The 144,179-nt window shown below is 44.2% G+C and overlaps 2 protein-coding genes across 4 annotated transcripts; both read right to left on the bottom strand.

Moving 5' to 3' along the window:
- Positions 1 to 8,078: 8,078 nt before the first annotated feature.
- On the bottom strand, positions 8,079 to 16,164 carry si:ch211-170d8.2 (uncharacterized protein LOC571755 homolog). Its single transcript, XM_063034365.1, has 3 exons — positions 15,495 to 16,164; positions 13,084 to 13,240; positions 8,079 to 9,365 (listed from the first exon to the last, which is right to left on the bottom strand). Exons 1-3 carry the CDS (start codon positions 15,931 to 15,933, stop codon positions 9,152 to 9,154), a joined length of 810 nt encoding a protein of 269 aa, XP_062890435.1. The 5' UTR covers positions 15,934 to 16,164; the 3' UTR covers positions 8,079 to 9,151.
- A 51,219-nt stretch (positions 16,165 to 67,383) lies between these two features.
- Positions 67,384 to 139,593, bottom strand: asphd2 (aspartate beta-hydroxylase domain containing 2). 3 transcript variants are annotated; one of them, XM_063034257.1, is made up of 5 exons: positions 139,507 to 139,586; positions 127,287 to 127,460; positions 106,724 to 107,845; positions 72,585 to 72,698; positions 67,384 to 69,505 (listed from the first exon to the last, which is right to left on the bottom strand). In XM_063034257.1, exons 3-5 carry the CDS (start codon positions 107,607 to 107,609, stop codon positions 69,396 to 69,398), a joined length of 1,110 nt encoding a protein of 369 aa, XP_062890327.1. In that variant the 5' UTR covers positions 107,610 to 107,845; positions 127,287 to 127,460; positions 139,507 to 139,586; the 3' UTR covers positions 67,384 to 69,395. The 3 variants fall into 3 exon arrangements, with proteins under 3 accessions (XP_062890327.1, XP_062890326.1, XP_062890328.1); XM_063034256.1 differs by lacking the exon at positions 127,287 to 127,460 and having other exon boundaries at positions 139,507 to 139,593; XM_063034258.1 differs by lacking the exons at positions 127,287 to 127,460; positions 139,507 to 139,586 and adding an exon at positions 113,663 to 113,860.
- Between the last annotated feature and the right edge of the window lie 4,586 nt (positions 139,594 to 144,179).

The following is a 144,179-nucleotide window of genomic DNA, read 5'->3' as shown; positions in this document are numbered from 1 at the left end:
TCTATCACTGGCACACTCAAACAGTGGCCGCTCCACTTGAGTCCACCCTCCTTTTACTTGCAGCTGAAGTTAGGCCTCTGATGCTGACACATTCTGCGCCTGCACAGCCCAAAAAGACCAGTCTTGCCCAAATCTGCTCCTTTTATCCTATCTCTCCCTACTTCCATAGGGCTCTGACATCGACACACACTCCTCTTGCCTGAGCCGCCAGAAAACGACTGGCTTTCGCCGAGTCTGCTCTTTTTTATACTCACACTCCTAGCTTCGGTCGGCCTCTGACGCTAACACTTTCTACGCCTGTGCAGCCTGCGGCACTCGAGTGAGAACAATTCCAACCTGTCTAATCTCCCCTTGGAAATGAAGACCTCCACTCCAGGTGCTCTCCTTTCAGTACAACCACACATTCTCTGCAGAGCAATGTCCAAAAATACACAGTATACTCCAAGGATGGTCTAACATGTATTGTCGACGGATGAGAGCAGGTTTGAAAACTCATCTAGGGTCCAACGGATAGAGGTCATGAACAGTCTGATTCAAGCTAAGGAGGGGGACAAAACCGGGGAGGTTGTATCTCACCTGAGATGAGGTGTGGAACATAGAATTTGACAATGGAGAGGGGTCAAGCAAGGAAGGGGGAGTGGATGGAGAAACGGGCTTTAGTACATGAGAAATAGGAGGAGATGGCATCTGGCCCGTTACGCCTGCTCCACCATTCAATATGATCAAGGCTGATCATGGACTCATGGACTCAGCTCCACCTTCTCCATAACCCTTGCTTCCCCTACTCTCCAAAAATCTATCTCACTGTGTCTTAGATATATTTAATTAGGTCATTTCTATTGCTTTGCTAAGCAAAAAAAAAATCCAGATTCATTATCGTATGGGAAAAGCAGTTTCTCCTCATCTTCGACCTAAGATGGGTTGGAGCAGGTTTTGACCGTCAAAAAGTTGCTGGGACGGAAGGCTTGAGTTATAAGAAGCGACCCAATAGCCTAGACAGAGGAGGCTGAAGGGAGATCTCAAACATTTATAAATTCATGTGGGTCAAAGATAAAGTCATGTATGTACAGATGCATACATGCACAAATACATGTATGTTCAAATACATTCATGCACAAATATATGCATGCACAGGTGAAATGGAAGAAACTTTGCAGATATATCATCAGTCTTTCTTCTGGGTTGAGAAGTCAAAAACTAGAGACCATAATTTTAAAGTCAGATGGGAAGGATTTAGAAGGGAGCTGAGGGGTAAGTATTTTCCCACCCAAATTCATGTCATTTTGTTGACCTGCTATGGTTCATCAAAGCCTTCCAGAAGTGGAATTGAGGAAAAGGCCTAATTCGATACATAAGGGAAAACTAAACATTGGAGAGTGATTAGGTATGGGGGATTGAACTTCGGGTGACTTATCTACCTTGGAAGATAAATTCAAAATATTTTTCCTCAAAATGGTCAAAGATCAATCCAAGGAAACATTTTTGATCTGAAACATTAATCACATTTCTCGTTCCTATGGTTAGAAGAAAGACGTGCTTTAATTTTATTTGTGTCACATGTACATCAAAACATAGAGTGAAATGTGTTATTTGTGTCAAATCAAATCGGTGAGGGTTGTGCTGGGCAGCCGACAGGTGTCACCACGCTTCCAATGGCAATATACGCTTCCCAACTCTCGTGTCTTTGGAATATGGAGGAAACTGGAGTACCTGGAGAAACTCACGCGGTCTTGGATAGAACATACAAACTTCTTACAGACAGACAGCAGCGGGAATCCTATAACTGCCCCCTGTAAGGTACCTGGCCTGCCGAGTGCTTTTTTTACTCTTTTGAAGCTGCCTGGGTCGTTTACACCTGTGAGTGGAGACACCAGCGAGAAAATAAACATTCTCTTAATAAAAAATTACTCTGCTCTCCCAGAGATTAACAATTCTGCTTCATTAGCACCTACTTAAAGATTGAACAGAAGTTTCTTCACCTCCCGCACCCTCTCACTGTGAACTGACTCACAATTTGTATCAGCAACCAAACCACTGGAGGAAGTCAGTGGTTTGAGGAGCAAGACGCACAAAATGCTCGAGGGACTCAGCAGGCCAGGCTGCATGTAGGGAGAAGAGTGCAGTCAATGTTTAGGGCTGGAGCCCTCATCAGGACTGGAGAAAAAAAGATGAGGAGTCAAAGTAAGAGGGTGGGTGGGGGGAACACAAGGTGAACTGGGAGGGGAGGAGGGGTGAAGTAAAGAGATGGGAAGTTGATTGGTGAAAGAGATAAAGGACTGGAGAAAAGGAAATCTGATTGGGGAGGACTGAAGGCCAGGAGAAGAGCACCAGAGGGCAGGTTAAAGAGGGAAATGGGAATGGGGAATGGTGAAGGCAAGGTGGGGGGGGGGGGCATTACCAGAAAAAAATGATGTTCATGCCATCAGGTCGGATCTACACAGATGGAATATAAAGTGTCGCTCCTCCAACCTGAGTATGGCCTCATCGCAGCAGTAGAGGAGGCCATGGACTGACATGTTGGAATGGGAATGTAAAGTAGAATTAAAATGCGTGTCACTGGGAGATCCCACTTTTTCTGACGAATGCAGGTGCTCAGTGAAGTAGTCTCACAATCTACGTCGAATTTCACCAATGTACAGGAGGTCACACCAGCGGTACCGAACACAGTATATGACCCCAACAGACTCACAGGCAAAGTGTCACCTCACCTGGAAGGACTCTTTAGGGCCCCGAATGGTAGTGAGGGAGGAGGTGTAGGGGCAGGTGTAGCACTTGTTTCACTTGCAAAGATCTGGAGGAAGATCAGTGGGGAGGGACGAATGGACAAGGGAGTTACATAGGGAGTTATCCCTGCGGAAAGCAGAAAGTGGGGGGAAAGGAAAAATGTGCTTGGTGGTGGGATCCTTTTGGAGGTGGAGGAAGTTTCGGAGAATTATGTGCAGGACACAGAGGGTGGTAGGGTGGCAGGTGAGGATAAGAGGAACCCTATCCCTGGTGGTGTGGCAGGAGGATGGGGTGAGGGCAGAGGTGTGTGAAATGGAAGAGATGCAGCGTTGATATGGGAGGAAGGTAAGACCTTTTCTTTGAAGGAGGACAACTCTTTAGTTCTGGAATGGAAATCCTCATCCTGAGAGCGGATGCAGTAGAGACAAAGGAATTGAGAGAAAGGGGTGACACCTTTACAAATAATGGAGTGGGGAGAACTATAGTCCAGGTAGCGGTGGGTTTGTAAAAGATATCAGTAGATAAACTGACTCCAAAGATAGAGATAGAGATAGAGAGAGTCAAGTTGAGGTATGCAGATATGAGTTCAGTGGGGCAGGAACAAGCAGAATCAATAGGTCTACCTGGACAGACTGGTTTGTGGATCTTGGGTAGGAGGTAGAAATGGGAGGTGCGGGGTGCAGCAACTATCAGATTGGTGGCAGTGGATGGAAAATCCGAAGGGTTGATAAGGTTTGTGATGGTGTGGGAGACAATGGCCTGGTGTACCTTAGTGGGGTGGGAAATAAGAGGAGGTATCAGTGAGTTGTTGCTGTGCCTCGCAAGGTAGAACATAGAACATAAAATAGTACAGCACAGTACAGGCCCTTCAGCCCACATTGTTGTGCCGACCCTCAAACCCTGCCTCCCATATAACCCCCCACCTTAAATTCCTCAAAAACTTAACTACCTAAAAAAAGGTAGAGGTCGGTACGCCAGACTACAACACCGCCTCCCCCCCACCCTTATCAGCGGGTTTTATAGTAAGGGGATTGTTTGAGGGGTAAGTAAGAGAGTTACTTACTTACTTACTTACTTGTCTGAGAGTTACCACTGGGCCTTAGCAAGGTAAGGGGTTTTATAGTAAGGTATTCAAACTTCTCTGAAACGTTGAAATTGAGTTTGCATGCACCACGTGCGTGCAGCTCGTTCCACACTCTCACGACCCTCGGAGTGAAGAAGTTTCCCCTCATGTTCCCCTTTTCACCTTTCACCCTTAACCCATGGCCTCTGGTTGTAGTCCCACCCAAACTTTGTGGAAAAGTCTGCTTACATCCCCTCATAATTTTGTATCCCTCTAGCAAATCTCCTTTCAATCTTTTACGGTTCCAAAGAATACTGGAATTGCCACCGAACCTCTTCTTTAACTCCTTTAATGCAGCAATGGCCGTTCTATTTTCTTACACCTCTCAGTGTTATGACTGACATGAATACTGTGCACAAAAATACGTGCTCATCAATTTGTCCTGTGCTGTGAAATTGGCCTCAAGTAGTGGATTAGTTTAGGAACGTGAAATTTTGGTGACCACATTCTAAACAAGTTCACCACCTCCTCTTCATCATCTATCACCTGGAACCACTGGCATTGTAACTGCTTTTGGGATAATACCAGTACAAAGTAAATGATATGTCTAGAACGTTGACCTAAGGGCCTCAGTTTCATAAAACTGGAGACCTGTGGAATCTTACTGTAGTTGGATAGCTGGTGACTTCTTAAAAGCTGCCTGGTCAGACATCAATTCTTCATTTCGGTCTCAGGAGAGCTGGAGAAAGTTATTCTTGCTCATTGTGATTCTGCACTAAATTGTGAGTCTACTCTTCAGTGGCTTTTAGACATAGCTTCACAATCTGCTGGTTAGGCCACACAAGCTTGCAAGTTATGCCAAATTTGCCAACTTTCACCTGCAGTTGACACTTAGGCCCTTGAATAAAATACTCAAAGGTTTCAACTTTTCTATTTTGAGTGAAGTACTTAATAATTACTTGTTCAGTGACAATTGGGAACACATAATCAAACTCAGAAATTGAACTTCCCTACTTGTCCAGAAAATTGGCAAGGCTTGAAGGAAAGGAATGGAGGGTTATGGGCTGAGTGTAGGTCGGTGGGAATAGAATAGGGTAAGAGTTCGACACGGACTAGAAGGGCCGAGATGGCTTGTTTCCGTGCTGTAATTGTTATATGGTTATATAATAGTCCTAACCTATTCAATCTTTCTTCATAACTCAGATCCTCTAGTCCTGGAAATGTCCTTGTAATTGTTCTCTGTACTCTTTCAACCTTACTTACATCTTTCCTGTAGATAGGTAACCAGAACTGCACAAGATACTCCAAATTAGGCCTCATCAACGCCTTATACAACTTCAACATAACATTTTTTCTCCTGTATTCAATATTTGATTTATGGGGGCCAATATGCCAAGAGCTTTCTTGACAACCCTATCTACCTGTGATGGCACTTGAAATGAATTATGTACCAGTATTCCCAGATCCCTTTATTCTACCACGCTCCTCAGTGCTCTACCATTCACTGTGTAAGACCCACCCCCCTGGTTGGTCTTAACCAAGTACAAAACCTCACACTTGTTTGTATTAAAGTCTATCTGCCATTTTTCCAGCTGATGCAGATCCCTCTGCAAGCCATGATAGCCTTCCTCACTGTCCACTACACCCCAACCTTGGTGTCATCCACAAATTTGCTGATCCAGTTAACCACATTACCATCCAGATATAGAACAACAATGGACCCAGCACCTATCCTTGCAGCACTCCTCTAGACACAGGCTTCCAGTCAGGGAGGCAACCCTCTACTACCACTCTCTGGCTTCTCCCACAAAGCCAATGCCTAATCCAATTTACTATCTCATCCTGAATGCCGAGCAACTGAACCTTGACCAGCTTCCCTTGCAGGACCTTGTCAAATGCCTTACTAAAGTCCATGAAGTCAACTTTTACTGCCCTCCCTCCATCTACTTTCCCGGTAACTTACTCAAAAAACTATAAGATGGTTAGAGATGACCTACCACGCACTAAATCATACTGGCTATCCTAAATCAGTCCATGTCTATCCAAGTACATATATATCTGGTCCCTTAGATCTATTAGGAATGTTCTGAGAGCTGGCATGGATTCAGTGGGTCAAGTGGCCTCCCTGGATGTTTTGATGAAATTATGAGAACTGTCAGAAACTCTCAGAAAGTTTATCAATATGCCTCTTGGCATAGTCACGTTCTGGCAATTGGGATTCATTCAAAGGATCCTTAACTTGTGTAAAAATCAAGAGCAAAAGACAAATGCCAGCAAGAACATCAGTCTGTTGAAAGTCAACTTTTCAGCAATTTATAAGGAATGAAACCCTTTAAAGTTAATGTAAGCAATGTCATGAGTGACAGGGTAAGTACTTTCATAAGCTCCTTTCCAATTAAAAAGACACTTTAAATGCAATTTTGTGCCAGTTTCCTTCTTAGTTGAAGATATATGCAAACAGGGGTTTTGGCTGAAGCGGTCTGCCTGTGCTCAGAATGAAGTGAGTGCAATTCTCTTTTTCTATTGCAGGTTTATGGCTGGAATGAGGAGCCTCCTCTTTCACAGCCACTTGGCTGAGATTAGCTGATTCAATCACAGACCAGGTCTCATTTCTGACATCTCTGCATCGAAGTCACTGCAGTAACCAACATCTGGTAAGTCAACTCATTCAAAGTGGAATCAAAGTTCAAAGTACCTATACATTATCAATACTACATGCATATTCATTTTCTAGCAGACACCTACAAGAAAAATTCAAATACAATTGAATATATGAAAACCCACACATAAGCAAAGACTGACCAACAGCCACTGTGCAAATAAAAAATAATACTGATAGGAGGACAATGGTGCCTAACGGCCACTCCTTTGCTTGCATCTTCCGAAACAGCTCTATTTCTATCTTATTTCTCCCTTCCAGGGTTCTTTCGAAGACCCTGACCTGGAAATGGGACCCGCTCTCAGGGTCTCACGACTGGCCGCTTTTTGACATTCCAAGGATGTGGCCTAGAAGACTGGCACGGCTTCAGGGTGCTGGGTTTTTGTGGCTCTGGAGGCAAGCGGGTTCAAGGTTGGTGCTGCTGCCTGATGCGTCGTGGGAGATGGAAGGTCGTAAGCAGCCAGCTCTTTGGGCACAGAGCTCAGAAAAAGCAACACGACAGACTTTTAACACCATGAATCGGTGAGTTGTTTTGTTATGTCTCCCCTCTCGCTGTGAAACGGGGACACATTTTTTTCCTTATTAGGGAGAGAGAGCGCCTGTGTGAATTACTGGGTGAACGAGTAGTACTGTACATCTGTGTCTTTATTGATGCTTTGCTGCATGCTTAAGTGCTCAGTGGGGGGGGGGCATTGCTTTGCTGCTGCTTATGCATGGGAGGGGGAAGCTGGGGGGTGCTAATATTTAACTGTCATTCATCCTTTGGGGCACGCTTCTGTTTTCGTGGATGTTTGCGAAGAAAAAGAATTTCAGAATGTATATTGTATACATTTCTCTGACATTAAATGTACCTTTTGAAACCTATTGAAATATGGGTTGTTAAAAGAGTCCTTGAAAGTGAGTCTGTGGGTTGAGAAATCAGTTCAGTGTTGACGTGAGTGAAGCTATCCATGGTGGTCCAGGAGCCTGATGGTTGAGGGGTAAAAACTGTTCCTGAATTTGGTGGTGTGAGACCTCAGGCTTCTGTACCTCCTGCCTGATGGTAGTAGCAAGAAGAGTGCCTGGACTGGATGGTGGGTGATGGATGCTGTGTTCTAGTGGCAGCACTTTCTGTAAATGTGCTCTGTAGTAGGGAGGGCTTTAGTGTTTCCATACCAGGCCATGATGCAACCAATCCACCTCTCACTTTTCGAGGTTTGTCAAAGTGTTTTGGTGACGTGTCGAATCTAATTAAACTTCTAAGAAAGTGCAGGTGCCGTGGTTCTTCATTAGCATATAGCTTTAGGCATTGACTTCTCGATTATTGAACCCCCCACCCTTCCTACCCACCCAACTCACTCGACCTTCTGTCCCCCATTCCAATGTGGGGCCACAGATCACCCCAACACTGTGTCAGGACAGTACCAAAGTCATAGTTCTCAACTAAAAATGTTACCTTACTTGTTCTGTTGTGCCTTACTAAGACAAAGCGTCAAGTCACTAGTTTACAAATGCATTTAAAATAGTGGTTATATAATATGACACAATAAAAAAAATTTAAACATTTCTCAGATTTATTAACAAAAGAACACCAGTTTAAGGTATAAATAAATTCAATCTATATTTACAAGTTATGCAAGTCCACAAGTTCTGTACAATATTGGCATTGTAAAGTGCACAAGACCATAGGTAATGAGTCCACCATTACCTTAGTTTCAACCCCAGAGATCACACTCTGCTATATTAATATTTTAAATGGACACTAAATTATAAACAAGACCTCAGCAAATCTAATTTAATATTTGAAGGTAACACAGTCCAATGCCTGGGCCAATACCGATATAAAATGGACGACACTTGGCAGTGTGTGACATGAACTAAATAACTAACTATTCAAATTATTCATTAAGATGGTTCTATTTGGCTCCAATAAGGTAACAGTGTCACTCAGGTAAGCTGCCACGATGCCAATGTTTGGTGAGGTTTAACCATAATTTTAGATCTACCATTTGCACTAATGACCTTTGAGCTAACGCTCAGCAAGGAAGCCACTCGCTCTCTGGTAGAAGAAAATCCCCATTTCCAATAATGCTGATTAGGTACCTGTTACCCAGCCTCCCTCACAGTTTGCCCGTGTACATCCAGTGATCCCAGGTATCACTGTCAACTTTGAGTTATCCATTTCTTTCTGAGCCACTGAAGCTAGATGCTTCGATTGAAGAGCTATACCATACTCGATTTTAAAACAAACATCTCTCCACTTTCAATAGTGAATGAATCTGACCTTCAGGATTCCAATTCACATTTCATGCACTGTATTCCCAGTTAAAGACTACATCTCAAAGTTGAGACTCTGAGTTAGTCTCACGAACTGGGATCTTTGTCAACAAGAAGCCTCTCTGTCAAGACAATAGTTACTGACTGAGCCTGTGGATCAGGATACTCAGTCAGAGTGTCTCCTTATTTAAAAAGCACAATCTACCAGTAGGACCCTCATGAAACAGTGAACCCACACAAGAGCGATCCTCACCATATGACCCTTTGCTAAAAGAAGCTCACCTTCAGGAAGAGGTCTATTTGTTCCTTATATACTATGTCTCCCTGTCAGCTCTAGCAAGATGCTCTGTGAGCTTGGTCAATCACATTTCCAGTAGTGCTCACAAACTTAATTGCAACACAGTGCAGGAATCAGTACAGTGGGGTTTGGCAGCGACCCTGGTGGTGCTTTAAACGTAACCGATGGCTATAAACGGGGCGCGCAACACACTGACACCGTGGTCGTGACAGTTCAGCTGGTGATTGTTGTGAAAACACCTCAGTATCAGCAGGAACTGGACTGTCCCGCTTCCTTCCTCAAGAAGTTCCTCCTTCATCATCTTGAAGAGGAAGAGTGTGTCGAAGGCCAGCTCGGACTCGGCCATGGATTGTGAAATGGTGTTCCTGCAACAGAATGGAATAAGGGCAGTGTAAGGATCCAGCAAAACAACCAGCAGGATTTTCCCAGGACCAATCCCCATAGTCCCTAACTAGACACTTCACCCAGGCGGAGTGAACACAATGGCACCCCCAGTCACTGCATTATGCGAAGGATGTGGAAGCTATTGAGAGGATGCAGAAGAGATTTACCAGGACGCTGAGCTTTTCATTTTATACTCGATGGGGGTAAGGGGTTGTTTCTGCGCTGGGTCTCTGTATGACACTTCCAGTCATCTGTCACCCTTGCAGAGTGACACAGCACTCTTTCGAGTAGTGCAGAGGAATTTGAACTTGCACTCCATCTCATATCCAACCAGCCTTTATTTACTGTTTACCACCGAACAATCTTCCAGCCTCTGCAGGCAGCCGAGAATCGCTGACTCACTGTGCTAGGAGACGCAGGTTTAACCCTGACTATGTGGAGTTCGCATGTTCTGCCCGTAAATGTTAGTTTCCCAGACACTCCAATTTCCTCAAAGTTGGTAGGTTAATTGGGTGGTGTAAATAACTGGGAGTCTAATGTGTATGGTCAGATCTGGGGCAGCTGCGGAGAAAGTGGGGAGAATAAAATATCCTGCCGAAGGGTCTCGGCCCGAAACATCGACTGTAATCTTTTCCATAGATGCTGCCTGGCCTGTTGAGTTCCTCCAGCGTTTTGGTTGTTGCTAGAGTAAAATATGGGTTTACTGTGAAAGGGGGTTTGATGTTGACTAGAGATTAGTGCCTGAGGGACCTGTTTCCATGTTCACCTCTCCATGACTCCTTCCTTTACACCACAGAAATCTGACATTCCTCCCTTTTCTCACCACTGACAATCTCCAAATTCCCTCCCAGTCTGTCTTACACCCAATTCCAACATCTACCATCAGGGAGACACAAAAGATCTGCAAACGCTGCAAAGTGTTGTAAAGTGTTGGCAAACAGCATCTACTGGGGGGAGGGGGTGAAGAGCATAGTGAGGTAGATGGGGGAAGGTGCGGGTGACGATGGAGACAGTCACAGGAGGGCAACAGTCACGAGCATGAAGGCCATTTGTGCTGGAATCTGGAAACCATCAGGACTCTGACTGCCCTGTCACCATCAGGCAATGATGATCATAACCCTCCTGAGATCCTGTTAAGTCAGCTGATGCAGGAAAGTTTCAGAACGGAAAGAAAATCTGTAAATCACAAATTCATGTCTCTACACGGCCACATAAATTGCACTCAGTACAAAAAATGACTTTGTACTCAGTGAACTCAGGGACGGTGACTGTGAAGCTCTGGACATCATTATTGAAATGAAGATGCAAAAGATACTCAGAGATAATCAGATCCCAGGGTCTGGCGAAACATCTCTGATGTTATGGTAGGCAAGGGAGGGGATTCCTGCGGCACGAACAGAAAATTTCAAATCATCTGCAGATATCTGAAAGACAGATAATACAGAATACTTATTCAAGAAGGGCAGCGGGGGAAGCAGGCATGTAGATCTATCGAGTGGCTGGAAAAAATTCTGAGCAATGGGATTAATCTACAGTTGGAGAGATTTGAAATCAGATAGGCTATGTCAAAAGGAAATCCTATCTGAGTAGTTTGAATGAATTTTGAGAGTGTGGCTCAGTACGTTGATGTAGATTACACAAACTTCAGTAAGGCTTCAGACAAGGTCCCACTGATCTGAAAGTTAAGAACCATGGACTGCAAAGACTTTGGGAAATTAGATCCAAAACCAGCTTGGCGATAAGACTGCACTGGAGAAGGTGCAGGAGATTTACCATCAAGTAGGGAGACCTGTGATCTCCCTCCTGGCACTTATCCTTGAGAGTGGAACAAGTGCTACACCTGCCCCTACACCTCCTCCCTCGCTACCATTCAGGGCACCAAACAGTCCTTCCAGGTGAGGAGACACTTCACCTGTTAGTCTATTGGGGTCAGATATTGTGTCCAGTGCTCCCGGTGTGGCCTCCTGTATATTGGTGAGACCCAATGTAGTTTTGGAGACCACTTTGCTGAGCACCACCAAAAACTGCGGGATCTCCCAGAGGCCACCCATTTTAATTTTACTTCCCATTCCCATTCCAAAGTGTCAGTCCACGGCCTCTAGTGCTGTGATGAAGCCACACTCAGATTGTAGGAGAAACACATTGGGTAGCCTCCAACCTGACGGCATGAACATCAATTTCTCAAATTTCTGGTAATGGCCCCCACTTCACCATTCCCCATTTCCCTCTTTCACCTTATTTCCTTATGGTGCTCCTCCCCTTCTCCTTTCTGTCTTCTCCTATCAGATTCCCCTTTCTCCAGCCCTTTATCTCACCAATTGACATCCCAGCTCTTTACTTCAACTGCAACCCCCCCACCCATCACCTACGACCTTGCATTTCTTCCTCCCCTCCCGCCACTTCTTACTCTGACCTCACCTCTTTTCTCCAGTTCTGATGGCCCAGAGCTCCTTTCACCATAGATGCTGCCTGGCCAGACATCCTCCAGCATTTTGTGTGTGTTACCATCTATAGTGTAGTGACCAGAACACACACACATCTGGTCGATGCCTGTAGAGCACAACACAATACCCCAGGTGTATTCTGGTCGATGCCTGTAGAGCACAACACAATACCCCAGGTGCTGTCAGAATAAGGCAAGCATGCCATACACCTTCACCACCTTGTCTGCCTGTGCTTCCAGTCTTAGGGAAGTTGTATCCTTCAGACACTGTACATAAACACAGGAGGTTCTGCAGATGCTGGAAATCCAAAGCAATACATAAAAATGGTGGAGGACAGGCAGCATCTATGAACAGGATTAAACGGTCAACGTTTCAGGCCGAGACCCTTCATCAGGACTGGAAAGGAGGAAGAAACAAGAATAAAAAGGTGAGGTTGGGGTGGGGGAAGTGGGGAGGGTGGAAGGAGATGGGTGAAGCTGGGGGGGGGAGGAAGATGAAGTAAGAAGCTGGGAGGTGATGGAAAATACCATTATGCATGAAAAAGGTAAAGGCTGGAAGGGTAGTCTGACAGGAGTCTGTTCTGTGTAATCTATGTACTCTAGGTATACTAATCATTATTGGCTAGCAAGGACATGGTAATAGCAAGTCTCTTTCTAAGCTGTGTGGGTCTAAATTGCTGCAGATCAGAGATGGCATTATAATAGTCAGTATTTGGAACTTTATCTTTTCCTTCCATGACTACAGCCCCACTGGGAGTGACTGACCCTGTCGCACCAGGCGTCTATTGACGAGGAAAGCCGTCAGATTATTAGAAGCATCACAGTATTAGAGTTCCAAGAGTGACTATAAGACAGGAGCAGAATCAGGTAATCTTGCCCATCAAGTCCCTCTGCCATTCCATCGTGGCTGATTTATTATCCCTTTCAACCCCATTCTCCTGCCTTCCCCACAACCTTTGATGCCCTTACGAATCAGGAACCACTTTAAATATACTTAGTAACTTGGCCTCCACAGCTGTCTGTGGCAATTAACCCCACAGTTTCACCACTCTCTGGCTAGAGAAACTCCAGTCCATTGTGTCCTCTGGATTGCCTCCACCTCTGGGGAAATTAGATTAACCCTTTCCTCACTGGGCTACTCTGGACTGTGTCTGGCTGTGGCTGATCAACATTTGGTTTCTCTAGTCCCAATGTGCAGACACCTACCGGTGCTGCGTTTGGACAGAGGTTCACTCACAGCACTGACAGCTCCTTACCGTGTCTTCGCGACGACAGTCATCCCCCGCGTCTTGACTCTGATCTCCGCCTCAAATACCACTCTGTCGGGATTGGCAATGTTCACGTGCAGCTGTGCCCTGAGCACGTTCACAAACAGGTACTCAGGTCTCAGGAAAAACTCCATCTCATTTCCGGCTGAGGAACAAGAATGCTTTTATGAAATACCTCTCCACCATTTGGTTAGCAGCAGTATGTATAACTGCATAAAAATTCTATAAATTTAACACAAGTTAATTTAATTAATGTCAGGACCTAGAATAAAGCAGACCCATTTCATTGTAACTCAATCTAAAAATGTGCTGCAAAGTAACTGTGAAGCAATGGGTGAGATTTCCCAGGACTAACCTGCAATCTTGTTCAGGGCTGAGGGTGTGCACGTCACTTAACCAAAATAAGTGGAATGGCAGCATCAACCACATCAGGTCAACTATATGTAGATCTATCAATGTACTGTGCGGGGCTGAGATGGAAAAGCTCAATACTTTTCATGTTCAGTGAGGAACAATTGCAGGAACCACTTCAACTAATTCCATCTTCACAGTTTGCTGAATCTCCCATGTGTTAAAATAAATTGTGTGCCAGAATCACTTTTATCTTCAAATGCACATCATTGATCTTCCACTCCCATTCTGATGTTATGTCATCTTGGTCTACCATTCCCATTCTGAAGTTATGTCACCTTGGTCTACCATTCCCATTCTGATGATATGTCACCTTGGTCTACCACTCCCATTCTGATGATATGTCATCTTGATCTACCACTCCCATTCTGATGATATGTCACCTTGGTCTACCATTCTCATTCTGATGATATGTCACCTTGGTCTACCATTCCCATTCTGATGATATGTCATCTTGGTCTACCATTCCCATTCTGAAGTTATGTCACCTTGGTCTACCATTCCCATTCTGATGATATGTCATCTTGGTCTACCACTCCCATTCTGATGATATGTCATCTTGATCTACCACTCCCATTCTGATGATATGTCACCTTGGTCTACCATTCCCATTCTGATGATATGTCACCTTGGTCTACCATTCCCATTCTGATGATATGTCACCTTGGTCTACCATTCCCATTCTGATGTTAGGAAAGTTTGAGCCACTTGGCGGGTCAGGCCAAGTTCCTCCAGCATTATGGAGGAGAATAAACAGTTGGCTGTTTGGGCAGAGACCTTTCTTCAGGACTTCAAAGAAAGGGGGAAGAAGCCAGAACAAGGTGTGAGGCAGGATTCTTAACCCTGAGATTCTGAGGCACTAGTTTCCTAATGCAGAGAATCCCTTCCTGCACTGTGAGCAGTGAATCTTTGCCCCATGCCCCCACGTTTCACAGCTCCGAGGGGAGATAGCAGATACAGTCAGGAGTTCTTCAGACTCCTGGAACAGTCCAGCATTGCTCCATGTCCTAAATCCCCCCAAACCCTGAAACATCCATTTGGATTCTGTTCATGATATCCCACATGGATACCTTGTGGATCACAGAGAGCACAACTTCAGTATTAGAACAGAGATGGGGAAGAATTTCTTTAGCCAGAGGGCAGTGAGTGTGAAATTCATTGCCACAGACAGTTGGAGGCCATCATTGGGTATATTTAATACGGAGATTGATAGGTTCTTGATTAGTAAGGGAGTCAAAGTTTACGGGGGGGGGGGGAGACTGGAGAATGGGGTTGAGAGGGAAAATAAATCAGCCAGCATGGAATGGCGGAGCAGACTCGACTCGATGGGCCGAGTTGCCTGATCTTGCTCATATATCTTCCTTAGATGCTGTCTGACTTGCTGACTTCCTCCAGCAATTTGTGTGTTTCTCCTGATTTCTAGCATCTGCAGAATATTTTGTGCAGACCTTGTCTTACGGTCATATGATATCATTTGAGACAAAAGTTCCCACCTCTCTTTAAAAAACGGTAGCAGTTAAATCAAATATAACACACCGTGAGAGCGAGAAATTTTATCAACTCTCCCGTGAATCCTAAATGCATATTAGTAACGCGGGTCGCGTGGCTGAGAACTCACTGCGTGCCCCACGTTCACAGTCTCTGCTCTCTGATCCCAGCTCAAACCCACCCGCCACTCCTCTGAATCTTATCCTCTCCTCAATAAAACATCCCGTCCTTCCGCCCAGGTGATGAAACTGGAGCCACTATCACTTCACACAACAATAAATACAACGTTTTAAAACTCTGCAGATGCTGGAAATCCAGCCTACCACACACAAAATGCTGAAGGAACTCAGTAGGTCAGGCAGCATCTATGGAGAGGATTTAAACAATCGACCTTTCGGGCGGAGACCCTCAGAATTTCCCCCCACTTCCCACCTCCCTCCTCTGCCCCAAACAAAACAAAATGGTTTCGCAACTCGTTAGGCATTGAGAGAACTACTCACGTCCGAGCAAGCGTCCTTGGTAACCTTTGATTTTCTTGCAGGGATACCCAAGCTTGCAGCAGCTGTAGAAGCGTTTCATGAACATCATCAGGTGCCAGAGTGGGAAAACTTTCCAAGGGGGCTCGGTGGGGGCGGTGGTAACAGTGACCCGGTACTGGACGCTTCCGGAGAACGGCGCATAGGTGCTGTGCGCCGCCGACCAGGTCTCGCTTGCCTTGGAGCAGTGAAGGTGCCTCGGACCGACGACGGTCTCCCGCCTGCCCATCCGCTTGCCTTCTTCCTCCACGTCCATCTCCAGGCTGCCCCTGAGGAAATTGTAGAACATGTCCTCGTCTTCTAACGGGGAGGATCTGGAATGCCTTCTGGAGTTGCGGGGGAGCGCGCAGAGGACATGTAGGAGGGTGAACAGGAGACAGAAGGTGACGGTAGATCGGTGCATGGTTGTAAATCAGTCCGGAGCCGCTCCTGGAACTGAAGCCTTTGTGTGGTCCTCGAGTCTTAAGGGGCAGGCTGCCGTCTGCGGTCTGCAGGCAGCACATTAACTCTGGTGCCAGCTGGGGCTCCGAGGGTAATGCCTCGCTTTGTGCTTTATCCACCCTTGTGAAAAGAGATTTGCCTATGAATGGGAAGAGAAAACTCTAATGAGATTAAAGCGCCACAATGACACGGACATGAGGCAGGTCCAGCATGCGCCATCGGGCCACCTTAAAACAGGTCTGTATAAATAAAATGGGCAGTTAAAGAATAACTTCCCTGACTTTTAGGATTTGAGGAAGACTGAGGGAGCTGATTCGGTTCCGACTGAGGTTAGTTTATTGCCGCCACATACACCGGCTGCAATGAAATTCCCTTTTCGTGTGAATTCATGGCAATAATAAATACCCCCTGCAACAAACCAAAAACAACCAAACGGCATGAAGTATATAAATGTAGTCTGAGGGTTTGCAAACAGAAATGTTAAGGAGGCAATAATGGATGAGGTAGACCTAAAGAAATGAATCTGAATTTAAGGGTCCGAAGTGTGGCAGCGCCATCGGGAAGGGGGATAGGAGCAGAATTAGGCCATTTGTGTCAGGCCTATTTAAACCCAGATCTCAGCCACGGTCCTTGTTCCCCCATTGAACAGATCGCTCCCAGCCTTCAGTTACCTTGTTGCCTTGCCTTGTTCAGTTAAGTATCTGTTCTCTCCTGTTTTGTGGCTCCTCCTGGCACTTTATTAATAAAGTTATTGCTCACCGATAAATTGTCGCCACTGTTCTGCACTTGGGCAAGGCCTCCTCTACGTTACCTGGCCATTCAGCCCATCGAGTCTGCTCCAGTAATAACGTGAAAGAGGTGGTTGGTTCAAGAATCTGATTAGCAGTGAGGATGAAGCTGTCCTTGATTCTGGTCATGGAGGCTTCATGAGAGAACATGAAGAAGGGTCAGGGTGTTGGCATTCTTGCTGATACCATTATTCACGGGGTACCACTGTACACCACAGGAGATCCTTTCTCCCTGTGGCCATAAGACTCTACAACTCCTCCCCCTCCACTACAGAAGTATCTGGTTTTATTGCACAAATGTATTTTGCACTATTTCTTTTTAATGCACATTTTGTAATTTTTCATACCTCAATGCATACATTTTGTATTTTAAAGTATATATTTCTGACTGAGCAACCTTGCAACAATAATTACAAACACAAAATACTCTGCAGATGCTGGGGTCAAAGCAACACTCACAACACACTGGAGGAACTCAGCAGGTCGGGCAGCATCCATGGAAATGAACAGTCAAACACAATAATTTCCTCCTGTATAAATAGAAGTTTTATTTTATCTTGTCCCTCCTGGTGCAGATTGACTGGATGGAAGAAACTGGTTAACATTTGACAGACTGGGCAGTGTTTACCACTCACTTGCATGTTTTGCTTTCCAGTTGCCACACCAGGCTGGATTAGAGCCCTACAGGACACTTTCTATAGTGCACCCGTTGATGTTTAAGAGATAAACAGCCTGAGAAAGTGTCACGTCAGTGCGGAGGGAGCAGGAGAGGCTGCTGGTGATACGGGAACTTGAAGCTGTTGACCATGTCTACGGCAGTGCTGTTAATGAGGACAGAGTTGTGTTCACCTCCCTCCCTCCCACCCCACCCGCCATCCCAACATTGAATGTCAGACTCTCCCATAGAAAGGGCAGGAGGTGACTGGTGGGATGGATGTGCGAGGTGGAATGTTCCTGTTGCTATTATGCTGGGATGTTTAGTGCTTCAGAAACACACATCAGTCCTCGTCAAGCAGTTAGTGATGGAAAGGATGAGTAACATGGTAGAGTAGCATAACATTCTTTTGATGCCAGCAACCTGGGTTCAATTCTCACAACTGCCTGTATGTTCTCTCCATCATTGTCTACTCTGGTTTCCTCCCACATTCTAAAGACGTATGGGTCTATCTATCAATTGCAAAAAGACAGAATGTATGGTGATATCCAAAAAGAAGGAGAATCCTATCTGCAGGCTGAGAGTAAATGGGGAAGACATAAAACAAGTACAGAACTTTTGGTACTTAGGAAGCTGGGTGACATCAGATGGCAGGTGCGACATGGACATCTAAAGAAGAATAGGGATGACAAAAAACACCTTTACGAGAATGAAGGGTATACTGACCAACACTAAACTAGGCATGACAACTCACCTCAGAGTACTGAAATGTTACGTTTATCCAGCTATGTTATATGGCTCAGAATGTTGGACAATATCTAGTAACATGAAGAAACAAATTGAAGCAGCAGAGATGTGGTTTTTGAGGAGGATGCAAAGAATATCATGGATGAAACAAATATCTAACGGGGATGTCATGAATAGAGCAAACACAAAAAGAGAAATAATGTATGAGATCATGAAAAGGCAATGTAACTTCATTGGACATGTGATTAGGAAAGAGGAGTTAGAACGCACGGTAATTATGGGAAAGATTGAAGGGAAGAAAACAAGAGGAAGAGAAAGACAAATGATGATGGAGACAGCAGCCAGAGAACTGGAAATGAATACCAATGAATTGATCCACTTGACCCGAACAGGAGTGTGTGGGCCATGGCAGTCAAAGCTCAAACTGGGCATGGTACCTGATGTTGGGTTAGCAGGTCATTAAGTCACATGGATGTAACTGGGTGGAAGAGCCTGTTATGGACTATATCACTAACTTCAAATTCCTGGGTGTCAGCATTTCTGAAGATCCATCCTGAGCCCAACATATTGAAGTGGTCATGAAGAGGCCACGCCAGCAGCTGTATTTCATTTGGAGCTTGAGGAGATTTGGTATGTCACCGAAGACTAGCACATTTCTGCAGATGTACCATGGAGAACACTCTTGGAGTTGCATCACTGTCTGGTACGGAGCTGGCAATGCACAGGATCAGCAAAAGCTACAGAAAGTTGTAAAAATCAGTCAGCTCCATCATGGGTATGAGCGTCCCCATCATTGAAGGCATCTTCAAAGGGCGATGCCTCATGAAGGCGGGCATCCATTCTTAAGGACCCTCACCATCCAGGACATGCCCTCTTCTCATTACTACCATCAGGGCGAAGGTGCAGGAGCCTGAAGACACATTCAACATTTTAGGAACAGCTTTTCCCCTTTGCTATCAGATTTCTGAATCGACTAGAAACCCACAAATGCTATCTCATTATGCTGCTCTCTTTTTCACGACCCATTTATTTTTTATATGTCTTATTGTAACTTATAGTCATGGTTTTATGTATTGCACTGTACTTCTGCAAAACACAGGGTTAGATGTGACCGTGGAGTGACACAGGGTTAGATGTGACCGTGGAGTGACACAGGGTTAGATGTGACCGTGGAGTGAAGGACTCTCTCTCTCTGGTAGTCAATATCGTTCTGTGCTCCTGCTGCTGCAAAAAGACACGGATGGTCTCACTCAACTAACACTGAACTGGTTCTATAACCTATCAACTCCCATTCAAGGACTTCACAACTCATGTTCTCAGTATTATTTATGTTATTACTGATGTTGGGGTGGAGATATGTCTCTACCCAAGGAGTTATAAAGTGTTCCTCCCCTCCACTAACCTGCAGGTCACGCTTGTGCAAGGTGGAGCAATTGCTTATCAGGGTCACGTGACTCCATGGGAGCTGGTGGCGGATGGTCGTGTGAGCAGTTGGTGCACATCACTAGTCCTAGTTATGTGACCACTGACACCAGGCAGACAATCTCTGAAGTGTATTGATAATGGCTGGGGTCACCTGTCTTGTAAAGACACTGCCCAGAAGAAGGCAATGGCAAACCACTTCTGTAGAAAAATTTGCCAAGAATGATCATGGTCACGAGACCATGATTGCCCATGTCATACGACACGGCACGTAATGATGATGAATTAGATTATTATTTGCTTTTTTTGTCTGCACAGTTTGTTGTCCTTTGCACATTGGTTGCTTGTCAGTCTTTTGATGTGTGCAGTTTTTCATTGATTCTATTGTATTTCTTTGTTCTACTGTGAATGCCTGCAAGAAAATGAATCTCAGGGTAGTAAATACTGACATATGCAAACTTTTAATATAAATTTTCTTAGATCTTTTTGAACTTCTGAAAACTCATTTTCATAGTATTTCTGATACACAAGAAAATCTGCAGCTGCTGGTAAATGAGGAATGCAGACAAAATGATGCAGGAACTCATCAGGTCAGGCAGCATCTATGGAAAGGAGTAAGCAGTCGACCTTTTGGTTTGGGGTCGAGACCCTTCATCAAGACTGGGAAAAAAAATGTCTTCTTTTATTTCCAGTCCGGATGAAGGGTCTCAGCAGAAAACATTGACTGTTTACTCTTTTCCATAGATGCTCCTTGGCCTGCTGAGTTCGTCCAGCATTTGTGTGTGTTGCCGAGATCGCTGATCACTGGGGCAGTAAAGCACTTGCACTAAGCATTTTTACACGAGAGTATTAAGTGCACGGGATGCACTGCTGGGGGTGGTGGTAAAAGTGAATGCATTAGGGACAATTAAAAGAGAGGGGTACATGGATGAAAGAAAAATGGGGCCTTATCTGGGAGAGAAGTGTTAGATTGATCCCTGGAGTAGAGTAAAAGGACCTGTATTCTGCTGTATCCCTGGTGAAGCCCAGAACGAACATCAGGTTTAGGTATGAGCTGACCATCCTGCCAGTGACACCTTCTGTCACTTTACTTGCTGTTTAAAAAGAGACTACTGTGATGCTAATTGAGTGGATTGTATGGTCCCACCTTTTCAAATGAAATAAGAATGAAGTATGATGACCAATAATCCTACAGCACTTAATCTTATGTAATTGAGAGCTGTTAAACTAATTGCCTCTTCAGTCACGGTAATACACCTCTGTTACTTCTAAGAACAGGTTTGTATCACCTGTGAAGATCTCAATCATGTTTTGGAGCCCCTCATTCACAATACGTCCCAGCTGAAGATATCCTGAACCCCATTCTAATTATTTTGTCAAGCACACTTCAGAATAAGAGTTCATCTGTGCAGTGACTGAGCGAAATCTGAGCCTTGCTGTTGAAACGTAGACAAACATCTGCATCACTGAAGGGGGGATGAGGCCATTAACTCAATCAGTCCACGCTGGCCACTTTATTAGGTACACCTGTATGTTAATGCAAATATCTAATCAATCAATCATGTGGTAGCAACTCAATGCATAAAAGCATGCAGACATGGTCAAAACATTCAGGCCAAACATCAGAATGGGGAAGAAATGTGAACTCAGTTGGTGCCAGAAACTGCTGGTCGCCTGGGTTTTTCCACACAACAGTGTTTAGAGTTTACTGACAATGGTGCAAGAAACAAAAAAATCCAGTTAGTGGCAGTTCTGCAGGCAAAAACGCCTTGTTCATGACAGAGGTCAGAGGAGAATGGCCAGACTGGTTCAATCTGACAGGAAGGTGACAGTACCTCCAATAACTACATGTTACAACAGTGGTGTGCAGAAGAGCATCTCTGAACACACAACACGTGGAACCTTGAAATGGATGGGTGGCAGCAGCAGAAGACCAGAAAAATACACTCAGTGGCCACTTTATTGGGTGTGGGAGTTACAGAAGGTATGGGGGTATAGAAAATAGAGGGTATGGGGAGGTACAGGGAGAATGGGAGGTGTGGGGGGTACAGGAGGTATGGGGGGTGTGGGGGGTATGGGAGGTACAGCGGGGATGTCAGGGGTAAATTTTTTTTTTTACACAGAGTGGTGAGTGTGTGAAATGAGCTGCTGGTGACAGTGATGGAGGCAGATATGATAGGGTCTTTTAAGAGACTCCTGGACAGGTACATGGAGCTCAGAAAAATAGAGGGCTGTGGGTAACCCTGGGTAATTTCTAAAGTAAGTACATGTTCAGCACAGCATTGTTGGCCGAAGGGCCTGTATTGTGCGGCAGGTTTTCTATGTTCGATGGTTCTAACTAGTTGCGAGGAGGCAAAACTCATTGACATGAAATATTAGTCAGCCTCTCCCTCTCCCTTTCTCTCTCTCTTGCAGTAACCTCCGGACCTGCTGAGAACATTTTAAAAATTAAATTCAGTGTTCTAGCAGCTTTTTGGCTCTCATTTAGCACAGTGCATCAGAAACTGTGCTTCTAAATCATGTCTATGACGATGAAGCACTCTGAAAAATCCAGAGGTCAGCCGGTTGCTAATTAATGTAAGTCATTCTCTCTAGGAGATAATTAGCTGAGAATTTTGTAGGCAAGTACTGGAAACCTGCAGAGAAACAAAAAACAAGAAAACAAGAGATTTAACAAAATTGAGGGGTATAGATAGGGTAAACAGAAGCAGGCTTTTTCCACTGAGGTTAAGTGAGATGACAACTAGAGGTCATGGGTTAGGGGTGAAAAGTAAATAATTGAATGGAATCTGAGGGGTTGTGAGAGCGTGAAACAGGCAACATTTAAGAGAGGTTTGGATGAGTACATAGATGGGAGGGATGTGGTCCAGGTATGGGTTGATAGAATTAGGCAGGATAACAGTTCAGCATGAACTAGATGGGCCAAAGGGCCTGCTTATGTGCTTTATAACCTGCACACTTTCAGCATCCAAGAATTTTGTGCTATAGGGTTAGTCATACAGCAAATAGCATAGAAACTGGCCCTTCAGCCCATCACTTCTATGCTGATAACGCATAGGGTTAGAGTCGTACAGCTACAGCACCTATAAAAAGTATTTGCCCACCTTGGAGGTTACTTGTTTTATTGTTTCCCAACATTGAATCACAGTGGATTTAATTTGGCCTTTTTGACACTGAGCAACGGAAAAAGACTCTTTCGTGACAAAGTGAAAGCAGATCTCTACAAAGTGATCTAAATTAATTACAAATATAAAACACAATACAGTTGATCATGTAAGTATTCACCTCCATCCCCCCACCCCCTTTAATATGACACACCAAATCATCACTGGTGCAGCCATCCTGGACTTACTTTAGGATAGCCAACAGGTGGTCAGGATGGGCTCCCTCACCTCTGCCCCTGACCCTCAGCACAGGTGCCCCCCCCCCAGGGTTGTGTCCTGTGTCTCTTACTCTACTCCCTTTACACCCACAACTGTCCTACCACACACAGCTCCAATCTGTTGATCAGATTTGCAGAATTTGCATGATTTTGATCGGCCCTATTTACAGCGGTGATGAGACAGCCTACACAGGAGAGGCTGACACCCTGACACTGTGGTGCCAAGATAACAACCTATCCCTCAACGTCCAAAGAACAAAAGAGCTGATTGTGGATTACAGGAGGAATGGAGACAGGCTTACCTCGATCAATATCAAGGGGTCTGTAGTTGAGAGGGTGAGTACTTTCAAGTTCCTCGGTATACACATCATCGATGATCTCACCTGGACTGCACACACTGGCTCTGTGGCAAAAAAAAGCACAACAGCATCTCTTCCACCTCAGGCAACTGAAGAAGTTCAGCATGGGCCCCCAAATCCTGCAGACCTTCAACAGGGCCAACATTGAGAGCATCCTGACTGGCTGTATCACTACCTAGTATGGGAACCTTGATTGCTGGGCACTGCAGAGAGTGATACGGACAGCCCAGCGCGTCTGTGGATGTGAACTTCCCTCCACTGAGCACATTTACAGCAGCAGGTGCAGAAAGAAGGCCTGGAAGGTCGTTATGGACACCAGTCACCCCAACCATGAACTGCTTCAGCTGCTTCCAACTGGCAAACAGTACCACAGCATTAAAGTCAGGACCAACAGGCTACGAGACAGCTTCTTTCTACAAGCCATTAGACATAAATTCACATGACGGAGTCATTATGGAAGGATTTTTACTCCTTCACGTTGTGGGATGGAGGTAAGATTTAAATAAATAAATTAAATTTAAATTCAAATTCAATTTGTATTAAAAGTCACTTAATTAGTGAAATGGAGATCACCTGTGTGCAGTCAAAGTGTTTTAATTGATTGCAGTAAAAATACACCTGTATCTGGAAGGTCCAACTGCTGGGCCGCATTTGATGACGAGGTTAAATGAGGAACTTGGACAGGGCAGGCTTGGGGTGGGATCAGTGGTGGTTTCTCTTAATTTTGGTTGGCCTGTTTGTTTAATTTTATGTATTTTATTGATTTATTTTCTTCCCCTTTATTCAGCCCAGTAGTTTGGAAAGGGTTAGTTTATAGCCTATGGCTGCAAAGCGGGGGGGGGGGGGGTGTTGAGAGAGGAGGAGGAGCGTTTTATTTATATATATATATATATATATATAAAAAAATACAACTTACCCCTGACATCTCCTCTGTACCAACTTCCAAGCACTTTAAAACTGTGCCCTCTTGTGCTAGCTATTTCAGCCCTGGGGAAAAAGCTTCTGACTATCCACACAATCAACGCCTCTCATCATCTTGTACACCTCTATCCGGTCACCTCTCATCCTCCGTCGCTCCAAGGATAAAAGGCCGAGTTCACTCAACCTATTCTCATAAGGCATGCTCCCCAATCCAGGCAAATCTCCTCTGCACCCTTTCTATGGTTTCCACATCCTTCCTGTAGTGAGGTGACCAGAAATGAGCACAGTACTCCAAGTGGGGTCTGACCATGGTCCTATATAGCTGCAACATTACCTCTCGTATCCAGAACATCTTCAAAGATCAATGCCTCGAAAAGGCGACATCCATAATTAAGGACCCCCATCATCCAGGTCATGCCTTGTTTACATCGTCCCATCAGGAAGGAGATTCAGAAGCCAGAAGGTACACACTCAACTATTCAGGAACAACTTCTATCCCTGTACCATCCAATTTCTATATGGACATTGAACCCATGAACACTACCTCACTACTTTTTAAACTTCTATTTTTGCACCATTTACTGTATTTAATTTAAGTATTTAATATACACTGTAAAGTAATTCACTTTTTTTCCTATTATTATGTATCACATTGTACTCCTGACACAAAGACAACAAATTTCACAACATCTGCAGGTGATATTAAACCTGATTCTGAAACAGTTGATGTTTCGGGCTGAGAAACTACTTCAGGACTAATTCCCGGTGAATCTCTTCTGCATCTACTCTATAGCTTAATCACATTGTTCTATAGCATAGCAATCAGAGCTACCCATTTCTAAATTATTTCAGTAGGGAGTCTCCAATCCCACGATGTCAAGGGTGAATGTTTGTCCATCCCATCACGTTGAAGATTGGTTTTCTGTGCGTTACTTCTCAGAATCGAGTCACTCACTTGGGTGACAGGAAAATCAAGCTTCTGGAATTTATTTGATTATATGTTAATTTATTTGTGGGAATATTACTTTGTGTTGTGTGTGAGTTATATGTATGGTGTTGTGCATCTTGCTCCGGAGGAAAATTGTTTCGTTTGGCAATATACGTGTATGTGGTTGATGATGATGAACTTGATGGAAATTTTGTTCTGCAGCAGCAGTACAGTGCAAAAACACAAAATTACCATAAATTACAAAAAATAAACAATAAATCGTGCAAAAGAAAAAGAATCCAAATCAGATTTAATATCAGGCAGCAGTACTTGCAATGTATAATAATAAAAAAATTGTAAATTACAGTAAATATATATATTAAATAAGTAGTGCAAAAAAAGAACAAAAAGTAGTGTTCATGGGTTCAATGACAGAGGGGAAGAAGCTGTTCCTGAACTATTGAGTGTGTGTCTTCAGGCTTCTGTACCTCCTCCCTGATGGTAGCAATGAGAAGAGGGCAGGGCCTGGGCTGTGATGGGGGTCCTTAATGATAGATGCCACCTTAATCTGAGGCGTCGTGCTTTGAAGATGTCCTGGATGCTGGGATTAATGGTAGTGTGCTCAGATGCTCATGAATCTGAGGGTGGAGGGAACGACGCTGTTTCTGAGGCACTGACTGTGGATCTTCAAGCTGCTGTACCTCCACCCTAGGTAAGTCCATAAGATATAGGAGCAGAATTAGGCCATTTGTCCCATCAAGTCTGCTCCATGGCTGATCCATTTCCCTCTCAGCCCCAGTCTCTCCCTTCTCCCTGTATCCCTTCAAGCCCTGACTAGTCAAGAATCTATCAACCTCTGTCTTAAATATACCCAATGACTTGACCTCCACAGCCACCTGTGGCAACAAATTCCACTCTCTGGTTAAATAAATTCAATAGTTTCATTTAATATCATAGAAATGTATACAATATACATCCTGAAATTCTTATTCTTTGCAGACATTCTCCTTATATCCATTCTAAAAGGATGTTCCTCTATTCTGTGGCTGTGTCCTCTGATCTTGGTCTCCCCACCACAGGAAACATCCTCTTCACATCCACTCTATCAAGGCTTTTCACCATTTGATAGGTTTCAATGAGGTCACCCCCCCCCCATTCTTATGAATTCTAGTAAATACAGTCCCAGAGCCATCAAACACTCTTTCTCTACAAGCCTTTTAATATGGAATCAATTTTGTGAACCTTCTTTGTACTCTCTCCAATGTCAGCACATCTCTTCTCAGATAAGGGGCCCCAAACTGCTCACAATACTTCAAGTGAAGCTTCAACATGACATCTTTGCTTTTTTATTCTAGTGCTCTGAAATAAATGCTAACAGCCTTCCTCACCACTGACCCAACCTGCAAATAACCTTAGGGAATCCTGCATTAGGATTTGCACCTCAGATTTTTGAATTTTCTCTCCATTTAGAAAAGTGCATGACTACGTACTTCTTGACACTGTATTCCATCTGCCTCTTTGCCCATTCTCCTAATCAGTCTGTCTTTTTGCAGCCTCTCTACTTCCTCAAAACTACCTGCCCTCCACCTATCTTCATATTGTCTGCAATCTTGGCAACAAAGCCATCAATTCCATCATCCAAATCATTGACATACAATGTAAAAAGAATCTATCCCAACACAGACCCATCTGGAACACCACTAGTCACCAGCAACCAAACAGTAAAAGCTCCCTTTATTCCCACTTTTTACCTCTTGCCAATCAGCCACTGCTTTATCCATGCTAGAATCTTTCCTGTACTGTAAAACCATGGGTTAAGTAGCCTCATGTGTGTCACTTTGTCAAAGGCCTTCTGAAAATCCAAGTACACAACATCAGCCTTTGTCTATCCTGCTTGTTACTTCTTCAAAGAATTCCAATGAAGATTTTACCTTGAGGAAACCATGCTGACTACTGCCTATTTTATCATGTGTCTCCCAGTACCCTAAAACTACATCCTTAACAATCGACTCCAACATCTTCCCAACCAATGAGGTCAGACTCTAATTGGCCTATAATTTCCTTTCTTCTGCCTCTCTCCCTTCTTGAAGAGTGGAGTGACATTTGTAATTTTCCAGTCTTCCGGAACCATTCCAGAATCACATGTTTTTGAAAAATCATTGCTAATGCCTCCAAAATCTCTTCAGCCACTTCAATCAAAACCCTGGGATGTACACTGTCTGGTCCAGCTGAAAGATTCAGATCTTTCAGTTTCCCAAGTAGCTTCTCTCTAGTAATGGTAACTTCACACACTCCATGACCCCTGACACCTGGAACTTCCATCATACTGTTAGTGTCTTCCACATCTCCTTACTAGGAGTTTCACTACATATTGCCTCTGTTTGTAACCCAACTATGACATTTTCAGCACTATCACTCTGGTTCCCATTCCCCTGCTGAATTAGTTTAAACCTACCTGATCAATTCTAGCCAACCTGCCCGCAAGGAGATTGGACCCCCTCAGGTCTATCATAGTACATATGTCATATATACCACCCTGAGATTGATTTTCTTCCAGACATTCACAGTAGAGACAAGGAAGTTCAAAGTTCAAACTAAATTTAATATCAAAGTACATATATGTCACCATGTACAACCCCGAGACACTTTTTCTTGTGGGCATTCAGAATAAGTACAAGAAACACAATAGAATCAATGAAAGGCCACACAACGGGACAGACAAACAACCAATGTAGAAAAATCAACAAACTGTGCAAATAAAACAGGAAGAAAAGTACAAAATAATAGTAAATGAAATAAGCAATAAATATTGAGAACATGAGATAAAAATTCCTTGATAGCGAGTCCATAAGGTGTGAGGACAGTTCAGTGATGGGGACTGGTTGAGTGAAATTACCCCCTGTGAACAAGAGCCTGATGGTTGAGGGGTAACTCTTCCTGAACCTAGTGGTCTGAGTTCGGAGGCTCCTGCAACTTCTTCCTGATGGCACCACAACACAATAGAATCAATGAAAAACTACACACAAAGATGGACAAATGAAAATGTCCAAAAAAAGGCAAAAAGAAGATAATTTGCTTATTTTTATTGTTTAAGTGATTCATTTTTTTCCCAGCACATTGGCTGTTTGACAGTCTTTTTTTAGCAGAACCTATTGGGTTTCTTTGTTTTGTGCTGCCTGTAAGGTTGTATAAAGTATGCATACTTTGATAATAAATTTACTTTAAACTTAATAAAAAGAGATGAAGAGTCCTTGAAAGTGAGTCCATTGGTTGTGCGAACATTTCAAAGTGAAGTTCAGTGAAGTTATTCCCTTTGGTTCAAGAGCTTAAGGTTCTTGTACCTTTTTCCTGGTGGCAACAGCTAGAAGAGAGCATGTCCTGGGTGGTGGGGTTCCTGCTGATGGATGCTTTCCTGCGACATAGTTTCATGCAGATGTGCTCAGTAGTTGGGAGGGCTTTAGCCATGATGGACTATATCCACTACTTTTTGCAGGATTTTCCATTCAAGGCATTGCTGCTTCCATAGCAGGATATGATGCAGGCAGCCAATTTACCCTCCACTGCTCTATAGAAGTTTGTCAAAGTTTTAGATGTCATGCCGAATCTGCACAAACTCCTAAGGTGCTCCGTGCTTTCTTTGTCATTGCTGGGACAGGTCAGGTCCTCCGAATTAATAACACCTAGGAATTTAAAGTTGCAGACCCTTTCCACCTCTGATCCTCTGATGGTGGTTCTCTGGTTTCCTTCTTCTGAAGTCTACAATCAGTTTGTTGCTCTTGCTGACACTGAGACTACAGCCTACTTTATCATGTGCCTCCAAGTACCTGCGACCTCATCCTTCATTATCGACTCCAGCATCTTCCCAACCACTGAGGTCAGACTAGCTGGCCTATAGTTTCCTTTCTTCTGCCTCTCTCCCTTTTTGAAGAGTGAAGGGACATTTGCAATTTTCCAGTCTTCCAGAACCATTCCAGAATCTAGTGATTCTTGAAAGACCACTACTAATGTCTCCACAATCTCTTCAGCCAGCTCTTTGGAACCCTGGGGTGTAATCTATCTGGCCCAGCTGACTTATCTACCTTCAGACCTTATTAGTTTCTCAAGCAACTTCTCCTTCGTAATGGCAACATCATACACTTCTGACCCCTGACACTCTTCAATCTCTGGCATACAGTTAGTGTCTTCCACAGTGAAGACTGGTGCAAAGTACTTATTCACCACCGTTTCCTTTACTGTCCCCACAGCATCGTTTTCCAGCTGTCCAATGTCTCCTCTTATTTCTTACACTCTATGTATCCTCTTTAATATTATTGGCTAGCTTACCTCTGCATTTCCTCTTTTCCTTCTTAATGACTTTATTAGTTGCCTTCAGTTGGTTTTTAAAAGTTTCTTAAAACTCCAACTTCCCACTAATTTTTGCTCTGTTGTATGTCCTCTCTTTGGCTTTTCTGTAGGCTTTGATTTCTCTAGTCAGCCACAGTTGTGTCATCCTTCCTTTAGAATACTTCTTCCTCATTGGGATATATATATCCTGTGCCTTCTGAATTACTCCCAGAAACTCCAGCCATTACTGCTCTGCCGTCATTCCTGCCAGTGTTCTTTTCCAATCAATTTTTACCAGCTCCACTCTCATTCCTCTGTAATTACTATGGGGAAACCTGGTAATTTCTAAAGTAAGTACATGTTCAGCACAGTATTGTATTATGCTGTAGGTTTTCTGTGTTTCTCTGTTTCTATTATCTTGACTCCACATTAATACTGATACATCTGACTTTAACTTCTCAAATTTCAGGGTGAAGTCAATCATATTATGTTTACTCACTCCCATACATGGGGTGTCAGGGAGGGGTAGCGCCTCTGGTGAGGGAACATGTCGCATCCTTTTCAAGGCAGTTAGACACCTTTGGTCCCCACCTGGCACTCAGCTCTCACCTGTGACTCCCCGTAGCTGTTTGCATGCAACAGCGGCCATACCCCAGGCAATGGCTTCGACAAGCCGGCTAAACCAGGTGAGGGTAGCCGACGGGTCTCAAACCCTCGGTGAGATAGGGAGTTGTCTATCCCAGCATGTGAAGACAGACTCCGGCGGATTGAGTGGACGAGACCAATGGAAGGTCCAATGGTCAAGAAGGCGGTCTCTGCAAGCGTCGTGGAACATGTAGAGCAGAACAAGTCACAGAAGACGTCCTGGTCATCCACTGCGCCTAGTCCCATCTCCAGCCATCTCGACTCTTGTCTTGCCACTGGACCCAGATGGGAATTGGGAAGAGAGAGTGAGACTGACACTGCGCAACTCTCCCTCACTTAAATCCAAATCATGCACTAGTCTCGACACCATCATAATGGTGTCTAGGTCCTCATCGACGTCGATGATGGATGAACAACAACAACTCACTCCTAGATGTTCTTTTTTACCTTAAGCTCACTCATCAAATCTGGTTCATTGCACAACACCCGATCCAGAATAGCTGATCCCCTAGTGGGCTCAACCATGAGCTGCTCTAAAAAGCCATTTCCCAAGCATTCTAGAAATTCCCCCTCTTGGGATCCAGCGCCAACCTGATTTTCTCACTCTACCCACACGCTGACATCTCCTATGACTATCATAACATTGCGCTTTTGGCATGCATGTTCTATCTTTTGTTATAATTTGTAGACCACTGTTTGGGAGTTTGTATAGAACTCATCTGACTCTTTTTACCTTTAGCTCTACCTACAACAATTCAACATCTTCCAACCCTATGTCACCTCTTTCTAAGGATTTGATTTCAATTTTACCAACAGAGTTACCCCCCTCTGCCTGTCCTTTCGATACAATGTACATTAAGCTCCCAACTATAATCTTCTTTTAGCCACAATTCAGTGATGCCCACAATATCATACTGTAACTGTGCTACATCTACCTTATTCCATATACTGTACACATTCAAATATCATACTTTCAGTCCCGTATGCACTCCTTTTTGATTTTAGACAATAGGTGCAGAAGTAGACCATTCAGCCCTGTGAGCCTGCACCGCCATTCTGAGATCATGGCTGATCATCTACTATCAATACCCGGTTCCTGCCTTGTCCCCATAACCCTTGATTCCCCTATCCATAAGATACCTATCTAGCTCCTCCTTGAAAGCATCCAGAGAACTGGCCTCCGCTGCCTTCTGAGGCAGTGTGTTCCATACCTCCACAACTCTCTGGGAGAAGAAGTTCCTCCTCAACTCTGTCCTAAGTGACCTACCCCTTATTCTTAAACCATGCCCTCTGGTACTGGACTCTCCCAGCATCTGGAACATATTTCCTGCCTCTATCTTGTCCAATCCCTTAATAATCTTATATGTCTCAATTAGATCCCCCCCTCAATCTCCTTAATTTTAGCGTGTACAAGCCCAGTCTCTAACCTCTCTGCATAAGACAGTCTGGACATCCCAGGAATTAACCTAGTGAACCTACGCTGCACCTCCTCCACAGCCAGGATGTCCTTCCTTAACCCTGGAGACCAAAACTGCACACAATACTCCAGGTGTGGTCTCACCAGGGCCCTGTACAAATGCAAAAGGATTTCCTTGCTCTTGTACTCAATTCCCTTTGTAATAAAGGCCAACATTCCATTAGCCTTCTTCACTGCCTGCTGCACTTGCTCATTAACCTTCAGAGACTGATGAACAAGTACTCCTAGATCTCTTTGTATTTCTCCCTTACCTAATTCCACATCGTTCAGATAATAATCTGCCTTCCTGTTCTTGCTCCCAAAGTGAGTAACCTCACACTTATTCACATTAAACGCCATCTGCCAAGTTTCTGCCCACTCACCCAGCCTATCCAAGTCACCTTGAATTCTCCGAACATCCTCATCACATGTCACACTGCCACCCAGCTTAGTATCATCAGCAAACTTGCTGATGTTATTCACAATGCCTTCCTCTAAATCATTGACGTAAATCATAAACAGCTGTGGTCCCAATACCGAGCCTTGTGGCACCCCACTGGTCACCATCTGCCATTCCGAGAAACACCCATTCACTGCTACCCTTTGCTTTCTATCTGTCAACCAGTTTTCTATCCATGTCAATATCCTCCCCCCAATGCCATGAGCTCTGATTTTACACACCAATCTCCTATGTGGTACCCTATCAAATGCCTTCTGAAAGTCAAGGTACCCGCATCCACTGGATCTCCTGCATCTATCTTCCTGGTTACATCCTCGAAAAACTCCAATAGATTAGTCAAGCATGATTTGCCCTTGGTAAATCCATGCTGGCTCGGCCCAATCCTATCGCTGCTATCAAGATATGCCGCTATTTCATCTTTAATAATGGACTCTAGCATCTTCCCCACTACTGATGTTAGGCTAACAGGGCGATAGTTCTCTGTTTTCTCCCTCCCTCCTTTCTTAAAAAGTGGGATAACATTAGCCATTTGCCAATCCTCGGGAACTGATCCTGAATCTAAGGAACATTGGAAAATGATCACCAATGCATCCGCAATTTCCAGAGCCACCCCTTTAGTACCCTAGGATGCAGACCATCTGGACCTGGGGATTTGTTAGCCTTCAGTCCCATCAGTCTACTCATCACCATTTCCTTCCTAATGTCAATCTGTTTCAGTTCCTCTGTTATCCTGTGTCCTTGGCCCATCCATACATCTGGGAGATTGCTTGCGTCTTCCCTAGTGAAGACAGATCCAAAGTACTTATTAAATTCGTCTGCCATTTCTCTGTTTCCCATAACAATTTCTCCCAATTTATTCTTCAAGGGCCCAACATTGTTCTTAACCATCTTCCTTCTCTTCACTACCTAAAAAAAACTGTCCTCAGTATAGAGCCGGCTGTGTCTACAACTCTCTGTAAAGTCCTTGGCACTTCACTGAAAATGACCACAGAATGCCAGAAGGAGAAGGAGGTTGTTGGAAAAAGTTTCCACATTTTTTTGTCAAGAACATAAGCACACTCATTAGAAGGCTCCTGGTGTGTGCTATTGTTGTCTAAGTAGTCATTCACACTCTGTTTGATGCCTAATGGGCCATTCACACCAGTGTCTGTTTGAATAACCTGGTATTGTGCTGCAATTTCAACAGCAAAGGCAATGGTATGTACTTCCAGAATGCTTCTTGCAAAGCCACACCAAAATCACATTAAATCCCTCAACCCACAGGGCAAAGGCAGCTCTGCAGAAGTCAACAGGTCCAACAAGAAAACAATAGTTTATCTGGTGCATTTGTAGTCATGCTGCAGATTATTTTTGCCTTGTTCACTGTGACCAAAGAGAAAAAAACCCTGAAATTAAATACAAAGGAACTCACATTTCTAGAGAAAGAGAAAATCCTGGAAACCATAAACACAGGAGATTTTGTAGAAGTTGAATGCAGAGTTACAGAACACCAAGGCACAGAAACAGGCCCTTTAGCTCATCTAGTCCATGTCAAACTAATATACAATCTTGAGCAACACAGACTAAATGCTGGAGGAACACAACAGTGATGGAGGGGTAAAAAAGAGAGGCCAATATTCCTGAATCTGATGAAGGGTGTTGAGCTGAAATGTCAACTGTTTATACCGCTCTATCAGTTCCTTCAGGATTTTGTGTGTGCTGAATCTGGCAAATGATTTGCAGATTAGGCACAATTTTCAATATTAAAAAAAATTATCACAGTGAAAAAATGCTGCAAGCAATTAATATAATAGAAGAAAATGTGGGAAGAAAATAAATTATCATTTCTACTCTTACTTAAAAGGATGACTCCCAAATGTACACAGAAGAGAATTAGAATCTGAGCTGAGTCCACATCAGACTAGATGGCAAGCAAGAATGCAGTTTAAAACTAACAGCATCTATTAACACAAAATAAAAAGTCTTCGAAAGCATTTTAAATTAATTGTATCTAAGAAAAGAATCCAACTAGCCTTGTGTTTTTTGGGTGGGGCAGAGAGTTGTCACTGATCACACAGAGTCAAGAAGTCTGGAATTCTCACCAGCTGGTTTGAATGGGTTAAGAGGAATGCACAGAAAACTTCCCTCAAATACCTGCTCAGTATCCAACAATTTATTGTCACTGACATATGTTGTGAAATTTGATGTGTTCTTTTCAACAGCAGTACAGTGCAATGCATGTAAAATTAGTGTATGTTAATATAGCATTTTTGAATTTTTGTATTAAATATAGTAATACAAATTATATCATACAAAGTAATGTAAATCAGTAAATCGACAAGCAAACAACCAAATAAGTAAATAGCACATAAAGAGAACAAAATAGTGAGATAGTGTTGAGTTTATTGTCCATTCAGATGGCAAAGGGTAAGGAACCTCCTCCCTGATGGCAGGAACAAGAAGAGGGCATGTCCTGGATGGTGAGAGACCCTCATGATAGATGCCATCTTCATAAACCATTGCTCCCCACATTCTGTGCATTCACAAAATCCTAAACAGTGACAAAGGCCTAAATTAACTGAGCAGTGTTTATAAGTTTCAACTTCTAACCATTACTTCACTGAAAATATCATTAACAATTTTCTTCCCTTTCCTGAAGGCACTGCTTCCTAATTCAGATACAGATCCATGGACTGTAATCCCTTTAGGTGTCTCATGTGTTCATAGTTCATGAAAGAGCAAATTTAGACATGTACAGTTCTGAGGAAAATTGAACATATTTGGAATACTGTGTGTGGCAAAGTAAAATCATTTGAGACAGATCTTAGTAAAGTGAGAAAGTTAAGCCTTTAATCTTGGTACTTTCAGGATCGTCTTCTTCCTACACTTTAATAAGCACCGCTTTAATTTGCAGATAGAATCGGTGTTATATTTTTTATTCAGACAATTTTGCTTTCTTGTGCTGTATTGAGATTGTAATGAGGAGTCATGAGTGGATAATGTGATCTCGAGTTACTCACTACCTTGATTACAGACAGAAGGGAGATCAGATGCTGGAATCTGGAGCAACAACCAATCTGCTGGAGGAATTCAGCAGGTCAAGCAGCATTTCTGAGGAGAAGATTTACCAATGTTTTGGGTGAAAAGGCAGAAACTTGAATGAAGTGGGAGGAGATGATCTGATCCAGAATTTGGTTAGATTGTGTTTTGATTCTGAATGTTCAGTGTGAAATTGTGTTTGGAGAAGAGAAGCAGTTTCAATTCTATAGCATTTTAATTAAAGATCAGGGGTCCAGGAGCCTGAGAACACACATTTAAGGACACTGCATGATTTCTGAATGGTCCATGAACCCATCAACACTACCCCATTAATCCTCTTTTGCAATAATTATTTTGTAATTTTTAATGTCTTGCACTGTAATGCTGACTCAACAAATTTCTCGCCATCTCTAAGTTTGCCGATGGCACAACTATTGTCAGAATTTTAGATGTCAAGAGGAGGCGTACAGCAGTGAGGTAGGTCAGCTGGTTGAGTGGAGTCACACAGTAACCTTGCTCTCAGTGTCAGTAAGACTGGAGGGTAACGTCATTGGGAGAAATGTACATAATTCACAACCACCGACATTGAGTGCGGGTTTCACTTTAAGACGCTGCCTGATGTGGTGACGTTATTACGTAAAGGGTTTTAGTGTGTTTTTGTTGTGTAGGTTTTGGAGTTCAATCAACTGTGTTACGAGTTTCATTAAACATAAAATGCCTCACTTGATTTTATTTGCTAAAACCTACATTGTGCCCCTCAGCTATGTGGAGTACTTCGCCATGTATTCAACCTGAGCCTGAGGCTCCGGAGGGTTCCTGTGCTGTGGAAGACATCCTGCCTCGTCCCTGTGCCGAAGATGCCGCACCCCAGCGGCCTCAATGACTACAGACCGGTGGCATTGACCTCCCACATCATGAAGACCCTGGAGAGACTTGTTCTGGAGCTGCTCCAGCCTATGGTCAGGCCACACTTAGGTCCCCTCCAGTTCGCCTACCAGCCCCGACTAGGAGTTGAGGATGCCATCGTCTACCTGCTGAACCGTGTCTACCCCCACCTGGACAAGCCAGTGAGCACTGTGAGGGTCATGTTTTTTGACTTCTCCAGTGCGTTCAACACCATCCGCCCTGCTCTGCTGGGGGAGAAGCTGACAGCGATGCAGGTGGATGCTTTCCTGGTGTCATGGATTCTTGATTACCTGACTGGCAGACCACAGTACGTGTGCTTTCAACACTGTGTGTCCGACAGAGTGATCAGCAGCACCGGGGCTCCACAGGGGACTGTCTTGTCTCCCTTTCTCTTCACCATTTATACCTCGGACTTCAACTACTGCACAGAGTCTTGTCATCTTCAGAAGTTTTTTGATGACTCTGCCATAGTTGGATGCATCAGCAAGGGAGATGAGGCTACAGTAGGAAACTTTGTCACATGGTGTGAGCAGAATTATCTGCAGCTTAATGTGAAAAAGACTAAGGAGCTGGTGCTAGACCTGAGGAGAACTAAGGCAGTGGTGACCCGTTTCCATCCAGGGGGTCAGTGTGGACATGGTGGAGGATTACAAATACCTGGGGATACGAATTGACAATAAACTGGACTGGTCAAAGAACACTGAGGCTGTCTACAAGAAGGGTCAGAGCCATCCCTATTTCCTGAGGAGACTGAGGTCCTTTAACATCTGTCGGACGATGCTGAGGATGTTCTACGAGTCTGTGGTGGCCAGTGCGATCATGTTTGCTGTTGTGTGCTGGGGCCGTAGGCTGAGGGTAGCAGACACCAACAGAATCAACAAACTCATTCATAAGGCCAATGATGTTGTGGGGATGGAACTGGACTCTCTGACGGTGGTGTCTGAAAAGAGGATACTGTCCAAGTTGCATGCCATCTTGGACAATGTCTCCCATCCACTACATAATGTACTGGGTGGGCACAGGAGTACATTCAACCAGAGACTCATTCCACCGAGATGCAACACAGAGCGTCATAGGAAGCCATTCCTGCCTGTGGCCATCAAACTTTACAACTCCTCCTTTGGAGGGTCAGACACCCTGAGCCAATAGGCTGATCCTGGACTTACTTCCTGGCATAATTTACATATTGCTATTTAACTATTTATGGTTTTATTACTATCTATTATTTATGGTGCAACTGTAACGAAAACCAATTTCCCCCGTGATCAATAAAGTATGACTATGACTATGGTGACCCCGATGCTCTCGGACAATTCCTGAGTTATTGAGTATGTTGGCCAACGTAGTTGCTTTGAAACTGCTGGAATTTGAGGAGCAAAATGCCTTTGCTTGGCTCGTACAAGCTGACACCAAATTCTATGATGCAGGAACCTTGCTTGGCATTTCCACGGCTGTGAGAATGGTGAGTCTGCTTGAACACCCACCTGAACATGATGGATTCCGATCGCTGAAAACTCACCTTTTACCGACAGCTGGGCTCTCAGTCTGAGTGCGCCAAACAGTCGCTCTACTTACACAACATTGGCGATGCTAGGTCTTCAGAACTAACGGACCACATGCAGTCTCTTCTGGGAAATCACCATCTTGTTTTATTTTTAAAGTACTCTTCAGATAGCACATGTCTGATCAAGTTCACATAGCCATCACTAATCCACTTATGAAGTACTATAGGGAGCTTGCTAAAATGGCTGATAGTCAGCCAGGCAGCGGTGCATCATTCCTCCTCCTTTCTCTACCTCAATAAACCTGGTCAGCAAGGCCCCACCATAAGGACACCCGTGGCTGTGAAACAGACAACATTAGGTCTGTTTTTACCAGGCTCGCTTTGGTACTAACGCTAGGAAGTGCCCACTGCCTTGCAGCTTCGACCGTGCCAGAGCATTGAGACATCAGAGGTCTGCGAATACCATGGGTTCCAGCTGCCAGGGTTGTCTACTGTGCATTACAGACACCCTTTCAGGGCGACATTTCCCGTGTGACACAGGTGCTCAAATGAATGTGCTACCAGCATCACCTATAGGTGAAAAAGTAGAGAGTGACGAAGCCTCACTGGAGGTAGCCAGTGGCAGCAGGATCCAGACTTAGGGACATGATGGGTGACACTTTGCTTCAGTGGGCAATATCACACATGGGACTTCCTCCTGGCTAAAGTGGCTAACCTCTTCCCGGTGCAGACTTCCTGTGTGCCCAAGGACTGTGAGTCAATCTTAAGACCTGCTGGTTTGTGGATGTCAAGGAGTTTGGGTTGTTAGCCTGGTCCCCCAGTAAGTTGCCCACGATGACTCTGTTAAGGTCATGCAGCACCGCATGTGAGTTTACTCGACTGCTGAGTGAATTTCCAAGCCAACATTCTCCACTACAATCATAAACCATGGGGTCAAGCACCACATTCCCACAACTGGCTCACCAGGCTATGCCTGCGTGTGTAGACTGGACGCAGAAAAGCTGACGACCGCGAAGGCTCAGTTTACCAAGATGGAAACAACAGGAATTGTGGAGGCTGGTGGGGTGGTAGGTGAGGACCAGGGGAACCCTATTCCTAGTGGGGTGGTGGGAGGATGGAGTGAGAGCAGATGTAATGGCTCAGTTTACCAAGATGGAATGGCTTTTCCACATGCCCTCTAGGTCCAACTACGTGGTTGTCACCCATGTGGTGATCACCAACGCCTTAACGAGATCGCCACCACTGATTGTTATCCTGCCCCAAACATTTCAAGACTTTTCGACATATTTAGTCAGAAAGTTAATTTTTTCCAAAGTTGATCTAGTTAGGGAATAACATCAGGTGTCTGTGTGCTCAGGGGACGTCCCAAAACAGCTGTGATAGCCCTGTTTGGCATTTTGAGTTTCTGTACATGTTGTTTGGACTGAAGAATTCAACACAGACTTTCCCGTGGCTGATGGACTCCATATTAAAGTCTCAGGTTTTCTTTTTGTTTACCTGGATGACATGTTTGTCACCAGTGCATCAAATCCGAATATGGACCTCATCTCTGCACACTCTGAGTGCCAAAGCCAACACGGATTTCATAGTCATACTTTATTGATCCCAGGTGAAAGTGGTTTTCGTTACAGTTGCACCATAAATAATAGATAGTAATAAAACCATAAATAGTTAAATAGTAATATGTAAATTATGCCAGGAAGTAAGTCCAGGACCAGCCTATTGGCTCAGGGTGTCTGACCCTCCAAGGGAGGAGTTGTAAAGTTTGATGGCCACAGGCAGGAATGACTTCCTATGACGCTCTGTGTTGCATCTCGGTGGAATGAGTCTCTGGCTGAATGTACTCCTGTGCCCACCCAGTACATTATGTAGTGGATGGGAGACATTGTCCAAGATGGCATGCAAGTTGGACAGCATCCCCTTTATCATCATTTATTATTAATCCAGCTAAATGTCAGTTTGGGTTGTCAACCATTGACCTTATTAGCCATTGCATTTCTGCAGAAGGTACAAAACCCCTCCCATCAAAAGTAGCCGCTATAGTGCCCCAGTGTACTGAGAAATGACAGGAGATTTTAGGTAGGGTAAATTTCTATCTGCAAGCTGCTGACATTGTGCTTGAAGGTAATACCCCTAATCGTGTGCTTGACTGGTCAGTGGACATGACCAGGGCATTTGATGATACCAAATAAGCTCTTTCTAATGCAACCTACTGATGCACCTGCTCCCCAACACACCCACAGCCATTACTCCTGACACTTCAGACTATGCCGTGGGTGCTGTGCATTGTTGGAGGCGTGTGGCAGCCACTCACCCTCTTCAACCGGCAGCACCAACCCCCTCCCTCTGAAAGGAAGAACAGCATGTTTGACCGTGAGCTTCCTGGTCTTTATCTGGCTGTCCACCATTTTTGTTTTCTTCCAGAGGGTCGTCATTTCACAATGTTCGTTGACCACAAACCCCTCGTGCACCTGATGGCCAAGATGTCAGACCCTTCATCTGTGAAGCAATGCCACTTAGCCTACATATTCAAGTTCATAACAGATATACAACAGAGCAAGGGGAAAAATAATGTGGCTGATTGCCCCTCATGGCCAGCCGTTGAGGCTGTACACATGGGGGTTGACATGTCAGCTGACCCAGGTGTCCCGGCTTACCGAACAGCAGTCATGGCCCTGCAGATGGCTGACATTAAGTTCGGGGAAGTTGGGGCCTCTCTCCTGTGCAATGTCTCAACTAGTTGCCCACTCCCCATCATGCCCATAATCTGGAGAAGGACTGTTTTCAACTCCATACGTGACCTCTTGCATCGGGCTGGAAGGTCTCACAGAAACTGATTGCATTAAAGTTTGTGTGACATGACCTTAGAAAGGACATACGTGATTGGACTGCAACTTGTGTGGGGTGCCAGTGGGCGAAGATTAACCATCATGTTCTGGCACCACTGGCACCTTTTGATGTCCCTGAGTACCAGTTTGACCATGCCAATGTGGACATGGTTGGCCCTCTTCCCCTCTCCCGCGGTTTCACTCACCTTCTTACCACAGTGGACTGTAGCGCCAGATGGCCAGAGGTCATCCCTTTAGCATCAACGATCTCGGGCCGTTCATCAGCAGCTGGGTTGTTTGGTCCAGGACCCCATCTGAAAATTTGTCTGACCATGGTCCCAATTCATTTCGGACCTCCAGGATGTGGTGGCCCAGAACCTCGGCATTAGGCTGCGTCGCACCATGTCGTATCCAATGGCTAATGCAAGCAGTTTCACCACTCCTTAAAGGCTGCTCTAACGGACAAGTGTTAGCGTGATTGTCTCCCGTGGGTCCTGCTGGGGCTCAGCACTGATCCAAAAGAGGACCTGCAGTTATCTGTGGCAGAGTTGATATATGAGCAGCTGTTACGAGCGCCTAATGCCACCAACATCTCGTCTGCCTCTCAACAGTGTTTCACCCTCCTCAGTAAATTCAGATCCTTTTCACCTATTCCTACCTCCCATCATGGCATACAGCTCTCTTGGGTTCCTGTTGACCTACATTCCACTCGTTTGTTTTCGTCCGCCATGACGCACAGCAACATCCCCTTAGGCCCCTTACGAGGCCCGTTCCATATTTTGAAATGGGGAGAAAATTTTTTATCATAGGTAAAAGGGATAAGCCTGGAACCAGCCCTCCAAGATTTGAAGTATTCCGCTGCCATGCCCCTGCTGTCATGACATGACTGTGAGTGTGTCAATGCACGTCTGGACAAGCCAGAGGCACCTACCGTTTCTCCACCCATGGCACACAGGAGCTCAGCAGGCGGCTCGTCCGAGCTCCTGACAGGCTCGCAATGCTGGTTTTAGTGAATGCTGATGGGGGGTGGGAAGCCTGTGTAGGGTAATGCAATTGGGAGAAATGTACCTAATTTACAGCCACCGACATTGAGTTGGGGTGTCACTCTAAGAGGTTGGTCTGTGTGATGACATTATTACGTAAAGAGTTTTAGTGCATTTTTGTGTTTAGGTTTTGGAGTTCCATAAAATGTGTTACAGGTTTCATTAAAATAGAATGCCTCACTTCGTTTTATTTGCAAAAACCTACAAGACCAAAGAATTGATTGTGGACTTCAGGAAGGGGAAGTCGAGGGAACACACACCAGTCCTCATCGTGGGATCGGAGGTGGAAAGGGTGAGCAATTCCAAGTTCCTGGGTGTCAACATCTCTGAAGATCTGTCCTGGGCCCAACATTTCGATGTACTTACGTCAAAGGTTATGTTTGAACAGGAGTTTGGAGAGATGCTGGAGGAACTCAGCACAGCATCTATACAGAGGAGTAAACAGTTGGCATTTCAGGTTGAAACCCTTCATCAGGATTCAGAATGCCTCCAACTGATCACCTTTACTGACTTTGAAATTTATGCATATCTTCATCTCAATGTGCAGACCCTATTCCCTGCTAACTGCAAAACAAAAAAACAACTAAATGATAACAAAATTTGATGCAGATAAACCAGGGGGAGAAACATTCAAGGGAGCTTCAATAGATTGATGAAAGGAAAATATAGCTGCTGATAGGCTAATGAAGGGTTCATGTAGGTGGAATTGCCTTTTCAAACCATAGAACCATAGAACATTACAGCACAGAAACAGGCCTTTTGGCCCTTCTTGGCTGTGCCGAACCATTTTGCTGCCGAGTTCCACTGCCCTGCACCTGGACCATATCCCTCCATACACCTCCCATCCATGTACCTGTCCAAGTTTTTCTTAAGTGTTAAAAGTGAGCTCGCATTTACCACTTCATCTGGCAGCTCATTCCACACTTCCACCACTCTGTGTGAAGAAGCCCCCACTAATGTTCCCTTTAAACTTTTCCCCCTTCACTCTTAACCCATGTCCTCTGGTTTTTTTCTCCCCTTGCCTCAGCAGAAAAAGCCTGCTTGCATTCACTCTATCTATACCCATCATAATTTTATATACCTCCATCAAATCCCCCCTCATTCTTTTACGCTCCAGGGAATAAAGTCCTAACCTATTCAACCTTTCTCTGTAACTGAGTTTCTCAAGTCCCGGCAACATCCTTGTAAACCTTCTCTGCACTCTTTCAACCGTATTAATATCCTTCCTGTAATTTGGTGACCAAAACTGAACCCAATACTCCAGAGTCGGCCTCACCAATGCCTTATACAAACCTGGGGACGATTGGCTAATTTTACTGTCAATCAAATCTGAAGGCCACATTCCTTCAAGCAACAGAGAGATTGAACAAGTGATTCTGCAGATGCTGGAAATTCAGAGTAACACACACAAAATGCCTGAGGAACTCAGCAGGCCAGGCAACAACTCAGAATCAGCTTTATTTTCACCAAATTGTGTTGTGAAATTTGTTAACAGCAGCAGCAATTCAATGCAATACGTAATATAGAAGAAAATAAATAAATACTACATAAGTAAAGCAATTACAGTACATGTATATTGAATAGATTAAAAATCATGCAAAAAAAGAAATAATATATATTTAGAAAGTGAGGTAATGTTCACGAGTTCAACATCCATTTAGGAATCGGATGGCAGAGGGGAAGAAGCTGTTCCTGAATCGCTGAGTGTGTGCCTTCAGGCTTCTGTATCTCCTACCTGATGGTGACAGTGAGAAAAGGGCATGCCCTGGGTGCTGGAAGTCCTTAATAGTGAACGCTGCCTTTCTGAGACACCGCTCCTTGAAGATGTCCTGGGTACTTTCTAGGCTGGTACCTAAGAAAGAGAAAAGAGACCAGTCAACTTTTCAGGCCGAAACCCTTCAGCAGGACTGTACTCCTTTATATAGATGCTGTCTGGCCTGCTGAGTTCCTCCAGCAATTTGTGTGTCCAAAGCGCACGTCTTCCCTCTACACAGGTTTCGGTAGTACACAACTTCCCTCTGCACAGGTTTCGGTAGTACACAACTTCCCTCTACACAGGTTTCGGTAGTACACAACTTCCCTCTGCACAGGTTGCTGAAGCACAGAGCTCTCTCTGCACAGCAGGTATCCAAAGTGCAGAGCTTCCCTCTGCATAGGGTTCCGACGCACACAGCTTCCTCTGAATAGCAGGCTTCCGTAGTGCATGGCTCCCTTGGCACAGGTTTCCAAAGCACACAGCTTCCCTCTGCACAGCAAGTATCCAATACACATAGCTCCCTTTGCACAGGGTTCTGAAGCACACAGCTTTCTTCTCTACAGCAGGTTTCCAAAGCTCACAGCTTTCCCCGCACAGGAGGTTGCTGAATTGTACAGCTTCCCTCTGCACAGATTACCAAAATGTACAGCTTCCCTCTGCACAGATTATCAAAATGTATAGCTTCCCTCTGCACAGATTAGCGAAATGTACAGCTTCCCTCTGTACAGATTACCAAAATGTATAGCTTCCCTCTGCACAGATTACCAAAATGTACAGCTTCCCTCTGCACAGATTATCAAAATGTATAGCTTCCCTCTGCACAGATTAGCGAAATGTACAGCTTCCCTCTGCACAGATTACCAAAATGTATAGCTTCCCTCTGCACAGATTATCAAAATGTATAGCTTCCCTCTGCACAGATTAGCGAATAGTATAGCTGCCCTCTCACAGGTTTCTGAATTGCATAACCTTTCTCTGAACGTGTCTGAAACACAGTGCTACCCTCTGCACAGCAGGTTTCCAAAGTGCATGGTTTTCCTCTGCAGGTTTCTGAAGCACACAGCTTCCCTCAGCATAGTTTTCTGGAGCGCACTGTTCCCTCAGCACAGGAGTTTACTGAAACACATAGCTTCTCTCTGCACAACAGCTATTCAAAGCACGTCTTCCCTCTGCAGGTTTCTGAAGCACAATGCTTCCATCGGCACCGTTTTCCAAAGCACATCGTTTCCCTCTGCATAGCAGGTTCCTGAAGCACAGAGCTTCCTTTTGCACTGGGTTCCAAAGTACATAGATTCCCTCTGCACAACGGATTTCTGAAGCCCATGGCTTCCCTCTGCAGGGCAGCTTTCTAAAGAGCATAGGCTTGCTCCGCGAGGTTTCTGAAGCGCGTCGTTTCCCTCTGCACAGGAGTTTGCTGAGGTACATAGATTCCCTCTGCACAGGAGTTTGCTGAGGTACATAGATTCCCTCTGCACGGGAGTTTGCTGAGGTACATAGATTCCCTCTGCACAGGAGTTTGCTGAGGTACATAGATTCCCTCTGCACAGGTTTCCAATGTGCATGGCTTTCTTCTGAAGTGCATAGATTCCCTCTGCACAAGGGATTTCTGAAATGCAAGGCATCCCTTGCACAGATTTCCAGAGCACATGGCTTCTGTCTGCACAGCAGTTATCCAAAGCGCATAGCTTTGCTCTGCACAGAAGGTTTCCCAAGCACATGGCCGCCCCCTGCATAGCAGGATTCTGAAATACTTGGCTTCCCTCACACGGTTTGTTTGTGAAGTGGATAGGTTTCCTCTGCACAGGTTTCTGAAGCATAAGACTGCTGTCTGCACAGCAGGTATCTAAAGCTAGACACTAGAATACTACAGCACAGTACAGGCCCTTCGACCCTTGATGTTGTGCCGACCTATATATTCCTTTAAAAAAAGTACTAAACCCACGCTACCCCATAACCCTCTATTTTTCTTTCATCCATGTGCCTGTCCAAGAGGCTCTTAAATACCCCTAATGTTTTACCCTCCACCACCATCCCTGGCAAGTCATTCCAGGCACCCACAACCCTCTGTGTAAAAAACTTACCCCTGATGTCTCCCCTAAACTTCCCTCCCTTAACTTTGTACATATGCCCTCTGGTGTTTGCTATGCGTGCCCTGGGAAACAGGTACTGGCTATCCACCCTATCTATGCCTCTCTTGCAGACCTTGTAGACCTCTATCAAGTCCCTTCTCATCCTTCTACGCTCCAAAGAGAGAAGTCCCAGCTCTCCTAACCTTGCCTCATACGTGCAAACACGAGGAAATCTGCAGACGCTGGAAATTCAAGCAACACACACAAAAGGCTGGTGGAATACAGCAGGCCAGACAGCATCTCTAGGAAGAAGTACAGTTGGTATTTCTGGCCGAAACCCTTCGTCAGGACTAACTGAAAGAAGAGATAGACATTTGAATGTCGGAGGGGGAGGGGGAGATCTGAAATGATAGGGGAAGACAGGAGTGGGAGGGATGGAGCTAAGAGCTGGAAAGTTGATTGTCAAAAGGGATACAAGGCTGGAGAAGGGAGAGGATCATGGGATGGGAGGCCTAGAGAGAAAGAAAGGGGGAGGGGAACACCGGAGGAAGATGGAGAGCAGGCAAGGAGTTATCGATGAAAGGATGAAAAGGATGAAATGAGAGAGAAAAAGAGGAAAAAATAATAAATAAATAAGGGATGGGGTAAGAAGGGGAGGAGGAGCATTAACGGAAGTCAGAGAAGTCAGTGTTCATGCCACATAAGGTGTTGTTCCTCCAACCTGTGGAGGCCGTGGATAGACATATCAGAATGGGAATGGGACGTGGAGTAAGAGTAAGGACTAATTCCGCTAGACGGAGCAGAGTGGTGGTAGAGGGGAACTGGTTAGGTCTGGAATCCAAAAAGAAGCGGAGAGCTTTGAGATCTTCCTGCTGGGGGATGGAGGTATATAGAGACTGGACATCCATGGTGAAAATACAGTGGTGGGGGCCAGGGAATTTAAAATCATTGAAAAAATTCAGAGCGTGAGAAGTGTCACAAACATAGGTGGGAAGGGATTGAACAAGCGGGGATAAAACAGTGTTGAGGTATGCAGAAATGGGTTTGGTGGGGCAGGAGCAAGCTGAGACAATGGGTCTACCTGGACAAGCAGGTTTGTGGATCTTGGGTAGGAGGTAGAAACAGGAAGTGCGGGGTGTGGGAATGATGAGGTTGGTGGCAGTGGATGGGAGATCCCCAGAGCTGATAAGGTTGGTGATGGTGTGGGAGACAATGGCCTGGTGCTCCTTAGTGGGGTGGTAAATAAGAGGAGGTATCAGTGAGTTGTTGCTGTGCCTCGGCAAGGTAGACGTTAGTACACCAGACTACAACAGCTCCCCTCCTTATCAGCGGGTTTTATAGTAAGGTTAGGATTGGTGTGGGGGGAGTGGAGAGCAGAGCGTTCGGAAAGAGTGACTACAACAGCGCCCCCCTTATCAGCGGGTCCCGTCTTCAACCCTCCTCCTCTTCATGGACACCCCGGCTCTGGTCTTCTGCCTGCTCTGGATCTCTTTATTGCTAACTGCCAACAGGACATCAACCGTCTCGACTTCACCACACTTTGTTCCAATTCCAACCTCACTCCTTACGAATGCTCTGCTCCCAGCCTTTTTGTTGGTTTTGTGGAACAGTTCATGTTCCAAGCCGACACTGGTATCCACCCCCCACTTTTCCTTTGCTACATCGACGACTGCATTAGCGCTGCTTCCTGCATGCATGCTGAGCTTGTTGACTTCATTAACTTTGCCTCCAACTTTCATCCTGCCCTCAAATTTACCTGGTCCATTTCCAACACCTCCCTCCCCTTTCTTGATCTTTCGGTCTCTATCTCTGGAGAGAGCTTATCTACAGATGTCTACTTTAAGCCTACGGACTCTCACAGATACCTGGACTATTCCTCTTCCCACCCTGTCTCTTGCAAAAATGCCATCCCCTTCTCGCAATTCCTCCGTCTCTGCCACATCTGCTCTCAGGATAAGGCTTTTCATTCCAGGACAAAGGAGATGACTTCCTTTTTTTTAAAGAAAGGGGTTTCCCTTCCTCCACCATCAACTGTACTCTCAAGTGCATCTCCCCCATTTCACGTACATCTGCTCTTACTCCATCCTCCCGCCACCCCACTAGGAATTGGGTTCCCCTGGTCCTCACCTACCACTCCACTAGCCTCCGGGTCCAACATATAATTCTCCGTAACTTCCGCCACCTCCAACGGGATCCCACCACCAAGTACCTCTTTTCCTCCCCCCCCTTTCTGCTTTCCGCAGGGATCGCTCCCTACGCGACTCCCTTGTCCATTCGTCCCCCCATCTCTCCCCACTGATCTCCCTCCCGGCACTTATCCTTGTAAGCGGAACAAGTGCTACACATGCCCTTACACTTCCTCCCTCATCACCATTCAGGACCCCAAACAGTCCTTCCAGGTGAGGCGACACTTCACCTGTGAGTCGACTGGGGTGATATACTGCGTCCGGTGCTCCCGATGTGGCCTTCTATATATTGGTGAGACCCGACGCAGACTGGGAGACCGTTTCGCTGAACACCTACGCTCTGTCTGCCAGAGAAAGCAGGATCTCCCAGTGGCCACACATTTCAATTCCACATCCCATTCCCATTCTGATATGTCTATCCATGGCCTCCTCTCCTGTCAAGATGAAGCCACACTCAGGCAGGAGGAACAACAGCTTATATTCCGTCTGGGTAGCTTCCAACCTGATGGCATGAACATTGACTTCTCTAACTACCATTAATGCCCCTCCTCCCCTTCTTACCCCATCCCTTATTTATTTATTTATTGATTATTTTTTTCCTTTTTTCCCCTCTCTCTGTCCTCCTCACAATAACTCCTTGCCTGCTCTCCATCTTCCTCTGGTGCTCCCCTCCCCCTTTCTTTCTCCCTAGGCTTCCCGTCCCATCATCCCCTCCCTTCTCCAGCCTTGTATCCCTTTTGCCAATCAACTTCCCAGCTCTTAGCTCTATCCCTCCCCCTCCAACTTTCAAATGTCTTACTATCTCTTCTTTCAGTTAGTCCTGACAAAGGGTCTCGGCCCGAAACGTTGTCTGTACCTCTTCCTATAGATGCTGCCTGACCTGCTGCGTTCCACCAGCATTTTGTGTGTGTTTTCCAATCCAGGCAACATCCTGGTAAGGCTCATAGCTTACTCCTGCTCTGCACGTTTCCAAGGTGCAGGGCCTCCCTCTGCACAGCAAGTATCCAGAGCAATTTTGCCTTTTTGAGATAAGAACATAATGGAAATATTCAGGGAACACACACCAACTGCAGGACAATTTGTTTGCTAAATTCAACATCTCATTGCCTGTCAGTTTGTAGTTTCTATTGACTTTTAAAGCCTGTATTACGAATAGCAATTAATATTGCAAGTAAGGAATTCAAACATACGCAGTTTGTTAGATAGTCAATATCCATACCTGCTTGTCAATTCTGTACAACAATGGCATTTCATTTCTCTGTTCAGACTCCAGAACAATGGGGTGACTGGGTCAGGCTATTCTTGTGCAGAAGTAAAATAAAGTGTGATTGAGGAATAGGTCCAAGTTTTCAAAGTCCGGTTAATCAGCAGAGACATTCTTATTCTACCAATGTCTCCTTTATTCAATACTTTCACATTAACAGATGTGAAAATCTTGAACTGTTTCGTGACTACAACGGGGATTTCTTGCTAACAGTTGATAATAATACCATACTTCTGCCCACCTGACTGTCCAGTGGAAACACTCATATTATTTTCTGTCTTGTCATGTAGACACATTATCATAAGATGGGTGCTGGAAGTGGACCCAAATGCAAGACACAGACACAGAGGTACAAGGAACAGGACTAGAACTAGGTTTGTCAAGAAAGCAAGGGAGTGGGGAAGAAATGACGCTGGACAGGACACAGGCCCTGGACGAGACTAGGATACAGGGCCTGGGCTAGGACTTGACTAGGAAAGTGGAACCAGGATGAGGAACTAGGAACTAAGAGCCTGGGCTAGGACTCTGAGCCAGAGACTGGACAGGGACCTGGAACCTGGGTCTTGACTCGGGTTCAGACCCCGGAACAAGGTGAGGACAAGACGTGGCTACAGGACTGGACGTGGAACTCCTGCACAGGATGAGACCCCGAAGCCTTGACTTGGTCTTGGGAGAACAGGAATATAGAGCCTTGGTCTTGGCAGAACAGGAACACAGAGCCTTGGTCTTGGCAAAACAGGAACACAGAGCCTTGGTCGAGGGAGAACAGGAACACAGAGCCTTGGTCTTGGCAGAACGGGAACATGGAACACAGAGCCTGGACCCCTCCCTGGGAACAGGACTTGGGGCCGGGGCTCTACACAGAGTCAGGACCCCTCCTAGGGAGCAGGATGTAGGGCCAGGACTCATACACAGAACACTGAGAGACAGTTCTCCACTCAAGGTAGTGGCAAATGGCTGCACCTACCTAGTGAAGGTGTGGACACAGAGAGACAGTTCCCAACTCAAGGTAGTGGCAAATGGCCGGACCTACCTAGCGAAGGCGTGGAGACAGAGACAGTTCCCAACTCAAGGTAGTGGCAAACAGCCGGAGCTACATAGCGAAGGTGAGGACACAAAGAGACAGTTGCAAACAACGAAAGACAGTTCCTTATCTAGACACAGCAAGGCTCTGGTCCTGCTCTGTCAGTAGAACTTGACAGCGATACAGGCGATGACACAGGCAAGGTTGCAGGCAAGGCTTCAGGCAAAGGTTGCAGGAGGAAGGTGAAGGGAAGGGAGCAGTCCAGCAAATGAAGCTTCTTCTTCTTCGAGTTTTTAACGGCAGTTGGCATCCACATTGTTGCATTACTGCCATCTTCAGGATTTATTGTCCTTCATTGTCCATTCACTTTAAAGCCGTCTTTCCAGCCCTGTCACCCTTAAATAACTAAACAACCATTTCCTCTCCGATCACTCTCCCCACATTCCAATAAACCTTTAACACCGTTCTCTACCAGTCCTATTTTGTGTAATTGTTGTAACATTTGTTGCCTTTCCTGTGCAAATTTCCGGCATGAAATAAGGATATGCTCTACTGTTTCATTCTCCTGACATAGATCGCAAAAACTTGTTGGATGCTTATTTATGATGGCCAGAGTGCCATTAAGGTTGCTGTGCCCAATTCTCGGTCTACTTATAATTACTTGCTCCTTCCGCTTTACTCCCCTACTCCTTCCCATATCTACTCTGTTCTGAATTGAATGTAAATATCTTCCTTTTATTGCTCTATCCCAATGTTGCTGCCACTGTTGATTTATCCTTCTCCATACTATGCTCTTCCCCTCTGATTTTGTTAGTTTAATTTTGACCTCTACAGATCCTTTTTTGACTGCTGCTTTTGCCAGCCTATCTGCTGTCTCATTTCCCGTAATACCCGAATGTGCTGGAACCCACATGAATGCGATATTTTTGCCTTGTCTTAAAGAGTTGGACTCCATAATATTGTCTTATATCTGGAATTATAAGAATCACAGGATTTTGAAAATGCATTGACAAAAGCCCAAGTCTGAAGGAGGGCTGGGATTACCTGTATTTAGGCACTATTATTGGGCTGTCAACGCTAGGGCTTTAATGTTTTGGCAACGGGGACTCCGGATAATCTAGCCCCTGGGGCTCCCTTGTGGCTATGTATGGAGTGTAACTCTGTTGTCAATTCCTCCTTGCCAGCCATGCTGTTCTCCAAGTTAGAGAAGCCTGGGACTTCAAAAAGTTTGAGTTTTGTTTTGAAAAATTCTGTCAGAATTCTAAATCAGATTAGGAGGTTCTGAATTTACTAGAGACCTCTATACAAACACCAATCTGTTTCAATCACTCTTTTCTACCCTCATGGTTAGATAAAACCTACCATGCTTGGAGGGAGAAGGGTCTAGTTTCTATTGAAGACCTGTACATAGAGGGACGGTTTGCAACATTTAGTCTGCTGAAAGAGAAATTTGAGCTGCCTCATTCGCACTTTTTTCGTTATTTACGAATTAGACACTACATTCAATCTAAGATTTGTAATTTTGAAATCCTTCCAGGGAAACGTATGTTTTTTTGATATTTTAAAGAACCCTCCTGACTCCAGGCATCTCGTTTCTAAGTTTGTATGTTAGTTTGATAATTGCACTGTAGCGTCTACTGTGAAGCTTAGAGACACCTGGAGAGAGGAGTTGGGCTTTGAATTATCTGAAGCTGCCTGGGATAAGTGTTTGTCTATGATACAGGCTTGCTCTGTTAACAGCAGTCACCAGCTGATCCAGTTTAAAGTTGTCCACCGTCTCCACTACTCTAAACTTAGATTGCACAGGATTTACCCTTCTGCCTTGCCAATGTGTGATAGATGCCAAGGGACGGAAGCCACGTGGTCCAAAATATTCGACTGGTACTCAAAGGCCTATAAAAGATCCTTCCCCTTGGAAGCTGGTCTTGCTATATTTGGCTGCTCGCAATCTACTATTTGTTTCCCTGCAGCCATACAACAGTCTCTGATGCTGGGGATGATTGTTGCCAAAAGACTTATCTTGATGGAATGGAAATCACCTTCTCCCCCTTCCTTTCGGAGATGGATGGCTGATATGATCTCAGTCATACAGATGAAGAAACTTAGGTTCTTAAGAACCAATTCAATTAAAGAATTTTCAGCTGTCTGGGATCCATTTCTTGCCTACCTGGACGAGGCCGGGGGCGGATGAGCAATTTCCCCCCAGATGATTTCTCACGGCCCTCATTTGAGATTTAATGTTTAGTATTTTTGAGCACTTTGTACATAGGCATCCCTCTAATGTTATGTCTTTTTATTTGCTTATTTCTCTTTTATACATGTCTGAGCTGGTATGTTTTTGTTGATGTCATTGTTTTTTTTGAAAATTTTGAAAATAAAGTATTTAAAAAAAAATCCTGGTATCATTTCCATGAACCTCCTTTGAAACCCTCTCCAGTTTTAGCATTCCCTTTCTAAGATAAGGGGCCCAAACCTGCTCACAATACTCCCAGTGAGGCCTCACCAGTGCTTTATAAAGTCTCAATGTTATATCCTTGCTTTCATTCCTCTTGAAATGAATGCTAACATCGTATTTGCCTTCCTCACCACAGACTCAACCTGCAAATTAACCTTTAGGGAATCCTGCACAATGACTCCCAAGTCCCTTTTCACCTCAGTTGTTTGTATTTGGCAAATAATCAACCCTTTAATTTCTTCTAACAAAGTGCATGACTATGCACTTCCCGACACTGTATTTCATCTGCCATTTCTTTGCTTATTCTCCTAATCTGTCTAGGTCCAGTGGACTATAAGACATAGGAGCAGAGTGAGGCCATTTAACCCATCGAGTCTGTGCCGCCAGCTGATCCTAGATCCTACTCAACCTCATACACCTGCCTTCTTGTGCCTTGACCGATCAAGATATGGTCAACTTGTGCCTTAAATATACCCAAGGACTTGGACTCCACCACAGTCTGTGGCAGAGCATTCCACAGATTTACTACTCTCTGGCTAAAAAAAATTCCTCCTTACCTCTGTTCTAAAAGGTCACCACATCCACCCATCTAGTCCTTTCAACATTCAACATTTAGAAGAATGAGATCCCTCTGCATTCTTTTAAATTCCACTGAGTACAGGCCTAAAGCTGCCAAGTGCTCCTCACGTGTTAACCTCTTCATCCCCAGAATCATCCTCGTGAACCTACTCTGGACTCTCCCCAATAAAAACACATCCTTCTGAGATATGGGGCCAGAACTATTGACAATACTCCGTGTGGCCTGACTAGTGTCTTAAAAAGACTCAGCATTAGCTCCTTGTTTTTATATTTTATTCCCCTTGAAATAAATGCCAACGTTGCATTTGCCATCTTTACCACAGACTCAACCTGTGAATTAACCTTCTGGGAGTCTTGCACAAGGACTCCCAAGTCCCTCTGCACCTCTAATATTTGAAGCTTCTCTACTTTTATATAATTCTGCACCATTGTTCCTCTCATACATTTCCCAACACTGTATTCCATAAGACACTATTTTGGCCATTCTTCCAATTTGTCTAAGTCCTGCTGCAATCTCATTACTTCCTCAACACTACCTACCCCTCCAGCTATCTTTGTATCATACGCAGACTTTGCCACAAAGCCATTAATTCCATTATCCAAGTCATTGTCAAACAATGTGGAAAGTAACAGTCCAAAAACGGACACCTGAGGAACACCACTAGTCCCTGGCAGCCAACCAGAAAAGATCCCCTTTATTCCCACTCGCTGCCTCCTGCCTGTCAGACATTCTGCTATCCATGCCAGTATTTTTCCTGTAATGCCAGAGGATTTTATCTTGTTAAGCAGCCTCATGTGAGGCACCTTATGAAATGCCTGCCACTGCCTCTCCTTTGTCCACCCTGCTTGTTACTTCCTCGAAGAACTCTTAACAGATTGTCATCATTAGTCTCCAAGTACCTCGAAACATCATCCTTAATAATAGACTTCAACACTTTCCCAACTACTGAGGTTAGACTAACTGGACTATAATTTCCTTTCTTTTGCCTTCCGCCCTTCTTAAAGAGTGGAGTGACACTTGCAACTTTCCAGATCTGCAGGACCATGCCAGAATCAAGTGATTCTTGAAAGATTGTAACCAATGCACCTGTTATCTTCTGCAGCTTCTCTGCTTCCTCAAAACTACCTCGCCCTCCACCTATCTTCATATCGTCAGCAAACTTTGCAACAAGACCATCAATTCCATTATTCAAATCATTGGCATATAATATGAAAAGAATCGGTCCCAACATGGACCCCGTGGAATGCCAGCAGCCAGCCCGAAAAAGTTCCCTTTATTGCCACCCTTTGCCTCCTGCCAAGCAGCCCTGCTTTATCCATGCTAGAATTTTTCCTGTAATACCATGGGCTCATAGCTTGCTTGGCAGCCTCAGGTGTGGCTCCTTATAAAAGGGTTTCTGAAAATCCAACTACCTAACGTCAACGAATTCTCCTTTGTCTATCCTACTTGTTATTTCATCAAATAATTCCAAGATTTGTCTGAAGATTTTCCCTTGAGGAAACCATGCTGACTATGGCCTATTTTATCATGTGTCTCCCAGTACATTAAAACCACATCCTTAATAATCAACTCCAGTATCTTCCCAACCACTGAGGTCAGACTAACTGGCCCATAGTTTCCTTTCTTCTGCCTCTCCCCGGTCTTGAAAAGTGGAGTGACATTTGCAATTTTCTAGTCTTCTAGAACCTTCCAGAATCAAATGTTTCTTGAAAGATCACTACTAAAGCCTCCACAATCTCTTCAGCCACCTCTTACAGAACTCTGGGGTGTACACCATCTGGTCCAGCTGACTGCTACCTTCAGATCTTTCAGATTCCCAAGAACTTTATCTCTAGTAATGGTAACTTCACACACTTCATTTCTATCTTTAGTATCTCTTTTTTTCCTTTTCAGGGTTTTGTTTTGAAGACCCTGACCTGGAGTTACATGCTGGTTTCAGTTTTTTGCGGAAATGGGACTCGCTCTCAGGGCCTCATGACAGGCGGCTTTTCGATATGCCAGGGCTGCGGCCTGGAAGACTGGCGCACCTTTCGGGTGCCGAATTTTCTGGAGGCGGGCGGGTTCAAGGTTGGTGCTGCCACCTGGTGCATTGTGGGAGATGGAAGATTGAAAGCAGTGAACTGGCTGCTGGTTGTGTGCCCAGAGACCCGAGTTCTTTGGGCACAGATCTTGGAGAAAGGATGCAACAGACTTTAAACACCATAAATAGGTGATTTGTTTTGTTATGTCTCCCCTCTTTCTGTGAAACAGGGACACCTTTTTTCCCCTTATAGGGGAGAGAGAGCCTGTGGTGTGTTGAATTACCAGGTGAACGAGTAGTCTTTGGGGTACTGCAAGTCTGTGTCTTTATTGATGCTTTGCTGCGCGCTTGAGTGCTTGGTGGAGGGTGCTGATGCCCTTTTCTCATTGCTACCATCAAAGAGGAGGTACAGGAGCCTGAAGCTACATACTTAACATTTCAGGAATAACTTCTTCCCCTCTGCAATCAGATTTTTGAATGGACAATGAGCTACCTGATCTTTTTCTTCTTTTTGGTGATGGGGGTCCTTAATGACAGATGCTGGCCTTTTAAGATCTCCATGTCATGCTGGGGTGGCTGGTGCTTTTAATGGAGCTGGCTGTGTTTACAACTTTCTGCAGCTTTTTCCGATCATGTGAGGTGGCCCCTCCATACCAGATGGTGATGCTCTTCACAGTACATCCGTAGAAATTTGAGAGTCTTTGGTGACATACCAAGTCTCCTAATGAAATATACGTGCTGTCATGGCTTCATTGTAATTACATCAATATGTTGGGCACAGGATAGATCCACAGAGATGATACTCAGGACTTGACACTGTTCACCCTTTCTGCCACTGATCCCTTGATGTCAGTTTTTGCTTTGGAGGAAGTAATGGCCTGCAAACCCTGCATGACCTGACATGTATCTTTAACTTCAATTGGTATGAGTTTGTTGCTCTTAAAACGGCCTTCTGTACGTCATACCTGGATGTATAGTTCTGGATCACTTGTCTTGAATGCCATAGGTCTAGCCCTATCCTGGGTCCAACATATTGATCTATCCTTCAGCAGACACTGAATCTCCTGGTTCATCTACAGCTTTTGGTCTGGAAGTGAGTTCATGGATTGTGGAATCAGCTCAGAATTGAGGTGAGTGAAGTTATCCCCGCTGATTTAGGAGCCTGATGGTTGATGGGTGATAAGTGTTCCTGAACCTCAGAGTGGGATCTAAGGCTCCCACAACCAATCTAACCCTTCACTTCTTACACAGCCATAACCTTCCATTTTTTTCTTACATCTTTGTGCTTATCTAAGAGTCTTTTTGATGTCCCTATGGTATCAATATCAATACCACCCTCGGCAGTGCAGTCTAAGCACCTACCATTCTCTGTAAAAAAAACCTGTGACACCTCCCCTAAGTTTTCCTCCACTCACCTTCAACAGATGTCCTCTGGTATTGGCCATTACTGCCCTGGGAAAAAGTTGCTGGTGTCCACTCTGTCCATGCCTCTCATAATCTCGTACACCTCTATCAAGTTGCCTCTCATCTTTGCTCACTCAAACTTTCACCATAAAACATACTCTCTAATCCAGGCAGCATCCTAGTAAACTGAACACAATATTCCAAGTGAAGACAATATTCAAAGTGAGGCCTAACTAGAGATTTATAGAGCTACATTATTACCTTGCAGCTCTTGAACTCAGCCTCTGACCAATGAGAACCACCTCATCAATTTGCGTGCTGACTTTGTGAGGGAGCTACGGATATGGACCCCAAGATCCCTCTGTTCCCCCCATTAAGAAGCCTGTACTGTGCCTCCGAGTACAACCTTACAAAGTGCATCACTTCACTCTGGATTGTATCCCATTTGCCAATTCCCTGCCTGACTCTGCATCCTGTCTGCATCCCACTGTAACCTACACCCTGTGACCACTGTAACCTACAGTCTGTGACCACTGTAACCTACACCCTGTGACCACTGTAACCTACAGTCTGTGACCACTGTAACCTACACTCTGTGCCCACTGTAACCTACACCCTGTGGCCACTGTAACCTACACCCTGTGACCACCGTAACCTACACCCTGTGACCACTGTAACCTACACCCTGTGCCCACTGTAACCTACACCCTGTGGCCACTGTAACCTACACCCTGTCACCACTGTAACCTACACTCTGTAACCACTGTAACCTACACTCTGTGACCACTTTATTAGGTACACTGTAACCTACACTCTGTGACCACTTTATTAGGTACACTGTAACCTACACTCTGTGACCACTTTATTAAGTACACTGTAACCTACACTCTATGACCACTTTATTAGGTACACTGTAACCTACACTCTGTGACCACTGTAACCTACACTCTGTGACCACTTTATTAGGTACACTGTAACCTACACTCTGTGACCACTTTATTATGTACACTGTAACCTACACTCTGTGACCACTTTATTATGTACACTGTAACCTACACTCTGTGACCACTTTATTATGTACACTGTAACCTACACTCTGTGACCACTTTATTAGGTACACTGTAACCTACACTCTGTGACCACTATAACCTACACTCTGTGACCACTTTATTAAGTACACTGTAACCTACACTCTGTGACCACTATAACCTACACTCTGTGACCACTTTATTAAGTACACTGTAACCTACACTCTGTGACCACTGTAACCTACACTCTGTGACCACTTTATTAGGTACACTGTAACCTACACTCTGTGACCACTTTATTATGTACACTGTAACCTACACTCTGTGACCACTTTATTATGTACACTGTAACCTACACTCTGTGACCACTTTATTAAGTACACTGTAACCTACACTCTGTGACCACTTTATTATGTACACTGTAACCTACACTCTGTGACCACTTTATTATGTACACTGTAACCTACACTCTGTGACCACTTTATTAGGTACACTGTAACCTACACTCTGTGACCACTTTATTATGTACACTGTAACCTACACTCTGTGACCACTTTATTATGTACACTGTAACCTACACTCTGTGACCACTTTATTATGTACACTGTAACCTACACTCTGTGACCACTTTATTAGGTACACTGTAACCTACACTCTGTGACCACTATAACCTACACTCTGTGACCACTTTATTAAGTACACTGTAACCTACACTCTGTGACCACTATAACCTACACTCTGTGACCACTTTATTAAGTACACTGTAACCTACACTCTGTGACCACTGTAACCTACACTCTGTGACCACTTTATTAGGTACACTGTAACCTACACTCTGTGACCACTTTATTAAGTACACTGTAACCTACACTCTGTGACCACTATAACCTACACTCTGTGACCACTTTATTAAGTACACTGTAACCTACACTCTGTGACCACTGTAACCTACACTCTGTGACCACTTTATTAGGTACACTGTAACCTACACTCTGTGACCACTTTATTATGTACACTGTAACCTACACTCTATGACCACTTTATTAGGTACACTGTAACCTACACTCTGTGACCACTGTAACCTACACTCTGTGACCACTTTATTAGGTACACTGCAACCTACACTCTGTGACCACTTTATTATGTACACTGTAACCTACACTCTGTGACCACTTTATTATGTACACTGTAACCTACACTCTGTGACCACTTTATTATGTACACTGTAACCTACACTCTGTGACCACTTTATTAGGTACACTGTAACCTACACTCTGTGACCACTATAACCTACACTCTGTGACCACTTTATTAAGTACACTGTAACCTACACTCTGTGACCACTATAACCTACACTCTGTGACCACTTTATTAAGTACACTGTAACCTACACTCTGTGACCACTGTAACCTACACTCTGTGACCACTTTATTAGGTACACTGTAACCTACGCTCTGTGACCACTTTATTATGTACACTGTAACCTACACTCTGTGACCACTTTATTATGTACACTGTAACCTACACTCTGTGACCACTTTATTAGGTACACTGTAACCTACACTCTGTGACCACTATAACCTACACTCTGTGACCACTATAACCTACACTCTGTGACCACTTTATTAAGTACACTGTAACCTACACTCTGTGACCACTGTAACCTACACTCTGTGACCACTTTATTAGGTACACTGTAACCTACACTCTGTGACCACTTTATTAAGTACACTGTAACCTACACTCTGTGACCACTATAACCTACACTCTGTGACCACTTTATTAAGTACACTGTAACCTACACTCTGTGACCACTGTAACCTACACTCTGTGACCACTTTATTAGGTACACTGTAACCTACACTCTGTGACCACTTTATTAAGTACACTGTAACCTACACTCTGTGACCACTATAACCTACACTCTGTGACCACTTTATTAAGTACACTGTAACCTACACTCTGTGACCACTGTAACCTACACTCTGTGACCACTTTATTAGGTACACTGTAACCTACACTCTGTGACCACTTTATTATGTACACTGTAACCTACACTCTGTGACCACTTTATTATGTACACTGTAACCTACACTCTGTGACCACTTTATTAAGTACACTGTAACCTACACTCTGTGACCACTTTATTATGTACACTGTAACCTACACTCTGTGACCACTTTATTAGGTACACTGTAACCTACACTCTGTGACCACTTTATTAGGTACACTGTAACCTACACTCTGTGACCACTATAACCTACACTCTGTGACCACTTTATTAAGTACACTGTAACCTACACTCTGTGACCACTTTATTAGGTACACTGTAACCTACACTCTGTGACCACTTTATTAGGTACACTGTAACCTACACTCTGTGACCACTATAACCTACACTCTGTGACCACTTTATTAAGTACACTGTAACCTACACTCTGTGACCACTTTATTAGGTACACTGTAACCTACACTCTGTGACCACTATAACCTACACTCTGTGACCACTTTATTAAGTACACTGTAACCTACACTCTATGACCACTTTATTAGGTACACTGTAACCTACACTCTGTGACCACTGTAACCTACACTCTGTGACCACTTTATTAGGTACACTGTAACCTACACTCTGTGACCACTTTATTATGTACACTGTAACCTACACTCTGTGACCACTGTAACCTACACTCTGTGACCACTTTATTAGGTACACTGTAACCTACACTCTGTGACCACTTTATTAGGTACACTGTAACCTACACTCTGTGACCACTTTATTATGTACACTGTAACCTACACTCTGTGACCACTGTAACCTACACTCTGTGACCACTTTATTAGGTACACTGTAACCTACACTCTGTGACCACTTTATTAGGTACACTGTAACCTACACTCTGTGACCACTTTATTAGGTACACTGTAACCTACACTCTGTGACCACTTTATTAGGTACACTGTAACCTACACTCTGTGACCACTATAACCTACACTCTGTGACCACTTTATTAAGTACACTGTAACCTACACTCTGTGACCACTTTATTAGGTACACTGTAACCTACACTCTGTGACCACTTTATTAGGTACACTGTAACCTACACTCTGTGACCACTTTATTAGGTACACTGTAACCTACATTCTGTGACCACTGTAACCTACACTCTGTGACCACTTTATTAGGTACACTGTAACCTACACTCTGTGATCACTTTATTAGGTACACTGTAACCTACACTCTGTGACCACTTTATTAGGTACACTGTAACCTACACTCTGTGACCACTTTATTAGGTACACTGTAACCTACACTCTGTGACCACTGTAACCTACACTCTGTGACCACTTTATTAGGTACACTGTAACCTACACTCTGTGACCACTTTATTAGGTACACTGTAACTACACTCTGTGACCACTTTATTAGGTACACTGTAACCTACACTCTGTGACCACTTTATTAGGTACACTTGCTTGTTAATACAAATATTTAATCAGCCAATCACGTGACAGCAATGCAATGCATAAAAATATGGTCAGGAGGTTCAGTTGTTGTTCAGACCAAACAGAGTGGAATCTAAGTGACTATGACTGTAGAATGATTGTTGGTGCCAGAGTGGGTGGTTTACTAAAGCTGTTGTGGGCAGGTTTACTAGAGCTGTTTGGAGTGATTTAAACTAATATGGCAGGGGTTTGGGAACAAGGATGATAGAGCTGAGGATGAGTCAACAGGTTTACAAGTAGATGGTGGTTTTAAGATGAATGTAAGGAAGGACAAGCCAATGACTGGGCACAACTGCAGACAGAGCAAAGAGTTAAGTTGAACCACAAAGGCAAAGATTCATAAGGGTGAAGAATGCAGGACTGAAGGTGCTGTATTTAAATACACATAGCATTCGGAATAAGGTGGATGAACTTGTGGCACAATTAAATACTGGTCGGTATGATGTAGTGGGCATCACTGAGTCGTGGCTGAAAGAAGGCCATAGTTGGGAGCTTAACCTCAAAGGATATACTTTGATTCAAAAGGACAGGCAGGAAAGTATAGGTGGTGGAGTGGCTCTGTTGCTAAGAGATGGAATTACATCTTTACAAAGATGACATAGGGTCAGAGAATGTTGAATTTTTGAGGATGGAGTTAAGAGACTGCAAGGGTAAAAAACTATTATTGGAACCATTATATAGGCCTCTAAATAGCAGCCAAGATGTGGGGTTGAAATTGCAAAGGGAGTTGGAAAATGAATGTAATAAGGGTAATGTCACAATTGTAATGAGGACTTCAATATGCAAAAGGATTGGGAAAATCAGCTTAGTGTCTGATTGCAAGAGAGGGAGTTTGTTGAATGCTTAAGAGATGGCATTTTAGAGCGGCTTGTGCTTGGGTCTACTCGGGGAAAGGCTATCTTCGATTGGCTGTTGTGTAATAACCCAGATCTTATCAGGGACCTTAACATAAAGGAACTCTGAGGAGGCAGTGATCATCATCTGACAGAATTTATACTGCAACTTGAGAGGGAGAAGCACAAGACCATAAGAATTTGGCCATTCAGCCCCTCAAGCCTACTCTGTTATTCCATCATGGCTGACCCTGGGATACCACTCAACCCCATACACCTGCCTTCTCGCCATATCTTTTGATGCCCTGACTGATCAGGAAACGGCCAACTTCTGCCTTAAAGATACCCATACACTTGGACTCCACCTCAGTCAATGGCAGAGCATTCCACAGATTTACTACTCTCTGGCCAAAAAATTCCTCCTCAACTCTGTTCTAAAGGCTCACCTCTCAATATTGAGGCTATGGCCTCTAGTTCTGGATACTCCACCACAGGAAACATTTTCTCCACATCCACCCCCCTCTAGTCCTTTCAACATTGAGTAGGTTTGAATGAGATCCCCCCGCATGCCCAGGTGGATTGGAGGGGGATACCAGCTGGGATGATGGCAGAGCAGAGATGGCTGAGTTTTCTGGGAATAGTTCACAAGGAGCAGGATAGATATGTCCCACAGAAGAAGCTGTTCTCAAATAGCAGGGGTAGGTAACCATGGCTGACAAAGGAAATTAAAGACGGCATAAAAGCCAAGGAAAGGGCATATAAGATAGCAAAAGTGAGTGGGAAGTTGGATGATTGGGAAGCTTTAAAAATCCAACAAAAGGCAACTAAAATAGCTATAAGGAGGGAAAAGATGAAACATGAGGGTAAATTGGCCAATAATATAAAGTAGGATACTAAAAGATTTTTCAGTTATCTAAAGAGTAAAAGAGAGGTGAGAATTGATGTTGGACCACTGGAAGATGACGCTGGTGAAGTAGTAATAGGGGACAAAGAAATGGCAGATGACCTTCATGGCTACTTTGCATCTCTTCACTGTGGAAGACACTAGCTGTGTGCCAGGGAGCAGGAGTGAATGCCATTGCTATTACAAAGGAAAAAGTGCTAGGCACACTCAAAGGTCTTAAAGTGGATAAGTCACCTGGACCAGATGGACTACATCCCAGAGCTCTTGGGGAGGTTACTGAAGAGATAACGGTTGCATTGGTCATGAACTTTCAAGAATCACTTGATTCTGGCATGATCCCAGAGGACTAGAAAATTGCAAATGTCACTCCTCTCTTTAAGAAGGAAGGAAGGCAACAGAGAGGAAATTATAGGTCAGTTAACGTAACCTCAGTGGTTAGGAAAGTATTGGAGTCTATGATTAAGGATGAGATTTCGGGGTACTTGGAGACTAATGATAAAATAAATCAAAGTCAGCATGGTTTCATTGGCAGATACACTCGTAAAATTTAAGAGACTACTAGACAGGTATATAGTGGAATTTAAGGTGGGGGGTTATATGGGAGGCAGGGTTTGAGGGTCGGCACGACAATGTGGGCTGAAGGGCCTGTACTGTGCGGTACTATTCTATGTTTCAGTGAAGGGAAATCTTGTTTGTTAAATCTATTAGAGTTCTTCGAAGAAGTACCAAACAGGGTGGACAAAGGAGAGGCAGTGATTGTCATTTACCTGGGTTTTCAGAAGGTGCTTGATAAGGTGCCACACATGAGGCTGATTAACAAGAAAAAATCCTGTGGCGTTACAGGAATGATACTGGCATTGATAGAGGAATGGCTGACAGGTAGGTAGGTGGCAGCGAGTGGGAATAAAGGGGGCTTTTTCTGGTTGGCTGCCAGTGACTAGTGGTGTTCCTTAGGGGTCAGTATTGGGACCACTACTTTTCACATTGTTTGTCAATGATTTAGGTAATGGAATTGATAAGTTTGTAGCAAAGTTTGCAAATGATACAAAGATAGGTGGAGGGGCTGAGGAGGCAATGCGTTTGCAGCAGGACTTAGACAAATTGGAAGAATGGGTGAAAAATTGGCAGATGGAATATAGTGTTGGGAAATGTATAATACATTCTGGTAAAAGAAACAATAGTGTAACTATTATATAAATGGGGAGAAAATTCAAACATTAGAGGTGCAGGGGGACTTGTGAGCCCTTGTGCAAGACTCCCAGAAGGTTAATATACAGGTTGAGTCTGTGGTAAAGAAGGCAAATGTAATGTTGGCATTTATTTCAAGGGGAATAAAATATAAAAGCAAGGAGATAATGCTGAGGCTTTATAAGACACTAGTCAGGCTGCACTTTGAGTATTGTCAACAGCTTTGGGCCCCACATCTCAGAAAGGATGTGTTGTCATTGGAGAGAATCTTTTGCTTTTTTTGGCTGCATAAGATGTCTGGCTGAAAGAACTCTTCTCTGTGCTGTAAGTTAACAGAATTAGAAAACTACAACTCAAATAGCTTTTGCATAGGTGGAGGGGACACCCAGAGCATTGACATGCCAAGTCTTTTAGAACTGCTCATCTGCTTTATGCCAGGGAAGAAAACTCCAGTGCACAGGCTGCAGAGGGATGTGGACTCCGCCAGCTCTATCAGGGCACATCTCTCCCCACTACTGAGGACAACTTTGAGATGGTATCTGAAAAATATGGCATCCATCACTAATTCTCTCATCATCTGGGACATGTCCTCTAGTTGTTACCACCATCAGGCAGGAGCCTGAAGACCTACACCCAACGATTCAGAAACAGCTTCTTCCCCACTGGCATCAGATTTGATGAACATTTCCTCATTATTCCTTTTTCTTGTTCTATTTATTTGGCAATTTTTAATAATGTTACGTGTTTGCATTGTACTGCTGCCACAAAACAAAAAGTTTCAAGTTGAGTCACTGATAATAAACCTGATTGATTCTAAATGTTGAAACTGGCTCCACAAAAACTTGCTAGTTCTTTTTCAGAAACTTTTCAATGCATACAATAAACTTCAGAATAAATATTTTAAAAGTGTGAATGCGGGACAGAACACTTACCTTTGAAATGACACAAGTAAATGAAGACCACATCATTCCTTTGTGAAGGTTGCATCTTTGAAACATCTCAAGAATTCTCCTCGTTCTAAAGTGTGATCCGCTCTCACAAGACCAGTTTCTAACTTGCAAGTCAGGAAATCACAGATCATACTTCTCAATCAGAAAAACATTTTTTCTCCTGTGAGTCGTTTCAGATTCAGACTAGTTTTCAGACGTACATGGAAATGTGAGTGTTTATGTTAACAACCAACAGAAAGGGGGCAGCCCCCAAGTGTCATCACACATTCTGTGCCAACAGCATAGCCACAATGCTCGGCAAAACAACACAGAACACCCCAAACAACAAAATAAGCCCCTTTCCTCCCTCCCTCTCTCCCTCCCACATACATGGTCAGTTGTCCAGTGACCAGCCTCCAAGTCTCCAGGCTTTGGTCATCGGGCTTCGCCGTCTGATTGACCTACCGGCTGTGATGTTCGGTACTAACATTTCTTACCGTAAATTGCTATTGTGATCATTACTTTTATATCTACATCTTGGGAACAAGTGAAAACAATGAACTGTCCACACATGCAGCAATGAATGGGATGCTTGCCAAGGCACTGAGTTCAAGAGGCAGAAAGTTACGCTGCAACTTTGTAAAACTCTGGTTAGAGTACATCTGTATTCATTAAAGGTTGTCGCATTCTAGAAAGGATGTGGAGGCTTTGGACAAGGTGCAGAAGGATGCAAAGTGCATGTGCTAAAAGAGATTACACAAACTAGGATTGTTTTCACTGGAGTAGTGGAGCTAAGGGGAGACCTGAGAAGTTTATAAACTTATTAAAGACAGAGATAGGTAGCTGCTATCTTTTCAAAATGTCTAAGGCTGGTGGGGCGGGGGATGTGGGTATGCACTTAAAGTGAGAGGAGAAAAGTTGAAAGGAGATGCGTAGGGGGAAGTTGTCTTTCTCTTACACAAAGAGTAGTGGGTGCCTGGAATGCACTGGTAGGAGTCAATATGATAGAGGCATTTAAGAGGCTCTTAAGACAGCAAGGTAGAAGGGATTAGGCATCATTGGCTTAATTAATTTGGCACAACATTATGGGCCGAAGGGCCTGTTCCTGTTCTATGTTCTAACCAGGAATGAAACATGGGATCTGCTACAAGGCAAATTAACTCAATGGAGTATAGCTTGGCATGGAGTAGAGCCTACTCCTGTGCTGCATTATTCTATGACTCTAATTCTTATTGCGTTTCATACCGAAGATTTACACCAAGTATTTCAACGTCTCATACATCATATGGAAATGTATCTTAGACATTCACACCGACATGTGGAATAGCTGTCAGTGAGCCCGAGGGAGAAACAGAACTGGTGTTCAACGGAACTGTTAGGCCACGGGTATTGTGTTAATCTCAGTTGATAGAATAAGCATTGTCTAAAAAAGATTTGAGAAAGATTCTGAGACAGAAGATATGAAGAGGTTAAGGGGCGGGGTGGGAGGGAGTAACAAGGATGTGTCACATGGATACCAGAGAAGTAATGCAGGACATCTACTGGCTACTTCGACCCCATTATGTCTGGATTAAAGATACCATTGCTCAGGGACCACACAGAGATGATGACGGACCAGTCAACTATAATCCAAGATGTGGTTATGCTGGAGAGAATACAGTGGTGATTCATCAGGGTGTTGTGCAGATTGGAGGACTTTAGTTATGGTGAGAGAATGGATAGGTTGGACTTGTTTCTCTAGAGTGAAATAGATTGAGGAGTCACCTAATGGAGGTATATAACATTATAGATAAACATTAGCTATATTTGTCACATGTACATTGAAACATAGAGTGAAAAGTGTCATCAGTCTGAAGATCAGCCTGCAAGTGTTGCCATGCTTCCAGTGCTAACATAACATGCCCACAACTTACTAACCCATCTCTGGACTGTGGGAGGAAACTGGAGCATCCCAAGTAAATCCATGTGGTCACGGGGAGAATATACAAATTCCCTATAGACAGTGTGTGGAAATTGAACTCCAATCACCGGCACTGCAGAACACTGTGTTACTGTGCTGCCCAACATCTTGGAAAAAAGTAGGCAGTCTTCTTCCAATGGCAGAGATATCAAAAGGGAATCAAGAGCAACTGGTTGATATCTGGAACCTGGTGCCAGAGGCAGTGTTGAAATCAAGTACAAAGTATAAAAGGATATGGAGCTGATGATAGCAAATAGAATGAGTGTAGTTGGGCATTGAGGTCAGCATGGCTGATTGGCCCAGTCCTGTGTGTACAATTTCAAGACTCTGTTGCATGGGGTTCAAGGGCATTGAGTTTTAAGACAGAAAGAGATTGGGATTTGATTTTGGGACTTTGATCAAGCAATCTCACAATATAAATCAACTGCAGAAATAGGATAGTGCCAGAAATCGAAAGATGAAAATCATTTGGATTTCGTAACTGCATAGCTCAGAGATTATTAAGCATTTCTCCAGGGTAGGGACCAGAACTCCAGGGCACAGGTTTAGGGTGAGAGGGGAAAGGTCTAAAAGGGACCTAAGGGGCAATATTTTCATGCAGAGGGTGGTGAATATACGGAATGAGCTGTCAGAAGTAGTGGTCGAGACAGGCACAATAATATCATTTAAGCAGCAGTTGGAGGTGCAGGGCTTAGAGGGATATGGATCAAGTGCAGGAACCTGGGACTGATTGGGTGGGCACTGTGGTTGGCATAGGCCAATTGGGCAAAGGGCCTTTATCCATGCATCTCTATCTCGACGTTGTCATACATCTCTATGACAACGGAGGCTCAAATGACCAACACAAAAATGGACAGCAAGTATAACTTTCACCCCTAATAAATTCAAGACGGAGGAATATTAACCTTGACCGAGAGGAAGAAAAACACAGCAATAAAACTTAATGTCTGATTTATTTCTTCAAATCTTGCACCAGCACAATTCCATGTGTACACATGCAACACATTAGCTATCATATATAGTAAAGTGCATCAATAGAAGTAATTTGCCCCGAGGTTTGGGGCAATCTTATGGCCAGATTGCACAACCAGAATGACTAGGCCAGCGGAGGTAAGCATACTTACGAAAATAACAGTCCATCATATGGAAATGTCAGACTCACAGGAGTAGGCAAGCATCACATTGCATCATGAAGAGCACAGATGTTAAACTGAATTCTGTGGCATTGCATTAATTCCTTTTAGACGCAAGTTCACATAATGCTAATTCACTGGTGGCACAAATAGAAAAGTAATACTTTACTACATTTGTAATCGAAGTATTTAACTGCAGCACTACAAGTTAAGTTCACGTGGTACAAAGAGCCTAGGCTTGGTTACAGCTGAATTAGGAAGATAGTTTCTCCTTTGGCAGCTCTTTAAAGTTCCAATCAAATTCAATTAAGTTTCATTCAAGCATAAATCTCCCATTCACAGCTGCCAAAAATTCAGTACAGCAGTTGACCTCTTTCCTATCTTTTGATGGGACAATCTTGTTCAGAGTTCACTAGGACAGGCAAAGCTCTAAGTATTTAACATGGACATGGTGATGGGAAATTGTTTGCAGTTCCTCTCTATACTTGCACAGGGTTCTGTGCTTTACAGTGATATCGTGAAGCCTGAAGCTAACGTCGTGGTGCAGCTCGTTTCACTACAGCCTCAACTTCTTCGCACACTGCTCACAAGTGGAAAAGTAACCTTCCAAACTCTGTAAACCATTTAGCTCCTTTGATTATGCCAAAGGAATAAAAACATAATTCTGGATTAATCATTTAATCCCAATGTACATTGATAAATAAAAAAATAATGGCCCCAAATGAGTCTTCTTCAGATCCAAGAAGCAAATTTTGTTTCATTAATCAATTAGATAAAAAAATAAAGGTAAACCTGTTGAACTTTTGAAACTCAATGATGATCTTTTTACTGTTACTGTGGCCAATGCATCAAATAATTTTCCAATCAATAAATGGGTCGATGAGAATAGTTATTTTTTTCACGAAGGATTTGCATTGCAAAAATAATTGTGATAATCACAATACTTCTAATGACATCCCTTCTTTTATACCTAGGATTCTCTGTATGACCTATCCATCTGTCATTTTCTCTGATGAGAACAGCTTTGTGTGTTATTTTCCTTTAATCCATTAATTTTTTAAAATATAAAACTAATACTTTATAATTTAAATATTGTTTTTCACTGCAAAATACATTAAAATTGCTGAGGTACAGAAGCGAGACAGTAAGCAGTCTGTGAGAAATGGCAAATTGATCTAGAAACTCCAAATCAGAGGAGTTTTTAACATGCTCAATTAGGTTTCTAATCCACTCAACCTGTATATGGACCCACAATCCCAGGAATTTCTTTGGAAAATTCTTGGACAGCTGTTGTGTTTTTCCAACTCAGTACCCACCCACTCCCACCCAACCCTGCCAAAATGAACACTGACAACTAGACGAACCGGGCCAGAAAACCCTTCACAGTGCCTAACCTGGATTATGTCTCACAGATGAGACAGTTTAAAATCAAAGTAATACACAGCTCAGAAAAAACGTCCTACTGGCTGCAACCCAGTGTGACAGAAATCAATTCGGCTGCACACCCTACCCCAATGACTAGTGGAAAGTAAAGGAATTTACCTTGTTAAAAAAATAAATCCGAAGCAATACATAAATAAATCTTGGACTTTTGTTTCTCCATCTAACCATTAACACGACAATGCGTGCAATTTCAGCAAATAAAGCTTATATTTTCCTTATTTTGCCCACTTATTTCTTTCTAATGAAATGAGAAAGGGCAGCAGGTCCAATGATCCAAAAGCCCTCATTCCATCCAGTGCTCCGTTCCTTCCGAGGTCTGCCACTCAGGAGGAAGAATAAAACAGGATTGAGTGGAGTCAGCGGGCCGGAGAGAAGATGAAGTCTAGAGCTTGGCGCTCGGTGGCTGCAACGTTTGGGTGCCACAAGTCGATCATGAAGACAACCCGTGGACCATCTTCAGCTGAACCTGCAACCACAAGGAACACTGTCAGGACTAGGTCTGACATTTCTTGGTTTGTCAGAAGATAAAGGATGGCAGCTGTCCAATGAGTTCTCATTTTGTACAACCAAAAGACCACATACGTAAGATAAAGAAGCAGAATCAGGCCATTTGGTCCATCGAGTATGCGCCACCATCCCATCTTGGATGATTTATTATCCCTGACAACTCCATTCTCCTGCCTTCTCCCAGTAACCTTCGACACCCTGACTGATCAAGAACCTATCAATCTCCACTTTAAATTGTTGGCCAGAAAGATCTACAGTCTACAAATTAGTGAATTCAAATGAGTCAAGGACAGTGGAAGCAGATAGACCAATTGTCTTTGTTCTTACCATGAGGGAGGAGATGGAGGCTGCCATTTTATGAAGAGACTGTGTTCTCCATCTTGTGAGTCAGTCGCTTGGCTTGATCAGTGTTTAAAATTTGACACAGTGATGCCTCAGGTAATCTGCTGAACTTGGGATCATTTCCAAATAAGAAGTTATTTATGGGTGTTCTTTGATTGGATATAACATACAGGTTTGTGAATGTTGGTCTGTGCGATTCAGCTGGTTGCTGAGTGAGAACAAAGAGCCATACAGATTGTCACTTGCTGGGAAGAAGGTAATAAATGGATGCTGGCCTGGACACTCGACCTGCAGCCAATGACACTGGATGCACTATCTGAATTGGTAGGAAATTAATATAAAAGTAGACGCTTCAAGTGTGCTGGCAGCGGTAACTCTGTAGGAGACCAACTATGGTGAATGTGAGGTGCCCCACAGACATGTGGAGATTCGAAACTGGACTACGAGGAACATGTGGCCAGCAGCAGAAACTCCTTTTTAACTTGTATTATATTTTCTGTTAGAAACATAGAAAACCTACAGCATAATACAGGCCCTTCGGCCCACAAAATTGTGCTGAACATGTCCCTACCTTAGAAATGACGGGGGTTACCCATAGCCCTATATTTTTCTAAGCTCCATGTACTTATCCAAAAGTCTCTTAAAAGACCCTATCGTATCTGCATCCACCACCATTGCCAGCAGCCCATTCCACGCACTCACCACTCTGTGTAAAAAATTTATACCTAACATCTCCTCTGTACCTACTCCCAAGCACCTTAAACCTGTGCCCTCTTGTGACAGCCATTTCAGCCCTAGGAAAAAGCCTCTGACTATCCATATGATCAATGCCTCTCATCATCTTATACAGCTCTATCAGGTCACCTCTCATCCTCCATCGCTCCAAGGAGAAAAGGCCGGGTTCACTCAACCTGTTTTCATAAGGCATGCTCCCCAATCCAGGCAACATCCTTGTAAATCTCCTCTGCACCCTTTCTATGGTTTCCACATCCTTTCTGTAGTGAGGCGACCAGAACTGAACACAGTACTCCAAGTGGGGTCTGACCAGGGTCCTATATAGCTGCAACATTACCTCTCGGCTCCTAAATTCAATTCCACGATTGATGAAGGCCAATACACCGTATGCCTTCGTAACCACAGAGTCAACCTGCGCAGCAGCTTTGAGTGTCCTATGGACTCGGACCCCAAGATCCCTCTGATCCTCTTCACTGCCAAGAGTCTTACTATTAATACTATATTCTGTCTTCCTATTTGACCTACCAAAATGAACCACTTCACACTTATCGGGGTTGAACTCCATCTGTTCTTTGATTGTTCAAGGAAGGTCAGGAAATCACACAGGTATCGATTGTGTAAGTTCAGATGTTCTTCCATCGGTAAGTACAGATTCTCCCTGTGCTTCACTGATCATTATTACAAGGAGAGATTCTTGTAACAAAATATACCTAGTGGCTTGGCCTCCACAGCCATCTGTGGCAATGAATTCTGTGGATTCACCACCCTCTGGCTAAAGAAATCGTCTTCATCTCTATTCTAAAGGGACATTCTGAGACTGTAACCTCTGGTCCACTCTGCCTAAGTCTTTCAATATTCAATTAGTTTCATTGAGACACCCTCTCATTCTTCTAAATTCCAGCAAGTACAAGCCCAGAGCCATCAAGTGTTCTTCATATGGCAACCCTATCACTCCCAGATTCATTCTCCTGAACCTCCTCTGGATCTTCTCCAATGCCAGCACATCCTTTCTTAGACAAGGAGCCCAAAACTGCTCAGACTACCCCAAGTCTGGTTTGACCGATGCCTTATCAACCCAAGCAGCTGCAGTAAACAGGATCCCACTTCCAATCGTTACCCACAAACTTGTATTGGGAAGTATTCTTGTGTTAATGAGGAGGCAGGAGAGGATGAGAGAACGTGTATAATGAGGAAAGTCTCTTGCTATATATATGGACTCTGGTATATTTCTCAAATGAATCTCAAGGGGTAAAGGTAAGGACATTCAATAATTCAGATTTATTCCATATCCCATTTAAACACTTTCTTCTGGATTGAAGTTTGGAAAGTTTTCTTGTCCTTCATGTCTTTATCTTAATTATTTATAACATAGAGCACAGAAACAACCCATTTACCACTTATATTCCACCTGAGATTCCTCCAACTCAGTCAGATATGCTGATTGGATTAAGAATATAGAACATTACAGTATAGATCCTTCAGCTCATGATGTTGTGCTGACCTTCTACCCTGCTTTAAGATCAATCTAACCCTCCATTTTCCTATCATCCATGTGCCTATCTAAAGACTGTCTTAGATGTCCCTAATGTACCTGCCACTAACACCACCCTGGCATCCAACCACCCACAACTCTCTGTATAAAAAAAAACTCAACTATACTAACTTTACTGAAAATTCACTGAACAATTACACACATGCAGGTGATCATAAAAATTATAAGTAGACACAGGAATATACCACTACAAGAAAAATACTAATTCTACACTGTAATCCAACAGCTCTTTGTACAGATTGTCCCTGTGGGATAACAGCCAGATGATGATTAAACCTCACTCCTCACTCCAACATGGAACTGGGACTCGACAGCCATCAGCACAGAGATCCTAGTGGATTTGAAATACGAGAAGGTGAATTTAAGTACGAGAAGTTAGTGAAACTGTGATCTTTAACTACAGCCTTACCTCCATGGAATGCTGTGTGAAGGAAGGAATCATCAAATAGCAAACATCGCCCTTCTGCCCAGCACTGGGGCTCTCCCCCTACCACCAGTTCACAGTTGCTGGGAACCTTCAAACCTGGAACAGCAGGAGACCACACTTACAATGAACATTCAGACAAGCATTGCCAAAGGAAAACAAGACATAATCTTAAATCTGTTGAGTATGATAGGTGCTGCCTGCTAACCAACACTATACCTGAATATACACGCCTCTTTATTGCTTACCTGCACTGCACTTACTGGTACACTTTATTCTCCATGGTTATTGTTTTACACACTGCACATTAATTGTTTGCCTCTCTTTGTTTATGTATAGTGTTTCATTAATCCTATAGTATTTTATTAATCCTATAGTGTTTCATCAATCCCATGTGTTTCATTAATTCATGTACATGCCATAAGAAAATGAATCGCAAGGTAGTGTTCAAAGGTTTATTTTATTATCAGAGTGTAACTCTGAGATTTGTCTTCTCCAGGTAGCCATTAAATACAGAAAACCACAGTAGTTGAAAGAAAGACAAATCCCCTTCACCCTCTAGTTGTAATCGCCCACTATACGAAAAGAAACAGAAACGTGCATCCTTTTACAACCTGCCCCCAACGTCCCTCTCTCATAAAAACTAAAAGATCACCCACATGGAGAAACGACAGCAAAAACATGTGTATATGTACTCTAATAAACTTACTTTCCTGTAATATGACTTAGATTTATTCTATCTCAATACACTGTGTAATGATTTGATCTGCATGAATAGTAGGCAAGACAAGCTCTTCGTCGAAATTTGGGACACGTAACAAGAATAAATCAGTACCATTCGGTTCTTAATAGAATCTGTGTTTGTGACATGTTGAACAATTTAAAACCAGGAAATGTAGTAATGCTTGGCACACGAGCATCATCAAACACCCCAGGTCCCTGAATGATTTTCTTCTGTTTCCCCACAGAAGCTAAGCTTCTGAGTACAGTAAGTGACCGGGTTATAACAACACCGCTCCTGAGTATTGTTCAGAGTATGAAGAGTCAGCCAGTTAGAAATAAACAAACACAGTGTGAGGCAGACGATCGTGGAAACTGCGGTGACGGAAGAGAGCACGAGTCCAGCAAGAGAGATTATTAGCCGGCCTCACTGACTCAAGAGCGCGAGCGAATGACTCAGCTCCACGTGGCCTCATCCGGCCCTTGATTGTCACAGCTCTGGGGAGCAGGTGTGGAGGGAAGGCAAGGGGGAAGTGCCCCGTTCTCACCCGGCACAAGATTCCGCCAGAAGCAGTTGTCAAATCCGTCCCGATCTATCCCATGGTGTCCCAGGCGCTTGTTCACGTGCCTCCAGGATTGTTTGTCTTGATTTCGAATTTCCAGCATCAATAGCTTTTAATCCTCAGTCAGACAGCTTACCAAAGACCAAGATGTATGCCAGTGATCCATGGCAAAATGTTGCACCTACCACAAAACTTCTAAATATACCTGTTCTGAATTACTCCCACTGTACTCCACAGCCTGTAATTTCCCTTGAAGTAATGAACTGTGTTAATGAACTAGTGATTTCTGAAGATGTAACTCTCAAGCACAGAGGTATGGTAACTTTAAGCAGACAAAGGTACATCACCATGGCAGAAGAAAGGAGGAGGGAGGACTCCAAACTGGGCTGAGATGTAGAGGACTGAGCTCCTTCTACCCAGCATCTTACTAGCAAACGTACAGTCACTGGGGAACAAGACTGAAGGCCTAAGAGCAAGATTGCTGTATCACAGAGAAATGAGAAATTGCTGTGTTTGATGACTGGCAGAGAAAAACTCCAAACCTGCTGGATTTGGCGATCAGACCCAATACATCAGATAGGCCAGACTTCTGATTTGGAGAAGGGTTTGCATTCCATGATAAAGTCTCAGTGGTGCTCAGACACAGTGGTTTTGGTCTTGTCACAGTCTTGTTCCCCCAACTGGATATCTAACATTTAAGTGCTGATTGTTCTACTTACCAACAGAATTCTCCTCTGTGATCCTGATCGCAGCTTACATATAGTGATGTTAACTATGTACGAGAGATATTGAATGCTGCTATCACCAAACTAGAACAGCCCACCTGATGCATTTCAAATCATAGTCGGCCACTTCAATCAGGCTTATTTGAAAAAATCTCTGCCCAATTACTATCAGCATATAACCTGTAGCACCAGAGGTCCCAACATGCTAGACCACAGTTATACTAAGATACAGAATGAGTACCGTTCCATGCTTGGACTGCAATTTCATAAATCTGATCACTTGGCTGTCCTTCTCCTAGCTGCATAGAGTATAGGGACAGGCTAAAGAGCAAGGCTCCAGAGTTGAGGACAACAAAAGAGGTGGTCACAGGAGGCAAAGGAGCGGCTAGAGGATTGCTTTGCGTCAGTGGACTGGCCTGTGTTCAAGCACCCAGAGGATCTTAATGAATACCCCATGATTGTCACGGACTTCATTAAAATGGTCGTGGATGAGTGAGGCCCCACAAAATCATTCCGTCTTCCTCAACCAGAAGCCGTGGATGAACCATGAAATTCACAATCTGCTGAGGGCCAGATCAGTGACATTAAGGTCCGGTGACTAAGTAAGATACAAGAGGTCAAAGTGTGACCTCCGGAAAGCCACTCCACACCCATATAACCATAACCATATAACAATTACAGCACAGAAATAGGCCATCTCGGCCCTTCTAGTCCGTGCCGAACTCTTACTCTCACCTAGTCCCACCGACCTGCACTCAGCCATAACCCTCCATTCCTTTCCTGTCCATACATCTATCCGATTTAACTTTAAATGACAACATCAAACCTGCCTGAATCACTTCTGCTGGAAGCTCGTTCCACACAGCTATCACAATTCACTTGGTTCATTTCTGACACCTCCCTCCCCTATCTTGATCTCTCTCTTTCCATCTCTGGAGACAAATTGCTGACCGACAGCTTTTATAAATCTACCAATTTGCAGTTACCTTGACTATATTCTGTCTCTGTAAAAATACCGAGGTGGTAATTCCAGACCAAACTTGAGTCATTGGGGATACTCGCCCCCAGGGCTTGAACACTATTACCTCTTACAAAGTAATATCAAGCAAAATAGATGACAACAAGTCTTCACTCCCAGATGAGCTCAATGTCTAAGCTTGCTCTGACTGCCAAAACATGGAGGAACCTTCATGAACTCCCACAGACCCCGATGACCGGCGATTTCAGTATCCAAGGCTAACATGACAGCATCCTTAAGGAGGGTGAACCCACAGAAAGCAGCCAGCTCACATGGGGTACCTGATCGAGTACTAAAGACCTGTGCTAATCAACTGGCTGGAGTGCTCACTAATATCTTTAACCTCTTACTTTGGCAGTCTGAGGTACCTGCCTGCTTCAAGCTTGGCTTCAATTATACAGGTGCCCGTGAAGAACCCTTCACTCAATCCTGGAACATCTGGACAGTGAGAATGCATACATGAGGATGCTTTTTATTAACCACAATTCGGCATTCTATACCATCATCCCCTCAAAACCAACTGATAAGCTTCAAGACCTTGGCCTCAATACCTCCACTGCAACTAGCTCCTCAATTTCCTCACTTGCACTCACTAGTCAGTTTGGATTGGGAACATCATCTCCTCCACAATCTACATCAGCACAGGAGCATCACAAGGCTGTGTGCTTAGCCCCCTGCTCTACTCACTTTATATTTATGACTGTGCGGCTAAGCACAGCTCCAATGCCATATTTAGTTATGCAGACGACACCACTGAGCTGATCTATTGACTTCAGGAGGAGGAAACTGGAGGACAATGAGGCAATCCTCATTGGGCAATCAGAGGTAGAGAGTGTCATCAGCTTTAAGTTCCTTGGTGTTATCATTTCAGAGGATTTGAACTGGGCTCAGCACGGCAGCACCACTACTTCCTTAGAAGTTTGCAAAGATTCAGCATGACAAATGTCTATAGATGTGTAGGGTATATTGAATGGTTGCATCATGGGCCAGTATGGAAACACCAAAGCACTTGAATGGGAAATCCTACAAAAAGTAGTGGATACTCCAAAAAATAAGCCTGTTATACTGATAAAGCCCTTTGTGAGTGGTTATGGTGAGTAACACTTTGGGTTCTTCTTCCATCTCCATCTGTAAGTAGGCCTCCACTAAGTCTACTATGCTGAGGTGCGTCCCCCCCAGAAAGGTTTGCAAAGGTATCCTCTACCCTGGGCAGAGGGTAGTGATCTACTTTCAGTACTGAGCTGATGGTGACCTTAAAATCACCACAGATCCTGACAGATACATTCCTTTTGGCTACTGAGACCACCAGCATTGTCATGGTTCCACTCAACCTTGGAAAGAATTCCCTCAGCCTCCATGCAATCTAGTTCACTGGTTATTTTATCACAAATTGTGTAAGGAACTGAAATGGCTTTGTAAAACTTTGGTGTGGCATTTTCTTCTAACGCTATTTTATCCTTGATATACAGTGGCATGCACAAGTTTGGGCACCCCTGGTCAAAATTTCTGTTACTGTGAATAGCTAAACGAGTAAAAGATGACCTGATTTCCAAAAGGCATAAAGTTAAAGATGACACATTTCTTTAATATTTTAAGCAAGATTACTTTTTTTATTTCCATCTTTCACAGTTTCAAAATAACAAAAAAGGAAAAGGGCCCGAAGCAAAAGTTTGGGCACCCTGCATGGTCAGTAATTAATAACACCCCCTTTGGCAAGTATCACAGCTTGTGAACGCTTTCTATAGCCAGCTAAGAGTCTTTCAATTCTTGTTTGGGGGATTTTCACCCATTCTTCCTTGCAAAAGGCTTCTAGTTCTGTGAGATTCTTGGGCTTGCATGTACTGCTCTTTTGAGGTCTATCCACAGATTTTCGATGATGTTTAGGTTGGGGGACTGTGAGGGCCATGGCAAAACCTTCAGCTTGCACCTCTTGAGGTAGTCCATCGTGGATTTTGAGGTGTGCTTAGGATCATTATTCCGTTGTAGAAGCCATCCTCTTTTCATCTTCAGCTTTTTTACAGACTGTGTGATGTTTGCTTCAGAATTTGCTGGTATTTAATTGAATTCATTCTTCCCTCTACCAGTAAATGCTCCCCGTGCCACTGGCTGCAACACAAGCCCAAAGCATGATCAATCCACACCTGTGCTTAACAGTTGGAGAAGTGTTCTTTTCATGAAATTCTGCACTCTTTTTTCTCCAAACATACTTTTGCTCATTGCGGCCAAAAAGTTCTATTTTAACTTCAACAGTCCACAGGACTTGTTTCCAAAATGTATCAGGCTTGTTTAGATGTTCCTTTGCAAGCTTCTGATGCTGAATCTTGTGGTGAGGATGCAGGAAAGGTTTTCTTCTGATGACTCTTCCATGAAGGTCATATTTGTGCAGGTGTCGCTGCACAATAGAACAGTGCACCACCACTTCAGAGTCTGCTAAATCTTCCTGAAGGTCTTTTGCAGTCAAACAGGGGTTTTGATTTGCCTTTCTATCAATCCTATGAGCAGTTCTCTCGGAAAATTTTCTTGGTCTTCCAGACCTCAACTTGACCTCCACCGTTCCTGTTAACTGCTATTTCTTAATTACATTACGAACTGAGGAAACGGCTACCTGAAAATGCTTTGCTATCTTCTTTTAGCTTTCTCCTGTTTTGTGAACATCAATTATTTTAATTTTCAGAGTGCTAGGCAGCGGCTTAGAGGAGCCCATGGCTGCTGATTGTTGGGACAAGATTTGAGGAGTCATGGTATTTATAAAGCTTTGAAATTTGCATAACCTGGCCTTTCCTAATGATGATTGTGAACAAGCCATAGCCCTAACAAGCTAATGAAGGTCTGAGACCTTGGTAACAGTTATCTGAGAGCTCAAATCTCTTGGGGTGCCCAAACTTTTGCATGGTGCTTCTTTCCTTTTTTTCACTCTAAAATTGTACAAAACAAAAATAATACACTAACCTTGCTTAAAATGCTGAAAAGAATATTTCATCTTTAACTTTATGACTTTTGGAGATCAGTTCATCTTCTACTCACATAACTATTCATTGTAACAGAAATTTTGACCGGGGTGCCCAAACTTTTGCATGCCACTGTATTTGAGTTTTATGGTGCCATCCTTGAACACTGCTCTGGCATCATCAAGTATCTTTCTTAATTCACCTCCAGTTGACTCTATTTTAGATTGTGGCATGCAAATGATGGATGGATCTCCAATCAAGTTGTAGTTATCTCAGCCAATCATGATCCCACAATGCTGGCCCTCCTATTTTTACCACATACAAACTCAATGTGCCTTGTTGGTTGCTGTTACGAATGTCATTCCCACAGGAGCTATCTTTTCTCCAGTATAAGTTCTCTGTTGTATATCAGCAGGCTCCAGTTCAGTATCTTTGAAATGCCATTGAACCTCATTTTGTGGAATGACTAGAACAGCTGAGCCAGTGTCCAGCACTATTTCAATTAATTTGCTGTTCACTTCTGGTGTAAGCTATATTGCTTGTCTGTTGTTAGTTTTCAGATCGTAAATCTCAACACCGCACACAGTCTGTGTCACTCTCATCATTTTAAGATTTTCCATTGACAGCATGCAGATTAGCAACACACATCAAAGTTGCTGGTGAACGCAGCAGGCCAGGCAGCATCTCTAGGAAGAGGTACAGTTGACGTTTCAGGCCGAGACCCTTCGTCAGGACTAACTGAAGAAAGAGCTAGTAAGAGATTTAAAAGTGGGAGGGGAAAGGGGAGATCCAAAATGATAGGAGAAGACAGGAGGGGGAGGGATGGAGCCAGGAGCTGGACGGGTGATTGGCAAAAGGGATATGAGAAGATCATGAGACAGGAGGCCCAGGGAGAAGGAAAAGGGGGAGGGGGGGAAAACCCAGAGGATGGGCAAGGGGTATAGTTGGAGGGACAGAGGGAGAAAAAGGAGAGAGAAAGAGTGTGTGTATATAAATAAATAATGGAGGGGGTACAAGGGGGAAGTGGGGCATTGGCGGAAGTTAGAGAAGTCAATGCTCATGCCATCAGGTTGGAGGCTACCCAGACGGAATATAAGGTGTTGTTCCTCTAACCTGAATGTGGCTTCATCTTTACAGTAGAGGAGGCCGTGGATAGACATGTCAGAATGGGAATGGGATGTGGAATTAAAATGTGTGGCCACTGGGAGATCCTGCTTTCTCTGGCAGACAGAGCGTAGGTGTTTAACAAAACGACCTCCCAGTCTGCGTTGAGTCTCGCCAATATATAGAACGCCACATCAGGAGTGCCGGACGCAGTATATCACCCCAGCCGACTCACAGGTGAAGTGTCGCCTCACCTGGAAGGACTGTCTGGGGCCCTGAATGGTGGTCAGGGAGGAAGTGTAAGGGCATGTGTAGCACTTGTTCCGCTTACAAGGATAAGTGCCAGGAGGGAGATCCGTGGGGAGGAATGGGGGGGACAAATGGACAAGGGAATCGCGTAGGGAGCGATCCCTGCGGAAAGCGGGGGGGGGGGTAGGGAAAGATGTGTTTAGTGGTGAGATCCCGTTGGAGGTGGCGGAAGTTACGGAGAATAATATGTTGGACCCGGAGGCTGGTGGGCTGGTAGGTGAGGACCAGGGGAACCCTATTCCAAGTGGGGTGATGGGAGGATGGAGTGAGAGCAGATGTGCGTGAAATGGGGGAGATGTGTTTGACAGCAGAGTTGATGGCGGAGGAAGGGAAGCCCCTTTCTTTAAAAATGGAGGACATCTCCCTCGTCCTGGAATGAAAAGCCTCATCCTGAGAGCAGATGCGACGGAGGTGGAGGAATTGCAAGAAGGGGATGGCATCTTTGCAAGAGACAGGGTGAGAAGAGGAATAGTCCAGATAGCTGTGAGAGTCAGTAGGCTTATAGTAGATATCAGTAGATAAGCTGTCTCCAGAGATAGAGACAGAAAGATCTAGAAAGGGGAGGGAGGTGTCGGAAATGGACCAGGTAAACTTGAGGGCAGGGTGAAAATTGGGGGCAAAGTTAATGAAGTCAACGAGTTCAGCATGCATGCAGGAAGCAGTGCCTGAAGACCCACATCATCAGGTTCAGGAATAGTTACTACCCCTCAACTTCACTCGCTGCATCACTGAACTATTCCCATAACCTACAGACTCACTTTCAAGGACTCAATATTTATTGCTTAATTTTTTCTCTTTATCTAGTTTTAGAATTTAGGAGAAGATCTGATGACATTTTAGGTAATATTTATGCAGAAATAGACAAAAAATTCTACAGGGTTCACAAACTTTCTAGCACCACTTTATATGTCACCTTATACTACCCTGAGGTTAATTTTCTTGCAGGCATTCACAGTAGAACATAGAAATACAAGAAAATCAATAAAAAACAACACACAACCAATGTGGAAAAGACAAACTGTGCAAATATGAAAAAAACTATTGATACCATTCTAATAAGACAAATTTTAGAAAATACTATGTACACTCAAACACACTTTGATTAACACTACCTAGGAGGACAGAAGGAAGAGCAATAACAGACATAAGAATTACAAACACGTCAGATAAAACTTCTAAGGATATATTTTCATCAACAAAAACAGAATTTACCATGACATGTGATCATATGCAATGCTGATAAGAAGTTCACACCACCAAACTTAACTGAAAGCACAACCCAGAAAAATGAAGGAATGATCACTATAGAAGGAAAAGTTAACTAATGAAAGAACATGGCTGTCCATGGAAGACATCCCCACAATCTGAGCAGACTAGATGTTGACAAGGAAGCATCAAACGCCTGGCTTAGAGTTGGAGACTTCTTCCAAGAAACAGAGGGGTTCCCTGTGGCAATATAGAACCAGGTGGCTAACACAAAAAAATTATCAAAAATAAATAATAAAAGACCAACAAATTCAAGACAATAAATGCAGAAAATGCCAAGAGAAACCAGAAACAATCCAACAGATTACAGGATCCTGCAGCAGTTTTACTCAATCTGATTACTTACACAGGCACAATCAAATGGCAAACATCGAATGGCCTGTATTGTGCTGTAGGTTTTCTATTCACCAAAATCTTCCTTTAAAACAGAAACTCATAAAAGACAACACAGACAAAATGCTGGAGGAACTCAGCAGGCCAGGCAGTATCTATGGAAACGAGTACAGTCAACATTTCGGGCTGAAACCCTGGCAAGACTGGAGAAAAAAAGCTGAGGAGTAGATTTTTGTGTTGCTTGGATTTTCAGCATCACCAGATGTTTTCTTGTTTGTTCTCATAAAAGACGCCATACTTACTATAAATACAAACTTGGTGCAGTTTTAGAGTCAGAATCCCACAAATTATATTACAACATCCATTATTACAGATAGGACAATACATAATAACAACACAGATATAATAATACAGGATAAACAAGCATACAAGGATACACAACTTAATTAATAGATATTGCCATTCCAAACACATATAACATACAGAAATTGATATGAGAAACACCAGAAATATGCTGAATTAAAGGAGGACTTTGAAAGACTTTGGAACATGAACATGGTATACATTGTCTCAATAGTAATATCTACAACTGGTAATATCCTAAACTTGCTACAAAATAGCATTAAAAAATTGGGCCTATAAAGCAATATTTATGTAAATCTTGAGAAAGTCACCATTAAACAGCACTAGAGCAGTCAGAAAGTTCCTAGCAACTGAAAAATGAGTTTGCTTAGCTATGTCCATACCTCAGGTTTTACCAGCCTGAGCTGAGAAAAACTAATAAATAATATTGAGAACGTGAGTTGCAAAGTCTTCGAAAGTGAGTCCATAGGTTGCTTACCAAGTTAAGAGCCCATGGTATTACAGGAAAGTAACTGGCATGATGATTAGAGCACTGGCTGATTAGCAGGAGTTAGCGAGTGGGAATAAAAGGATCCCTTTCTGATTGGCCGCCACGGACTAGTGGTGATCCGCAGGGGTCGGTATTGGGACTGCTTTTTATGCTGTATATATATGATTTAGATGATGGAATAGATGGTTTTGTTGCCAAGCTTTCAGATGATATGAAGACTGGTGGAGGGGCAGCTGGTATTGAGGAAATAGGTAGGCTGCAGAAGGACTTAGGTAGATTGGGAGAATGGGCAAGAAAATGGCAAATGAAGTGGAATGTTGGAAAATACATGGTCATGCACTTTGGTAGAAGAAATAAATGTGCAGACTATTTTCTTAATGGGGAGAAAATCCAGAAATCTAAGGTGCAAAGGGACTTGGGAGTCCTTGTGCAGAACACCCTAGAGGTTAACCAGCAGGTAGAGTCCATGGTGAGCAAGGCAAATGCAATGTTAGCATTCATTTCAAGAGGTCTAGAATATAAGAGCAGGGGCTGAGGCTTTATAAGGCACTGGTGAGGCCTCACCTTGAGTATTGTGATCAGTTCTGGGCTCCTCAACTCAGGAAAAATGTGCTGGCTTGCAAAAGGTTCAGAGGAGGTTCACGAGGATGATTCCGGGATGGAAAGGGTTATCATATGAGGAACGTTTGATAGCTCTGGGTCTGTACTCGCTGGAATTTAGAAGGATGAGGGAGGACTCATTGAAACCTTTTGAATGTTGAAAAGCCCAGACAGAGTAGATGTGGAAAGGATGTTTCCTATGATGGGGGAGTCTAAGACAAGAGAACACATCATCAGGATAAAGGAGCTTCCATTTAAAACAGAGATGCAGAGGAACTTCATTTATCCAGAGGGAGGTGAATTTGTGGAATTTATTACCAGAGGCAGCTGTGGAGGCCAGCGTGATGGGTGAATTTAAGGCAGAGCTTAATAGGTTCTTGACTGGACACAGATCCTATCTAGGGAGAAGGGTGGGGAGTGGGGCTGAGGAGGGGAAAGAAAGGATTAGCCATGATTGAGTGGCGGAGCAGACTAAATGCGCCAAATGGCCTAATTCTGCTCCTGTCTTATGGTCTATACCTCTTCCCACCCTGTCTCCTGTAAAAATGTTATTCTGTTTTTGCAGTTGCTTCTTCTCCGCCACATCTGTTCCCAGGATGTGGTTTTCCTTACCAGGACATCAGCGATGTCCTCCTTCTTCAAAGAACGGGGTTTCCCTTCCTCCACTATTGATGCTGCCCTCACCCACATCTCCTCAATCTCCTGGACATCAGCGCTCACTGCATCTTCAGGCTGCCATAAACAGCGATAGTTCCCTTTGTCCTTACTACCACCCTATGAGCCTCCGTATCCAATACATTATTCTCTGTAACTTCCTCCATCTCTGAAAGAATCCTACTACCAAACACATCTTTACATCCCCATCCCCACTCAATGCTTTCTGCAGAGATCGCTCCCTCCACAATTCCCTTATCCGTTCCTCCTTCCTGGCACATATCACCTGCAAGCAACCAAAGTACTACACCTGCCCATTCAACTCCATTCAGGACCCTAAACAGTCCTTCCAGGTGAGGCAACACTTTTAGCTGTGAATCTGCTAGAATCGCTTATTGTATCCAGTACCCCCGATGTGGCCTCCTTTACATTGTTGAACACCTTCATTCTATCCACTACAAGTGGGGCTTCCTGGTAGCCAAACATTTTAATTCCAATTCCGATTCCAACATGTTGGTCCAGGGCCTCCTCTTGTGCCACCCTCAGGGTGGAAGAGTAACACCTTAGATTCTGTCTGGGTAGCCTCCACCCTGACGTCATGAATATTGATTTCTCCTTCCGGCAAAAAAAACTCCCTCTCCCCTCTTCGGGGCGAAGTTAAGGTGGCACTCAATGGTAACTCCTTTGCTTGCATCTTCGGAGACAGCTTTATTTCTATCTTTAATATCTCTTTTTGTTCCTTTTCAGGGTGTGGAAGACCCTGACCTGGAGTTACACTCTGACTTTGGCTCTTTGCGGAAATAGGACCTGCTCTCAGGGCCTAACGACCAGCTGCTTTTTGATATCCCAAGGACACAGCCTGGGAAGACTAGCATGCCTTCAGGGTTCCGGGATTCCATGGCTCTGAGGACGTGGTGATTCTAGGCCGGTGCCCCTGACTGACGTGTGACGGGACCCTGAGTTACCCCTATGAACTGTGCTTTTGAAAAGAGACAGAGAGAGTTATTTACCACCGACAGCTTGTTTGTAAAAGAGAGAGAGAGGCGAAGATTAACGGTTGGACTGTCACTTTAAGGCACTGGAAGTAACTTTGGATTTCTACTGAGTTGGAGTTGGAGACAGTACTGAGCAGCTCATAAGTTGCTATGGTGACCGAAGGCGGTGTTATTTAATGGACACACGATGTTATGATTTTCAGCAGGTTGTTGACACTTCTCAAGGACAGTTCACCTGCTTGTGCATTTCTTCACAGAGAGAGGAAGGAGGGATTATTTGAATTACAGTAGATGATCAGCACAGGAAGTTAAAATAGGAGGTCAGATAATATAGACCTCAGACACATGTTTGGACACTGAATGAGCATTGTTGTGCTCGCAGAAAAAGTGGGTTTTGGAGGATCGATCAGGCGGATCGATCCATCGCTCTTGCAGCGGAAAGAGGAAAAGGGTTGACTGGTGGGGAGTTGTCCATGTGTCTACCCTCACCTGGGGGATAGCTCCACCACAGAAAACCGGCCCCCTTTGTTAAAGTCACAGTCGGTGACTTTTAAAGGAGTTCGACGGACACCGAAAAGATCGACGGCGTCAGCTCACCAGAAGACTCAAATCTCTCCCTCTCTCTCTCTCCATCACTACTCAACTCAATACCATGAACTGAACTGAGAACTGAACTGAACTGAACTGAACTTTACACATCATCGTAAGACTGTATCTTTTTACTCCTGGACTTTAAGAAGCTTGGTTTTTCATACATATTTTTCCACACTTACTGATATACTTACTTATATATATAAAATCATTGCTAATCTGTTTGATTTATCTAGATTTATATTACTGTATTGCATAGTTACTAATAAATATTATTAGTTTATAGAAATATTGGACTTCAAAGTGTTTTCCATCTCTGCTGGTTCTTTATTCCCATCACGGGGTTCCTGAATTGGGAGCTGCGGGTTAGCTGCTGGGGATTGTGTGACTGGAGAGCTGTTCCTTTTTGGTGCCGACTCTCTGGGCGCAGAGCTCAGAATAAGTGACGCAACCGACTTTTAATTCAGTGAATTGTTTGTTATGTTTCCCCTTTTGCTGTGAAACGGGGACACCTCTTTTTCCCTTATTTGGGTATGTTATCGGATGAATGAGTAGTCTTTGGAATACTGCAAATCTGTGTTTTTATTGATGCTTTGCTGCACGCTTGAGTGCTCGGTGGAAGGTGCTGGTGGGGGTTATTGCTTTGCTGCTGCTTGTGTGTGGGAGGGGGGATGCTGGGGGGAGGTTTGGGGTTCTAATGTTTTAACTGTCATTCATTCTTTGGGGCACTCCTTTTTTTACGGATGTCTGCAAAGAAAAAGAATTTTAGGATGTATATTGTATAAATTTCTCTGACACTAAATGCACCGATTGAAACCTATTCCCTACTCTGGCCTCTAACCTCTTCTCACCTGCCTGTCATCTTCTCCTGGGTCCCCTCCTCCTTCCCTTTCTCCTGTGGTCCACTCTCCTCTCCTATCAGATTCTTTCTTCTCCAGCCCTTGACCTTTCCTACCCACCTGGCTTCACCATGACCTCCTGGCTGCCTTCCTTCCTCCCCCCACCAACCTTTTTACTCTGGCAACTTCCTTTTTCCTTCCCAGATCTGAAAAAAGGATCTCAGCTGAAAACGTCGACTGTTTGTACATTTCCACAGATGCTGCCTGACCTGCTGAGTTCCTCCGGTATTTTGTGTGTGTGTATGGCTTATTTACACAGACTGACTGTACGTACATAACGTGATTGTAGGTGCAGGAGCATCTGTACACAAGGCGACTCTAACATGATAATATGATAACATGAACATGATAACATGACAAAGTGACCGTTAGCAAGAGGAACTCTTCTAGTTAGCAGCAGGGCCTGTGAAAAGACAATAGCACAGTGACTGTATCAGAGTAGTACGAGGTGTGGAGTGTAAATGTGAAGTGGCAGTGCATGGGGGGGATGAAGGGTAGTGAGGGGCTGTGGAGTGGAGTGTCTGGTGCCACCCTCTCCTTCACCATTCCCATTTCCCTCTTTCACTTTATCTCCTTACCTGCCCTCTGGTACTCCAACCCTTTCCTTTTCTTCCATGGACTTCTATCCTCTCCTACCAGATTCTCCCTCCTCCAGCCCTTTATCTCTTTCACCAATCGACTTCCCATTTGTTCACTTCAGTCCTCCCTCTCTCTCGGTTTCACCTATTTTGTATTTCTTCCTCCCTTTCTCCCACCTTCTTACTCTGACTTCTCATTTTTTTCTCCAGTCCTGATGAAGGGTCTTAACCCAAAATGTTGACTACTGTTTACTCTTTTCCACAGATGCTGCCTGACCTGCTGAATACCTCCATCATTTTGCGTGTGTTACTTAGATTTCCAACATCTGCAGATTTTTCTCTTGTTTGTGATGTAGATGGTGTTGGGTTAGAGAGTGGAGATACTACTTGGGGAAAGTAACTGGTTTTGAGTCTGGTGGTCCTGATGTGGATGCTGAGTAGCCTCCTCCCTAATAGGAGTCAGACAAACAGTCCATAAGCAGGATGTGTGGAATCCTTGCTGGCTTTTACCAGCACCTTCCTGTGTATACTGTATGTCCTTGATGAACTCTAATTCACAATTACAAACAACTTGCCCATTCAGTAATCCAGAACGATACCTCATTGCTTCAAGTATCAGCCAATGGCTGATTCCAGCACAGCAGTGAAAACTCAGAGGTCACCAAGTCTCAATCAATAGTTCAAAAAAAGCAGACAAATTCAAAGATAAAATATTGATGCAAACAGGTTTATACACAAAGTGGACACAATTGATCCTGACAAATGCAGATAACAGTTTGATTCAATATTAGACTTCTGCTAAAGAATACGGATTTAGATCCATGAGGTGAAAAAAAGAAAATTCCACTGGATGAAAGTTTGACACAACATTTGTGAAATTCAGCAGCTATCAGCCCAACACTAATTAGTAGTTTCAGTCAGAAACAATACAGAAGACAGCTGAGATGAATGAGAAATGGGAAGACACTAGATTCCTGTTCTGAACACGGTGGGAGTATGTGGGAAGACACTAGATTCCTGTTCTGAACGCGGTGGAAGTATGTGGGAAGACACTAGATTCCTGTTCTGAACGCGGTGGGAGTATGTGTGAAGACACTAGATTCCTGTTCTGAACACGGTGGGAGTACGTGGGAAGAACTAGATTCTTGTTCTGAACACGGTGGGAGTACGTGGGAAGACACTAGATTCCTGTTCTGAACACGGTGGGAGTACGTGGGAAGACACTAGATTCCTGTTCTGAACACAGTGGGAGCATGTGGAAGACACTAGATTCCTGTTCTGAACGTGGTGGGAGTATGTGTGAAGATATTAGATTCCTGTTCTGAATGTGGTGGGAGTATGGGAAGAACTAGATTTTGTTCTGAACATGGTGGGAGCGTGTGGGAAGGCACCAAATTCCTGTTACGAACACGGTGGGAGTATGTGGGAAGAACTAGATTCTTGTTCTGAACACAGTGGGAGCATGTGGAAGACACTAGATTCTTGTTCTGAACGTGGTGGGAGTATGCGGGAAGACACTAGATTCCTGTTCTGAACGCGGTGGGAGTATGTGTGAAGACATTAGATTCCTGTTCTGAACGTGGTGGGAGTATGGGAAGAACTAGATTCTTGTTCTGAACATGGTGGGAGTACGTGGAAGACACTAGATTCCTGTTCTGAACATGGTGGGAGTATGGGAAGAACTAGATTTTTGTTCTGAACATGGTGGGAGCGTGTGGGAAGGCACCAGATTCCTGTTCCGAACACGGTGGGAGTATGTGGGAAGAACTAGATTCTTGTTCTGAACACAGTGGGAGCATGTGGAAGACACTAGATTCTTGTTCTGAACGTGGTGGGAGTATGCGGGAAGACACTAGATTCCTGTTCTGAACGCGGTGGGAGTATGTGTGAAGACACTAGCTTCCTGTTCTGAACATGGTGGGAGTATGTGGGAAGACTCTAGATTCTTGTTCTGAACATGGTGGGAGTATGTGGGAAGACATTAGATTTTTGTTCTGAACACGGTGAGAGTACATGGGAAGACACTAGAATCTTGTTCTGAACGTGGTGGGAGTACGTGGGAAGACACTAGGTTTTTGTCTTGAACACGGTGGGAATATGTGGGAATGGCTGATAGGCAGGAGGCAGTGAGTGGGAATAAAGGGGGCTTTTTCTGTTTGGCTCCCATTGACTAGTGGTGTTCCTCAGGGGTCAGTATTGGGACCGCTACTTTTCACATTGTTTGTCAATGATTTAGATAATGGAGTTGATAGCTTTGTAGCAAAGTTTGCGGATGATACGAAGATAGGTGGAGGGGTAGGTAGTGCTGAGGAAGCAATGCAATTGCAGAACACTTAGACAGATTGGAAGAATGGGCAAAAAAAGTGGCAGATGGAATATGGTGTTGGAAAATGTATGATAATGCAATTTGGTAAACCGAACAATAGTGCAGAATATTATCTAAATGGGGAGAAAATTCAAACATCAGAGGTACAGAGGGACTTAGGAGTCCTCTTGCAAGACTCACAGAAAGTTAATTTATAGGTTGAATCTGTGGTAAAGAAGGCAAATGCAATGTTGGCATTTATTTCAAAGAGTATAGAATATAAAAACAAAGAGATAATGCTGAGCCCTTATAAGACACTAGTCAAACCGCACTTCGAATATTGTCGCAACACACATCAAAATTGCTGGTAAACGCAGCAGGCCAGGCAGCATCTCTAGGAGGAGGTACAGTCGACGTCTCAGGCCGAGACCCTTCGTCAGGACTAACTGAAGGAAGAGTTAGTAACAGGTTTGAAAGTGTACTCTAGTACCTCCTCCTAGAGATGCTGCCTGGACTGCTGCATTTACCACAATTTTGATGTGTGTTGCTTGAATTTCCAGCATCTGCAGAATTCTGTTGTTTGCCTTCGAATATTGTCGACAGTTTTGGGCCCCATATCTGAGAAACAACGTGTTGTCCTTGGAGAGAGTCCAGAGGAGGTTCACAAGGATGATTTTGGGAATGAAGGGGTTAACCTATGAGGAGTGTTTGGCAGCTTTGGGCCTGTACTCACTGGAATTTAGAGGAATGCATGGGGATCTCATTGAAACCTACTGAATGTTGAAAGGACTAGATAAGGTGGATGTGGAGAGGTTGTTTCCTATGGTGGGGTATCCAGAATTAGAAGGCACAGTCTCAATTTCGAACAGAGGTAAGGAGGAATTCTTTTAGCCAGGATGTAGTGAATCTGTGGAATTCTCTGCCACAGACTGCGGGGAAGGCCAAGTCTGTCGGTATATTTAAAATGGAAGTTGACAGTTTCGTGATTGGTCAGGGCATCAAAGGATATGGCGAGAAGGCTGGTATATGAGGTTGAGTGGGATCCTGGATCAGTCGTGATGGAATGGCAGAGCAAACTCGATGGCTGAATGGCCAAAATCTGCTCCTATGTCTTATGGGGGGGGGGGGGAATGAAGTAAGAAGCTGGAGGGGGATAGGTAGAAGAGGTAAAGGGCTAAAGAAGAAGGACAGTGGACCATGGAATAAAGAGGAGGAGGAGGAGAACTTTAAGAAGGATAGCATAGTAGCATTGTGGTTAGTACACTTTATAGTACCCTGGTTTAATTCCCTCCACTGCCAGTAAGGAGCTTGTACATTCTCCCTGTGACCACATGGGTTTCCACCCATGTTCCAAAGATTACCAGTTGATAGGTCAATTGGTTATTGTAAATTGTCTTGTGATTCGGCTAGGATTAAATTGGGGGATTGTTAGATGGCTTGGCTCAACGGGTCAGTATAATCAATATAAAATAAATAAACTTGAGGGAGGTGATAGGTAGGTGAGGGAAAGAGAAAGGCAACTAGAGAGGAGAGTTGGAGAAATTGATGTTCATGCCATCACGTTGGAGGCTACTCAGATGTTTTATGAGATGCTAGTCTTCCAGACTGAGTTTGGGTGCCATGGCCAGATATGCCATGTCAAATGGGAATGGGAAGCTAAGTTGAAACAGGCAGCCCCAGATGATCCTGTTTTTTTTGTGTGGCAGACAGAGCAAAGGTACTTGATAAAGCAGACCCCAATCACCGACGTACAGAAGGCTACACTGAGAGCTCTGGATGCAGTTGATAACCCCAACAGGCACCCAGGTGAATTGTTGCCTCAACTGGAAGGACCGTTTTGGACCTGAATGACAGCAAGGGAGGGGGGAGTTGTAGGAACACTTGTCATGCTTGCAGGGATAAGTGCCAGAAGGGAGATCAGTGGGGAGGGATGAGTGGACAAGGGTGTCACGTAGAGACGATTCCTACAGAAAATGGGCCACAGAAAGAGGGTCTTTCCCTCTCCAATATATTCTGTCTGTTGTTTAAGATTTCCAGCATCTGCAGAATTTCTTGTGTTTAAGTCTAAATTCCATTAAGTAGTAAAAAATAAAACAGCCATGTAGCTCAGCAGATAGTGTTGCTGCATCATTGTTCAAACAACCTGGGTTTGATTGACTTCTATTGGTGTCTTTATAGAGCTTGAAAGTTCTCCATCTAACTACGTGGGCTTCCTCAGATACCTTAGTTTCTCCCACATCTTGGAAAAATGCTGTAAATAATCCCTAAAGAAGCTGAATGATGGGAGAGATGGCAGGCATGTGAGATGAACAGGATCCAGGAGACAATGACAAGGTGATGGTGGGCAGGCGAGACAATGACGGGGTGACGGTCGGCAGGTGAGACGACGACGGGGTGACGTTGGGCAGGTGAGATGATAGGGTGATGGGCAGGTGAGACAACAGGGCGATGGTGGGCAGGTGAGACGGTGACAGGGTGATGATGGACAGGTGAGATGGTGACAATGTGGTGGACAGGTGAGACGGTGACGGTGGCAGGTTGGATGACAGGGTAGTGGTGGGCAGGTGAGACGGTGACAGGGTGATGGTGGGCAGGTCAGACGATGATAAGGTGATGGTGGACAGGTGAGACAGTGAAAGGGTGATGGGCAGGTGAGATGGTGACAGGTTGATCAGGTGAGACAGTGGCAGGGTGATGGGCAGGTGAAACAGTGACAAGGTGATGGTGGACAGGTGAGATGGTGACAGGGTGATGGGCAGGTGACACGGTGACAGGTTGGTCAGGTGAGACGACAGGGTGATGGTGGGCAGGTGAGACAGTGACAGGGTGATGGTGGGCAGGTGAGACAATGACAGGGTGGTGGGCATATATGATGTGTGACAGGGTGGCGATGGGCATGTGAGATGGACAAGATGCCGGGGAATGACAGAGTGGGGAGAAATGTAATTTCTGGACTGTTTTGAGAGTGAGCATAGATCAACAGACAATGAAATATTACGAAGTGGAAGTCTGCAGAATTGGAAGCAGTTTCTTGGCTTGGGCAGGGAGCTCAAAATGTTAAAATGCCAACAATATTGAGCAATATGAGAAGTGTTTGATGGCTCTGGGCCTGTACTCACAGGAGTTTGGAAGAATGAGGAGGGATCTCACTGAAACCTATCCAATATTGAAAGACCTAGACAGAGTGGATGTTTCCTGTAGTGGGGGAGTCTAGCACCAGTGGGCACAACCTCAGAATGGAGGAACATCCATTTAGATGAGGAGGAATTTCTTTAGCCAGAGGGTGATGAATCTGTTGAATTCATTGCCAGAGACGGCTGTGGAGGCCAAGTCATTGGGTATATTTTTTAAGCAGAGGTTGATAGTTTCTTGATTAGTAAGGGTGTCAAAAATTAAGGGAAGAAGACTGGAAAATGGGGGTGAGAGGGAAAATAAATCGGCCACGACTGAACGGAAGTACAGACTCGATGGGCTAAATGGCCTAATTCTACTCCTACATCTTGATTTCTATCATCTACAATAGTTTATTGTATTAAGTTATTTAGGAGATTGGTTGGAATAGAGGTAGAGTTGAAGTAGGATTATTTGGGATGTTCTCTGAAATCAAGGACTTGTACTGGAATTTTCACCAGTAGCTTGACAGAAGAGACATCTGTGACTGCTCAGCACACCAAATAATACTATGGATGGATGCAGGAGACAGGTATTGACTAAATTAGATCAAGAAACAAAGTTCCGGTGGCAAATATTATTTAATGTAGGAAACTAAGAACTTATTCGTCCTGTACAGAAGGAAGATTGGTCAAAGTATTATATAAAACTGCCAGGTAGGTGAATATGCACAAAGATACAAGGAGCTATAGTACAGAAATCAAGTGCTAGCCAAGTACAAGACAGAAATAAATAGCTTGCCCAACATTGTACCTTCTTACTTGAGGGTTAAAAGGCAAAGGACATCGTTACTGCTGGACAGAGCTCTTGTTAGATCCCATCTATGCAGATTCATGTCTGTGCAATGCTGCTCAAGGAGGACGTATCTATCATTGCCTCTTCTCATTACTATGATAATATAGGAGGTACAGGAGCCTGAAGAAGTGCACTCAACATTTTAGGAACAGTTTCTTCCCCTCAGCAATCAGATTCCCGAACAGCCCATGACTCGTGATTTTGCTCCTGCTTTGCACTATTTTACTGTAACTTACAGGAAGTTTTTAATGTATTGCACTGTATTTCAGGAGATATGTCAGTGATAATAAACCTGATTCTGAAGTATTAACCCTGGACAATGTGCAGTGCAGACTCACCAGAACGATCATCAGAACTGATCAGGTATGAATGAGACCGATGGCAGTTTGCATTAACAGAGTATAAAGGCTTGGGGGTGGGGGGGGGGGGTATCGATTGAAGTGCTCAGTATGAACCAAGTTTTGACATGGTTGATGAAGACTACTTCCTTTGGTGAGAGGTTCATAAACTAAAGTGATCAAAGCTCAGAATTAGAGCTAAGCAGTTGAAGGGTTATGTTAGAAAGTATTCCTTCACACATAGTGTAATGAAAATGTAGAATCAGTGGAGATTCAGTCAAATGAAAATTTCTGGATGTAGAGGGAGAAGATTCAGTTGGACAAGGTAAACACGGTAACTAAAACCAAGGTGAGTAGATGGCAGGACAAAGATGTAGATGGGAGTACACACTCTAGGTCAGGGGTTCCCACTGGACCAATACCATTACGCAAGGGGTCTGTTGACCTGAGGTTGGGAAACCCTGCTCGAAAATGTCTAAAAACACAGATTGTGTTGCCTTACAAAATAAAAAAACTTGAAGGGATGGAGCAAATGTAGAGTATGTTGTACGGAGCCTGTATGTACTGAAAACTGAAATCATCTGGAGTGAACAATTCTGTCTGTGCTTCAAACACAGCACTTAAATTCTGCACACCTTACATACTTGTGAACATTTATTATAAATAATATTATTTATTTTACATGTTACATAAGAACAGTTATCCAGTATTCAAAATGCTTATCTCGTTGGTCTAATGCCATGGTCTTTTGATAGATCATTGGGTCCACTTTTGGTTTCTATGGTAACTTGTATTGGAGACCTATCTTTGCAACCATAAGATCGCAAGAGCAGAACTAAGCCACTTGGCCATTCCATCATGGCTCATTTATTAACCCTCTCAACCCCATTCTCCTTTCTCCTCCCTGTAACTTCTGATGACTTTACGAATCAAGAATCTATCGACCTCTGCTTTAAATATACTCCACAGCCATCCATGACAGATTCACTACTCTCTGGCTTAAGAATTCCTCCTCATCTCTGTTCTAAAGGGATGCTTATGTATTCTGAGGCTGTTCTTTCTGGTCCTAGGCTCCCCCACTGTAGGAAACATCATCTCCACATCCACTCTATCTGGACCTTTCAATATTTGATAGGTTTCAACAAGATTCCCCCCCCCACCCCCAATTCTATTAAACTACAGTGAGTACAGGCCCAGAACCATCAAAAGTTCCTCATTCGTTAATCCTGAAGAAAAAAAGGATGACAGGAGTGAAGGTAGGACCGATTAGAGATAAAGGTGGGAAGATGTGCCTGGAGGCTGTGGAAGTGAGCAAGGTCCACAATCAATACTTCTCTTTGGTATTCACTAATGAGAGGGAACTTGATGACGGTGAGGACAATATGAGCGAGGTTGAAGTTCTGGTGCATGTTGGTATTAAGGGAGAGGAGGTGTTGGAGTTGTTAAAATACATTAGGATGGATAAGTCCCTGGGGCCTGATGGAATATTCCCCAGGCTGCTCCATGAGGCGAGGGAAGAGATGGCTGAGCCTCTGGCTAGGAACTTTATGTCCTAGTTTTCCACGGGAATGGTACCGGAGGATTGGAGGGAGGCGAATGTTGTCCCCTTGTTCAAGAAAGGTAGTAGGGATAGTCCGGGTAATTATAGACCAGTGAGCCTTACGTCTGTGGTGGGAAAGCTGTTGGAAAAAATTCTTAGAGATAGGATCTATGGGCATTTAGAGAATCAATGTCTGATCAGGGACAGTCAGCATGGCTTTGTGAAGGGCAGATCGTGTCTAACAAGTCTGATAGAGTTCTTTGAGGAGGTGACCAGGCATAGAGATGAGGGTAGTGCAGTGGATGTGATCTATATGGATTTTAGTAAGGCATTTGACAAGGTTCCACATGGTAGGCTTATTCAGAAAGTCAGAAGGCCTGGGATCCAGGGAAGTTTGGCCAGGTGGATGCAGAATTGGCTTGCCTGCAGAAGGCAGAGGGTCATGGTGGAGGTAGTACATTCAGACTGGAGGATTGTGACTACTGGTGTCCCACAAGGATCTGATCTGGGACCTCTACTTTTCGTGATTTTTATTAACAACCTGGACGTAGGGGTAGAAGGGTGGGTTGGCAAGTTTGCAGACGACACAAAGGTTGGTGGTGTTGTAGGTAGTGTAGAGGATTATCGAAGATTGCAGTGAGACATTGATAGGATGCAGAAGTGGGCTGAGAAGTGGCAGGTGGAGTTCAGCCTGGAGAAGTGTGAGGTGGGACACTTTGGAAGGACAAACTCCAAGGCAGAGTACAAAGTAAATGGCAGGATACTTGGTAGTGCGGAGGAGCAGAGGGATCTGGGGTACACATCCACAGATCCCTGAAAGTTGCCTCACAGGTGGATAGGGTAGTTAAGAAAGCTTATGGGGTGTTAGCTTTCATAAGTTGAGGGAAGAGTTTAAGAGTCGCGATGTAATGATGCAGCTCTATAAAACTCTGGTTAGGCCACACTTGGAGTACTGTGTCCAGTTCTGGTCGCCTCACTATAGGAAGGATGTGGAAGCATCGGAAAAGGTACAGAGGAGATTTACCAGGACGCTGCCTGGTTTAGAGAGTATGCATTATGATCAGAGATTAAAGGAGCTTGGGCTTTACTCCTTGGAGAGAAGGAGGATGAGAGGAGACATGATAGAGGTGTACAAGATAATAAGAGGAATAGATAGAGTGGATAGCCAGCGCTTCTTCCCCAGGGCACCACTGCTCAATACAAGAGACATGGCTTTAAGGTAAGGGGTGGGAAGTTCAAGGGGGATATTAGAGGGAGGTTTTTTACTCAGAGAGTGGTTGGTGTGTGGAATGCACTGCCTGAGTCAGTGGTGGAGGCAGATACACTAGTGAAGTTTAAGAGACTACTAGACCCGTATATGGAGGATTTTAAGGTGGGGGGTTATATGGGAGGCGGGGTTTGAGGGTCAGCACAACATTGTGGGCCGAAGGGCCTGTACTGTGCTGTACTATTCTATGTTCTATGTTCTTTCATTCCCAGAATCATTCTGGTGAACCTCCTCTGGCCCCTCTCCAATATCATCATATTCTTCTTTAGGATTAGGGACCGAAAACCTCATGAGATACCATAGTTAGTGCTGTCGCCACATAGCCCCAGAAATCCAGGTGGAGCTTTTCATTGCAACTTGACCTCACCTGACTTATATATATGACAATAAATTCCACTCAGCTTGAGTTTACACATTATCCCTGTGAATCCTTGCTTCGTTTCCTCCCCCATCCCAAAACTGTGTCTGCGAATTGCATCTAATGTAGGTGGGTGGCAAGAGAATCACAGACTGGTATGAGAAAGGGAGTGGGTTACAGGCAAAACAAATCGGAGAAGAGGGATTACGTAACCGGGCATGACTAGATGTGGCAGATTCCTTCTGTCGTTTGAAAATATGTGGAATAAAATGGAGTATTTTTGCTGAACTAATGACAATAAATTATTGCCACTGTGCAGTTGCTGCAGAATGGCCAGGTTAATTTTAACTATTACTGATGACAAGAAAAATAAATGAGAGAGATCAATGGTTCAATTTAATATCAGAGAATGTATCCACTATACAACCTGAAATTCTTGCTCTTCATGGACATCCACAAAACAAGAAACCCAAAGAATCAATGACAGAAACATGAGAACCCCAAAGCCAGTGACACAGAGGGCATAAGGAATGTAAGTGAATGAATGGGATGGAAGGATACATGGAATATGAGTAGAAAGAGAGTAAAAGACAGAGGATAATAGACAGAGGGCATAAGGAATGTAAGTGAATGAATGGGATGGAAGGATACATGGAATATGAGTAGAAAGAGAGTAAAAGACAGAGGATAATAGACAGAGGGCATAAGGAATGTAAGTGAATGAATGGGATGGAAGGATACATGGAATATGAGTAGAAAGAGAGTAAAAGACAGGATAATAGACAGAGGGTAAAAGGAATGCAAGTGAATGAATGGGAATGGAAGGATATATAGAATGTGAATAGAAAGAGGAAAACAAAAGAAAGAACCTCATGCATAGTGCTTAGCATAACACTATTACAGGCCCAGTGATCTGGGTTCAATTCCTGCTGCTGTCTGAAAGGAGTTTCTACATTCTCCCCTTGACCATATGGGTGAGTGGGTTAACTGGTCACATGGCTGTAATTGGGCAGCAGGGGCATGTTGAGCCAGAAGGACTGGGTACTGTGCTGCATCTCTGAAGAAAATAAAACCCCGAAGGAATACAAGAAGATAAGAGCAAAAACAAACACTGCATGAGAGGAGCACACGCACAGCCATATTCTTCTGCAAAAAGAGGAAGGCAAGATGGTGACACCAGAGCTGAGGTGGCACAGGTTATGAGAAAACGAGGGAGAGAGACAGACCCAGGAATGTGCACGTAGAGGAAGAAGCAACTGTGTCCAGTTCAAACATCGTGGGAAAAGAAAGATGTAGAATGATATAGGCTGAAGATGGAGAAGAAAGAAAACGTCCAGAAAGAAAATCAGCATATAGTAACAGCCTACTGACACGCACAGCATCTGCACAAAGGACTATGCAGAAGGATGGATAAAAAAGGTTTATGGAGATCAAGTCAAAGAAGATTTGATAAAAGAGATAGAAAAGGTTAAAAATGGGTTACAAAACAGCAGATATGCAAAATAAAGTGGGATCCGGAAGATAGAGAGAGAGGCAGAGTGTCACAACCCAGGTAGTGTGGTGGTTAATGTAAAACAATTACAGTGCCAGCAATCCACCACTGTAAGGAGTTTGTACTTTCTCCCCGTGGCTCCAGGTACTCCGGTTTCCTCCCACAGTCCAAAGACATTTTGGTTAATCTTTGATCACATGTGTAATTGGGCAGCATGGGGGTCCGGTTTCCTCCCACAGTCCAAAAACTTACCAGTTAGTCATTGATCACGTGTGTAATTGGGCATCATGGGTGTCCGGTTTCTTTCCACAGTCTAAAGACATATGGGTTAGTCATTGATCACATGTGTAATTGGGCAGCATGGGGGTCTGGTTTCCACCACAGTCCAAAGACGTACAGGTTAGTCATTGATCACACGTATAATTAACTTGTTGGACTGTAAGGGCCTGTTATCAGGCAGTATCTAAAAATAAATAATATATTGGTAATGATCTCCTTGGAAAGCTCAACTTGGGTTCGGCAGGTTAAGATTATTGGACTCTCACTCATTCCTCAGATCATTTCCCATTAGTGTAATTGAACAGGACAGCCAATACTGCAGAATACATTTCCTGATGGCGGTTCTCAGAGGAGGAAGGGACAGATTCAGATTGTTGCAGCTTTGTGATGTGAGCAGCATTTTCTCAAGGTTTGGCTGCAATACTCCTTTCCTTTGTGTTTCACTGAAACAGTGACAGGACTGCTGGCAGAGAAAGTGAATAACTGTAAACAAGTAGCACGTTTTAGCCAATATCTTCCACTGTGAGTGCTGAACGGTAGGTCTCATAGGAACTACCTTTTTGCGGCTTCACCCACATCAGAGATTTTAGCAGTCTTTTCAACTAACTTCAATCTTGTACTCATCTGACATCACCAATTTCCTTTCAAGAATCCATATTGGCCAATGTTGCCCTCTTCACCCTAACATGAGTACTTCTTAAAAACAAGATTACAGGGTGCAGTGTTGTTGCAGCTGCTATCCTGAGTCGTCCCTGAGGCAATGGCATGAACTGCAGCAGTTGGAGGTTGTTCATCACCAAGTACTGAATGGTGGAACACGTTGACGTTAAGATGGAATGTCAATTAAGCTCTTGATCTCTATTATTTAGAAGATCACTGTATAAACCATTAACTCGGTGAGCTACCGAACTTCCCAGCTTCTTGTTTCTAGCATAAATTGCTTCAAGTTTGCTGTCATGCAAATCATTGAACGACTTTCACCTGCTATTTAGTTCTGACTGCATCTACCAATTTGGTACTCATTTTCAAGACTATTATTTTATAAACTGTGACAATTACATTACCCACATTAATCTTTCAGCAAAGGTATAAACATACATCAACAAAGAAGAAACAAAGCCGATAAGATCATAAGACATGGGAGCAGAATTAGGCCATTTGACCCACTGAGTCTGATCCACCATTCCATCATGGCCCTCTCAACCCCATTCTTCTACTATCTCTCCGTAACCTTCGACACTCTTACTAATCAAGAACCTATCAACCTTCTCTGCTTTAATGACTTGGCTTTCACTGCTATCTGTGGCTAAAGAAATTCCTCCTCATCTCTGTTCTAAATGGACGTTCCTCTCAGATTGTGACCTCAGGTCCTAGGAAACATCCCCTTCAGGTCCACCATATCTGGGCCTTTCAATATTCAATAGGTTTCAATGAGATCCCTCCCTCATTTTTCTAAACTCCAGTGAGTAAAGGCTCAGGGCCATCAAGCTCTCTACACATTAACCCTTTCACTCCCAGGATAATTGTTGTGCACCTTCTCTGGACCATCTCCAATGCCAGCACATCCGTTTTTCAGATAAGGGGCCCAAAACTACTAACAATGCTCCGTGCAGTCGAACCAATACCTTATATCCTTGTTTTTATATTCTAGTTCTCTTAAAATGAATGCAAGTGGTTCTATATCTTTATTATAGGTAGAACACAGAGCAGTACAGCACAGTACAGGCCCTTCGGCCCACAATGTGGTGCCGACCCTTAAACCCTGCCTCCCATATAAGCCCCGACCTTAGATTCCTCCATATACCTGTCTAGCACTCTCTTAAATCTTACGAGTGTATCTGCCTCCACCACTGACTCAGGCAGTGCATTCCATGCACCAAACACTGTCTGAGTAAAAAAAAACTTTCTCTAAAATCCCCCTTGAACTTCCCACCCCTTACCTTAAAGCCATGTCCTCTTGTACTGAGCAGTGGTGCCCTGGGGAAGAGGCGCTGTCTGTCCACTCTATCCATTCTCTTAATATCTTGTATACCTCTATCATGTCTCCTCTCATTCTCCTTCTCTCCAAAGAGTAAAGCCCTAGCTCCTTTAATCTCCGAACAAAATGCATACTCTCTAAACCAGGCAGCATCCTGGTAAACCTCCTCTGTACCCTTTCCAATGCTTCCACATCCTTCCTATAGTGAGGTGACCAGAACTGGACACAGTACTCCAAGTGTGGCCTAACCAGAGTTTTATAGAGCTGCATCATTACCCCGTGACTCTTAAACTCTATCACTCGATTTATGTAAGCGAACACGCCATAAACTTTCTTAACTACCCTATCTACCTGTGAGGCAACTTTCAGGGATCTGTGGACATGTACCCCCAGATCCCTCTGCACCTCCACACTACCAAGTATCCTGCCATTTACTTTGTACTCTGCCTTGGAGTTTGTCCTTCCGAAGTGTTCCACCTCACACTTCTCCGGGTTGAACTCCATCTGCCACTTCTCAGCCCACTTCTGCATCCTATCAATGTCTCTCTGCAATCTTTGACAATCCTCTACACTATCCACCACACCACCAACCTTTGTGTCATCTGCAAACTTGCCAACTCACCATTCTACCCCCACATCCAGGTTGTTAATAAAAATCACGAAAAGTAGAGGTCCCAGAACAGATCCTTGTGGGACACCACTAGTCACAATCCTCCAGTCTGAATGTACTCCCTCCACCACCACCCTCTGCCTTCTGCAGGCAAGCCAATTCTGAATCCACCTGGCCAATCTTCCCTGGATCCCATGCCTTCTGACTTTCTGAATAAGCCTACTATGTGGAACCTTGTCAAATGTCTTACTAAAATCCATACAGATCACATCCACTGCACTACTCTCATCTATATGCCTGGCCACCTCCTCAGAGAACTCTATCAGGTTTGTTAGACACGATCTGCCCTTCAGAAAGCCATTCTAACTGTCTCTGATCAGACCATGATTCTCTAATTGCCCACAGATCCTATCTTAATATGTTCTTTGTGACATTGTGGCCCCTGCCCATCCCCCACAAGTCATCTGTTGTCGGCCCCCAACCAACACATATTCCAATCTCCCCTCCTACCCCTCCTCACAGTCCCGCCCGCCCTCGGCTCTCATGACTATACCCCTTCCCCACATGAAACCACCACAGTGGGCTTCACAGCTGACAGGTGAGAAGACAGCTGAAATGTCTCAAACCAAGCAAGGCTGCAGGACCGGATGGTGTCAGTACCAGGGTGCTCAAAGTCTGTGCCCCTCAGCTATGTGGAGTACTTCGCCATGTCTTCAACCTGAACCTGAGGCTCCGGAGGCTTCCTGTGCTGTGGAAGACATCCTGTCTCGTCCCTGTGCCGAAGACGCCGCGCCCCAGCGGCCTCAATGACTACAGACCGGTGGCATTGACCTCCCACATCATGAAGACCCTGGAGAGACTTGTTCTGGAGCTGCTCCGGCCTATGGTCAGGCCACACTTAGATCCCCTCCAGTTCGCCTAACAGCCCCGACTAGGAGTTGAGGATGCCTGCTGAACCATGTCTACGCCCACCTGGACAAGCCAGCGAGCACTGTGAGAGTCATATTTTTTGACTTCTTCAGTGCGTTCAACACTATCCACCCTGCTCTGCTGGGGGAGAAGCTGACAGCGATGCAGGTGGATGCTTTCCTGGTGTCATGGATTCTTGATTACCTGACTGGCAGACCACAGTACGTGTGCTTGCAACACTGTGTGTCCGACAGAGTGATCAGCAGCACTGGGGCTCCACAGGGGACTGTCTTGTCTCCCTTTCTCTTCACCATTTACACATCGGACTTCAACTACTGCACAGAGTCTTGTCATCTTCAGAAGTTTTCTGATGACTCTGCCATAGCTGGATGCATCAGCAGGGGAGTACAGGGCTACGGTAGGAAACTTGGTAACATGGTGTGAGCAGAATTATCTGCAGCTTAATGTGAAAAAGACTAAGGAGCTGGTGGTAGACCTGAGGAGAGCTAAGGTACCGGTGACCCCTGTTTGCATCCAGGGGGTCAGTGTGGACATGGTGGAGGATTACAAATACCTGGGGATACCAATTGACAATAAACTGGACTGGTCAAAGAACACAGAGGCTGTCTACAAGAAGGGTCAGAGCCGTCTCTATTTCCTGAAGAGACTGAGGTCCTTTAACATCTGCCGGACGATGCTGAGGATGTTCTACGAGTCTGTGGTGGCCAGTGCGATCATGTTTGCTGTTGTGTGCTGGGGCAGCAGGCTGAGGGTAGCAGACACCAACAGAATCAACAAACTCATTCGTAAGGCCAGTGATATTGTGGGGATGGAACTGGACTCTCTGACGGTGGTGTCTGAAAAGAGGATGCTGTCCAAGTTGCACGCCATCTTGGACAATGTCTCCCATCCACTACATAATGTACTGGGTGGGCAGAGGAGTACATTCAGCCAGAGACTCATTCCACCGAGATGCAACACAGAGCGTCATAGGAAGTCATTCCTGCCTGTGGCCATCAGACTTTACAACTCCTCCCCATGGAGGGTCAGCCACCCTGAGCCAATAGGCTGGTCCTGGACTTATTTCATAATTTACTGGCATAATCTACATATTACTATTTAATTATTTATGGTTTTATTCCTATTTAATTATTTATGGTGCAACGGTAACGAAAACCAATTTCCCCCGGGATCAATAAAGTATGACTATGACTATGACAATAAGAATCTTTTCCAACAGCTTTCCCACCACAGACGTAAGGCCCGCTGGTCTTTAATTACCCGGACTATCCCTACTACCTTTCTTGAACAAGGGGACAACATTCGCCTCCCTCTAATCCTCTGGTACCATTCCCATGGACAACGAGGACATAAAGATCCTAGCCAGAGGCTCAACAATCTCTTCCCTTGCCTCGTGGAGCAGCCTGGGGAATATTCCGTCAGGCCCCAGGGACTTATCCATCCTAATGTATTTTACCAACTCCAACAACTCCTCTCCCTTAATATCAACATGCTCCAGAACATCAACCTCACTCATATTGTCCTCACCATCATCAAGTTCCCTCTCATTGGTGAATACCGAAGAGAAGTATTCATTGAGGACCTCGCTCACTTCCACAGCCTCCAGGCACATCTTCCCACCTTTATCTCTAATCGGTCCTACCTTCACTCCTGTCATCCCTATGTTCTTCACATAACTGAAGAATGCCTTCGTGTTTTCCCTACTCGCCAAGGCCTTCTCATGCCCCCTTCTTGCTCTCCTCAGCCCCTTCTTAAGCTCCTTTCTTGCTACCCTATATTCCTCAATAGACCCCTCTGATCCTTGCTTCCCAAACCTCATGTATGCTGCCTTCTTCCACCTGACTATATTTTCCACCTCACTTGTCACCCATGGTTCCTTCACCCTACCATTCTTTATCTTCCTCACCGGGACAAATTTATCTCTAACATTCAGCAAGAGATCCCTAAACATCGACACATATCCTTAGTACATTTCCCTGCAAAAATATCATCCCAATTCAGACCTGTAAGTTGTAGCCTTATAGTCTCAAAATTTGCCCTTCCCCAATTAAAAATTTTCCTGTCCTCTCTGATTCTATCCTTTTTCATGATAATGCTAAAGGCCAGGGAGCAGTGGTCACTGTCCCCCAGATGCTCACCCACTGAGAGATCTGTGACCTGACCGGGTTCGTTACCTAATACTAGATCTATTATGGCATTCCCCCAGTCGGCCTGTCAACATATTGTGACAGGAATCCCTCCTGGACACACTGAACAAACTCTGCCCCGTCTAAATCAGGTGCGAATCAATATTAGGGAAGTTAAAGTCAGCCATGATAACAACCCTGTTATTTTCGCACCTTTCCAAAATCTGCCTCCCAATCTGCTCCTCGGTATCTCTGCTGCTACAGAATACTCCCAATAGAGTTCCTGTTCCTGACTTCTACCCATACTGACTCAAAAGAGAATCCTGCTACATTACCCACCCTTTCTGTAGCTGTAATGGTATCCCTGACTAGTAATGCCACCCCTCCTCCCCTTTCTCCCCCCTCTCTATCCCTTTTAAAGCACCAAATCCAGGAACATTGAGAACCCATTCCTGCCTTGGTGCCAGCCAAGTCTCTGTAATGGCCACTACATCATAATTCCATGTATGTATCCAAGCTCTCAGTTCATCACCTTTGTTCCTGAAGCTTTCTGCATTGAAGTACACGCATTTCAGCCCTTCTACCTTACTACCTTTACACCCTTTATTCTGCTTCTCTTTCCCCAAAGCCTCTTTATATGTTAGATCCGGCTTTACTCCATGCACTATACTTGCAGTTCTTGCATGACCTTTATCCTCCTCCACCTCACTATCTGCTCAAACACTCTGGTTCACCTCCACCTGCAAATCTAGTTTAAACCCCCCGGAGCAGCACTAGCAAACCTTCCCACAAGCATGTCAGTTCCCCTCCAGTTCAGGTGCAACCTGTCCAGTCAGAACAGGTCCCACCTTCCCTGGAACAAGGCCCAATTGTCCAGAAAGATGAAGCCCTCCCTCCTGCACCAACTCCTTAGCCACGTATTTAGCTGCATTATCTTCCTATTTCTAGCCTCACTAGCACGTGGCACGAGTAGCAATCCTGAGATTGCAACCCTGGAAGTCCTATCCTTCAATTTTGCACCTAACTCCCTAAACTCTCTTTGCAGGACCTCCTCCTTCTTCCTATACACGTCATTGGTCCCTACATGGACCACGACATCTGGCTGCTCACCCTCCCTCCTGAGAATACTGAGAACTCAATCCGAGATATCGCGGACCCTGGCACCAGGGAGGCAACAGACCATCCGGGATTCTCGATCTCTCCCACAGAACCTCCTATCTGTCCCCCTAACTATCGAATCCCCTATCACTACTGCTCTTCTCTTTTCCCTCCTTCCCTTCTGAGCTGAGGGTCCAGTCTCAGTGCCAGAGATGCGACCACTGCAACTTGTCCCAGGTAGGTCGTCCCTACCAACAGTATCCAAAACTTATTGTTGATGGGAACGGCCACAGTGGTGCTCTGCTCTTTCTGTCTATTCCTCTTCCCTCTCCTGATAGTTGCCCAGCTACCTGCCTCCTGACTTTTAGGGATGACTATCTGCCTGTAACTCCTGTTTATTTCTGCCTCTGCCTGACGAATGATCCGAAATTCATCCAGCTCCAGCTCCAGTTCCCTAACTCGGTTTGTCATGAGCTGCAGCTGGATGCACCTATTACAGGTGTAGTCATCAGGGGCAATTGTGCTCGCCCTGACTTCCCACATACTGCAAATGGAGCACTCAACTGCCCTAACTGCTGCCTCCATTACCTACGCATAAGTTAATTAAAGGAGCTTACCCGGCCTTACCTCGTCCTGAGCCTCCGCTCTCCGAAGCCTCTCAAGCCAAAGCCTTCCTACTCTGTCTCCCGCTCCGTTAATCTGCTCACTTTTTAAACTCTCCCGCTGTCTCACAGGCTGACTTTCATGTGCCCCGTTCAAACTGCGGAAGAAATGACTGCCCCTTCTCAATTTGCTCGCTTTTTAAACTCTCCCGCTGTCTCACAGGCTGACTTCCACGTGCTTGCGCAGTCGTGCCCCGTTCAAACTGCTGAAGAAATGACCGTCCCTTGTCAATCTGCTCACTTTTTAAACTCTCCCGCTGTCTCACAGGCCGACTTTCACGCACTTGCGCAGTCATGCCCCGTTCAAACTGCCGAAGAAAGTAGTGTAAGGCACTTCAGAATACTCGGACTAGATGGTGACTCTGGTAAATCGCTCCAACACTTTATTCACAGGAAGACCAGAGCTGCATTAGTACAATTCTTTTCATGACCACTAGCCTCCTGAATTCAATTAACCTTTATTAATGTGGGGAAGTTGCTACACTATACAGTAGCTGGCTTGTACATGGTAAGTTCATGGTAACCAGAAATTGGTGATGAGTAGCAAACAAGATAAATACTGGTCCTGAATGAGTCCCAATGCGTCAGCCCAGAATTTATAACGGGGGGGGGGTCAGGAAAATAGGCAAGTGAAGCAGCTTGTGTAGATGGAAATAGATGATTGAGATTTCAATATGGGACCCTTCACCTGGAGTGAAAGTACATCACCTCCTTCTATCTTTTGATCCAGATGCAAGACCCATCACCTGGAGTGAAAGCCATATGATCTCCCCTCTACCTTTTGGTCCAGATGAAGGACCTTGACCCAAAATGTCCCTCCACGGATCCTGCCTGACCTGCTAAGCTCCTTCAGCAACATGTTTTCTTTTGTTCCAGATTTCAGCATCTGCAGTCCCTTGTCTTCATTATCATGACACCCCATTTGATATTGAAGAAGGCGTTAAAGAGAAAAGAGAAGCCATACCAGTACTGCCCACCACACAAAGCACAATTATGTTAAAAATCAAGTACTCACACACCTAAATGGCAGCGGATCCGGACGTTTGTGGGTCCGTAGTGTTCAGTGATGAGTGTTTCTGGACTCAAAACAGAGAAACAGGCATTCCCAAAGACATTATTACTGATGAAAGTGCGAAGACTGCCTAGTAATCGATACGTCCGAGGGCACCTTCTGCAATTACTGGGAAGGCAGATGCCCTGGTTAACCAGATAGAAGGTGAACCAGTCGCCTCTTGGTGTGGTATTAACCTTCCAGCCCTGTGGAAGGCTGCAGTTTGAGAATGCCTTGAAAATCAATTCAAATTCAGCCAGGATGGTTTGGTAGTTCCGCTCCAGCAACTCTACGTCATGCTTCTGGGCGTCTCGTGAAAAATATGGAGTTGTGGGCAGGTCAGGCAGGAAGAAAACTTCTGGTTTCTGGATGGAAGGTCTAGTGTTCAAGTATCGGTTCTGCTCCCGAATTCCCTTATGGATCCGTCCCATTCCTGACCATGAGTAGTGCTTAGCATACTCCTGTAGATTGTGATACAGTTTCTGATTGCGTCCCTCGTTATGGGTGCATCTTATGCAATCGGCGGATTGACAGCACGTGTAACCATTCTGCAACCCATTTATGTCAGCATTCTGCATGATGGCGTTCACTGGTGTGTGACTGCGGGGCTGCTCGCTGCCTACATGGTAGCAATACCACACAAAGAGCCCCAAGACGCACGCAAAGGTGGTCACAGCCGTTACGTCACACTCCCGTACTGCGTGCAAGCTTGCCAGCACCAAACCTTTAATGCGGTCCAGTGTCAGGTCCCAGTCTGTCAACCACTCAACAAACATGTTCCCAAGATTCGTATTAGATCGGTGTAGCAAGGCAATGTTGTCAGCCTTCGACTTGTGCACAGGCACCCACACCATGCGGTGTTAGTAAGTGGAAGAAAAGCAACTGTGGTCTAATCGACAGGCAAAGATGGCATTTTGGCTCCCAAGCACTGTATTGGCAGCCTGGACACATTTAGTCTGTCTGCTCGTCTCACAGAACAAACACATAACCACGATCTTCTTGCTGCATAGGAGAAAAACCAGCTAGCCTTGATTTAGATTGCTGTATTGGAGCATCTGGATATAAAGCAGCATTGCTAAAGCCTCAGGTCCTACAAACAAGAGCACAGAGACAAGACATATACTCATTAGTTCTGTAATATACTGGATTCAGAGAATATTACAAACAATTTTGGCAATTAAACATTGTTTTATGTTAACCTTTTGCCAGTGCATGCCTGGAATGATTTTGCAAATGGAATGCTGAGCAATAGAAACTAAATAACAGAACAACCCACTGAAACAAAATCATCTTTATGAAGCAATACTTTAAGATGATTTATCACTGTAATATCTTGAAAATTAAGTATAATAAAGGATGTAAAGTTGACTAAAATAATATGCAGGTAAACAATTAACAAATTCATTTTGTCTTGTTTGAAATTAACTAAAAACTGAAAGCTTCAAACACAAAAGGGCAATTTGAAAGACCATTAGTATACAGGTTAAGACAATGAATCACAAGTAGACTCCAACACTATTTAGTTTTTTCAAAAAACATCAGATTACTTTCTCAGGAATATTCTTGTATAATTTGCATTCTAACAACTTAATGATATACTTACAGATGCAGCACAAAAAAGATAAAGAACACACTAATTAAAAAACATGATAAATATAAATGCACATGTAACACTCTGTAAGATTTCACTCCTAATGTAATGGTTTCTCTGTAGCAGCAGTGTTTGGGTTATGACTAGAGATAATGGGGCTTTGGAATGTGCGCCATCCAAGTGAGAGACGTGTTGCTTCTTTCTTATGTGTCCGACAGAAGGTTTTCGGGGGCTTTTGTTCGGCGGAAGATGGAGAGAAGATGCCAGAACGGAGAGGTCGTAGACTGCAGGACTGAGTGGACGTGGAATGGGATCGGGACTTGACTATGCCCAGGGGGGAAATTGATAGAGAACTAATGGATGGGAAGTTGTGAGCTCCAACATGCGCAATAGACTGTTTCATTAGAGTGGGCCCTTTTCTTTTGTTTTCTTTACTAACCCTCTCGTCAAATTAAGAATCATAAAGCTAAACTGTTTAACTGCATAAGGTGTACTGTTTGTTATTTTGTGGTACTGATTTGTAACGGGGAAAACATCACAGAGCATCCACACAAATGAGATTTCACAAGTTTGGAGGGCTGGAGAGTGTCTTTCCCCATACTAACGCAGCGCACCGAACACAAGATAGCTTACATACACAAAGTGGTGTTGGGTACAGGAGTATCTGTACATAAAGTGACTAACAGGAATGGTGGTGAGGTGGGATATGCTGAAGTGGGTTAGTGGGTGGAAGTATTGATCAGTCTTACTGATATGGTGGTGATGGAGGGGTGGGTTACACTTCGATGAGAAAAAATATACCAGTGAAATAACCATTGAGAGAGTCTCTCTAAAGAATGACAAAGATGCCTTATATCAAGAACTTTAAAATTAGGAAGGAGGCGTGAACCCAAGTGAAGTGAATGTACAAACATATGTGCTCAACCCACCGAGTTCCTATAGCAGTGTGTTATTTTGTACAGCTTCGGATCTGGAGTAAGTAACAATTATTTCGCTCTCTTTTACGCTACAGACTGTTTTTCACTCCAGACTACAGCATCTGCAGTTTCTTGTGTAACTGTATGAGCAGTTAGAAGGATTGTAACTCAAACTCCATATTCTCTCCTTCACCCCCTTCCTTAACATGAGTTTATCTACCATGGTCTTAAAACATTCAAATACTTCTGTCTCTACTGACTTGACAGCTTTAAAGACTCATGACATCGAGAGACAAACAATGCCTCGTCTGTCTTAAATGGATGCCCTCTTAATTTTAAACACTGACCCCCAAGTCCTATATTCTCCCACTAGAGGAAGCATCCTCTCCACATCCACCCTATCAAAACCCCTGAGGATTAAGTCTGCTCTCACTCTTTCGAAGTCTGTAGGTACAAGCCCAAACTTTCCCCGTGAAACAACAAGCTCATTTCAGTTAACACTGAGCAAAGGTTATTTTCTGCTGAAGCATCTTTATCAAATTGCTTCTTGAAATTTAGGTATGGTACATCCACCAGTTCCCTCTTTATCCACAGTCCTGATGAAGGGTCTTGGCCCGAAATGTCAACTCTTTATTCCTTTCCTGACCTGCTGAGTTCCTATAGCATTTTGTGTGCTGCTCTAGATTTCCAGCATCTACAGAATCTCTTGTGTTTACCTCTTTATGCACAGCATGTTTTCTCTTCACAAAACTCTTGGAAATTAGTCAGAATTTTCCTTTTCACATATCAATGTCAACTCTGCTGGAGTATGTTGAATTTTTTTAGCTACTCTGTTACAATGTTTTTAATAATAGCTTTTAACATTTTCCCTTTGACAAATGTTAAGCTAAATAGCCCGAAGTTTCCTGTTTTCTCACTCCCTCTTTTCAAGAGATATATACCAATTTGTCACTTAACAGCTCACCCAATGTTCAGGTAGCCCCATCCAGGTCAAAACAGATCACTTCATCTCCAATCTAAACATTCACTCCTCCCACCACTTATGCACTATACCTCGAGTGAACACAATCTGCAAAATACAACCCAACTTGCAATGGCTTCTTTAGCACTGTCTTTCAAACTCGTGATCTAGAAGGGAGCACTATTACCTACAGATTCCAAGTCACAACCTTCTAACATTGCTTTTCCTTAATTGTTGGGATAAAATCCTGAAGCCCTTAACTAATTGTTCTTCAGATATAGATAATATAAAGAATAGATCAGATCTTTGAAGGAGTCCAAAAGGAAAATACTTGATGCATAAACAGAGTTTATAACAACCGTTTTTAAATTTCTGTTCCCAAGGTGTAAATCAACTGTTGGTCACACAATATCAAAACACAAAGTGCTGGAATGCTTAGCAAGTCAGCACTATTACAGGCAATGATTCCACTTCCAAAACCAATGGCCAATATTTACCTGGTTTAATTTACACATGAGCATCACTTGAAGTCTCACTTTCAGTTCTGAAAGGTCACCTGAAACACTACATCTGTTTCTCTCTCTGCACATTATTTTTCAACATGCACTCCCATCCTCCTCACACACTGATGAAATGGATTAGTTCATCAGAGGCTGCAGATCACACCATGCTCGGTAGAATAAAGCCCATGAACTTGACCTTTTATAAAAGCAGAAGAATCTTACAGTCCTTCAGAAAATCTTCCCAATTTATTGACAGCAAGTGTAGTATGAAACTATGCAGACAATAATCCAACATAAGCATTCAAAAATCAGAAGAATAATTCTTGCCCCAGTTACAACTAGCACTTGAGAACAAATTTGGCCTGTGTTGAAAATGTGCTAATATCCACATAACCCTGTCTTGGTAATGTTGAATAAGGACTATCCTTGATAAGAGAAAACCAAGCAACACACACAAAAAGTTGGAACAACTCAGCAGACCAGGCAGCATTTATGGAAAAGAGTATAGTCGATGTTTTGAGCCAAGACCTGATGAAGGATTTTGGCCTGAAATATCAACTATACTCTTTTCCATAGATTCTGCCTGGCCTTCTGAGATCCTCCAGCATTTTGTGTGTGTGGCAAGGACTATTATTGGCTAGGATGGTGGGAAGAACTTCAAAATAGCATGATGGAATCCATCATGTCCCCTTGTTTAATGTTATTGGTCCATGGCATAAAAAAGGTTGGGAACTCCTGCTGTCGCAGTTTGTTTGTTTTGTTTTTACTGCCAGTTTAAAATATTGATCCCTCAAACTTCTGAGAATATTACCCACTGGGTTATGGCTATCACTAGTTTGGACATGGTACAACTTGGAGAAGTTCCCAGATATAGTGACATTCCCAGATAACATTTGCTGTCTTCTGGGAAATATAGACTGTTGGATTAGGGCTTGGTGCAAGATAAGCAATTGCAGTAGAGCTTGCAAATTCAATGTACTGCTGAAGGAAGGGATGTATATTTTTTTAAGGCCTTGCTGGGCTTCCAAGCATGATAGCTGCTTTATCACAGGTAGTCTTAAACTTCTTTAAATTTGTTAAATCTGCACTCATAATCTGATTTATACCTCAAACAACAGGCAGGATTTGAGGAGTCAGAAGGTATACCTTTTCCAGGAAAATCAGTTGGAAATATCTAAGGTTACATCAATAAAGATACTTAATTCTTTACATTCTGAATCTGAGAATCGTACACTCGCTGGCTGACTTCAAAAATCTGCTATAGAACAGAATTCTCAAAATGTACCTGTTTAGGGAGGCTTACAAAATAATCACACTTGAGAAAGAGGGGATTAGAGAGATCTGGGGAAAGTGTTGCACCAGATAACAAGTATGGGAGGAGACCAGCAAAGAGACTAACATTCACTAAGATTTATTTGGGCTTAACAGTATAGTTCAGCAGAGTGGGTTCTATGTAAACCTAGCTACTATTCATCCAGTTTTTGAACTTTGATGAACCAGCTGATCATGTTTTGTCTACAGAGGACTGAAAACTCCAAGATCTCCACCCAGTTTAGAAATCCACGTAACTGTTGGAAACTGGATTCAAGAACTATTTTGTCTTATATTTTAATTTCTACCATGTAAATATTTACTTAGCCATTGAAGTACTTTGTTTCCCTTCTGAACATTTTACATAGCTTTGCATTTCATGTCTAATACCTATACCATTCCCCTTTCTTTCCTTTGCTTCTCCTTCAGATACTGATTCAGATTCCGATTTATTTACCACACATACATTGAAAGACATAGTGAAATGCATTGTGTGTGTTAAGCATGTGCTGAGAGTAGCCGCAAGTGTCTCCACGCATTCCGGCGCCAACATAGCACGTCCACGATGTTCAGCAGAACAACACAGACAGCGACGACAAGTCTCTTTCCCACTCTCCCAACCCTATGCTCCTTTCTATAAAATGCTTCTCATTATATGTAATTTCTACTGCTTCTGGCAATGAGTTAGGTTATGAACTTCACAGAATAAGCACTATTCTTGCTGAACACTGGCACAGACTCAAGGAGTTTGATGTCTTAAACCTGTTTCTATTTCTTCTCTTCCAATTCGCTCATTGTTATCTGTTGTGATGAGCATTTTCCACCTCACAAGCACATTATTTGTTCTCAGAACAGCCGAGGGTCCTGACAAAATATGACAGGATGTCTGTCCAAAAACTCTGACTTGGCACCACTCACTGTCATGAAATGAGGCACATCTCTTTCCAGCCCTCACAGGATATCTGCTGATAAGCTTGAAATTCATTGAAAGTGAAAACATAAGGTGATTGGACATAAATGGATCATACTGAAGCTTATTCTCTTCACAGGTCTCCTCATTATAGGAAGGAAGTGGAAGCTTTAGAGAGGGGGTAGATGAGATTTACCAGGATGCTGCCTGGATTAGAGAACATGTCTTATGAGAAAAAGTTGAGTGAGCTAGGATAAAGGAAGATGACTTGATAGAGGTGCAGGAGACAAGAAACATTGATGGAATGTAGAGCCTCTGCCTTTTTCCCAGGGTGGCATTGGCAAATATGAGAGGACATAATTTTGAGGTGTTTGGAGGAAAGTATAGGGTTGATGTTAGAGGTTTTTTTGTTCTACACAGTGGTGTGTGCACAGAAAGCTCTACCAGGGATAGAGGCAGAGACAATAGGGAGGTTTAACAGACTCTTAGATATTCACATGGATGACAGAAAAATGGACAGCTATGTGGAAGGGAGGCATTTAATTGAACTTGAAATAGAAAGGAAGAAAGACTGGCTTTATTTGTCACATGTACATCAAAACATCAGAATACACAGCGAAATGCAACGACCAAAACAGTTTGATGATGCGCCAGGGGCAGCTCGCAAGTGTCAGCAACAGAGCACACCCTCAACTTACTACTCCTAACTCATACTTCTCTTGGAATGTGGGAGGAAACCGGAGCATTCAGAGGAAACCCACAGTCACAGGGAGGTTTAAAGGTTGGCACAACATCATGGGCCGAAGGGCTTGAACAGCGCTGTAAAAAAACATACTATTTAACAACAAGATGATACTTTGAAGATCGTAACACTAACTGCTTGTGCAAATTAAAACATCAATTATTGTGAATGAAGATGGGCTGTTCTAATTTGTCTTGCAGTACTGCAATACCCAGTATTTATAGTGGCAGCATGTAATCTGCGAAGGTAAAAAAAAAACAAAAGATACCTCATCTTTAAAGATACAGAATGCTGACTAGTTAATAACCCCTTATGAGAACAAAGAAAGACTGTCTGGAGTCTCTGGGCATCACTGATAAGAACACTTAGCAAGTCCCGCGAAAACAGGATCATCTCCCTGAATAGCGAACATTCTATTTTGTTAGACAAATACTGGACCATAAATCTATATGTAGCTCCTCAGTCCCACCTTCTCAAAGGAAGCACCTCAGCTCCACCTCAGGAATTATATGCTGACTTAAAAGGGCTAGAACCTAACTGACTTATTGGCAACTTGACAAGTCGCTCTGTGAGAATAATGTATGAATGAAGAAGTGTTTGTTCCATGAGAAGCTTCTTAGTCTACCCTTATCTGTATGTGCTAACAGTGTACATCAACAGCTCCAAACAGTATTCCGGGCTGACTGGCTGCAGATTTTCTCAAGCTCAGTGAGTGGAGATTCTGCGTTGCCAACTGAGAATCCAAGCTTGCTAATAAACAGTATGTACTTTTAAGTAAACTGTGTTTGACAGTTATTCTCTGGGTCTGAAACAAAAGGCTTCTGGTAGAGAGGCAGATTAATATCTTGGTGCTGTGAGCAGGGTCCAAATATATGGTGGACCCCTCGCCGAAGTTGAATAAGTGGACGGAATAAGTTGGGGTGAATCAGAGACGACGGGCCCACAAGGTAAGTTTTAACCTTGGTTCCTCTCTGCTCTCTGACGACTGTTTGTCCCCTCATTTTGGTGGCTAAAATCCACTGACGGGATCCAAAGGGAATAGCAAATCAAGACAGGCGGTTCGAGTCGCCTGGAGTAGTACATCAAGATGGGTAGTTCGTATCTCCCGGAATAGTGAATCAAGATGGGTGGTTCATGTCCCCTGGAATCTGATGCTTAGACAAAGGGTGGGGGGGGGGGGAGTAGACCATTATAGAAAATAATAGACAAATATCCAGATAATGAAAAGAAACTGAGACTAATTGTCTAAACATTTGGGAAGACAACTGGCCTGCAGGAGGTACATTTGATCTAAATTTAGTATGGCAGGTAGAACAGAGAATATGGAATGGGAAGGCAGGGAAAGAGTATGGTCGACTGATTGGCCTACGGCGACAAGAGGCAGAAATAAAAGACAGACATATCTTAAATTGTTGGACCGATAACGCTAAGCAAAGAGGGTTAGACATATGTGATAAAAGAGGCAATCCTAGGAGTGGCAAGAGTTGAGAGCGATTTGTGAAGAATGGGATTAAGGACAGAAACAGACAAAGGAGACGGAGAAAGAAATTGTATCAGAGCCAAAACATACTGGCCCTGGAAGAAATAAAGGGAAAATGGATATGGAAAATAAAAATAATTCTGGGGTACCCTGCCCCTATCCAGACATTACAACCAATTCCCTAAACGATACTGATGATAATTGGGAATGGGTAAGGCTACCTAATAATTCCGCTGTACTACCACAACTGCGACGGCACCAGTTTTACCACGGTCCAGTTCTCCACCCCTATATGGTTCTTGCCCTGGTACCTCAATCGCCAACTCGACAGCCATTGCATTGCCACCGACCGATGTAGTTTCTCCAGAACCGTTGGGAAGTCCAATACCTGTTTCTGCCCACATGCGCAGTCAGACTGGACCTCTCCCGGAGCAGACCCCTGAAAAAGGGCCATTGGTTTTACTGGGACCAATACAGACTCAGTATCAATTGCCCATGACAATCATTCCTAACCCACAAGCCAGTGTGGTAGGACAAGCACCTACTATGCAAATCTATAAGCCCTGGACCCCTTCAAGACTCCGTGGTACACTGAATGCTGCCCCTGACAAGAAGGTTGACCCCCAAGGGTTCTGTAGTTACTTAAGAACTGTCCTGACTATTTATTCCGCTAACTCCTGAGATTTATTCCCTATGGCTATACTCCTACCAATCAGACACGATTCACCATTCGACTCGGACATGGCAACTACGACCAGTTAATTGCAACCGGGCAAACCAAACCGTGGATGATTGAAAATACATCGAACACCTTGTCGCATGTTTTGGCCCCCTCCACAGATGTAACGAAGGTCTTAAGAGTGTAAACCCAGGAAAGGTGAGACCCCCGATGATTTCCTGGAACGCTTTAATGCCATTTATTCTGCACGATCGGGAGATCCGCTGTACGCAGCAGGGAACCAGCCCCCACAGTACTGTGCTCTCCTCCTCCATGCCTCAGCCAGCAAGGTGGCTGACAAGGTTAAAGTCAACAATATGAACAGGTCAGAATCCACTCACGCTTCAGAAAGCCATTTTAAATTAGATAGTAGTTTGCACAGACAAAGTATTTCTCTTTCTGTTGGCATATGTGATGTTGGCGGGACGATGTCTTCTTTCATGCCTTTACAAGGCGCTGAGCGAGAGAGGGACTGTGTGGTACGTCACTGCTCACACAGACATTTTGCAGTATTTTTCCCTTTTATTTTACTAGGTTGAGTTGCGATCTCGACACTCAACCTGGCACGGATGGAAAGCGTACTCGGGAGCAGCCCCGACTGGATTCGAACCCGGGGACTTTCGTTCCAGAGTCCGGCGCTGATGTCATTGTGCCACCAGCCGGCCCAAGACAAAGTATTTCTGAGAAAGCTGTAAATCAGATAAAGACGTTCATTATTTATCATTGTAGCTGTATGAACAATCTGTGGCCTTGTCAGAAAGAAGTGTCTCGTTCTGTCTTCCAAAGCAAAACACAGCGGTCATCTAAAGGGAAATAGTTTATTTAAATTTTAGTATATAACATTTCAGTGAGTGGCAAGAGCAATCTTCTATATTGGAATATTTGCTTTCTTTACTTGTGAGGAAAGGTTGATTTTTGATTTTGTCCAATTCTGAACAAATATAAGGATGCTACATGAGGTCCTCCTACAGAACCCCCTTCCCCCTTTTTCCCATTCTACTGTGAACCCCGCCGCCATTTTAGAATGCCCTCCTGAAAGTCTAGATTGACCATGACTGACCATGATTGTGCAACAATAAATCACCAACTGACAGAAGTCCAGCCTGACATGACTGACATCCCCATCGCTAACCCAGACTTAGTCTTCTATGTAGATGGGAGCTCCTTTATACAACCAAGGCCAGCGTCATGCAGGCTATGCTGTTGTTTCTGACATAGAAAACGTGGAGTCTGCTTCCTTTCTTTCTTCTTACTCGGTGCAGCACACTGAACTCCTTGCACTCACTAGAGCATGCATCCTAGCCACTGGGAAATCAGCCAACATTTTTACAGACTCTAGATATGCCTTTGGAGTCGCTCATGACTTCGGCCAACTTTGGAAAGCTAGGGTTACGTCACCTCCTCTGGTACGCCCACGACTTATAAAATTTACATCGACAACCTCTTGTCCGCCATCTGTCTTCCTTCACAATTGGCCATTATTAAACGCTTTGCACACACTAAAGGTACTACTGAGACTGACCGTGGAGACGACAGAGCGGACTCAGCTGTGAAACAAGCTGCTCTGATTGCTCCCCAAATGATAAATCGCCAGGGAAAAACTGATTCCCCCGTTTCCGAATCAAAGGATATGCCTGGAATTGAGAATAAAACATGGAAAACCTACAGCACAATACAGGCCCTTCAGCCCACAAAGGTGTGCCGAACATGTCCTTACCTGAGAAATTACCTAGGGTTACCCACAGCCCTCTTTTCTTTCTGAGCTCCATATACCTGTTCAGGAGTGTCTTAAAAGACTCTATTGCATCCACCTCCACCACTGTCACTGGCAGCCCCTTCCACGCACTCACCACTCTCTGCGTCAAAAAACTTACCCCTGAAGTAGTACCTACTTCCAAGCACCTTAAAACTGTGCCCTCTCGTGCTAGCCATTTCAGCCTTGCGAGAAAGCATCTGACTATCCACACAATCAATGCCTCTCATCATCTTGCACACCTCTATCAAGTCACCTCTCATCCTCCTTTGCTCCAAGGAAAAAAGGAGGATCTATTCACTCAACCTGTTTTCATAAGGCATGCTCCTTAATCCAAGCAACATCCTTGTAAATCTCCTCTGCACCCTTTCTATGGTTTCCACATCCTTCCCATAGTGAGGCAACCAGAACTGAGCACAGTACTCCAAGTGGGGTCTGAACAGGGTCCAATATAGCTGCAACATTACCTCTTGGCTCCTAAACTCAATCCCATGATTAATGAAGGCCAATGCACCGTATACTTTCTTAACCACAGAGTCAACCTGCGTAGCAGCTTTGAGTGTCCTATGGACTGGGACCCCAAGATCCCTCTGATTCTCCACACTGCCAAGAGTCTTACCATTAATACTTATTCTGCCATCATATTTGACCTACCAAAATGAACCACCTCACACTTATCTGGGTTGAACTCCATCTGCCACTTCTCAGCCCAGTTTTGCATCCTATCAATGTTCCGCTGTAACCTCTGGCTTCCCTCCACAGTATCCACAACACCTCCAACCTTTGTGTCATCAGCAAATTTACTAACCCATCCCTCCAGTTCTTCATCCAGGTTATTTATAAAAATCACAAAGAGTAGGGGTCCCTGAGGCACACCACTGGTCACCGGACTCCATGCAGAATATGACCCATCTACAACCACTTTTTGCCATCTGTGGGCAAGCCAGTTCTAGATCCACAAAGCAAATTCCCCTTGGATCCCATGCCTCCTTACTTTCTCAATAAGCCTGGCATGGGTTACCTTGTCAAGTGCCTTGCTGAAATCCGTACATACATCTACTACTCTACCATCGTCAATGTGTTTAGTCAATCAGGCTCGTAAGGCATGACCTGCCTTTCACAAAGCTATGCTGACTATTCCTAATCATATTATGCCTCTCCAAATGTTCGTAAATCCTGCCTCTCAGGATCTTCTCCATCAACTTACCAACCACTGAAGTAAGACTCACTGGTCTATAATTTCCTGGGCTATCTCTAATCCCTTTCTTGAATAATGGAATAACATCCAGGATGTGCGTGTTTTACAGAGGGATGCCTCTGAAAAACAGAAAGCCCCCTGGGAATCGGCTGGATGTTTTTACTCACCAACCGAGGACTTCTGGCTTACTCCTGCCCGTCAAGTCTGCATACCTGAAACTGTACTGGGCTATATTGTAGATTTTGTCTATACCAATACTCACCTTGGCAAGGAGGGAAAGGTAAGGCAATGTTTGGAATCGTGGTGGAACCCGGACCTGGAGAAAGTAGCAGAGAATGTTGCCAGGCGATGTCTGATATGCCAAGACCATAACCCAGGAAAAGGCACCCCATGCCCAAAGGGATATACCCCAGTGCCAAGATACCCTTTCTCCCAACTACAACTCGATTTTATCGAATTACCACGTGTGCACTGTTGTAAGTATTGTCTTGTAATTCTTGATATTTTTAGTAAATGGATTGAAGCATATCCCACCACAGATAACAAAGCCAATACTGTGGTGCGTATTTTGTTGAAAGAAATCATTCCCTCTTTGATGATTGGTACATTCGACACCTTCCCCCCGCCCCCGGAAAAAGCCATCCGATGGGGAGGTCAGACATCATGGCCCCCCACCATTGTCAGATCTGATCAACCAGTAAATACTATCTGCTATTGTAATTTCAAAGGTAAGAGGACTTACTTTCCGGGCAATAGCACCTGTGTCATTTCTACAATGCCAAACCACCACGACCCCTGAACGGAACTCAATGGGCTTGTGAGGAAAGGGCCCACTGGCGGCTCATAGGAGATAGCTAGCCGATGGGACACCCAACAGGAGAGCAGAAATTGGATGGGATGCTGCTTCCTGGCTTACCTTGTACCCCATATGCGAATGCTGAAAACCCTGGACCAGCACCCTTCCCTCCTACGGCAAAAGCAAGGAATCTCACAACCGGAGCGCATCTGGATGACAGCTTTCCCCTTCTACGGGGCAGCCCACAATTCAAGGGAAATCATCAACCTGGATGCAGTTTTGGAGGAGATGGCCAATAGCACCGCTAAGGCCATGGATGGCGTCCAGGATCAGGTGAGGGCCGTTACCGCTGAAATGATGGCGCTACGATAGACTATTTTACAAAACTGAATGGCCTTTGATTTTGTTCTGGCTGAAAAAGGAGATGCATTTGCCGTTATAGGACAAGAGTGCTGCACCTACATCCCAGATGAATCAGAGAACATTACCTCTCTTTCTGTTCACATTCAAAAGGAGGTAAATAAAATCTGGAAAATCCGGGCCGACCGGCATGGCTTTAGCTTAAAAGGGGGATGGTGACCCTTCAGTGGCATGTTTGCAGGATGGAGCGATATAATGCTACATTACACTATCATCGTCGCAGGATGGAGCGGTATAATGCTACATTACGCGATGATCATCGCAGGATGGAGCGGTATAATGCTACATTACACTATCACCATCGCAGGATGGAGCGGTATAATGCTACATTACACTATCATCATCGCAGGATGAAGTGGTATAATGCTACATTACGCGATCATCATCGCGGGATGGAGCGGTATAATGCTACATTACGCTATCATCATTGCAGGATGGAGCGGTATAATGCTACATTACGCTATCATCATCGCGGGATGGAGCGGTATAATGCGACATTACGCTATCATCTTCGCGGGGTGGAGCGGTATACTGCGACATTACGTGATGATCATCGCGGGGTGGAGCGGTATACTGCGACATTACGCGATGATCATCGCGGGGTGGAGCAGTATACTGCGACATTACGCGATGATCATCGCGGGGTGGAGCGGTATACTGCGACATTACGCGATGATCATCGCGGGGTGGAGCGGTATACCGCGACATTACGCGATGATCATCGCAGGATGGAGCGGTATAATGCTACATTACACTATCATCATCGCGGGATGGAGCGGTATAATGCTACATTACGCTATCATCATTGCAGGAATACTCATACTTATTGCACTTTTCTGATGTTTATGGTCCCTAGTCAGCCGGTGCTTTTGCCCTACACCCACAGGGGTATTTATACAAAGAGTCCGCCAAGAAAAAAGGGGACCTCAGAGAGACCGAGGTGCAAATGATGAGAATGGAGTCTACGATGACCCAGAAAGCCCTTCGGCCTATCCTATGGGTTATTATCCACCCTCCTTACACGAATATGAAAATTAAGATGTACAACAACCCCGACATTGATAATCCTAGTTGTCATGCAATGACAAAAGGAGGGAATGAGGAAGTATTTGCAGAATTAAAGGGCTAGAACCTAACTGACTTGACAAGTCTTGCTCTGAGAATAATGTATGAACAAAGAATTGTTTGTTCCATGAGAAGCTTCTTGGTCTACCCTTATCTGTATGTGATAACAATGTACATCAACAGCTCCAAACAGTATTCTGGGCTGACTTAGCTGCAGATTTTCTCAAGCTCAGTGAGCAGAGATTCTGTGTTGCCAACTGAAAATGCAAGCTTGCTAATAAACAGTATGTACTTTTAAGTAAACAGTTATTCCCTGGGTCTGAACCTAAAGACCTCTGGTAGAGAGGCAGATCAACACACCTTCTCAAAGGTAGCATCTCAGTGCCACCTTCTCAAAGGCAAATACAGATGGGGAAGAAATACAGCAATTAATAATTGCACCCTGAGAAATGAATAAAAAAATACAGATGCATCTTGATCCCAAGATGAAAAATTAAAAAAAACATTAAAATAGCTGATGTAAAGTCGAATGTAAATTACGAAAAATGAAGTATTTTAAAGGATTTTAAACTTCTACAAAAAGAACACAATTACTGCAAAACGAAAACAATGTGATCAAAATGGTCATAGTGTTGCTAAACTGTTGGTAATTACGGTTTTGCTGGTTGGTTCAAGAAGTGAATAGTTGTAGGAAAGTATAAACATAAAAAAGTCTGCAGATGCTGGAAATCCAAGCAACACAAAATGTTGGAGGAACTCAGCAGGTCAGGCAGTATCCATGGAGAAGAATATAGAGTTGATATTTCGGGGTGAGATCCTTAACATTTTTGTGAAAGCTTGTACATAAAATTTCTCCAATGGAAGACTGTCCATTATAAAGGAAAAAGAAAAACATGGTGTGTTGTTCATTACCTTGGCAGCCATGACCCTTTACAACCAATGTTGGAAAGTCTGGAAAAACATCAGTTACTTAAAGCAAGGTCCACACACCCAAAAACCCGTTCATCTGCTGCTTGAAAGGTAAATGCTGCAAGGGCAAGAGAGAATACTTCCTGAGGAGACTGAGGTCCTTTGGAATATACAGGCCTCTCCTTCACATGCTCGCACTGTTGTCACCAGTACAATCTTCTTTGCAGTGGTCTGCTGGGGCAATGGCATCAACACAGGTGATGCCAACAGGCGCAATAAACTGATTAAAAAAGCTGATTCTGTTATTGGAGTCAAACTGGACATACTGGAGGCTGTGGTGGAACAAAGGACCCAATGGATAATCCTGGCAATTCTGGACAATGTTTCTCACCCTCTGCATACCACCTTGGCTGAACAGAGGAGCACTTTTAGTAATAGACTGAGAGAACCGCACTGCTCCAAAGAGCACTACATGAGGTCATTCTTACCCTCGGCTATTAGGCTCTATAAAGAAGTGATCACGCCCTCGTTAGACTTTTTGAGGTAACTTTTTTAAAATTTTTTCTTACTCCTCTTCTAATATTTGTATATCTGTGCACTTGTAACGTTACCGTGACACTGTAATTTCCCTCGGGATCAATAAAATATCTACTTATAACCTTACAACCATATAACAATAGCAGCACGGAAACAGGCCATCTCGGCCCTTCTAGTCCGTGCCGACCCTAGTCTTACCCTATCCTAGTCCCACCGACCTGCACTCAGCCCATAACCCTCCATTCCTTTCCTGTCCATATAGCCATCCAATTTAACTTTAAATGACAACATCGAACCTGCCTCAACCACTTCTGCTGGAAGCTCATTCTACACAGCTACCACTCTCTGAGTAAAGAAGTTCCCCCTCATGTTACCCCTAAATTTTTGTCCTCTAACTCTCAACTCATGTCCTCTTGTTTAAATCATCCCCACTCTCAATGGAAAGTCTGACCATGTCAACTCTATCAATCCCCCTCATAATTTTAAACACCTGTATCAAGTCCCCCCTCAACCCTCTACGCTCCAAAGAATAAAGACCTAACTTGTTCAACCTTTCTCTGTAACTTAGGAGATGAAACCCAGGCAACATTTTAGTAAACCTCCTCTGTACTTGCTCAATTTTATTGACATCTTTCCTATAATTCAGTGACCAGAACTGTACACAATACTCCAGATTTGGCCTTAGCAATGCCTTATACAAATTCAACATTACCTCCCAACTCCTATACTCAATGCTCTGATTAATAAAGGCCAGCAAACCAAAAGCTTTCTTCACCATCCTATCCACATAAGATTCCATCTTCATGGAACTATGCACCATTATTCCTAGACCCCTCTGCTCTACAGCATTCTTTAATGCCCTACCATTTACCATGTATGTCCTCTTTTGATTAGTTCTACCAAAATGTAGCACCTCACATTTTTCTGCATTAAACTCCATCTGCCATCTTTCAGCCCACTCTTCTAACTGGCCTAAATCTCTCTGCAAGTTTTGAAAACCTACCTCATCATCCACAACACCAACTATCTTAGTATCATCTGCATACTTACTAATCCAATTTACCACCCCATCATCCACATCATTAATATATATTACAAACATTGGACCCAGTACAGATCTCTGAGGCACACCACTAGACACCGTCCTCCAATCTGACACACAGTTATCCACCACTACTCTCTGGCGTCTCCCATCTAGCCACTGCTGAATCCATTTTACTACTTACATATTAATGCCTAACGATTGAACCTTCCTAACTAACCTTTCACGTGGAACCTTGTCAAAGGCCTTACTGAAGTCCATACAGACAACATCCACCTTTTTACCCACAACTTTCTCAGTAACCTCATCAAAAAATTCAATAAGATTTGTCAAATTGACCTTCCACGCACAAATCCATGTTGACTGTTCCTAATTAGATCCTGTCTATCCAGATAATTATATATACCATCTCTAAGAATACTTTCCATCAAATTACCCACCACTGACGTCAAACTCACAGGCCAATAATTGCCAGGTTTACTCTTAGAACCCTTTTTAAACAATGGAACAACATGAGCAATACGCCAATCCTCTGGCGCCATCCCCGTTTCTAATGACATTTGAAATATTTCTGTCAGAGCCCCTGCTATTTCTACACTAATGTCCCTCAAGGTCCTAGGGAATATCTTGTCCGGACCCAGAGACTTATCCACTTTTATATTCCTTAAAAGTGCCAGTACTCCCTCTTCTACAATTGTCATAATTTCCATAACTACCCGACTTGTTTCCTTTACCTTACACAATTCAATATCCTTTTCCTTAGTGAATACCGAAGAAAAGAAGTTGTTCAAAATCTCCCCCATCTCTTTTGGCTCCGCACATAGCCGCCCACTTTGATTCTCCAAGGGACCAATTTTATCCCTCATTATCCTTTTGCCACTAACATAACTGTAGAAACTCTTTGGATTTATTTTCACCTTACTTGCCAAAGCAGCCCCGTATCTTCTTTTAGCTTTTCTAATTTCTTTCTTAAGATTCTCTTTACATTCTTTATATTCCTCGAGTACCTCATTAACTCCAAGCTGCCTATATTTATTGAAGATCCCTCTCTTTTTCTAAACCAAGTTTCTAATACCTCTTGAAAACCCATGGCTCTCTCAAAGTTTTAACCTTTCCTTTCAACCTAACAGGAACATAAAAATTCTTAACCCTCAAAATTTCACCTTTAAATGACCTCCATTTCTCTGTTACATCCTTCCCATAAAACAAATTTTCCCAATCCACGCCTTCTAAATCCTTTCGTATCTCCTCAAAGTTAGCCTTTCTCCAATCAAAAATCTCAATCCTAGGTCCAGTCCTATCCTTCTCCATAATTACACTGAAACTAATTGTACTGTGATCACTGGACCCGAAGTGCTCCCCAACAAATACCTCCGTCACCTGCCCTGTCTCATTCCCTAACAGGAGATCCAACACTGCCCCTTCTCTAGTTGTTACCTCTATGTATTGCTGCAAAAAACTATCCTGCACACATTTTACAAACTCCAAACTATCCAGCCCTTTTACAGAATGGGCTTCCCAGTCTATGTGTGGAAAATTAAAATCTCCCACAATCACAACCTTGTGCTTACTACAAATATCTGGTATCTCCTTACAAATTTGCTCCTCCACTTCTCAGTCCCCATTAGGTGGTCTATAATACACCCCTATAAGCGTCACAACACCTTTCCTATTCCTCAGTTCCACCCAAATAGCCTCCCTAGACGAGTCCACTAATCTATCCTGCCAGAGCACCGCTGTTATATAATCTCTGACAAGCAATGAAACACCTCCCCCTCTTGCCCCTCCTATTCTATCACATCTGAAGCAACGAAATCCTGGAATATTTTCTTGCCAATCACACCCCTCCTGCAACCACGTTTCACTAATAGCTACCACATCATACTTCCAGGTATCAATCCATGCTCTAAGCTCATCCATCTTTTTCACAATGCTCCTAGCATTAAAATAGATGCATTTAAGAAACTCTCCACCTCCCACTCTCTGTTTATCCTTAATTGAGCAAACAACTTTGTTATCTTTTTCTTCCTTTCCCCCTACATAAACCTCCCCTCTCCTAGTCTCCTTAATTTGATTCCCTCCCCCCAACCATTCTAGTTTAAAGTCACCTCAGTAGCCCTCGCAAATCTCCCCGCCAGGATATTGGTCCCCTTAGGATTCAAGTGAAACCCGCCCCCTTTGTACAGGTCACACCTGCATTAATAGTGGTCCCAATGATCCAAAAACCAGAATCCCTGCCCCTGCTCCAATCCCTCAGCCACGCATTTATCCTCCATCTCATTGCATTCCTACTCTCACTGTCGCGTAGCACAGGCAGTAATCCCGAGATTACTACCTTTGACGTCCTTTTTCTCAACTCCCTTCCTAACTCCCTATATTCTTCTTTCAGGACCTCTTCAATGACCTATGTCATTTGTACCACAACCTCTGGCTCCTCTCCTTCCCACTTCAGGATCTCTTGGACGCAATCAGAAACATCCCGGACCCTGGCACCAGGGAGGCAAATTACCATCCTGGTCTCCTGACTTCATCCACAGAATCGTCCATCTGACCCCCTAACTATAGAGTCCCCTATTACTACTGCCCTTCTCTTCCGTTCCCTATCCTTCTTAGCTACAGGGCCGGACTCTGTGCCGGAGGCACGGCCAGTGTTGCTTCCCCCAGGTAGGCTGTCCCCCGCAACAGTACTAAAACAGGAGTACTTATTTTCAAGGGGAACAGCCACAGCCACAGGGGTACTCTCTATTACCTGATTCTTCCTATTCCCCTTCCTAACCTTGACCCACTTGTCTGCCTCCTGTAGCCCCGGTGTGACCACCTGCCTGTAACTTCTGCCTATCAACTCCTCATTCTCCCTGATAAGACGAAGGTCATTGAGCTGTAGCTCCAGTTCCGTAACGCAGTCTCTTAGGAGCTGCATCTCGACGCACCTGGTGCAGATGTGGACGGCCGGGAGGCTGGGAGACTCCACCACCTCCCACATCCGGCACTGAGAACAACAAACTGCCCTCACACTCATACTTCCCCTTCTCTTCAAATAACAGTGAAAAAAAATGAGTAACCAAACCCTCTTCACCTCGCCCGTTTAGCCAAAGCCCTTAAGCTCTTCACTCTACTTCCCAGTTCTTTTTCAAAAGATGCCACACAATCTTTTACATGGAGGAAGACTGCACCTTGATTTAAACTCTCATCAGCATGTCAGCACTTCAACGATGCAGTTGCCCCTCAATAATGCATCTAGGGCCTCTGGCCTGGGACTTGGAACTGGTAAACTTCTAAAATCAGGGATAAAAACTGGGTCTATTTAGCCAAGAATAATACTGTGGTTTGCTTGGAGATGTGGGATGAAAGATCACAGCTATCACTGAAACCAAAATTGAAAAATGGTAACAATGAGTGCAAGGAATGCCATTCCATCTTTTCACAGCTACCATCAGCCAGGAGGTCTCAAACCACCAAGTTCAAGTACAGCGACGTCCTTTCAGCCATCCAATTCTTGAACCAACCGGCAAAACCCTAATCATCATTATGGACCCCCACCATCCAGGCCACGCTCTCTTCTCACTGCCGCCATCAGAGAGGTGGTACAGGAGCCTCAGGACCCACACCACCAGGTTCAGGAACAGTTATTACCCCTCACCATCAGGCTCTTAACCCAGTGTGGATAACATCACTCACCTCAACAATGAGCTGATTCTGCAACCCACAGACTCACTTTCAAGAAATTTACAGCGATTTATTTATTTCTTTTTCTTTTTTTTTCTATTTGCAGAGTTTGTCTTGTGCACATTGGTTGCTTTGTCAGTCTTTTTGTGTAGTTTTTCATTGATTCTATTGTTGTAATGTGAATGCCTGTAAGAAAATGAATCTCAGGGTAGTACATGGTGACATATATATATTTTGATAATAAATTTCTTTTGAAACTTTGAGCAGCTTAGCAATGTTATGAACACTGATCACATTGCACTAAAATGGACTTTGTGTTTTGTTCTAATTGTGAGCTTCTTGTGAAAATTTATATTATTTACTTGTGTATAGTTTCGCTTTTCTTGTGAATACTGCCTACATGATGCTTTCTGTCTGTGATGCTGCGACAAGTCAGTTTTTCATTGCACCTGTGTGTTCATGTACTTGTGCAGACGACAAGAAACTTGACTTTGATCAGAAGACAATCCAGAATACCCTTTCTTACTTATTTTGATGTAGCTGCATTTGGTGTCAATGTTATTCCTAGCCAGAGCACAACAACTTATAATTATCCCCATTAAACTCGAGCCTCGTGACAACTGGTAACCTGCATGGCTTTATGAAAATCAACAGCATGTAATTATCCTCCACTCACTGCATTTTCTGCAGGAGTCAGCCCATTCTTACTAATGGAGGCTGCTGTCACTTTGGTTTTCAGTCTATTTCCTTCAGTTTTTCAAGACTCCTGAGTAAACTGTTTGATGTGACACAGATATATGCTCAGTCTTGATTGTCGATTGGCTGAAAAAAATTGTCAATAAGAACAGAGGCCCTCTGTTGGTTGGGGTCACCCATGGATGTTACGTCCCAGCTGTCTACATCGTTGGTGCAGTGTCACAAGCCAATATGCAAGCCAGAACAGTACAATATGGAGAGCAAGCTGTTACCCATGCAGCAGACTTCCTCTCTCCATGCACTGGCATCACCACGATCACACAAATCACAGACCAGTTCATCAGTAATGGCCCTGACTAGAAGCAAAGAGAGGTGCTCTTGACATGATTTCCGGCTGCCGAGAACTGCTTCATGAGAGGAAACTTAAGAAAAGGCAGTCAAATATCGATGTCTACTTGAAGAAAAAGCCAAAGGCAGAGGAGGACTCATAGCTGGTCCCGTTAAGATTTAACCACCACTTGCTTCCTCCACTGATGCTACGAGGTGTTAATGCTACAATGGGTTGTTGCTCCACCGACATACAGGTCACTCCACAAATTACTGTGTATACATAAAATATCATACATCTTGGGTTTGATTTTTTAAAATCAGGCACCCATGTCCATTTACACAATGTCTATTTACCTCCTCAGCATTAAGCTTGGTCTGAGTGCACCTACCACTTCCTCTGGCATCTTGGTACAGCAGCATTATGACTATTAACCATTCTTAGATTACATCTATTATAATTGTTCCATGCACTTAAATCTAAATTCTCTAACTTATTGAATTCTCTGATCAATTTTATAAAGACAATCCTTTGATCTCACAGTCTACCTTTTCATAGCCCTTGGATCTCATATCTACCTGCACTGCACTTTCTCTGTACCTGTAGCACCTGTTATTGTTTTTACCTTTGTACAACATTGATGAACACCATAAGACCATAAGATATAGGAGCAGAATTAGGCTATTTGGCTCATCAAGTCCACTCCACCATGGCATCATGGCTGATCCAATTTTCCTCTCAGCCCCAATCTCCTGAGTTCCCCCTGCATCCCTTCATGCCCTGACCAATCAAGGATCCACCAACCTCTGCCTTAAATATACTTAAGACTTGGCCTTCACAGCTGCCTGTGGCAATGAATTCCACAGATTTACTGCACTCTGGCTGAGGAAATTACTCCTCAACTCTATTCTAAAAGGACACCCCTCTATTCTGAGACTGTATCCTCTGGTCATAGACACTCGCACCATAGAAAACATTCTCTCTATCAAGGCCTTTCATCATTTGATAGGCTTCAATTAGGACACCCCTCATTCTCCTGAATTCCAGTGAATACAGGCCCAGACCCACCAAACATATGACGTTTAATCTTGTAATCATTTTCGTGAACCTCCTTTGAACCCCCTCCAATTTTAGCACATCCTTTCGAAGGTAATGGGACCAAAACTGCTCACAATATTCCAAGTAAGATCTCACAGTGCTTTACAAAGTCACAACATTATGTCCTTGCTTTTATATTCTAGTCCGTTTGAAATGAATGCTAACATCACATTTGCCTTCCTCACCACAGACTCAACCTGCAAATTAACCTTTAGGGAATCCTGCACAAGGACTCCCCAATCCTTTTGTGCCTTAGATTTTTGTATTTTCTTTGCACTTAAACAAAAGCCAACCCGTTCATTTCTTCTACCAAAGTGCAAAACCATACACATCCTGACACTGTATTCCATCTGCCACTTCTTTTCCCATTCTCCTAATCTGTGTAAGTCCTTCTGTAGCCTCCCTATTTCCTCAGAGCTACCTTCCCCTCTACCCATCTTCCTATCGTCTGCAAATTTGCAACAAAGCCATCAATTCCATTATCCAAATCATTAGCATATAATGTAAAAAGAGTCAATCCCAACACAGACACCTATGGAACACCACTAGACACTGGCAGCCACCTGGCAGCTCCCTTTATTCCCACTCTTTGTCTCCAGCCAATTGGCCACTGCTTTATCCGTGCTGGAATCTTCCCTGTAATACCATGGGCTTGTAGCAGTGTCATGTGTGGTACCTTGTCAAAGGCCTTCTAAAAGTCCAAGTATACAACAGCAACCAATTTCCCCCTCTGTCTATCCTGTTTGTTATCTAGAAACCACAGAAACCATAGAATTCCAATAGATTTGTCAGGCAAGATTTTCCCTTGAGGAAACCACGCTGATTATGGCCTATTTTATCATGTGCTTCCAAGTAACCTGAAACCACATCCTTAATAATCGACTCCTACATCTTCCTAACTATGGAGGTCAGACTAACTGGCCTATAATTTCCTTTCTTCTGCCTCTCTTCCTTCTTGAAGGGTGGAATGACATTTGAAATTTTCCAGTCTTCCTGAACCATTCCAGAAGCTAGTGATTCTTGAAAGATCATTCCTCATGCTACCACAATGTCATCAGCCACCTCTTTCAGAACCCTGGGGTGTAGACAGTCTGGTCCAGGTGACTTATCTACCTTCAGACCTTTCAGCTTCACAAGAACCTTGTGTCTAGTTATGGTAATTTCAAAACTTCATGATCTCTGACACCTGGAACTTTCACTATAGTGAAGACAGAAGGAAAATACTTATTTAGTTCATCAGCCATTTCCTTGTCCCCTATTACTACCTCTTCAGCATAATTTTCCAGCGGTCCGATATCCACTCTTGCCTCTCTTTTACACTTTATGTATCTGAAGAAACTATTGGTATCATCTTTAATATTATCGGTTAGCTTACATTTATATTTCACCTTTACCTTCTTAATGATTTTTTTTTTACCTGCTGTTGGTATTTAAAAACTTCCCAATCCTCTAACTTCCCACTAATTTTTGCTGTATTATATGTCCTCTCTTTGGCTTTTATGTTGGCTTTGACTTCCTTTGTTAGTCCTGGTTGTGTCATCTTGCTTTAAGAATACTTCTTCCTTTTAGGGATGTATATATTCAGTCCCTTCTGAATTGCTTTCATAAATTCCAGTCACTGCTGCTTTGCCATCATCCCTGCCAGTGTTCTTTTCCAACCAATTCTGGCCAACTCCTTTCTCATGTCTCTGTAATTCCTTTTACTCCACTGTAATACTAATACATCTGACTTTGGCTTCCCTTTGTCAAATTTCAGGGTGAATTCAATCATATGATCACTTGCCCCAAAGGGTTCTTTTACCTTAAACTCTCTAATCAATTCTGGTTAACGGCAAAACATCCAATCCAAAACAGCTGATCCCCTAGTGGGCTCACCCACAAGCTGCTCTAAAAAGCAATCTCGTAGGGATTCTAGAAATTATCCCTCTTGGGATAATATCCCACAGCAACCCGATTTTCCCAATCTACCTGCATATTGAAATCCTCCATGAGCATTGTCCTTTTAGCATGCATTTTCTATCTCCCATTGTAACTTGTAGAGTATATTCTTACTACTGTTTGGGGGTCTGTGTACAACTCCCATCAGGATCTTTTTACCCTTGCAGTTCTTTAGCTTTATCCACAACAATTTAACACCTTCCGACCCTAAGACACCTTTTTCTAATGACTTAATTTCATTTTTTATAACCAACAAAGCCACGCCACCCCTCTGCCTTCCTGCCTATCCTTTCAATACAATGTGTATTTTTGGACATTAAAGTCCCAGCTATAATCTTCTTTCATCCATGATTCAGTGATGCCTACATCGTACACGTCAATCTGTAACTGTGCTTCAAGTTCATCTACCTTATTCCATATACTGCATGCATTCAAATATAACACCTTCAGTCCTCTATGCACCCTTTTCAATTCTGTCTGCATCTTACATTGCAACTCGTCCTGTTGACTGCAATTTTGCCCTATTGTCAGCCTGCAGCTCAATGACCTTCGACTTGTTCGGGGAAGTGAAGAGGTGATAGACAGGAGCTACAGGGAGGTAGTCACCCCAAGGCTACAGCAGACAGATAAATGGGTGACTGTCAGGAGAGGGAAGGGAGCACATCAAACCGTGGAGAGCACCCTTATGGCCATCCCCCTGAACAATAAGTACTCCATTTTGAGTACTGTTGAGGGGCAAGCGACCTACCTGGGGGAAGCAACAGCAACCATGCCTCTGGCACTGAGTCGGGTCCTGTGGCTCAGAATGGGAGGGAACTGAAGAGGATGGCAGCAGTAAAGGGTCTCTATAGTCAGGGGGGCAGATAGGTGATTCTGTGGGTGCAAAAAGGAAACACGATGGTTGCTTGCCTCCCAGATGCCAGGGTCTGTGATGTTTCTGAACGCGTCCACAATATCCTGAAAAGGGAGGGTAAGCAGCCAGAAGTCGTAGTACACACTGGTACCCACGACACAGGTAGAAAAGGGAAGGAGGTCCTGATAAAGGAATACAGGGAGTTAGGAAAGAAGCTGAGAAGCAGGACCTCAAAGGTAGTAACCTTGGGACTGCTGTGCCACGCGACAGTGAGGATAGGAATAGAATGAGGGGGCAGTTGTGATTGAAAAATTGGAGCAGGAACCAGGGATTCAGAATTCCAGATAATTGGAATCTCTTCTGGGGCAGGTGGGACCGATACAAAAGGGATCATTTGCACCTGAATCTGAGGGGGACCAATATTCTTGTGGGCAGGTTCACTAGAGCTGTTGGGAGTGGTTTAAACTGATAAGGTGGGGGATGGGAATCAGTGTGATAGAGCTGAGAATGAGCCAGCAGGTTTACAAGTAGATGATGGGTGTAACATGAATGAAAGGAAGGACAAGCCAATGACTGGGAACAAATGTAGACAGAGCAAAGAGTTAAATTGTACCACAGAGGCAAAATTCAAAAGGGCAAAGATTGCAGAACTGAAGCTGCTGTATTTAAATGCACATAGCATTTGAAATAAGGTCGATGAACTTGTGGAACGATTAGAGATTGGTCAGTATGATGTTGTGGGCATCACTGAGTCGTGGCTGAAAGCAGGCCACAGTTGGGAGCTTAATATCAAAGGATATACTTTGTATAGAAAGGACAGACAGGAAGACATAGACAGTGGTGTGGTTCTGTTGGTAAGAGATGGAATTCCAACTTTGGAAAGGGGTGACATAGGGTCAGAGAATGTCGAATCTTTGGGTTGAGTTCAGAAACTGCATGGGTTAAAAAACCATTATGGGAATCATATATAGGCCTCCAAATAGCAGCCACTATGTGGGGTTGATATTGCAAAGCGAGCTGGAAAAGGCATTTAATAAGGGTAATGACACAATTGTAATGGGGGACTTCAGTATGGAAGGGGATTGGGAAAATCTGGTTGGTGTCAGATCATAAGAGAGGGAATTTGTTGAATGCCTATGAGATGGCTTTTTAGAGCAGCTTGTGCTTGAGCCTGCTCAGGGAAAGGCTATCTTAGATTGGGTGTTGTGTAATAACCCAGATCTTATGAGGGAGCTTAATGTAAAGGATCCCTTAGACAGTGATCATAATGTTTAAATTCATACTGCAATTTGAGAGGGAGAAGCACAAGTCACATGTATCAATATCTCAATGGAATAAAGGGAATTACAGAGGCATGAGAGAGGAGCTTGCCCTGGTGGACTAGAGGAGGAGACTGGTGGGGATGATGGCTGAAGTTTCCTGGAATAGTTCACAGGGCACAGGATAGATATGTCCCACAGAAGAAGTAGTTCTCAAATGGCAGGGGTAGGCAACTATGGCTGACAAGGAAAGTTAAGGACTGCATAAAAGACAAGGAAAGGGCATATAAGGTAGCAAAAGTGAGTGGGAAGTTGGATGATTGGAAGGCTTTTAAAATCTAACAAAAGGCAACTAAAAGGCTATAAGAAGGGAAAAGATGAAATATGAGGCAGACTAGCCAATAATATAAAGCAAGATAACAGAAGTTTTTTTCAGTTATATAAAGAGTAACAGGGAGGTGAGAGTTGATATTGCACCACTGGAAAATGATGCTAGTGAGGTACTAAAGAGGAACAAAGAAATGGCAGATGAACTTAATGGGTACTTTACATCAGTCTTCACTGTGAAAGACACTAGCTAGGTCCGTGAGTGTCCGGGAGCAGGAGTGAGTGCTTTTGCTATTACAAAGAAAAAGTGCAAGACAAATTTAAAGATCTTAAGGTGGATAAGTCACCTGGACCAGATAGACTACATCCCAGAGTTCTGAGAGAGGTTGCTGAAGAGATAACAGATGCATTAATCATGATCTTTCAAGAATCACTTGATTCTGACATGGTCCCAGAGGACAGAAAGATTGCAAATGTTACTCCAATCTTTAAGGGAGAAAGGCACCCTCAGTGGTTGGGAAATTGTTAAGGATGAGGTTTTGGGGTACTTGGAGACTAATGCTAAAATATGTCAAAGTCAGCATGGTTTCTGTCAAGGGAAATCTTGCCTGACAAATCTGTTAAGAGTTCTTTGAGAAAGTAACAAGCAGGGTGGACAAAGGAGAGGCAGTGGATGTCATTCACTTGGATTTTCAGAAGGCATTTGATAAAGTGAGGCTGCTTAACGAGACAAAATCCTATGGCGTTACAGGAAAGATACTGGCAAGGACAGCAGAATGTCTGACAGGCAGGAGGCAGCAGGTAGGAACAAAAACGGCCTTTTTTGATTCTGTGGTAACAAAGGCAGATGCAATATTAGCATTTACTTCAAGGAGAATAGAATATAAAATCGAGTTAATGCTGTGCCTTTATAAGACAGTAGTCAGGCCTCACTTGGAGTAATTGTCAACAATTTTGGGCCCCATATCTCAGAAAGGAAGTGTTGTTAATGGAGAGAGTGCAGAGGAGGTTCACGAGGATGATTCTGGGAATGAAGGGATTAACATATGAGGAACATTTAGCAGCTTTGGGCCTGTACGTAGGGGGATCTCACTGAAACCTACTGAATGTTGAAAGGACGAGATAGGGTGGATGTGGAGAGGATGTTTGCTCTGGTGGGGATATCCAGAACTAGACGCCACAGCCTCAAAATTGAGGGGTGATCTTTTAGAACAGAAGGAAGGAGGTACTTTTTTAGCCAGAGGGTACTGAATCTGTGGAATGCTCTGCTACGGACTGCGGTGGAAGCCAAGTTAGTTGGTATATTTAAGGCGGAATTTAACTGTTTCCTGATCAGTCAGGGCATCAAAGGTTATGGAGAGAAGGCAGGTGTATGGGGTAGAGCAGGATCCGGGATCAGCCATGATCGAATGGTGGGGCAGACTTGATGGGCTGAATGGCCTAATTCTGCTCCTATTTTTTGTGGTCTAGTCTCCCCACATTGCCTCTGTTTGTAACCCAACTATCTGATCTTCAGCACTATCACTCCAGTTCCCATCCCACTGACAAATTAGTTTAAACCAACCCAAACAAGTCCAGCCAACATGCCCACAAGGATACTGGACCCCCTTGGGTTCAGCTGTAACCTATCCCTTTTGTACAGGTCGTACCTTCCCCAAAAGAGATCCCAATGATCCATAAATCTGAGCTCCTGCCCCTGCACCAGTTCCTCAGCCACATATTCACCTGCCGAACCATCCTGTTCTTATTCTCACTGGCAGAAATCCAGAGATTACCACCTTGGACGGAGGTCCTGTACTCTGCAGGTCCTGTTTCTTAGCTCCCTAAAATCTCTTTTCAGAACCTCCTCACTATGTCTACCTATGTCACTGGTGCCAATACGTACCAAGACTTCTGGCTGCAAACCCTCACCCTTGAGAACGCCATGGATCTGATCAGAGACATCCATGATTCTGGCACCTGGGAGACAACCTACCGGGTGTTTCTATCACGGCCACAGAACCTCGTCTCTGTTCCTCTGACTATGGAATCTCCTGTCAACACTGCAGTCTTCTTTCACCTCTCCGCTCTTCTGAGCCACAGCACCAGACTCAGTGTCAGAGATACGGTCACTGTGGCTCCCCCGGTAGGTCGTCCCCCTCAATAGTATTTAAAGTTGTATACTTATTGAGGGGAACAGCCACAGGTGTATTCTGTACTGCCTGTGCATTTCCCCTCCTTCTCCTGACAGTCACCCAGTTACCTGTCTCCTGCAACCTAGGGGTGACTACCTCCTGTAGCACCTATCGCCTCTTCATTCTCCCATACGAGTTGAAGGTCATCGAGCTGCAGCTCCAGTTCCTTACTTTCTCTCAGAAGCTGTAGCTCAGTGCATTTGGAACAGATTTGTTTATCTGAGAGATTGGAAGTGTCCCAGACTTCCCACATCCCACACACTGTACAGGACACTGCCCCTGGAGCCATTCTCACTATACTGTGCACTGATGAATGAGGAATGAACAAATAACAACAGAGAGAGCAACTTACAAGACAATCCACCTCATCCAAACCTGATGAGACAAAGCCGCTCTAAAGACTGGCACGCTCACAAGAATGGCTGCTCCCCTTGCACCTGCATTACTTGTGTTTCCCCTTCCTAATCAATCCATCCCTCTTGCCTCACAAACAAGAATGAGGGCAGATACTGGAAATCTGAGCAACGCACACAAAATGCTGGAGGAACTCAGTAGGCCAGACAGCATGTAGGAAAAGTGTACAGTCGACACTTTGGGCTGAGACCCTTCGGCAGGACTGTTTTTTAAATCTTAAACGTAGACCTGACCGAAAGGTATCTCTTTTTACGCAATGCCTCTTGCTGATTGGTTGCTCCTCAACTCCGAAAGGCTGCCGCAAAATACATTATTAATGGTAAGACTCTTGGTAGTGTGGAGGATCAGAGAGATCTTGGGGTCCGAGTCCATAGGACGCTCAAAGCAGCTGCACAGGTTGACTCTGTGGTTATGAAGGTGTACGGTGTATTGGCCTTCATCAATCGTAGCATTGAATTTAGGAGCTGAGAGGTAATGTTGCAGCTATATAGGGCCCTGGTCAGACCCCACTTGGAGTACTGTGCTCAGTTCTGTTCGCCTCACTGCAGGAAGGATGTGGAAACCATAGAAAGGGTGCAGAGGAGATTTACAAGGATGTTGCCTGGATTTGGGAGCATGCCTTATGATGACAGGTTAAGTGAACTTGGCCTTTTCTCCTTGGAGTGACGGAGGATGAGAGGTGACCTGATAGAGCTGTATAAGATGATGAGAGGCATTGATCATGTGGATAGTCAGAGGCTTTTTTCCAGGGCTGAAATGGCTGCCACAAGAGGGCACAGGTTTAAGGTGCTTGGGAGCAGGTACAGATGAGATGTCAGGGGTTAGTTTTTTTACGCAGAGAGTGGTGAGTGCGTGGAATGGGCTGCTGGCAAGAGACTTTTGGATAGGTACATGGAGCTTAGTAAACTAGAGGGCTATGGGTAAGCCTAGTAATTTCTAAGGTAGAGACATGTTCAGCACAGCTTTGTGGGCTGAAGGGCCTGTATTGTGCTGTAGGTTTTCTATGTTTCTATATGTTTCTAAAACTCTGCCTCTGAAATGTTGATCACCGCATGCATTGTCCAACTTACAGGCACTGGAAATAATCCCTATGGATAGCATGCAAAGCAAGGTTCTTTACTGTACACTGGGCACTTGGGACGACACCAAAGACCCTTGCAAATTTCTACAGATGTACCGTGCAGAGCATTCTAACAGGTTGCATCATCTATATGGGGAGCGGGGGGTGGGGGGGGCACTGCAAGGATTGGTAAAAGCTGCAGAGTGTTGTCAAATCAGCTCCATCACCGGCCTCCCCACTGTTGAAAGCAATGTCTCAAAAAGTTAGAATCCACCACCAAGGACATGGCCTCTTTCTCATTGGTACCATCAAGGAGGTGGTACAGGAGGCTGCAGGCAGACACTCAATGTTTTAAAACAACTTCTTGCCCTCCACCGGATTTCTACCTCACTTATTTTTTTTCTTTTCTCTTTTTGCACTATTATTTTTAATATATATTTCTTATTATAATTTATAGCTTTTTATTGTGTATTGCAGTATGCTGCTGCCACCACAAAACAACATATTTCACGGAATATGGCAGTGATATCAAACCTGATTCTGATAATAAACAAATGGCGAAGTACTGTGTGGGCACTTGACCACGACCAATACACAGTTCATATGGGCCTTTGACCATGACCGATACACATTTCATTCACAGTTCACGTGGGCACATGACCGTGACCGAAACACACTTGAATCACAGTTCACGTGGGCACATGACCGCGACAGATACACATTTCAATCACAGTTCACATGGGCACATGACCGCGACAGAAACACACTTGAATCACAGTTCACGTGGGCACATGACCGCGACAGATACACATTTCAATCACAGTTCATGACAAAAGAGTCAACCCAACAATGAAGATAGAACTTAAAATCAAATTCCAGTTAAGGGGTGTAAGTTTAAATATTACTCAATGGACAATACACTGCTATTCACATCCGTGTGGTAATTTTGCTGTCCTGTTGTCTTTCCTTTAATTTCTCTCTCTCCTCCCCACTGGATTCAGATTTTACCCCGACAGCCCTTAGAACCTCAGCTGTCTGGCTAATCCTCAACTGTAATTTCAGACAAGTAATATTGACAGAGTTCAGTAACACAAGTTGGAACTCATCCGCAAACCAGGCATTATACACAGACAGGCTGTTTACTTTTCCGGCCACTAATTTTATATATATATATATATATCAGATTTATATATATTTATTTATATAAGATATATCAGATTTGCAGATCTGCTGATTTTATTAAAAAATGTTTTATTTCACACACCCACAGTATTTTGGTTTTGACCTTTGATCAGAATTGCAGCTTCTGAGGAATGAAAGGTCATTGATCTAAAACATTATCTCTCTCTAGATACTGACGGTCCTATCCCCACTGAGGATTTCAACACATACATCAACTGCAGTATTCTCCTTTAATTTTGGTAGGGCAAAGTGGTGGGGATGGGGAAGTGGGGCGGGGGATATTCACAACCCTAATGCTTTTCAAGCATGACTAAAGAGGGTTCTGGAACAAGAATCCTGGGCAGAAATCCCCTTTGCGTCAACTACCCGTCAAGAAATGCACTGATGCAGGCGATCCCAACAAAAATACCAGAGGCATATCAACATTTAATATCGACATCTATAAAACTCTCCAAAGTAAATCTGCAAACTGAATTCATTCCTGCATAATAAGCCTTTCTGAAAGAGGCTTGATAATTTGAAAACCAATATCACACGCTTTTCTGCGAATAAATAAACTGTTATTCATTTGCACAACGCTTTGGTCTGTTGGCAGCATTGCACCTGCCCCGTACCAAGTCCAGCCAAACACTGCCAAGGGGGAATAGAAGGCGCACCTGGCTCCCTCTGACACACTCATAATACACGGAGAATTAAAGTAATAAAGCGCAGCGTCATGCTCATCCCCTTTCGCAGGTGAGGTGACCGATCAGGCCCCAGTTTGCAGTCTCTGACCCTGCATTAACGTGACACAAGCAGAACAGCAAATACCAAAGCAAACTCAGTCATCGCTCGGCTGCCGCTACATGTCTCCAACGAGTCCCGGCCCACCTTCCCGCCCCGATGCAGAGACACGGTGCCCACCTGAACAATACCACCGAGCCGATTCACTAATCTGCAGCTTCCCCTCGCCAGCCAGCCAGCCAGCCGGCCGTGACGTCACGGCGCCGCTCGGCCCGTCCGACCAGACCCCCGTGACGTAAACGCGTCGCTCGCGCCACCCAGCGGTTCGCCTGACGCGGTGACGTCGGGCCACACACATGAAAGTCGCTGGTGAACGCAGCATCTCTAGGAAGCGGTACAGTCGACGTTTCAGGCCGAGACCCTTCATCAGGACCAGGTAGACAATATCCACTGCCTTGTCTTCATCAACTTGCCCGCTAACTGCCCCAAAAATCTCTACAAGTTTGGTTAGACACCAGGCCATGCTGATCAGTCCACGTCTATCCAAATACTTATTATAATATTCGCTCCCTTAGAATAACTTATAATAACTTCTCACTATTCATGTTAGGCTCACTGGCCTATAATTTCCTGGTTTATTTTTAAAGCCTTTTTTAAACAGCAGAACAACTTTAGCTATCTGATCGTCTGGCACCTCACCTGTCGCTAGGCCCCTGGGAATTTCTTCACTTGCCTCCCGCAGGAACATCTTGTCAGGCCCTGGGGATTTTTTTACTGTAACTTACTTCAAGACAGCAAACACCCCCTCCTCTGTAATCTGTACAGAGTTCATGAAGTTGATGCCATTTTGCCTTACTTCAATAGACACTCTGTCCATTGTCTGAGTAAACACAGAGGCAAAAAACTGCATTTTGGGGGATTTTAACAAGGCCAGTCTGAAAAAATCCCTTAGCAATTACCATCAACAGATCACTTGCAATATCAGAGGAAACAACACCCTGGACCATTGCTACACCACCATCAAGAATGCCTACTGTGCTATTCCATGCCCTCACTTGGAGAAGTCTGATCACCTGACTGTACTTCTACTCCCTGAGTATGGGCAGAAACTGAAGACTGCAGCACCTGCAGTGAGGACCAAGAAGGTTCAGCCAAGGGAAGCACAGGAGCACCTACAGGACTGCTTTGAATCAGTGGACTGGACTGTATTCAGGGATTCATCTTCGAATCTGGATGAGTATGCTGCAGTTGTTACCAACTTCATTAAAACCTGTGTGGATGAGTGTGTGCCCACAAAGACTTGCTGTATATTCCCAAACCAAAAGCCATAGATGAACCAGGAGGTACGTCATCTGAAGGCCAGATCTGTGGCATTCAAGGCTGGCGACACCAGGCCTGTACCAGAAAACCAGGTATGATTTGTGGAGGACTATTTCAAGGGTGAAGAGACAATTTCAAACGAGGTTGGAGGCGACATCGGATATGCCACAATTCTGGCAGGGTTTGCAATACATTACTTCCCACAAAGCAAAACTCCATGAATGGTAGTGATGCTTCACTACCAGATGAACTCAACGCCTGCTATGCCCGCTTTGGAAGGGAAAGTATAACTGCTGCACCCGATGACTCTGTGATCTCTGTCTCAGAGGCCGATGTTAGACTGTCTTTGAAGAGGGTGAGCCCTCGCAAGGTGGAAGGAGTACCTGGTAAGGCTCTGAAAACCTGTGCCAACCAACTGGCGGGAGTATTCAAGGACATTTTCAACCTCTCACTGCTGTGGGTGGAAGTTCCCATTTGCTTCAAAGAGGCAACAATTATACCAGTGCCTAAGAGGACTAATGTCAGCTGCCGTAATGATTATCGCCCAGTAGCACTCATATCTACAGTGATGAAATGCTTTGAGAGGCTGGCCATGACTAGACTGAACTCCTGCCTCAGCAAGGACCTTTACCCATTGCAATTTGCCATTCGCCACAATAGGTCGACAGCAGATGCAATCTCAATGGCTCTCCATGTAGCTTTAGACCACCTGGACAATATAAACACCTATGTCAGGATGCTGATCATCAACTATAACTCAATAATTAACACCATCATTCCCACAATCCTGATTGATAAGTTACAGAAACTGGGTCTCTGTACCTCCCTCTGCAATTGGATGCTCAACTTTCTAACTGGAAAACCACAATCTGTGCAGATTGGTGATAACATCTCCTCCCCACCGACGATCAACACTGGTGCAGCTCAGGGTTGTGTGATTAGTCCACTGCTTTACTCTTTCTATACCCATGACTGTGTGGATAGGCATTGCTCAAATCTGTCTGTCTGTCTAGGTACCATATCCGATGCGGACTTTGGTGACCATGGTTTTCCATATACATCTATCCTTGGTTTTTTGGATGACTTCCATTTTCTCGATGTGTAGCCACTTGGCTATGCTTTTCTTGTACATAAGCCGAGGTCTTTCTCTAGGTTTGCTCCCCTCAATCTTTCCAGAGAGTATGAGTTTTTCTAGTTCATCTTTCCGCATGATGTGTCCTAGGAACCTAAGTTGTCTTTCTCTTATTGTTGGTATGAGTGATCAAACTGCTTGGGCTCTTCTGAGAACTTCTTCCTTTGATGTGTGTGTGGTCCATGATATTTTTAACATTCTCCTGTAGAACCATAATTCAGCTGCTTCTAGTCCCTTTTCCATTGCTGGAGAAATGGTCCAGCATTCACTTCCATAAACACGAAATAATCTGCAGATGCTGGAATCAAAGCAACACTCACAACACGCTGGAGGAACTCAGCAGGTCGGGCAGCATCTGTGGTAACGATGAATAAACGTTTCGGGCCGGAACCCTTCGTCAGGACTGTAGAGGGAAGGGGCAGAGGCCCTATAAAGAAGGTGGGGGGAGGGTGGGAAGGAGAAGACTGGTAGGTTCCAGGTGAAAAACCAGTAAGGGGGAAGATAAAGGGGTGGGGGAGGGGAAGCAGGGAGGTGATAGGAAAGGTGAAGAAGGAATAGGGGAAAACAATGGGTAGTAGAAGGAGGCAGAGCTGGGGGAGGGGGCAGAGTGCAATGGGGATAGAGGAAGGGAGGGGGAGGGAATTATCGGAAGTTGGAGAATTCAATGTTCATACCAAGGGGCTGGAGACTACCTAGACGGTATATGAGGTGTTGCTCCCCCAACCTGAGTTTAGCCTCATCATGGCAGTAGAGGAGGCCATGTATGGACATATCTGAATGGGAATGTGAAGCAGAGTTGAAGTGGGTGGCTACCGGGAGATCCTGTCTGTTGTGGTGGACGGAGCGGAGGTGCTCGACGAAGCAGTTCCCCAATCTGCGTCGGATTTCACCGATGTAGAGGAGGCCGCACTGGGAGCACCGAATGCAATAGATGACCCCAACAGACTCACAAGTGAAGTGTTGCCTCACCTGGAAGTACTGTTTGGGGCCCTGAATGGTGGTGAGAGAGGAGGTGTAGGGACAGGTGTAGCACTTGCACTTCCAGGGATAAGTGCCAGGTGGGAGATCCGTGGGGAGGGACATGTAGACCAGGGAGTCGCGGAGGGAACGATCCCTGCAGAAAGCGGAGAGGGGTGGAGAGGGAAAGATGTGCTTAGTGGTGGGGTCCTGTTGAAGATGGCGGAAGTTGCGGAGGATAATGTGCTGGACCTGGAGGCTGGTGTGGTGGTAGGTGAGGACAAGGGGAACTCTGTCCCTGTTGTGATGGCGGAAGGATAGTCATAGTCATAGTCATACTTTATTGGGGGAAATTGGTTTTTGTTACAGTTGCACCATAAATAATAAATAGTAATAGAACCATAAATAGTTAAATAGTAATATGTAAATTATGCCAGTAAATTATGAAATAAATCCAGGACCAGCCTATTGGCTTAGGGTGTCTGACCCTCCATGGGGTAAGGGCCGAAGTGCGGGAAATGGAGGAGATGCGGGTGAGGGCATCATTGATGACGGTAGAGGGGAAACCACGATCCTCAAAGAAAGAGGACATTTGAGATGTCCTGGAATGAAAAGCCTCATTCTGGGAGCAGATGCGGCAGAGACGGAGGAACTGGGAATAGGGAATGGCATTTTTGCATGTCCTCACCTACCACCCCACCAGCCTCCGGATCCAGCACATTATCCTCTGCAGCTTCCGCCATCTTCAACAGGACCCCACCACTAAGCACATCTTTCCCTCTCCACCTTTCTCCGCTTTCCGCAGGGATCGGCCCCTCCGTGACTCCCTTATCCACATGTCCCTCCCCACGGATCTCCCACCCGGCACTTATCCCTGGAAGCGTAAGTGCTACACCTGTCCCTACACCTCCTCTCTTGCCACCATTCAGGGCCCCAAACAGTCCTTCCAGGTGAGGCAACACTTCACTTGTGAGTCTGTTGGGGTCATCTATTGCATTCGGTGCTCCCAGTGCGGCCTCCTCTACATCGGTGAAACCCGACGCAGATTGGGAGACCGCTTTGTCGAGCACCTCCGCTCCGTCCGCCACAACAGACAGGATCTCCCAGTAGCCACCCACTTCAACTCTGCTTCACATTCCCATTCAGATATGTCCATACATGGCCTCCACTACTGCAATGATGAGGCTAAACTCAGGTTGGAGGAGCAACACCTCATATACCGTCTAGGTAGTCTCCAGCCCCTTGGTATGAACATAGAATTCTCCAACTTCTGGTAATTCCCTCCCCCTCCCTTCCTCTATCCCTATTTCACTCTGCCCCCTCCCCCAGCTGCCTATCACCTTCTTCTCCTTCTCACCCTCCCCCACCTTCCTTATAGGGCCTCTGCCCCTTCCCTCTACAGTCCTGACGAGGGTTCCAGCCCGAAACGTCGACTGATCGTTTC

The sequence above is a fragment of the Mobula hypostoma genome, chromosome 27, assembly GCF_963921235.1.
Source record: "Mobula hypostoma chromosome 27, sMobHyp1.1, whole genome shotgun sequence".
In the NCBI taxonomy this organism is placed as follows: Eukaryota; Metazoa; Chordata; class Chondrichthyes; order Myliobatiformes; family Myliobatidae; genus Mobula; species Mobula hypostoma.
Note: the sequence above shows the minus strand (reverse complement) of the source record. Positions and strands in the feature narration are given on the sequence as shown.

What these genes read in the sequence shown, in the direction of transcription:
- si:ch211-170d8.2 (XM_063034365.1), bottom strand. Translation starts at nt 15,933, where the DNA reads ATGCACCGATCTACCGTCACCTTCTGTCTCCTGTTCACCCTCCTACAT. An exon ending in CCAAGGACGCTTGCTCGGAC is followed by an intron (nt 13,241 to 15,494) that starts GTGAGTAGTTCT and finishes CTTGTTCCTCAG; the next exon opens with CCGGAAATGAGATGGAGTTT. An exon ending in ACTGTCGTCGCGAAGACACG is followed by an intron (nt 9,366 to 13,083) that starts GTAAGGAGCTGT and finishes ATTCTGTTGCAG; the next exon opens with GAACACCATTTCACAATCCA.
- asphd2 (XM_063034256.1), bottom strand. Translation starts at nt 107,609, where the DNA reads ATGGTGTGGGTGCCTGTGCACAAGTCGAAGGCTGACAACATTGCCTTG. An exon ending in CCGGATCCGCTGCCATTTAG is followed by an intron (nt 72,699 to 106,723) that starts GTGTGTGAGTAC and finishes CTGCTGTTCCAG; the next exon opens with GTTTGAAGGTTCCCAGCAAC. An exon ending in TCACACAGCATTCCATGGAG is followed by an intron (nt 69,506 to 72,584) that starts GTAAGGCTGTAG and finishes TTGTGGTTGCAG; the next exon opens with GTTCAGCTGAAGATGGTCCA.